The sequence below is a fragment of the Vanellus vanellus genome (genome assembly GCF_965231255.1).
Source record: "Vanellus vanellus genome assembly, chromosome: 6".
Lineage (NCBI taxonomy): Eukaryota > Metazoa > Chordata > Aves > Charadriiformes > Charadriidae > Vanellus > Vanellus vanellus.
Window position 1 is genome coordinate 38,610,165 of NC_138911.1, and position 144,179 is coordinate 38,754,343.

The 144,179-nt window shown below is 39.0% G+C and overlaps 4 protein-coding genes across 5 annotated transcripts in view; all 4 read left to right on the top strand.

Annotated features, from left to right (window-relative positions):
* Positions 1-1,653, top strand: part of ZNF770 (zinc finger protein 770) — an 8,762-nt gene extending 7,109 nt beyond the window's left edge. For both annotated transcript variants that reach the window (XM_082485304.1, XM_082485303.1), the window contains exon 2: positions 1-1,653. This exon is cut by the window's left edge and continues 2,351 nt beyond it. The gene's annotated coding sequence lies outside the window, so the exon portion shown is untranslated.
* Positions 1,654-14,545: 12,892 nt separating this feature from the next.
* Positions 14,546-73,651, top strand: AQR (aquarius intron-binding spliceosomal factor; the record flags this gene model as incomplete). Its single annotated transcript, XM_082485736.1, has 35 exons — positions 14,546-14,632; positions 15,513-15,569; positions 16,731-16,771; positions 17,772-17,807; positions 20,146-20,266; positions 21,568-21,708; positions 23,336-23,404; positions 23,893-23,993; positions 24,687-24,763; positions 25,947-26,011; positions 27,955-28,071; positions 29,019-29,132; positions 29,946-30,049; positions 30,912-31,014; positions 31,898-32,018; positions 35,029-35,170; positions 35,944-36,122; positions 37,991-38,158; positions 38,593-38,762; positions 43,914-44,155; positions 45,690-45,836; positions 47,419-47,488; positions 50,008-50,118; positions 53,213-53,322; positions 55,583-55,718; positions 57,227-57,436; positions 58,255-58,392; positions 59,295-59,366; positions 61,655-61,842; positions 63,513-63,684; positions 66,341-66,511; positions 67,229-67,314; positions 68,481-68,655; positions 69,778-69,891; positions 73,085-73,651. 35 exons carry the CDS (start codon positions 14,546-14,548, stop codon positions 73,328-73,330), a joined length of 4,401 nt encoding a protein of 1,466 aa, XP_082341862.1. The 3' UTR covers positions 73,331-73,651.
* A 30,474-nt stretch (positions 73,652-104,125) lies between these two features.
* On the top strand, positions 104,126-109,595 carry ACTC1 (actin alpha cardiac muscle 1). Its single transcript, XM_082484925.1, has 7 exons — positions 104,126-104,160; positions 104,843-104,991; positions 106,100-106,424; positions 107,088-107,249; positions 107,363-107,554; positions 108,720-108,901; positions 109,275-109,595. Exons 2-7 carry the CDS (start codon positions 104,863-104,865, stop codon positions 109,416-109,418), a joined length of 1,134 nt encoding a protein of 377 aa, XP_082341051.1. The 5' UTR covers positions 104,126-104,160; positions 104,843-104,862; the 3' UTR covers positions 109,419-109,595.
* Positions 109,596-129,447: 19,852 nt separating this feature from the next.
* On the top strand, positions 129,448-130,977 carry GJD2 (gap junction protein delta 2; the record flags this gene model as incomplete). The annotated part of the gene is made up of 2 exons (XM_082485209.1): positions 129,448-129,518; positions 130,134-130,977. 2 exons carry the CDS (start codon positions 129,448-129,450, stop codon positions 130,975-130,977), a joined length of 915 nt encoding a protein of 304 aa, XP_082341335.1.
* Positions 130,978-144,179: the final 13,202 nt, after the last annotated feature.

The window sequence follows — 144,179 nt, forward strand, 5'->3', positions numbered from 1 at the left end:
AAAATTATTAACAGGCTTATGCTAGACCGAACAATTAATTGAAGGGGATTATCTTTTTCTGTTACGGAGATGACCTGGTGAAGGGTTAATTTACTGTCTTCAGAACTGTCTACTTGATATAATTTGTGATGAATGTGAGATGTTTAAAACAAAAAACCATGCAACAAAAAAGCCACTTTGCATTTCTTTTCCTAACTTAATTTATAAATACACATTCTTACCATGTTAATAGTGTTGCAGCAATATGCAGTGCTCCTTGAATCGGATATTTTAAGTTACACCTTTTCCCATATAGTATTTTATGGCATTATGATAACCATCAAAAAAGTAAAGATAAAGAGGTAATTTTCAGATCACAGAAAAAACGGTCCTTTTACTTTCTTCTGGCTCTGTATATGTTGCAAACAAAGGACATTGCTGTATTTATTTCATACTTACAAAAAACCCCAACGGTTCTTTTTAGATAAAAGATGCAAAAAAGAAGAAAGTAGAAAAACAGGAAAAGTTCAGTGAGAAAAAATGTTGATGTGGCACCAGAGGACAGTTAATAGAAAAAAATCCCAAACCTGCTTTGTAATGTGCTTGGAGATCTATGGATGAGGAATTGGACGTTTTCCCTTTCTATGGCAAAATATAAATAGACAATGCTAAAATAGCAGGGTTTATAATCAATTAATCTATTTCACCACTTCATTATCTCCACTTCTTTGTATATCCCTTGCCTTTTCTAGCTTTTCTGGCCAATTCATATAATACTGAACTATTTTTTTGCAAGAAAAGAGGACCAGAAATTATCATTAATGTTACAGATGGACTTACTGTCTGTTCCAGTCTCCTTTCCTTCTCGCATACATATTGCACCAGTAAAAGAAATGTTCTGTAAGATGTGATAATAACTCAGATGAGCAGTTTTGTCGGGAAGTCATATTCTTGTTACATTAAATATAAGAGACAAAATGACTTTTCGCTCAAATTAAATAATTCTGATTTTGTATTAATAGAATCTGTAGTTATATTTTCTGGTAAGTAGAGAGCTTTGCCCATTGTGCCTGCGGGGCTGGCAAAAAGTATAAATGCAGTGGAGCTTTATTCATTATGAACAAGAATGAAGTTTGTTTCTTTTTCCTCTGAAAAAGCTACCTTTTAGGATATTTTTCTTTGTTATGCAACTTCTGAATAGTTGAAACCTGAAATTTTTAGTTCTATTTCTAAATTAACATATCTGTAAGATACAAGACATTCTTTTTGCTATTTAAATACATTTGTATTTATTTAAGTAATTTTTTTTATGTTTGTTTTTTTTTTTTTTTTTAATTTTTGAAGTGATTTACCTGGGTCTTGCTGTGGCATAAGCTTTGTAGTATTTGGGGTAAATGAAGTGAAGGGTGAAGGAAGTTTTTATTTTATTTTCATAAATATTATTCTTTCCCATTTTCAGAGAGAATAAAACCAGGAAAGATACTCAGAAAGAGTCTGTGGTTACTATGATTTTTGTATGACAGATAAATTCAGTACAGTAATAATGACTATAGTTATATTTTGAGATTTTTTTCTCCCTATGTGAATTGTTTCATATTGAAAGACAGAAATGTATGAAATGTATTGTAAAGCTCTTTTAAAATACTTGTAATAAACTATTTTATTTATATTGTACTTTTATTGTATACTTTATGTGCAAACCAGAGTTTCAAAACTACAAAGCATTTAGTACGCAGCAAAGTTTAAGACTACATATCAAAACAAGTAACTTTGCATGTCAGAACAATAGGTTTTGTTTCAGGTATTTTTGTTAAAGAAATAAAATAGAAATATGTTTAAAGAGAATAACGTCTTTCTTAAGGAGTTGCAGTCATTTTAAAAAATGCTATGTTTGAGAATAACGTTTAGAGAAAACTAAGCTTAGTATGTTTTGAAAATATCAATGTGAGTAACATGAGGAGAAGGTAATATAGAAAGCTACTTTTCAGGGATGAATAGACATATGTGGGAAGTGTTCCTGTCTGATTAATTTGGAAACTAATGTAATCTTTGGGCTCCATGGGATTTCAGAAGGGCAGTGAGGACTGCTTTGTTTATCTGGCTCTCTACCCCTTTATGAAAAGTCTTGTGTCAGTATCAATTCAAGATTTTAGGAGGATTATAGCATAAAGTAGCAAGAAAGGGATAAAGCAGTTTCTAAGAGTCAGGAGAAAAAAAAAACCTGAGGTTGAAATCCTGTTTCTTTTGAAGTTAGCAGTAAAATCATCCAAGTACCTTTGAGAATTTGAGCTAGAATGGTTTTCCCAGTGTTAACAATAACACTTTGTGTTGTTCATTAGTATGTTAGTCATTTTCCGTAACGCTTCAAGGCAAGTTCAAGCCATCAATCTTTGAAGTATCTTTGGTGGCAGTGACATTGCCTGTGGTTTTGTTAGAATGAGCTGGTGGCTAATAGTAACAATCTCATAGTACTGAAGTAGTGGATTTTTTTAAGACTATATACAGGACCAAAGCTTATTGTAAACAGGAAAACAGTGGGTCCTCCTGTGTTAATACTGATCTCCCCCCAGGAGAACTCCTCACACTTCACAGATGCAGCTTCAAGGTAGTTCTATGTGGAATAAAAGAAGGGTCAAGTATTTTAAAACTGCTTGTTTTAGAGGTAAAAGGGATTTTTTTTTTTTTTTAAAGACAAATAAAGTAGGTAATACTAAATTCCCTGGAACTGCAGTACTAACTGATCACGCTGTCCATTTTCTATCTAGGAAATGCAGCTGTGGATAACTTAAAATGTTTATGATTTTGGTTGATGTGCTATCCTAGCAATGTTTGCAGAAAGTCAAAACTTGCAATATATATATATATATATACATATTCCTATATATGTGTAGAGAAAAATTTGAAAAGGAAAAAAAGTCATCATAAACCACAGAAAAAACATTTCATCACTTTTATAGCTGCTTCTTACTGAGTCTTTGGTCTCTCACTTGTCTGTGATGTGCTCTGTTATACCTAGTGCCAGTAAGTTAGTGAGGCACATGGGAGACAGACACAAAAGAAATTTAATTGAAGTTAATGAGAGCTTAGGCTTCAAATTGAGATGGTGGGTCTAATGTTTAGTTTCCCTGGCTGCCTTCTAGTATAAATGTAAAACTCTGAAAGTCAGAATCTCGCAACAGTAGCTCACTCGAGTAACATGTAGATAAGTACAGCTGGATGACTCTTAAATCAATAAAGACTATGGATTCAGTCCTTCTAATGGCCCCTTGTAATAATGCTGAAAATGTCTAGATCTCCTAAATAACTAAAGGGGTCACGGTTCATATTACTAGCATGAGATTTTGTGGATTTTTTAAAGTGCAAGTTTTAACTTAATAGCCTAGTTTTATGGTCTGATGGCTATGGATGAGATGTGTCTGAGAGGCAGTTATCGTAAGGAAAATTGAAATTACAGAAGTGACTTTTCTATGCTCTCATATACCTTATTTTCCCCACATTGAGCAAATTAATTGTACTTCTTCACATAATGACTAGTTCTGTCAAGCAGCTTTTAAACAGCATCTTTTTTAGCATCTGTTAAAAAGGTGAATCTTCAAAGTCCATGCAAGTGAAGGAGAAATCAGCCTTATGCCAAGAAAATCACTCGCAAGTAGAATTGATCTTTTTCTTGTTCAGAAACTGCTGTTCTAACGTGAAAGCATCATTATGTCCGCCCTGAGTTGTCACAAGTCTTTGAATGCTGTTTCACTTGTGGACTCTGCCATTCCAGTTCCTGTCTGCTTCCAGGAAGTGCTCATGCGTGCCTCGATTCTGCTATACACCTGACATAGTTTGGATATGCGGCTGAAATTTTGCCTCTTCACTGGAATCCCTCCGGTGTCCCGGTGTTTGTTTGTCCCCGGTGTTTGCATGGATCTGTGAAACCCCGTATGTGACTTAGGGAGAGTCCCGGAGCTGGCTGTCGCGCATGTGCTGCCATGGCATGCAAAACGGCACCTGAGGACGTGAGTGCATGAGGATGTGAGAAGCTGACGGGCTGTATGATGTAGACTGTGGCCCATTATTCTCCACTGGAAGTGGTCCGGGTATGTGGGGTTACTAAGATCATGTGGGAGTGGTGGCTGTTCAGGTTCGCCGGTGGCTGCTTCACTGGAACGTGCCTTGGTGGCACAGCGAAGGGGAGGAATACAGAGAACTATGTGACCACTGTATATATAAAAAAGCGAAATTCTATTCCTAAGCTAAAGAAACCAACTACGCGTGCTGTCTCCTGTTTGTACTGCTAATGCCCTGAGCTCAATTTCTGTTGACATCCAGGAAAACATTTATCTTCCTGGTATGCAAATTTGCATTATTTTATTTGTGCAATTTTTATGAGAGTATAAATTTTAAGGCTTAGTATGTGTTTGCAAAGGTAGCTTGCTGAGCTACAGAAACTCGGGTATCCGATTTCCTCAGTTTCTATTTCATTTTGATTCTAAGGATCCTGAAAATACAGTTGAGCAGAGGGATTCATTCCCGTTAATGACAATGCAGTCCTACTAAACTGAGCAGAAATCTGCTAAGCCATCGAGAGACCTCAAGTGTCTCACTCAAATTTGAGGATAATTTTTAAGATCAAAACGTGATTTTTTTCATGACATTCAGAACAACCTTGGCAACCCCCTTTGCTGTACTGCACTTTATTTTGTATTTTATACTCTGGGTCTTAATAACAGCAGGTACTTGGGTAGTGGGAATAGCTTTGTAAGAATTACCTCAGGCACCCGATTGCGTGTCCGCTGCTAGTACAGTTAGCAGAGAAAAAATGCCCCTTTGCCAGTCACCTAAAATGATTCGTTGTGTTACATTTCAGTTTGTGTCACAGAAGGTTTTTTTTTTTTTTCAATAAAAGACATTACGAAAAGTTAATATATTCTCTTTTTTTAGCATTACAGCAGTGTGAATTTTGCTGTTTTCAGTAGGTATTGTGTTTTATTGCCATTTTCTCCTCTCTTAAAGTCCTGACATGCTAGTGGCAATGTCTACCAAAAGCCCAGAAGAGTCGGAGAAAGGCAACGACGAGAGCTTTAGGAGGCTCACCGAGGGGAGCAGCTCCAGCGCGGGTACGTGGGCGCTGGGAAGGCAATGGCGGCTGTAGGGCCGGCAAAGGGCGCTCCTTGGGGCTTCTCGGAGTTTCTGGAAGACGGGACGAAGGCCCGGCCTGGGCCGGCGCCGGCAGCGCGTGGGCGGGGCTGTGACGCGGTGGGGGCGGAGCCACACACGCACACCCCCGGCTGCACTTATAAACGAGCCGCGAAAGCGCTGCCCACTCCGGCAGCGACCGGCGGGTGTGCGTCAGGGGGTAGGGGTTACGCGGGAGCCCTCAGGGGAGCGCGCGGAGGCGGAGCGGGCGGGGGGCTGAGAGCGCCGCCGGCCCGACAGGTGAGAGCCATGGGCAGTAACTGGTCCCCGCTGTTTGCAGAGGCGAACCAGTAGTCACTGCCCTCCCGGAGGAGGGCCCGACCGTGGTTACCGCTCGGCCCAAAGCTGCTGCTGGAAGGCGTGTTGTGACCCCACCACAGCTCCCACACAAACCTGCGGCCGTGCGGGTCTCCGCAGGGAGCGCCTGAGCCCGTCCCTCGGACTGGAGGGCAGCAAAGGCAGCGCCGGTGTGCGCTGTGAGCGGGGGAATGGTCTGCTCAGCGTGGTGGCAGGACTGAAGGAGGAGGTGGAAAGGTTAAGGACTATCAGGGAGTGTGAGAGAGTGAGTGGTGGAGCCACAGCCTGAGGCCCGGGGAGCAGACTGAGGCTCCCCAAGTGGCAGAGGATTCTCTCCCCGCTTGCCATCAGGCAGAAGGGGGGGACCTACGAGATGAGGAGGAATGGCAACAGGTCCCTGCTCGGGGAGGTGGGTGAACCCCACCCCAGCCTCCCTCACCTTCCCAGTGGCCCTTACTCACCAGGTATGAGGCTCTGGAAGTTGAGGGGCAGGCGAATGAGGACACAGAGGAAGCCCCATGCATTAGGACTCCTACTGTTAAAAAGAAAAGGAGGGTAATTGTAGGTGATTCCCTTCTAAGGGGAATAGAGGGCCCCATATGCGGAACAGATCTGCCCCACAGGGAGGTCTGCTGCCTCCTTGGGGCCCGTGTCAGGGACATCACCAGGAAACTCCCTGGTCTGGTATGGTGCACTGATTATTACCTGCTACTGGTAATTGTGAGAAACGCGCTCACTGTATTGAATTTTAGTCTGGGGCAAATTCGGTGGAGCAAAGAATATTTATTGCAGCACTGGGAGTTACACAGTGTTTTTCTCCTCCTGTGTCTCTATTTTCCTTTACAAACGCTTGTTTTTATTTTGTATTCCTTATACTTATTCATGTTTCTTCTTGGAACATAATTTGCATAATCAATGAGTTTTCGGAACACAACCCACCCTCAATTACATAATCAATGAGTTCTTGGAATGCAACCCACCCCTGAGCACGCCCCCTCCCTTCTAGCAGTGCAGGCGTTATACTTCCTCAGGGGTCTTCCTGGTAGTCGTTGGAGGGAGGCTTGAAGTCTTTATCACCATGTCCTTCTTGTGGCTTCTTTACTCTCCTGTGGTTATCTTAGCTAACTACACCACCCTTTGTTCCGCAAGTTTCGGTAGTTCTAACTGTTGCTTTCGTCTGATATCTTATTTAACACTATCCCTTTTCCAAACACATAGCAAGCGCACACCCATCTTAGCTGAAGCCATAGCAAGCACACATCCATTTTAGCTGAAGCAAAATTTTTGCCAAATTAGTTATTACATTATGCAACTTGGAAGTGATGAGGTTGTGGACAGAAGCCTTAAGGCAATTAAAGAGGACTTCAGGGCACTGGGACGACTGATTGAAGGTTCTGGTGCACAGGTAGTTTTTTCCTCAATCCCTTCTGGGATAAGGAGAGAAAGGAACAGGAAGATAGAACTCATTAACATGTAGCTCAGAGGCTGGTGCCAGCGGTGGAGTTTTGGTTTTTTTGATCATGGGGATGTCTATACAGCACCAGGCCTGCTGGGGCAGTGAAGATGGAAGGGTTATTGATGGGTTAGAAACCATGGAAAATATGAAAGGCAGGTCCTGCTTGACTAACCTGATCTCCTTCTACAACATGGTCACCCACTTAGTAGATGAAGGAAGAGCTGTACATGTATATCTGGACTTCAGTAAAGCCTTTGACGCTGTTTCCCCCAGCATTCTCCTGGAGAAACTGGCTGCTTGTGACTTGGATGGGCATACACTTTGCTGGGTAAAAAACTGGCTGGAAGGCCGCCGGGCCCAGAGAGTGGTGGTGAACAGAGTTAATTCCAGTTAGTGGCTGGTCACAAGTGGTGTCTCCCAGTGCTTAGTACTGGGGCCAGTCCTGTTTAACATCTTTATCATTGATCTGGATGAGGGTATCGAGTGCACCCTCAGTAAGTTTGCAGATGACACCAAGCTGGGTGGAAGTGTTGATCTGCCTGAGGGGAGGGAGGCCATGCAGAGGGATTTAGACAGACTAGATTGATGGGCCAAGGCAAATTGTATGAGTTTCAATAAGGCCAAATACCAGGTCTTACACTTGGACACAACAATCCCTGCCAAAGCTACAGGCTTGGGGAGGAGTGGCTGGAAAGCTGCTCAGCAGAGAGGGACCTGGGGGTGTTGACTGATAGCTGGCTGAACATGAGCCAGCAGTGTGCCCAGGTGGCCAAGAAGGCCAACGTCATCCTGGCCTGTATCAGGAATAGTGTAGCCAGTAAGACCAGGGAGGTGATTTTACCCCTGTACTCAGCACTGGTGAGGCCACATCTTGAGTGCTGTGTTCAGTTTTGGGCCCGTCACCACAGGAAGGACATTGAGGTCCTGGAGCGTGTGCAAAGAAGGGCAGCGAAACTGGTGAGGGCTCTGGAGCATGTGTCTTATGAAGAGCAGCTGAGGGAACTGGGGTTGTTTAGCCTGGAGAAAAGGAGGCTCAGGGGAGACCTTATCGCTCTCTACAACTATCTGAAAGGAGGTTGCAGAGAGGTGGCAGTTGACCTGTTTTGTCAAGTAACAGGTGATAGAACAAGAGGAAATGGCTTCAAGTTGCGCCAAGGGAAGTTTAGATTAGGAAGAATTTAGATTAGGAAGAATTACTTTACTGAAAGGGTCATCAGGCATTGGAACGCATTACCCAGGGCAGTGGTGGAGTCCCCATCCCTGGAGGTATTTAAGGGTTGTGTAGATACAGTGCTCAGGGACATGATTTAGTGGTGGGCTTGTCAGTGTTAGGTTAATGATTGGACTAGCTGATCTTACAGGTCTTTTCCAATCTAGGAGATTCTGTGATTCTGTCACTGGAGCTAGCTCTCGGCATCTTAGAATTGTTCTCTCTTGATTGAGTTTTATGCTGCCTATTAGATATGCTTCAGTTTTGTCTGCAATCTGTATTTTTTTCTATATCGTGAGGAAGGATACGTGATTGAGAATCTACTTTTACAATGACCCTGCAAATAGACTCAACTTTCTATAACATTTCTGATGCAGAAAGGAAATTACTTGCCTTAGAATCTCATTTCAGTGACGAAGGCCTCATGTTCCTCCATCAAATGTTTATCTCACATTAATATTTTTGCCCCATAGAAATTTTATCATGAAGCAGCCTCTCACAGGATTTCTAGCAAATATTTCTAAAGCTTTACTGGCCATTGGTCTCTTATATTCACACCACTGTTCTGCTCCAGTTGGTAGGAATCTAGCTAAAAGTGTCCAAAGAGAATTAGCATAGCCTGAAGTCTGCTCTAACTTGAGCTGTTACCCAAATGTGAGCCCAGCAACAGAAAGCTAAGAATGACACAAACTCCCGTATTTCCCCACCTCCTTCACTAGAGGCACTGCTTGCTATTCTGGGACATAAAAGCAGCTGGGTTGCTGAATTAACCATATTTTTCTCTAGTCGTAAGCTCAGAATTTCCATTGAAGTTACTGTAAGTTTTGCACAAAAATCAAGGGCAGTACATTGGCCAGAACGTGTGCTAAATAAATATTTATACACAAATCAGAATGCTACTGACGGCTTCTTTACACTTTAAAATTCTAAATATTTTAAGAAGCATCTGTTACTAAACTGAGGCATCATTTTTGAAAGTACCCATATTTACTGAGTGGAAGTACACATATTTACTGAGTGAGTACCCATATTTAATGAGATGAGCACAGTGACAAACTCTTGGACTAGAAGAATGCACATAAATAAAATCATAAAAGCAATGTGATGTGATTTGATGAAAACTATATTAAACAGGCTGAACATTTAGTTTATGTGAATATTAACTGCTACAAAGAAAAAACTATAACCAAAGCAATAACCCCTATCATTGTGTTCTAGCTTTTTACATGTTGAAAGTTCCCTCTGATCTTTTCTGAGAAGCTTTTCCAAATTTTGTTTACCTGAAAGCAGGTTAAATCTGCATGTTTCTTCTATTGTTTGAACAGTTGAGAGACACAGGAGGTTTCTGGTCATCTTTTAATAATATAGATACTATTCCATTTCTGTGCTATTTGTACACCCCATCTCTTTCAAAAACTTACATCGTACAACTTTTCAAGTCATATTTGAAATATGACTTTTTGAAAAAGCTGCATATTCATCTGCACTTTCCTTCTTTGGTTAGAAGAAAAGCTGTACATGCACGTTTGTACATAAACATGACGACACTTGAAATTCTCATGTTTGGAGCTGTCTGTTTCAGAGCTTTTCAGAGAGATGCCTCTCAAAAAACCTTTTGTTTATGTGTAAAATTCATAAAGCTAGAGATGAAAGCTGATTTTAAAGAGATACGGTCTCCTAAGCTTTACAGCCTTGCTTCACAGAAAGCCTACCCAACGTATGGTTTCATGTCACCAGGTCTGGGATTCATCTGCCCTAAGTTAAAGTATCCAGTGTGCAGTTAGGTACTGCCCCATAGCTAAGCTTGTGCATTTAGCGTAACGCAATTATATTAGGCCAGATAACAAATTCCAGTACAGCAGTGAGATGTACCCCAGATATCTAGACCTCCATCCTGAGGAGCATAGTTCTATTAAAAATCACCTGGACCACCTTGATATTTTAAAGATGTACACAGGGAAAGCACAATTCAGCCATCTGCCTCTAGGACTTCTGTGTTTGACTTTCTGTGTACAGAATATTGCTGTCAGAACAATCAGCTTATTTTTGAAAAAAGTAATGTAGACTTCCCTTGGCTTCTGAGTTATGTACCACAAGGTCCAAGAAGTACTAAGGGTATTCAACATACATAGAAAAAGGGTAAAATCTACTGTTGTAAGTGGAAGTACAGCCACATTAAATGATTTTGGAAGGAAGAAGAGGCCCCTGCATCTCTATTAAGAAGTAATGCAGGCCAAAGACCACACCTTGATCACGCACTGGAGCTTTAGGCCTAGCTTGAAATTGTACTACTGGACCAGCAGGAGAACAATCCCTGGGTGGGAGGGCATGGAGCAGAAGGACAGTGCTGCCAGTGAGCTGCTTTTCTGTTTCTTCAGAGTGGCGTTAACATGCCCTTAGCTATGAGGGAACAGAGTCCCCACCCTGGCAAGAAACTTTCGGTATCTTCAGTTCCGTCTTATGTGAGGAGAACCTTCGCCACCTCTGCTCCCCTGGCACTCGGGAGTTTGGGCGATAGTAGAGTTGTGATAGCAGCTACCCCATTGTTCCAGATCAAAGAGCCAGGAGAAATTGCTGCTGGTCTGCTGCAGTGACCAGGCTGAGGTAGGTGGGGAATCATATTTGTCCCTAACAGTGCTTGCTTGGAGGAGAATGAGTCAGCTGACGCCTGCTCATAATTTTGAAGGAGCCTGATCACTAGAAGGGGTAAGGTAATGCCATTTTGCAACCTGAGCACAGTACTGGTATTTGTTACCTGCTTTTGAACAAAGCTTTCCCACCAGAGTTTACATAGGTGCAACATGGTATCCATACTGAGTCTGCATCTCTCTGTGCAGGGTTTATTTATGTTTAAGAAGCTGAAAGATAAAAGATTCAAAGGATAAATCTCTGTTTGTGTGAAGGAGAAACAGTAAAAAGTGAAACAACTTTTGTATTAGAAGTATGTAGCTGCTGAATCTAGTTTTGCTGGTCATGTCTCACTGAAGACCCTAAAACAATAACAAACCTTAAAATCAATTAATATTAGAAATCCTTAGAGATTAATTGTTTGAAGTTTTCATTGCTAGAAATTAATAATTTCTGTGATTCTGGAGAACCTAAAATAATCTAAAAGGTAGACAGGCCAGAACATAGAATCAACCCCTGCTAATATCACTAGGTATTTCCTGACCCACTGATACTGTGTTCTGGAGAGTATTATTGAGATAAAAGCAATGGCCAGCTTATTGATGATCTTGGCTTGTATCGTTTACAAAGAAGAGGAGAAAAGCATATTTTTCCTGGCTACAATAATATAGAAGGGCAAACATCCAAAATAAACCCAGCTAATTAAGCAAGAAAGCAGCATTGAATATAAATTGACCAGGACCGTATGCAGCCTAGAAATGAATAATTGTCTTGAAAACTGCATCTACTCAAATGTGTGACTTTTTAAATAATACATGTCTTCATGAATGAATTAACAGATTTTTGAAGAGAAAGAATATTTGATTTTCTTGACATGTTAAGTCAATGAGTAGAGAAAGATGGAGAACTTCACAGAAGGCTGTGGGGACAACAGGGTACGGGGTTTTATTTTTCCCCTGACTACAAAGCAGTTTGGGGTGGAAAGTGACAGACGTGCCTCCACTCTGGGGGAAGCTGAGTGTAGTGTTCAAGAGACCAGTCTTAACAGACAGTTGTGAGCTGGGGTGAGAGTCGCAGATGGGGACGCAGGTACAGCACTGCGTGTCATTATGCCTGGTCTCACCATGACTCCTCTTCAAAGGTTCAAGTCCTCTTGAGGCTTGAAAGCGATGTATTTTGCCAAAGCACTAATTTATACTTTTGCTATTCATTTGTAGCCCTACTGTCATAGCACTCTGTAACTAAAAAATAGCCCTTATAGAGAAATAGTTAATGCGTTATTTATAGGGAGGAGATCTTTATCATTTTATTTGACATCGCCGCTAAGGGATGTAATCATATTGGGTAACATTAGGCATCTAATATTAATGTCCGGTATCAGAAGCTCCTTCGGAAAAATGAGTCAGAGCACTTAAATTAGTTCTTATTTGCCCTCTAGAAGGACCTCTGTCACCACATTGACTGTAGGGAGGTTTAAAACAACTTCCTCACTGGGACACCCAAATGCCAAAAGTTAGGTAAACACGGGTTCCTCCTTGAGCTTTTATAGCTTTGATACCATATGGAAATTCGTGGGTTTTGACACATGCCTGATGATCTATCAAAAGCAGAATTCAGAAGGTTTAAGTTAGCCTTGCAAGGCTGCTCTAGAAAATTTACCAATCCAAAATCTATTTGCCTGCCTGCTTTTTGGCATGGTAAGAATTAAAAAAAAAATGTCACCTTGTAGGTAACACTTGAGCATGTGATTAGAAATCTTAGGTCATCAATTACTGTCACCTCTGATCCCAAGAAATCATTACAGCCTCTCCTAAGTGTCCCATTGTCCATCTTAAACACAAGTCAAGCTTTTGGCTCCCATCTGAAAGCTAATTTTAGAAGCTTTCCTATTTTCAGCCTATCTTTATAGGTAATGAACTTAGATTCTTTTGTCCTTTTTCATCACTGATTCTTAGCTTCAATAGTTCCTTCCCTTCCAGCCATTTATCCCTCTAGTCCACTTACGGACAGTGAAAGTACTCTTCTTTTTTTTTTTTTTTTGCCACCAAACTGACAAGCTGTTACAATTCAACTTGTTCTGATACACGCAAACATAAGCTATGCATGCTGAGGCAGTCAAATATAGAACAACCTAATTGTGGAAGGTAAGTTGGAGAGGATGCTGTAGGCAACATTATTAACTAAGGTGCAGTAACATGCTAATACAGCTCAGACAGCCAGCTCAGAGCTTAGGTAAATTTCACTTCTATTTTCCACGACTTTCCTTGGATGCAAGTGCTGGAAGTTGTTGCAAGTGATGGAGAAAGGGGAGACACCAAAAGGGGTAGTTTTGCATAGATTTAGATAAGCCTAAGTAAATCACAAAGCTGCAACCTCTAGGCTGATTAACTTATATTGAAGCATCTCAATACGGTGATTTTTATCACAATTTAAGTGTCAGACAGGGTACATTGGTTTCAGCGTATTTTAACTGCTTTACCAGGACACATTTGCATATTTTTCATCAAATACAGATCTCTCTGAAGGTTTCAATCATTAAGACAATGCTCAATCCTTGTTATTTACAGAATTTATTACTGGTACTTTTGTAACTTTGTGATTTTACTAGTTTTCATACAGAAAACTTAAATTTTCTTGATCGTTTAAAGCAAAGGCATGCAGTAGGCATATTTATTTGAATGCAGCCATTGTCTGATCCTATCCAAGGTACTGTCATTACTTTTTCCATTCCCATTGTACATTCTAATTCAACTTCAAAAAGAATATTTAGTTTAACCTCTGCTTGAAGAAATGAAATGGAGTTCACCTTGATATCAAAACAAAGGAGGTCATATTCAAACAGGCTTCAATGGCATCTGCCTGGAAGTTTAAAGTACTCAAGTGGCAGGTGCTGGATAATGAGCACAGAAACAAAGCGCCGCAGCTTCTCTGGGGAGTCTGTTAATTTCCTCCTTAATTAATCTGTTTACCAAATAGAATGAGTTAATTGCGAACCGTTCTAAAATCATTACCAAACCGCTGACTTCTGTGAGCGTGTAATTTTTCCCTGTTACCTTTGCCTCTCCTCTCCTCCACAGATTCCCCCGAATTATGGGGACGTGCATCGGGCAGAGCACGGAGCTACACTCCCATCTCGGTGGCCTTTGTTTGATGTTACCACAGGTGGGTCTTTCCCACGTTTAGATGGTCAGAAACCTTTGCTCGAAATGCTAAATAAATGATAAAACAGAAGGAGTCACCCTACGTGCAGAACATTTGAAGGGTGAGTGTAAAAGCAACCTGGTGCGTTAACTGACTCCCTCTTCTTTCACCGGCTTTCACAGGCTGCTGAACGCCTCGCTGAGGTGTGCCTCGCTGAGGTCTTCCTCGCCAAGGCCGGGCGCGCTGCCGGCGACGGCCGGGCCTAGCCGGCGGGCCGCTACCTGGGCCGGCCCAGGGACAGGCCTTGACAGCTACCGTCGGACCGCGGCCCCGGCAGCCCTCACCGCCCCGGGGAGGCGGGCAGGGAAAGGGAGCACCTCACCGCCCCGCGGCGGGGAAGGAAGCGGGGGAGCGAGCCAGCGCCGCCCCGCCGCTCTGCGCCCGCCGGCGGCAGGTGCAGAGGAGGCACAGCAGGCGGCGCACCTGCGGGCCGCGCCTCCCCCGCCGCCGCTCTAGCGCTCCTGGCCCCGGAAGTGTTCTCTTCTCCTCTGCTCCGCACCCGGAAGTTGCATCCGTTCGACCTCGGCTGCGGGCCCGGGCTGAGGGTGGCGGCGGCGGCGGTGTGCCCGGCAGCTCGGCCCGGCGTCGCTATGGCGTCGGCGTCCTCGTCCTCGGCCCCGCCGAAGAAGATCGTGGCGCCCACCGTATCGCAGATTAACGCGGAGTACGTGACTCAGGTAAGGCCGGCGGCGCAGCGGCCCGTGGGGGTATCCGGGCCGCCTCTCCGGCGGCCGGAGCCAGGCACTGGAAGGGCCGTTCCGGCAGCGGCGCCGCCTCGGTTTTATAATCTTTGTGGTCTATGGGTGTTAGGGAAAGGGTCCTGCTTTGTCGTGAGTGAAGAGAGATTTAACGTCAGGGTTACCTATGAAAAAGTATATGCCCACAACGTTTCCAGACTATAGGTATTTACAAGAGCAGCACTACAACATAAATCGGATTTGTTATAATATGTGAAAAGTTGCTGACAGTTTCTTGTAGCTGAACAATTTAAGTGGTTTTATACTAATGTTCATTTTTTTTGTGCTGGAAAGGCTGCTTTCCTGATTCTTCGACAGCATAAAGTTGGTTAGGAAGCTCTTGGCACAATAGCTCAGGAATTTTGGTGAAGTGATGGCTGCAGCCAATAGCCTTAAAATGTTAGGCCTCTATATGTAGCCTCTAGTCCTTTGTGAAATTCCTTAATGGGAGTGTAGTCATTTGTGGTCTGGGGTTTGCAGTCCTTGAAAGATCATGGTATATATTTGATGTAGAAGTAACTAGAAAATTAGGATAGAAGTAACTTTAAAAAAAAGTTTGTTATGTAGCAGTCAGTGCATCTGAAATATTTACAGAGTATCGCACCTCTGTTGGAGAAGGTTTAGATGTAAAACCTTAGATGGTTGAAAAGCATTGTTGTTAAAAAAATGTAATTTTGTTACCTGTATTTATTGTAAGCTGAAATTAAGCAAGATACTAATGAAATAATGTTTGGGGGTGGGATCCGTTATAGAGTTATTGTATCCCTAAATCTGAAACTGTATATATTTAACCTTTTTTTTTATTCACCCCCTCATACAGTTAGCAAATAAATACTGGGCTCCACATGTGAAGAAAAAATTGTCTTTTGATTCAAAGGTAAGTACTGGAATTGTGTTGGGCTGTAAAAGAATGAGGACCAACCCTTTTCTGATGTGCCAGCCTACGACGGTGCTTATTTTGTATGAGTACAGGAGACCGCTTGGAAGGTCTACAGTTGCTTAACACACTGTAATTATAAATTGTTTGTTATGTATTTGTAGTTATGAAGGTGTGGTATAGCAGTGCAGTTCTGTATGCTATTTGTTTAGTTTATTCTGGCCAATAACTTATGAGACTAAAAGATTTTTGAGCATCTCCTTTGAGGTTAAAAGATGTCTGAGGAAGGACTACTCGTAGAAATCATAGAAACATGAAATATGCAGATATTACTGAACTGTGTAATTCTTTCTAAAAGCTTCTGCAGACAGTTTTGAGGAGACAACTTTAGTCCTGTTCTGGTGGATATGTGCATTTTGAATGTTTAAAATTTGGCCTGATGTGTTTAGTTTTGTGTTAGTTTTCTGTAGTACGGGGTTCTTACACGTTAGGTTTCTTTCACTTGTGGGTATTTGGCCCAATCTCCCTTTCCAGCCTCGGTTTGCTCACTGTCTTTGTAGTATTTGTTATAGCATTTGTCTGTGATTGTTAGAACTAGGATGTAGGTAAGCAGCTGAATTGCATCTCTGTGTCATATGACGTCAAAGTGTGCCTATTGCAACAGATAGCACAGATACTTTCATTCCTGTTGGAAAGACTAGGTAAAAGTGTCTGGATTTGGTTAAGTGTCAGTTAAAAGAAACAGTGACAACAGATGACTGAGTTGATGCAGACTTGACTCTTGAAGACGGTTCTTTAAATTCAACAATAAACCGAAAATTAACAGTAAAAAGTGTCGCGTATCTGTTTGACTTTAATATAAAAATTTCAGTGCAATGTAGGTTATTCCTTCAGAATAATTTGAATGAAGGTCCTATCAGTTCTCTTATCATTGTGTGCTTTCCCCTAATTCGAGTCACTTTCTCTGTGAGAATGTATGTCTATGAAGCTTTTGGACTTCAGCCATCGAGAAATAATTGTTATTGACATTTTTGATCTAGTAGCAGTAAGCAGAGAGTAATTAATTCAGAGTAACTTTTGAGTGCATAAGATACCTTAAGGCATTTTTAATCACTTTATATAAAATTCTTAACCATTTTTTAAAAATATTCTTTCCTGTAGGTTATTGAAGATGTATATACAAAAGAAATTGTCAGGTCAAAGTAAGTACACGAGTCAGTTTCATTTACAGACAAGCGTTCCAACATTATCTGTATTGAAGTGGTTTCTGATGTTTCACAGAATATTTTAAAATGGATTAATGTGTTGAAAGTAGATCAAAATGACTTGAATGCATTTAAGTCATTTAATCGTTACAGTATTTCGAAGTCTGAATGTAACAAAAAGAAAGTTCACAAGCTCATAATCCTTATATGTGATGGTTGGACATAATATTGTTTGGTTCTTTGATCTGGTAGTCTGTTGTGTTTTATGTTGGTTTTGTTGTGATGGTTATAGAAAGCTGATCCCTTTGTCACCAAGGTATATAAAGAAAAAGAATCAAGAGTTTGCTGCCTCTAGCTTTTTGCTCTTTCCCTAATTATTGTTACCAGTTTTATAAAGGGCAAGTCTCATTTCAATGAATTGTAGTGTTAGATGGGGGAGACAAAGAATTCAAGATAAACTGCATTCTACAGCTGTGTGTACAGAAAAGAATTGCAACTGTAGCTGTCTGGAGCTTTTCAGGGGAAGTCTGAGCTCTGTAGATAAATCTATTTGATTCCTTTATGAACGTAGTCTAAGAATTGCCATACAGGATGAGAGCAAGCTTCCATTCCCAGTCACTAAGAGATACCATTATGAACTGATTAAATATATAGTTTTAGTTTTCCAGAAGACACTCTCAGCTTCTAGCAATTTATGTCTTCAAGGCTGTTGGAAGCAGCATCTTCATATTTAAAAGATCTAGATGGATTTTTTTAATGTGAATTTGATTGCTTAATGAACCTGCATGAACTCTAGCTTCCACAGTGTTACATCAGTTGCTTCTGCGTTCAAGTGGTTGCTCTTGCATGGAAGTGGGGAGACAGAAATAATTCCTAGATGTTTATATGGGTTTCATTAGATAACAAAATAAGAAAAAATATAGCCATTTTCTGCGCAGCTAAGATGTGTATGGGAGGCTTTTTTTGCTGTGTTAATTAATTACTTTTTCCTTTTTAGGTTTGCTATTAGAAAGATAATGCTTCTTGAATTCAGGTAAGCTAATTGGAATGAAATTTTACGTTATTTTTTCATAGGAATGTGTAAAGATGAGATGCTAAGTCAGTTTTGAAGGTAGTATACTCACTTGTTTGTACTTACTAAAGCCTTGGATTGTGTACCTATGAAGCTTAAGTGAGGAGAGCTTAATTTGAGGAGGAAATAATTTCATAAGCATAAGTAACATATCAGAGTGTCTTGTTTTATGATTCTGAATTTCTAGTGTAAGTGAAGCACCAAAGAAGACAGTGTGAATGAACTAGGTGAAAAACTTAGATCTGTAATTTGGAATGTGTCATTAAGCCTTAAATCAGAACTCAGTGAAGTCAGAGGAAGTTTTTGGATTAAATATCTTACTGCAAGGGTAAAAATGAATTGTGGTGCAGCAGCATCACTAACATTTTCTTCACTTGAAAGGAAGTGGAAATCTGTTTTGGAGACTCTTACAGCTACTTCAGACTTCCCTGGAAGAGCTGATAAAGCCTGTCTAAAATGATGTAAAATAAATATTTGCAGTATTTACATGTTTAGAAACACAGTATTTAGTGTTGTGTTTGCCTCTGTTTTTTTTCTCTCAAATCTTATGAGCAGAAAGACTGAGATGTTTTTTGGTTGAGATAGATTCTTTGTTTGAAAAGGCTGAAATATATAAGTAGTACCACCAACTAGGAAAGTAGGCCAAACTTCCCTCTGTTCCCTGCTTCTTTATTAGGAAAGGTGGAGGAGAGAATGTAAGCTACAGTTTGGGGTTTGACACTAACAAATAGCATGCTGGTAGCGTGGCTTCTGGAATTTGCATGCCAGCAGTACCATGGATTTAGAGCTTTTTAGCCCTTCTGTGAACATTCTTAATGTTACCAGTCTGTAGTGTAACTTTAGTACTTTCTGGTCTATAGCCCCATCTACTGCCATTTGTCCTGTAAGTAATTTTCTCTCTTTTTTTCCCCCACTCCCCCATTGGTCTGTCAAACTCTCCTGTTTTCTCACACATGAGATTTTCTTGTCCTTCGGTCTTGCTCGCGTACGTTTATCCTCACTTGGGGGCATAATAGTATTTTTACTAAAATATATTGAAGTTTATTGGAATTCTGGGGTGAAATGAAGTATGGAGTTTGGATTTGGGGGGGGGTTCCCCCTCCTATTGGCAGACCCAAGCTCTTGGGAAGCAGTATGTATTTCATCTTGTATATGCCTGTGAAGTTATCTCAGCTCCATCTGAAGCTACCCATTCTGGCTGAGCTCCCAGAAAGTGGAAATCACTGTCTGACCATTACCGAGCCTTTTGCTCCTGGTTACATACAAGTTCTCACTGCCTTTTTTCACCACCTTCTCTGGTACTTGTCTTGCCTGAAATTATTGAAGTAGCTTGCTTTAAGGCATCAGAAAAGTAAGCTGTGGAAAAAAGTAAATAGGTAAAACTGAGTTGGCTCATGAGGGGACAAATGAATGTTAGAACAGGCATTGAGAAGAAGGAATGGATGAGCAGCTTGTTTAGGAAGAAACAAGACTTTCTGCTTTCTGATGGCAGTTGTTAAAGTAGCACAAGGTGCTACTGTTGAATACAAGTGCACTGTTGAATATGATAGATTTAGGGATTGCCTCCTCAGCAGTAACTATCCTGCATAGCTTCAAGAGGAAGTTAAAGGAGGGAAACTGTTGCTTGTCCAAATAGCCTCTCATCTCTAAGATCTAATTTTAAGAGTTTCTTCTATGAGAAACATGCCATATTAATGAAGAAGAAATGCTCATTGCTCAGAAGCTGCTATTTTCTGGTGTCCAGTAATTTTTTTTTCACCTTCTTGAAAAGTCACTCCCCTGATGTTCAATGCTTTTATTTTAGTTGCACTGTCATGTAGTATTTTTATTGCCTTTATATGATTATAAGTTTAAAATCTCTCTAGATGATTCCTAGTTTTTTTACAAGAAAGGTTAATAATACAAATAGTGTTATACAGTAGTTGTCTTGTGTGTCTTACGTTAGGAAATGCTGCATATGACATTTTATAAAGTGAAGTTTTTCCCTTTTTTTTTTCTCTCCTTTTGGAAAATCAACTTGCATTCATGTTCAGACTTTGTATTGAGCTGTGGCTACTTGTTACATCTGAAAACCCTGTGGTCAATGTGTCTTCCTGATAAGAAACTCATCTGTCTCTTGTAGCAGTTACTGAGTCTAACAAGTTTTGCTGCAGTGATCTAGATGAGAGGTAACTTCAGGAACTATTCACAAACTATAAAGATGGCTTTAAGGAGAAGGAGGAAAAAAGCCCTGTGGATAACTGAGTGACAGATTATGTGGGTGGCAGCAACTAATGAAATACTCTTTGTCTCTTCACAGCCAGTACCTTGAAAATTACCTATGGATGAATTATTCTCCAGAGGTGTCCAGTAAGGCATATTTAATGTCAATCTGCTGTATGGTGAATGAGAAGTTCAGAGAGAATGTCCCTGCGTGGGAGGTAACCAATTTCAATTACAGCTAGAATTGTCTTTGATCCGCAAGTTGCAGCTTTTGAGGTGTGCTCACTTATACTGACAGAAGGTACCAAAGCTTGTAATGTTAAAAGTAAATGGTACCTCAGCTGGAATGTCTCATATAGTGTTTTAGAGTGTGTGTTCTTCTCGGAAAAAGCAATGGATGGATGAAAAATCACCCGATTCCTTTTGGAATTCCTTTGTTCTGCTCTGTGATGCCTTTACACAATCAGCACCATTTGCTTTTTTGGCACTTGACAAAAGTTGGTCATTGGCAGAGAAGTTCTTGCTCTGATATTGAAAGAAAAAAGGATTTTTATATCTGTTGATATAAGAAGGCACCACTGGAAGTCTAACATATTATCCAATAGTGTCTTGCTTAAAACTTGTGAATACAGTTTTGTCGCTTTCTTGCATGAAATTTTATTCTAACAATCTCTTACTCTGCTTCTCTGTGTACTGTTTTTTGTAGTAATAGTTTTAGAAATGATTCAGTGTTTCTACAAACAGTCCTGGTCTCACAGGCCGTTTCAACAACATAAGCTTAGTTAGAAATTCTATGCAATCATTATTTCAGAAGCACACTTACTCTGATAGTAGTGCCATTACTTCAGTGCTGGCAAAGCACAAAGGATTAATAACTTGCTCGTATGATGTCTGTGCCTTCTTTTGTTCTGGTGTACGTATTAGATGCAAAATAACAGGTACATGTTATTTTCCAGGCAGCTTAGTTAAATTTGTTATTTGGTACATGGCTGCCCTTGTAAAGAAACCATTTTATCTCCACATTTTTTTGGTTTATCTTTTTCTGGCTTAGATCGCTGAATGGATGTTTCACAACTGTAATTTGTCTCTGGTGGTTTTTGCCTGCTCACTTTTTGCAGATCACTAAATAGCTGCCATAATTTTAGGCAAAATCTACCGATTCTCTTCTAACCTGTGTCATTTTACAGCAATTCTGTGTGATCACCGGTTGAAGATGCCCACAACACAATTCACTCCACTTGTGCTTCTTGTTCAGTTTGTCTTGTACATCACCTGTGTTAGTCTACGCAAAAGGCAGTAGTCCCACTGAGACAGTTCCTACAGCGTGAGGATCCTTGGTCAGGAGGATATCATTATTCTGTTTTGTTTGTGCTGCCTGGTCAGAATACATGAAAAAGAGAAAAAAAAATCCTTTTATAGATTTAAATGGGTTTAAAGATCTTAATCTATGTTATGTGAATGAAGATTAAAATGATTTGTATCAACTCGACTCAAAATCAACCTCCTCTTCTATTCCTAGACATTCAAAAGAAAACCAGAACACTTTCCCTTCTTTTTCAAATGCATATTGGAAGCATCGCTGGTTGAAAATGACAGTGAATACTCTCTTCATGAACAGACAGTCTTGCTGCTTTTCCTTGATCACTGCTTCAATAGTTTGGTATGTTAAAAGTAACTGTAATCCTTCCAGTGTCTTTATGCTGTTCTGTGTTAATAGGAGTTTAGTTTGAGCAATTTCTTCTTACGAGACGGATGAAGCAAAATTCCCATTTAAGGAAGAAGGTGGTACCGGAGGGCTTTTACCCCTCTTTCTGACTCTTCCTTTTTTGTCTCTCATCAAGTTTGCTTTTTCTGTCACAAGGTCATAAAAGAGACTTGAAATTGGAGGATTGGCGCTTACTGCAATTTAAAAGCATATATTCAGACATATTTAAAATGGTGATTAAAAAAATGTATTTATATTTGAAAAGGTGCTTTACACTTAAAAGCAGATTACTTACTGCTGTACTCTTTTTAGTTTGGATGGGAAATTGCACAAAATTATTTCCATTAGCTATTGAGAAAGACTAATTTTTTCACTTCTGAAACCAGGTTTAGATAATATTTCTATCTGCGCTTGTCTTGAGTTAGTTTTAAGAAAACATTGGACCAAGTTGTGTTCTCAGTCTATAGTAAACACACAGTTATAGATCCTAATTAGCAGGCGTGGAGAATAATTTACAATTATCTGTTACATCAAACAGTACTCTTACCTCTTTTGCTACTGAGCTTTTTCTTTACTTATACACAGGATGTATCAATCAAAATCAGGATCCACACAAATAAAGAACAAAATTGTGTCTTGCAGACAAAACAATTGAAACGGAATATGATTTGATTTTTGGAGTTAGGAGTGATTATGGGAGCCAGTAATCATAGTGAACCTTATGTGTATAGCTTATTGAGGTGTAGTATTTTTCTGTAGTGGCTGTGGTACAATGGATCTTGGCTTTAAAGGAGGGTTTGGTAGTGTCTGTATGGGAATCCTGTTTGCAGGGCATATGTCTCATAACATGATATGGAAGCCAGTAAAAAAGTGCTTGGTAAAAGCGTACAGCTATTTGAAGCTGTACTTCTTTGTGAAATGCAGAACAGGATAGTCACAGTTGTGTTTTAAGTAAGGAGCACTGAAGTGCCAAGTTTCAGAATGCTCACAATAGAGCATTTGTCCATGAGACGTATTTAAGATATTAAGGGAAGTTTTTCAGTAGTTTAGGAAAGAAAGTAAACTTTGTGGATACAGATCACAGGCAGAGCTAGAGAGAAAACATTTGGAACAACAATTGAAGTTACATGAATTATAGATAAAATTAGTTATTTCAGATAATGGGACGAGTGTAGATGAAGTGGGAGAAACTTGATAAATGAAGGGCTTCGGGAGAGAAAGAACAGAGTAAAAACAAATAGGGAAAGGACAGTAAGACAATTCAGTTCAAGTACAAGAAATGTCTGAAGAAGAAACATCAGTTCTCACCAGCTTCTATGCTAAAAATACTTGGGAGGGGCCCCTGCTGAAGTCTTAAGAACTGACAGAATCCATGAAAAGAATCTAAAGTATGAAAGTCACCAACAGTTTTAAGTGTTACTGGGTAGAGCTATTGTGCAGTTTCCAGTTAGGAAATCGTGAAATCTAATATAACAACATACGTGTTTTTGTCAGATGGTAATGTACGTTGATGTATTTTGTAAGACAGGCACATCAGAAAACATAAGAATTCTAAAAAAATATTTCTGTAACTTTCTAACAGGAAGTGGATTTGATCAGAAGTCAGGTGCAGCAACTCATTTCCTTACCGATGTGGATGGCTCTACAACCTGTAAGCATAACCGTGTAAACTGGCAAACTAATCTTCTAGGCATTATGCAAGTCCTGTAAAGTGAATTCTTATGGAATACTGTTATGGAAGTCTAATATTTAAAGCTGCCTGCATTGCTATGGAATTATATTTTTGTGTGCTTGGTAAAATTCTCTTTATTGTAAGTTGGAAATTTTCATGTAATTGTAATTAATAATTATTTATTTTTTTCATAAAGCTAAGCTTTGTTGCTTATAGCTTATTCTAGCTATATTTGTAGACAAGGCTATGAGATCACAGTGACTGGGGAATGGAGCCATCTAGCCATGGCTAGATTCTCTAGTGGTATTGCATTGTTTTTTTACAGTGATTCTTATTGAGATTAGTCTGAGCAGATGTTTATTTGAGTTTGTTATATATTTTTTCTTTTTTTAATAAGAAGACTGGATTGTATTTTTATCCGTGAAAACAAGGATTCTTGGTGACTGAATAACATTTTAAAATTTCAGAAACGGCTGGAACAAGAGCTGAAAAAGACACCAAAACTAAGAAAATTCTGGAATCTAATTAAGAAAAATGATGAGAAAATGGATGAGGAGGCAAGAATGCGGTATGTTGCAGAAATTATTTTTTCTGTTAAATCTAAAGCCCTTAATGCATTCATTGTGTTTCAGTTAAAATAAATTGTTTCAATAAAAAAGTGTGTGTGTATGTGTGTGTTAAAAAAACTGTGAAGGTGGCAAATATGGATTAATCATATGTGGTCTCCTGGAAATTATTTTGTTTTCCAGTAGTCTTTATGCAAAATACCATTGTAGAACTCTAATATTTTGTTTGGTCGGTGAATTTGTGATACCCAATCTTAGAGCTAAAGGATGAAAGCCATAAGAGAATATTCATGTAGTTACTTGTATTTTTTCATGACCTTTAGCAAATGTTCAGCTCTAAAGCAAATAGCTTATGCAAGTATTTGAATAAATTTGTGTGTGTATCATGAAAGTTAAATGTTCCAATACTTTTGTGTTGCAATGTGGTAAGGTGTAGGTGGTGACATACTTCTCCTCTGACTCAGTCAAACCACGGGGTTGTTAATCAGTTCTGTGCCTAAAAACTTAGACTCTGCTAGTGTTTGCCTGAGTGCAGAGAGAAAAGTTACCATCTAAACAGTTTAGGTGTGTTTCAAAGTAACTTGCTACCATTATATAAATTTTAAAGCAGCTAACTTTGTATTAGTGAAAGATATGATATACTTCTAGTCTGCATTTAAGAAATATTAATGCTTTTGTCATATGCCTGATTTTAGAGCATACCAGGAGAGAAGATTTCTTTCACAGCTCATTCAGAAATTCATTTCTGTGCTAAAATCAATACCTGTCTCAGGTAACTGTGGTTCTTATGTTACTTTGTTATCTGGTAGTCTGTCTTAAATTTTTTTCTGTTGCTGAAGCAACTGCTCCTTAGGGATACCAACCTGAGGTTGGAGACCTTATCTGGACGGGGTTTTAGTGAAATCCATGCCTGTCTGCATGGATTTCATGTCAAAATTAGTATTCAAATCTGTGTATGCTTTAAAAATTAAATAGCAGAAAGCTACTTTAAACCTCTTCTTCTGCTCAGTATGGACTTAATTAAAAAAAAAATTTCTGGGTACTGATATTCATTGTTGTATGCTTACGGCCTTCGTACAGCAGTAAAGCGTTTCATACGTATTTAGATGCCTTGTTAAACAGGTGGTATAAATGCATATCATAAGGTTCTATTCTGTCAGTACTGTTGATTTACAGTAAGAACAAAAGCCTAAGTGAAGTGAAATTCTGTAAGATTTGACTGCTCTTGATTTATAAGTCATTGTGACAAGCAAAATTATATGGTTGCCTGATTTAGAAAGGAAAAGTGTTTGTGCAGGAAGGTGTTAGCCTTTTGACATAAAAAAGGCTTATTATGCTCTAAGTACAGCACAATTTGGGTGAAATCACTTCCAAGAGTTCTGCTTTTGCTCTTAAACTCTTAGCAAACTTCTTCATCTCTTAACGGAGCTGTAATGGGAAATTCTGTGTATTGTGGCTTCCTCAGAAAGAATACCTATTCCCTCTGTTTTCCCAGTTATGCAAGACCTGTTATAGGAAGATTTACATTAAGAGCTCTTTGGAGGCTTTAGAAAATAGATATTCATTAAAGCAGACTTAGCATTGTGTTTTGACATGATTCTAAAGGCTCCTTAAGTAGTCACCGTTGAGTACCTTTTGAATATTGTCAAGGCCTTTTGCACACACCTTGATTGCAGCTTTTAAATAGGTATTTTTGAGTACCTGGGGTTAAAAGTTCTTAAGAAGCTTAGTGGGCCGTTGGTATCTTGTGGAAGTATGTATTTTTGTATGTCACATTGGTTGTTTTTTTTTCAGAGTGGATAAAATGACTCCTGAAATTCTGGTTACGTTACTTTCTTATATCCAAAAAGCTAATACTGTTATATTAGTAGCATTTATTACGTTTTTAAAGGATAGGTCAAGTACAAATATATTGTGGTGTGAATCAATTGCAAAATTTTTTTTTTCCTATCTAGGTCCTATTTCTATGGACAAAGTTCATTATTGTGAAAGATTCATTGAACTCATGCTAGATCTTGAGGTAAGTTATTAAGTTGTTTCAAACTGTTTCCAGGTGTACTTTTCTAGGTTTTAAATGTGTAAAGTCATTATTACAGCCTTATTCCAATTAGCAGATGGTTATGTCACAGTTGTGCATACGGTCGCTTAACAGCGGTTTTCCATCTGTAAGTAGGAGGTTGTAGCAGTGCATGCACATTGGGAAGTGACTAGTAACGTTTATAAACCAGATGAACTGTTAGAGAAAGCTAGGATCCTAAATTGCTCAGTGAAGAAGATTTTGTTAATTGTAGTAGTGTTAATAATTCTGGCAATTGATGAGGGTTTAATCCGCTAGGAATAACCCAGATGTAGTCTACCCAGTGCACAATAGGTCACTTAAAGTATCTTTTGTGTTGTAGGGTATAATCCCAGAAAGCGTTGGTTGTTCTGAAATGCAAACTATTTCTATTTGACTAGAATTCGTTATGTAGAAGTAACAGTTCTGCTGATCTAGGTTTGTTACAAGATAATAGGAGGTCAGGCTGGTTTTGTGAAATTTTTCAGTAAGTACTGAGAAAGTGGGACAATTTTAAGATTCACAGTACCAGAATTAAAAATAAGACATTAATATGCAATTTCTCACATGAGTAGCAATTTACTTAAAATAGCTTCAGATTTAGAAGACTTTCTGAAATAAGACAGTGTTTCCTGAAACTGTAAGCATAGGGAATTTTAAAATGTCTTCATCTTGAACTCATATTGTCCTCTGCTAAATCACTTGAGTAGCCTGTGCTTGTAGTTGCAATAGAATGAATTCTTTAAATTAGATCTTGTTGTCTTATGATATAATGTACTCTCATAAGTGAAAATATATATTTGAAGTTAAACTTAAGTCTGGTTGTTAGCCAGAATACTTAGAGGCAGTACATTTAATGTTGGTTCTCGCTAGGTATTTCAGGAAGGTTAGAATTCAGGCAGTTTATGAAGCCGGTTTAAATGACTGGGTCAAGCAAATGAGAAATTAGCTATAAATCAAGCCTTTTTGCCTCAGTAGCATGTACTGTGTTAATGAGCTCTTTCTACCTATGTCGAGGTCTTTTTTAGAATATTTGTTTAATATTAAAGTATATAGACTGCCATCAAAATTTGGTGATTTGATAATTTAAAAAGAATGACTCCATCGAAAGTTCTTACGGTTTTCTGAGCTTTTGGGTTTTTTTTGTAATTATTGAGCAGGGCAATTAACATTTTCTACTACAGATTCTTTTATTTTCTTTGTCTTAGTACTAACCATCATGTTGGTGCTTTTTGGCTTTCTAAATTTATTCTGTAGATTCCATCGAGAACAACTCATTTTTCTCTTGAATTGTTGAGGTGTGCTACTGTATGCTGTTGAACAGTTACTACGTATAGCAGCTGTTTACATTGAGAAATCATCTGTTTTGTTTACAAAAAACTTTTATAGGGTTTTAATTAAGATTTGAAAAATTCTTAGATCTAATTTGAGTATCTTACAAAGAATAGAGAATACTATATTTAGAAGAGACAGTTTGCAGTCTTGAGAATGACAAGCTTAAAATTAATGAAATGAGTATAGAAAATGAGCATTTAAAACAATGTAACAGTACTTTTACATATCTTTTGTAGCACACAGTCATTATGTAGACACTTAGTATCAGAACAATTGCTTTATTTAATTTACATTTATTACTGGCAGGACGCAATCTCAGTAATGGCAGGCTTGTGCTGTGCTCTTAGTCCTATAAAAGGCTGTGTTTATAGCAGCCTACGTGCATAAAACCAGTGTCTTGGCATACATAAATGCTGCTTTAATATGAGAACCTCTGTTAGGGTATTAAATACACAAAAAACTGTTCAGCAATCTTATCTTGATATGCCTTCTTGAAATGGAAAATTATGAGAAACCAGGATTTCTTACAGTTTTAAGAACTGCTTGTACTAACATGAGGTTGTTTACTACAGGCTTTACTTCCCACACGGCGCTGGTTTAATACAGTGTTGGATGACTCCCATCTCGTTGTTCACTGTTACCTGTCCAGTCTTGCTAAAAGAGAGAGGGAGGGTCATCTCTTTTGCCAGGTGAGATACAAAGTTGGTGAAAATAACTTTTTCATTCTGATGCGGCTCTGAATACAGCTATTGTTTTCTTTTATATTTGTTTTTTAAGACTGGTTTTTCTGATGGATGCAAACTACATGTTTACTTAAATCCTTCAGACTGGTCCTTTCTTACCTGTACCTATGTGTGTGACTGCTCTTACATTTCTGGGTCTGTGTTTGAGCGGTTCTTAAAAGTACAACCTAGAAAACAGTGCAGCTTCTGGCATACTTTACCCCACATATTGTCAGCAGTGTGTTCTTCTGTGCTTTGTTTTGACTTCAGACTGTTGTACAGTGCAGCTGTTTTTTGCTACAGTCCTTCAGGTTACTCAGTCATGGACAGTATATTAGTTTTTATGGCAGGGTCTGAAGATCTCTCCCCTTTCCTGCATCTCAGCTGCTTTTCCTGCTGCTTGCTGTCCCCCATCTCTGGCATTTGTTCAGTTTCTCTGAGGGTTAGTATTGATGGAACACAAAGCCAGTAGCACATCTGAATAATTTTCTTCTTCCAAGTTAAATAATCTCATTGAGGGGTGGGCTGAATTCCAGAGCTGGCATCAGAGAGGGCAGGAGAGAGTAAGACCTCTCCCTTTTGGTAGGAGCAAGCCGTAAGTTGGGTTCAGTGTGTCAGTGAACCTCTGGCTGGGTCACTTTAGTGCAATTAGTTTCAGTTTCAAGTCCTTAGTAGGTGAAAGAAACTGCGTGGTTGTGGGCTGAGCTGTAATTTCTATGGATTGTAGATGAGATACCTAACAAAGTTATTTTGTGCATCAGCCAAGTATTAAATTTAGTCCATTTCTTCAAGAATTTTGAAGAGCTCTTGTTTGTGCATGGTGCCCAGATTTGTCCTCTTAAATTGTGTTTTTGTTTGTGGTGGTACGGTGTCTCTTATTGTTAATCCACTAATTTATATGGGTGATGTCTCAGCTTTTAGATATGCTTAAATTCTACACTGGCTTTGAAATCAACGATCAGACTGGAAATGCTTTGACAGAGAATGAGATGACAACAATTCACTATGACAGGATTACTTCTTTACAGGTAGGCAGATGGCAAAGTGCTTATGGGAGGGAAAGGATTTGGTTTTGGTTTAGTCTTATTTGCACCTGGAATAGGCATTAAATTATTTCCTAAAACTAACCCCTTATTTTTTCTGTTGAGTTACAGGAATAGTTTTAACTTGACTTTCTATGTTATACCAGAGACACTAATGCTGCAGTGTAATGTATGTGACTATGACTAAATAATATGCTGTAGCACACCTCCACCACTTTTGATTTGATATTGTTGAGATGAACTGCTCCCATTAAATCTATTCAGAAGGTAAAATTAAGTGCTGTAGGAACTTAACTCATGATTATGCAGTAGGTGGCACCGTTTCTTCAAGATCAGTGCACACGTATGGTAGCAATAGTGGTCCGTTGTACCTAAGAGACAATATAAAAATTCACTTTACTTGTAGTTATATAAAGATACTTAGCTTTTCAGATTTTTTCCCATCAGTTTTAACAAAAAAAATTATCAGGGAATCAGGTTTAAATTAAATATGTTCCTTGTTTTTCTTGGTTGTCTGCAAGGCTACGTGTCTGCGCCATTATGTTTTATTTTAATGACAGAACAAATGCTGATAGGAGGGTGTATAAAAAGATACTGTGTCAGAAGAGGAGTAGTAACAAACCGGTGGTGCTAACTAAGAAAAATGGAGATTTCACCTGGTTTTTATTTGTATACTGGTAGTGTCCACAGGGTGCTATGTGTTAGGAATCAGAGGAAACTATAGTAAATATTTAGATTGTTATTAAATTGTTTCATTAATATACTTACATTCAGTTTTTGGGCGTGGGTCTTTTGTAGAGAGCAGCATTTGCACATTTCCCGGAGTTATATGACTTTGCACTCTCAAATGTAGCTGCAGTAGATACTCGTGATTCACTGGTGAAGTTATTTGGACCCCTTAGGTAAGTTACCAAAATGAAATTTAACATGAAATTGAAATTCTTTGTTCTCAGTATGTCTTAATTTAACTGACTTCTAGCCATTTTTCTTTCTGACTTCTCATGTGACTTCTGAGGTCTTTCTGACTTGTCATGGTGCCTTTACATCTGCTGAAATAGGGAGAGTTTGCATCCACTAGTAGTGAAGTACTAGAATTCCAGTATAAGAAAAATACCTGTAGTTTCCTTTATTCTAATGAATGTGAAAAAGTACTAATTTTCAGGAAAATAGCTAGCTGTTATTTTTCTATTACTATTTTAGTAATATTACTGTTTACTATTTAGTAACATTACTATTTACTATTGCTATTTTACTATTTATTTTAATTGTAGCACTAATTAACTTAGAGTAGTCAAGCTCTAACTTTTTTACTTTAGCTTTTTTAATCTGTTCTGTAGAAAACCTACAACAGAAATCTTAAAAGTACACACTGTGTTAACTGTATTGTAAATGTTGTGGTTAAAAGGATAACAGTCTGTATTTTGACAAAAGCAATGTGCGCTCTGTTGTTTGGTTCTGGTTTCAGGTACATGTCTTGAAACAATAAATATTCACACCTTGCTGTGTTTGTTGTGGATAAGTAGTTCAGCTTACACCTGTGGCTGAGCACACTTCACGCACGGATGTGCTCTAGAGCACTTTGTAACAATTCCAAAAATAAATATTTTAAATATCTCAAACTTTACTTAAAATACTGATCTGTAATTGTTGGTGTCTGATGAAATTCATAGATGGAAATTTTTTCCAAAAGGAAAAAAAGTTACTGTAAGTGCTTTCTCTCATGTTTCGGTGTCAGTTTCACAAGTTTTTCCTTCTGCTGTGCAGCTCAAATGTTCTCCACCAGGTGGCATCATACCTCTGCCTGCTGCCGCCCCTTCCTGACGGGGAAGACTCGAGCTATGACAAGGAGTTTCTGCTGGAGTTGCTGGTAAAAACATAATTAATAGTGCTTGTATTTTTTCATTGCAAACTCAAGGTCTAGCTAAGTCTAGCAACTACACTGTAGGAAAGTAGCCATTGAGGACCCTTTGCTGAACCACCTGGGAACCACAGCAGCGTTATACCAGTAAACCATATATTAAGATGGGGTTTAAAACCACGTAAATTAAGTATTTGAAAATGTTTATTTATAAATGTAGTTTTCCTGAGAAACTAGTATGTGTTTAAAAACAAAAAATCCACTAAAGCAGACCTAGATATTCAGTACCTATTTGGTTCCTCAAGCCCATTTGAAGTACCATTTCATGTGCATAATGTGTTTTTTTGGATATTCAGTGTATAATAAAAAATTGTTCATGTAATTTCCTGAGGTTTAGATGCTAGTAATATGATACTCATGGATGCTGTGGAGAGATATTTGTTCAGGTGACATATTGTAATATTGAGTGGATTTTTTTTTTCTGTCAAAGAGGGAATTAAGACTAGCTGTTGCTTAATGAGAAGTGTTAGTTAGTTATTGACTGTATGTTCAATGGAAAGCAAAATAAATTTCACTTGAAGTTGATTCTTTGCTAAGCCTTGACAGAGTATTTTCAGTTCTGCCATGCCATTTTTGGTCTGCTGAGTAGCCAAATGATTGTTTGGCTCTAGTACTATGACCGATGGTTGGACTATGTGTTTGTTCGTCTTTTGATGTCACTCTGTGCATTTATGTATATTTAATTAAAAAAAACCACAAACCGCAAACTTACTAAAAGTGAGAAAATGACAAGTGACCAGCAGCAGTCTTATGGATTAATGTGCACATCTCAAAAAGTAGCTTTATTGTCTCTTTTTGACTTATGGAAGTTTAAAATGCATCCTTTCTTTAGGTTTCTCGTCATGAGCGACGAATATCTCAAATTCAGCAACTCAACCAGATGCCTCTTTATCCCACAGAGAAGATTATTTGGGATGAAAATATTGTGCCAACTGAATATTATTCTGGAGAAGGTATGATTAGTAGTTTAGTAAATGCTGAAAAAAAAAAAAAAAAAAAGCAGTTCTGATGTCTATGTTCATTCTGTCTTTGGAACTTACATATGCAGCACTTTTTCATATTCCAGCATCTTAGATTAAGGTCAGCTTTTTTTGAGTTATGAATCAGGAACTCTCAGATGAAATTGTCAGAAAATTCATAGAATCACAGAATCTCCTAGATTGGAAAAGACCTGTAAGATCATCTAGCCCAGTCATTATTAACCTAACACTGACAAGCCCACCACAAACACTAACTTGCTTCTAATCTGGGTAACAGATGTGCTATACCACCAGCTGTGGCACAAGTGGTTACTGTAAGATGAAACAGGTTGTAAACATGGAGCAGTAATCTTTTGTCTGTGCTTTTCTCTTCAGTATGTTCAAAAAAGCCTTTTTAAAATGAAAAAAAAAAAAGGTGATGGTGGGAGGAAATTAACACTAATTATCTTACTCGTATTTCAAGGTGGAAATGTACACATAGAGTGCATAGACTACTTTTCAGTGACTAAATTCAGAACCTAGCGTTCTTGCTCAATGTGCTCATGATCAAGGAAGCAAACTGCATGTATTGCAAACAACGAATTATGTAATTTTAAGCTTTGGAATATGCAGCATGTGCATTTTTCTTTAGCTACTTAAAAAAACCTTGTTTTAATGTGGATCATGAGAATTTACATTAGGGATGTGAAAATTTTAATTTGGAATATGGAAATTCCAAATAACAATATATATCTTCAAAGACTAGTATAAAGTATGTTTCTGGTTTCAGCTGTAAGTATTCTGTAGTTTTGATTCAGAGGTTCTTTGTGTAAGTACAATCCTTACGTTCAGCTGCTTAGCGTAAATTATTTTTGGGGGGATAAATTCTCTGTGAACAAGTATTAATGAGAAGAAAGAGTTTTTTTTGAAATTTGACCCCTTTAGGTGAGGCAGGGTTATAGGGATCAAAGGATCTTAGTCTAAACAAATACAAACACCATCTAGAAATCTGCCCAAGAAGAGATAAAGTTATTATGTTTAGTATGATGCAAGTAGTTAAAGACTGATTCGTATTCTTCTGAATAATAGGTGTCCTGATGGCGGATTATCCTAAAAAAAAAAAAAAACCAACCCAAAAAAACCCCCAAAAAACCCTCAAAACAAACAAACAAACAAACCCAAAAAACCAAACCAAACCAAAAAAAAAAAAAAAACACAAAAAAAAACCCAGACAAAAAAAAACTCAAAACAAACAAACAAAAACCCAAATCAGTGTGATTGCTCTAATTTCTAGGAAATTAATATATAAATAAAGATTTTTTTTTTTTATTATTTCAGTAAACAACACATAGGTTGCTTTTATGCTCTGGAATATATTTTAAATGCAAGTCAATGTAGCTTTACTGTCGTTCAGACTGTATTGGAAGGCTGACTTTGCAGTACTTAAACTTGTTCGTGTACTGTGTGTGTGTTTTGTGTTAGCCATATTTGCCAAATATGTTAATCACAACATATGTGTTATTGGGCCAAGGAAGGAGAAGTAGCAGCCCATCGCACCTGTTTCTGTGCTGTTTTGTGAATTTTTAATAATGCATTAAAGAAATTTTATTAATGTTGGAATGTGATTTTCTCAAGTAACAGTGGTTACTAGTGGAAACATTTCCTCCTGTGGTGAGCTCTTTTGCTGTTATTATCCATGTGTTGATAGCACTGTTGTGAAGCATTTCTGTTGCTGTCAGACTGCTACAAGTATTTTTCTATTTTGCTTGTCTTAGTTTCAGTTTGCACTTTCTCTTTTTGATCTCCATGTGCTCTCCAGCCCTGATTTCAAACAAGACAGTTTAGTTTTCATGGTCTTGGGGTTGGTTTTATTTTTTTTTTTGTGTTTTTAAAAGTAGCTAATTTTTTTGGCATAAAACTTAAAGTAATTTAGCCCAACAAAGATAGGCGTATTTTTTCTATTTTATTTTTAAAAATGAGGGAAGAAGAATATCTGTCTGATAAATACGTGCAGCCTTAAAGAGGTGTTGCTTCAGGCCCTGCCCTTTGTGCATATAACTAGCTTTACGGGACAAGGTTTGTTACTTGGTGTTGAGAAATGTGTTAAACTATTTCATCACCATGAGTCTTTCCAGAATAGAAATTACTGTGTTCTGTCGCCTTTCTTCATTACCATTGTGTCTCAATGCATGTGAAAGCCAATGTGTAGTGCAAATACCACTGAAAAGTTACAAGGGTAATATTGCAATTTAGAAAAGCCTGATGCTTTCACAGGGCTTAAGCATAGGTGTCGAACTGGAACATTAATCCAGTAATGTTAAATGAGTAATGTATAGGAATCTTTATTATGGAAAATTTGCATCGAAGACTACCCTAAAGCTGTGTAAGCTTTAGGACCTGTCTAGGAGTTTTAATACTCATTGTTTAGTTAGAGCTAATCTTCCTATGTTTTTCATTCTTGTTATAGATTTTTTTTTTTAATAATAGCAGAAACTTATGAGGAAAGTTGTGTATTAAAATTTGATTTCTTGGCTTAAAACTTTTTTCTACGGTAATGGTTTTCATGGCTTCTAATAAACATAAAGGATCGGAATTGGGGAATTGTTGGATAATGCATGGTTTTTATTGGTTAATGAGACTTTTTCATCATTAGTTAATGCTATCGTAATTGTTGAATTCCCAAAGTACTGTTACTTTGCCCTGCATTTGATTTTTATAAAATCAGTTTTGCTGTAGTCTGAATACAGGGGAGGATTCAGTCTTAAAATAGTTTGCTGTATTGGTGCCAGAAGGATGAAAGTTCCTTTTATTTTGTGCATGTTTGTTTATTTTAGTGGTGTATATTTATAAAAGGAGTAGTTCTTAGAATCTCCCAGGATAACAACTATGGCAGTTACAGAATAACATCTGTATGTATTTATGAATTTGTAGAACCAATGTATTAATTGATCATCTTTTTGTTTATCCATCAAATATCTCTTCCCTCCCACCCTTACCCCCTTAGGTTGTCTTGCACTTCCCAAATTGAATCTACAGTTTCTCACTCTTCATGACTACCTGCTGAGGAACTTCAATCTTTTCCGCTTAGAGTCTACCTACGAGATCAGACAGGACATCGAAGATAGTGTCAGTAGGATGAAACCATGGTAATATTTATTAACTGATACAAACCAGTCAGTTCAACTTCAGTTGTAATCAAAGTGCATTCAAGACTGAGTAACTGATACTGTGTATATAATAAATGCATACTAACAAATGTATTTTAAACGATTACATAGATATGTTTTATACTAACTTCTTCCATAAGGTGTTGCCATCCTGTGGGAGTATTTTGTAAGTGTGTGTTGATATATATCCCTATAGGTGTGTTAAGACAGTATGTTGGATGCTAACAACCAACCTTTGTTGTGTTAAGATGGATAATTTAGTTTTCTGAAAGTACTAAGCCTTGGCTGACATTACAAAATCTGGAAACTTTACCACCAACTCTTCTGGTTTATGAAAGGTGTTACTGAGTATTCTTGAATTTGCTATCTGCTACATTTTGATTCTCTGTAGATTTCAAGGGGTCATTTGGTGTGATATCACTTACATTTAGTAGTTGCTTCTTGTTGTCTTCCCTTTTTCTTCTTTCTTTGAGTTTCTGTCTTTTTTTTTAATAATGCCAGCGTAAGTTGCCTTTGTTTCTTGAAATATATGAAGTCCATTCATGTTACGTTTCAGTTCTAAAATGCAGGATTATGTAAATCTACTTCAGTATCATGTGAAATTAAGACTTCTACTTTTGTCTTAGAGCTGACTGTAAGGTAAATTGTTTCACAATTTAAAAAAATCAGATAATGTTATCAGATAATGACTAACAAAACTTGGTGTTTGGGGGTTTATTGTTAATTTGGGTTTTTTTTTTTTTTTTTTTTAGGTTATCGGAATATGGAGGTGTGGTCTTTGGTGGATGGGCTAGGATGGCACAACCCATTGTCTCTTTCACAGTGGTGGAGGTTGCAAAGCCCAATATTGGTGAAAACTGGCCCATGCGAGTACGAGCAGATGTTACAATTAATTTGAATGTCCGAGATAACATCAAAGATGAATGGGAAGGTACTTAATGTTCTTTGAGATAAGATGCTCAAAATAGGTGCTCATCAAAACACACTTTGATGTAATCTTATATGTAAGAAGGGTTTTTTTATCCAAGGTACAGATTTGCCAATCTTGATATGCTATTTAAAAGTCACTCAGATTCCAACTCTAAGAATTTTGTACTTTCCTAAAATGAAGATTGAAATTATTAAAGTATTTACATGTATATTGGGAACGGAATGTTTACAATTTCAGATTGATGTAATTCAGTTTGTAACTGTAAAATTCTGCCCTTTACAGGCATTGTGGAAAAGTAACATATAATTTTAAATTAATGTTTGCTAATAATGTCATATTGGAAAAGTAGTGGGGAATGTGATATCTGTCTCATACAGGTGGAGAGGACAGACTTTGATTTAATTAAAACCAGTGCATTTTACTAGTTTTCAGTGTATTTGAATATTATTAGGAAATGCTGACTGTACTAAATACTTATAAGTATCCACAGGCAACACTTCTTTTGCTTGGGGAATTGAACTTTAGTTGACCGTGTTGGCAAGTGCCATAGAAGCATGTACTTGAACTTGGATTATCAGTAAATGTCACTCCCTTCTCTTTTGTTAAAGAAACCTGTTAAATGTGCTGGAGCTGCATAGTGTGATTACAGGTCACGTAGCCCAAATGCTAAAGCTGGAGCCTGTGATAAATAAGCCGATACAAGTTTGGGAATGTAGATTTCTATCAAAGTAGAAAAACTGAGAGGATGGCAGCAGACTTCACTGCGCTGAAGGTAGCTATATAGTGGTGCACCTAGCTTTTTAAATACTAGGACAGCTGGTGTGATTTCGGATGCAGTGATGCTTTAACTTAATCAAAACTGAGGTGAAGAATTGATGAATCGTTGCCTGACTTAACAGGGTCTCGGTGAAACTACTTTGGGTTGGATAATAGCCAGTGAGTAATGAGAAATTATTTGTCTCGTGTGCAAAATACAGCATGTGTTTACTATAAATTTTGAAGGTGTCTTAGATCTGTGAGAATCTGTAGAAAAAAAACTGGAGGATAGGACTAGTGTTCAGGATTACATTAGTGCATTGGAGAAATTGCATTTTAAAAGTAGTGTGTAGTTCAACAGAGATGAATATTAAGATACTAAACTTAAGCAAGAAAAGTCACCGCACAAATGCATGTTGGGAGAGTAACTTGTTAGGCAGTAGCTCTGCAGAATGAAAAGAGTCTGAGGTCATCATTACTCAAAAGCAAATGTGACTCCACAACAATATGTTATTTCTGAGGGAAAAAGAAAAACATTCAACCAAGTTATATCGGGATTTATAAACTGGAATGTAGCGTGGAAAACAAGTAACTTGGTTAAGTGACCTCTTACTTTAGTTATCTATTTAATAGGGTAACTTTGCTTCGGATTTTGTTCCCAGTTCTAGACACTGCACTTAAATTGTTTAAAGAAAAATAATTGCAGGTTAGTCCAGAAGAAGGCAATGATAATAAGAGATTAATGGCACGCTGCTTTTGAGATAAGACTGAAAATATCTAGGTTGTGTAGCTTAAGTAAGATTATTGGGAGAAGAATAATCTTTATGTAAATAAGTTTTTAGTAATGAAACAAAGGAGTCAATTTCTCCTTTTTATATCTGATGTTCTAGCAGATCTTACTGTGCAGGAATAGTGGAAAAGATGACAATATCCTATGGTTCTGTATCCTGTAAGTTAAAGGTACATTTTGAAACAGAACACATTATTTTCTGTAAACAGGTGGGATTTTATTTAAAAGAAATTCTCATGTATTCTATTGTGTATATGTATTAAAGAATGGAAAAAGGAAATGGCATTCAATCAAATCACTGAATGTTCCTTTTTGGAATCAGGTCTGCGTAAACATGATGTCTGCTTTTTGATTACGGTACGTCCCACACAACCTTATGGCACCAAGTTTGACCGACGACGACCTTTTGTTGAGCAGACTGGTCTGGTGTATGTCAGAGGCTGTGAAATCCAGGGCATGTTGGATGAGAAAGGACGTGTTATTGAAGAAGGTATGGTATACTAAAAACTTGTTTGAAAGGTTTATTTTTTTTTTCCTTCTTTTTTTTTTTTTTGTTAACAACCTAATCATTGACTTGCTTCTCTTTTCAGCAACGCTCATTGAATTCATTACCTACTTGAAAAAAACAAATTCCATAAGCAGCCTGAGGAAGGTTAACTAGCTTCCTCTAGTAAAATCTGATATAATTAGATGAATTAAATAAATCCAGTACATTTTTGTTTTAGGAATAAAATAGCTTATATTCAAAAACTATTAGAAGTGGAATGAAAACATGAAATAAGAATGTTTGTAATACCATGCAGAAATTAGTTTCATCATATGAATTTGTCTAAATTTAATTTCAGGAGTGATTGTCACTTATCTGAATGATAATCTGCTGTAGCACTACTTCAAATTCTAATCTTACCATTTCATTATGGGCAGGACCTGAACCCAAACCAAGACTAAAAGGGGATTGCAGAACATACAGAGTATTTCTGGACCCAAACCAGTATCAACAAGACATGACCAATACAATCCAAAATGGAGCAGAAGATGTTTATGAGACATTTAATATAATAATGAGAAGAAAACCAAAAGAAAACAATTTCAAGGTAAGGTACTGCTCATTGACTCTTAGGATAAGAGTTTGTCTGAATATGCCAGCAATACTGAGACGTGTTCATTTTAGATGCGTGTAGTTAGGCTTTTTAGGTGGTGTTGGATTGCTGCAGGAAGTTAGAGCGTGTCACCTGGTGATAACTTCTCCCTGCAGCTAAGTGTTGAAGTAACTGAAAATGAGAACACTCCTACTTCACACAAGTATATAACATAATATAACATAACATTAGTTTATGATTTTAGTCTTTTAGCATGTAGTCTACAGATTAGTTGTATTTGGCCTTCAGGGTCAAGGGAGTATGGGGAATGTTTTTGTTACCTGAAGTAATAGTGGACTATAGGAAAAGGAGGAGTAACTAGTCAAAAGGTGAAAATCAGAGAAACTTGCTAGCTTTTGGGAGCATCACTGAATCAGTTTCTTATTGGGCTTTGGAGGGTGTCAGATGAGATTTTTAGCACTGGATATATTTGGCGGTCCTTATAGAGATTGTATGCTAACTGGAGCTTTGCCGACTGAATGGTGCTTCTTTTCCTGCCCTAACATTTTTCACACAGTTTCAGTACATTATTCTTTGGTGGCATTTTACTTCCTTGGGTATTCATTGACAAGAGAGCCTTCAAGGAATTTGGTCAAAGTTCGAAGTAAACCTGTTGCTAATGCATTATGATACTGTATATTGCCTGTAAGTAAGATTAAAATTACGCACACAACTTTAATTCAGTTTTGCATATAAATTCAGCAAATGTTGTTTTTCAGGAAGCTTATCGATAACTTAGTTTCTGTTAAAGCAAGAAGAGGAAAGTTTTCCAGCAAAGTTGAAATGATTATTTGAGTTTCCAGAATTGTGAATTGACATAAATTTAACTTTGACCAAGTGGTCTGTGTTGCCCATAGTAAACTGTTTTGATCAGGTGGCATAATTACAGAATCATAGGATCATTTAGGTTACAGGGCAACTCTGGAGATTACTAGTCTGAGCCCCCTGCTCAAGCAGGGTCACCTGCAGCAGGCTGTCCAGGACCAAGTCTAGTTTGGTTTTGAATATCTCCAAGAATTAAGAATCCAAAACTTCTCTGGGCAACCTCCTCTAGTGCTGAGTTGTCCTTGTGCAAAAAAAAAAAGTGTTTTCTTGTGTTCAGAAGGAATTTAATGTGTTTTAATTTGTGCCTGTTGTCTCCTGTCACTGGACACTACTGAGATGAGTCTGGCGCTCTCATCTTCATTTCCTCCTATTAGGTGTTTATTATATTGATACAATATTCCCTGGGCCGTCTCTTTTCCAGGCTGAACAGTCCCAGGCCTCTTGGCCTGTCCTCATGTGAAAGATGCTCCAGTCCATTAGTCATCTTTGTGGCCCTGCACTGGACTCACTCCAGTAACTCCATGTCTCTTTTTTTAACTGAGGATCCCAGAACTGAACACAGTGCTCTGGATTGAGGGATGGGATGCCATTCAGAGGGACCTGGAGAAGCTTGAGAAGTGGGCCCATGTGAACCTTGTGACGTTCAACAAGGCCAAGTGCAAGGTCCTGCATCTGGGTCAGGGCATCACCCTGTATCAATACAGGCTGGGGGATGAAGGGATTAGAGCAGCCCTGAGGAGAAGGAATTGGGAGTACTGGTGGATGAAAAGCTGGACATGAGCCTGCAATGTGTGCTCACAGCCCAGAAGGTCAACTGTATCCAGGGCTGCATCAAAAGAAGCACGGCCAACAGATTGAGGGAGGTGATTCTGCCCCTCTGCTCTGGTGAGACCTCACCTGGAGTACTGCATCCAGCTCTGTATCCCTCAGTACAGGAAAAACATGGACCTGTTGGATGAGTCCAGAGGAGGGTCACAAAAATGATCAGAGGGCTGGAACACCTCTCCTATGAGGACAGGCTGAGAGAGTTGGGGTTGTTCATCCTGGAGAGGAGAAGGCTCTGGGGAGACCTTATAGCGGCCTTTTGGTACTTAAAGGGGGCTTATAAGAAAGATGAGGGCAGACTTTTTAATAGGACCTCTAGCAGCAGGACAAGGGGTAATGGATTTCACCTAAAAAGGGTAGATTTAGGCTAGATATAAGGAAGACATTTTTTTTATGATGAGGGTGGTGAAACACTGGAACATGTTGCCCAGAGAGATGGTAGATTCTCCAGCCTTGGAAACTTTCAAGGTCAGGTTGGACGGGGCTCTGAGCAACGTGATGTAGTTGAAGGTGTCCCTTCTTACGGCAGAGAGGTTGGACTAGGTGACCTTTGAAGGTCCCTTCCAAACCATTCTATGATTCCATGATTCAGCCTCAACAGCGCTGATCAGAGAGGAAGGGCTACCTCCCTTGACCTGCTGGCAACTTCCTAACGCAGCAGAAGATACTGTTGGGTTTTTTTGCAGTGAGGGTGCATAATTTTGTATACCTGAAAATATTTCTTATATGCATGCTCAGTTTCTTTGCTGTTAGATCATTTAGATCTTTGAATCTTTAATGTTCCTTGAGTTTTTCATAATGAAAATGCAACATGAATGAAAAACTGGCTTTCTTTTGGTGGCTTAAAATCATGCATAATGGAAGTGATTTTATTTTTTAAAAGATTCTGCAGCAAGTTCCATGCAGATGGATAATGGGGGAGGCAGGAAGACTTTGACTTTTTCTTTTCTGTATCTGGAAAGATGCGTCTGGTGTGAAACAGTAGATTGCAGTCTACCTAGAGCATTCTGGTGCCATCCAGCTGTGGATTGGTATACTGGAATACTGGAAGTACTTCACAGAGAGTCTTTTATAACTTTACATTTAAAAAAAACCCCAAAAAACAAAACCCAAAACCAAACAGAACTGATTGTTAGTGTTGTGTGTCTGTGACAGGTTAATTTTACATTATAAGCACAGTGGTCTCTGCCAAAGCCTGTTCGTGTGCTGACACTACAGACATTTTTTTTTATTCGCCCATGTATGCACTTTTGTATAGTCAGAAGGAAAGTGCTGCAGTGAATACTTAAGTTCCCTCAGAATTGCTGTTAGATGTGAGTGTAGCTTTCAAATTTGTACTGATAGGTGCAGCTAATTTACAAGCAAATCCCAATGCAAACCATTCTATGCTGGTTTTTGCTTAAGTCCCATACATTCATTTGTCAAGAAAATCTAAGATATTTCCAGATTCATCACATCACTACCAGTTTGGGTGTAAGCATTCCACGTCATGTGCAAACCTTTCTAACTTCAGCTTGGTAAAAGAAAACAAGATATCACTGTGATTAGTGTTGATAGTGTATTGAACAGATAGAAGGCAGCTTGAAGTTTTAAGCTGAACTTGTAGGAGAAGACAAGAGAACACTTATGCAGTCTTAGTAAATTAAGCAGACGAGACAGCAGTGGAAGTGAAAATACAATGTGTTTGCTGGAGGTGACACCGCTATGTCACTACAACTGGTCAGCAGTGTTAGTTTTTACAAGAACTAATCTTACTTTTTTACTTGTATAGAAGTTACTTTTGAAAAGCTGAAGCCAAGTTTTTGTGATGTAAAACCAGCACATTAGCTGTTAGGGACATACTTCTTAAACTCTGAGAAATAGATCATCTAGATGTAGAAATACTACCTGAAGAAGCCACGGTTTCCAATTTGTGCTTTTCTTAGCACAAATATGTTATGCTATGCTTAATATACATTTAAGCCAGAAACACTTGTTTTATATTTGCAACAAAAATATAAACATTCTCAGTTAATATGGGACTTGTCCATCAGTATATCACACAAGCAGGAAAAGGGTGGAGAATCCTACCCTTTGGAGCTGGATATGTAAATTTAGGCTATCGGAATAGAATTCCACACTTTGCAACTGACTACTCTTTGCAAGGTCAGCATTTGGAAGGTCTGTATTATATCCTGGTGTGGCTGCTTGTGCACTATGTTTGCCAGCCATTTGTGTCCATGTTTCATGGCATGGTAAGTTGGAGGATCTGGAAATCAGTGCAGGTTTCATATCTTATGTTTCTTCTCCTTAAGAGCAGATGCATGATGTCCTAGTACTTTCAAGTAAGGTGGTTGTTGAAGACTTGCCTCTAAAGTAGCCTTTTAACAGGAAGGCTGAAGTTCAGCTGCCTCTTTCTTAGAATGCACACACTCTGCAAGTCCAGAGTCTGGAGTACGATGGGTCTGAAGTTTTCATGGGAGGGGGAAAGGAGAGAAAATTCTGACATAACCACAGATGAGTAGAGAAATTAATTTGTGGATGAAGAGCAAGCTTTTGGAGGGAAACTTTATCTGGCTGCAGGGATGAAATGTATAGGTTTGAAAGATAAACTTTAAGCTGCATGTTCTTGAATTTATCAATTTCTAGTAAGAACTGGATCTAGGTTTTTAGGGTGGCTGAGGTATTCATTTGCCATACAGTTGTGCATTACACTAAATATGATTTTTGTGCTGTTCAAAGTAAAGAGTAATTGTTTTAAAGTGCTCTATGTCTGTAGTCTTCAAAAAGCCTGACATAAGGCTTACTGTGTGCTGCTTCCAGAAATTGATAGCTCTATCAGTATCCACAAAAGTGAACTTTTTTAGAAGAATATGTATGTGGAAACATGTTGGGGACTCTGGAGTCATCAGTTGTCTTGTTGGATTAGTGAATTTAAAGGGGGAAGGAAAGGGTTGAGAAGCAAGGAAGGTGCACTCCCAAGATTATCCATAGAAACCCAGTGTCTGCCAGGACTGTAACCACACAGAAGTTTTAATGCATCTATGGTATAAACAGCATCACATTATGAAAGTCCTGGAGAAGAACCTCAAGCAGAAATATGTGTAGCTACTGACAGAATGTGAATTGTTTGCTCATTGTACAACCTGGATGATAAGCTGGGGCCATAGCAGACACTTTATTTTGAACTCTGCCTTTTTTTTCTCCTCTGAATATTCTGGAATGAAAAATTTACTGATGATTGTGGTCCTCTTTACTAGTGCTTTATTAACAGGATAGTTTACAAACTACATGGTTTGACACCGGTGTTTTGTTGAATATGTACGCTGTATATATATTGACTCAATCTAATGAAACACCTGTCAGGCTGTTATATGCTAGCATCTTAAAATAGACTTGTTTAGTCTTCACTATGTCACATTTTCTGCAAAAAGTCAATATTTCCAATTATATCTTTCCTATTTTTCTAATTTATAGGCTGTTCTGGAAACGATTAGGAATTTGATGAACACAGATTGTGTGGTTCCTGACTGGCTGCATGACATCATTCTCGGATATGGAGACCCAAGTAGTGCACACTATTCAAAAATGCCGAATCAGATTGCAACTCTGGATTTTAATGACACTTTCCTGTCCATTGATCACTTAAAAGCTAGCTTTCCTGGATACAATATTAAAGTGACTGTTGACAATCCAGTTCTGCAAATACCCCCCTTCAGGTGATCTCAAAATTTCAAGTACTCCTGGTCCGGTATTCTTGCTGAAGTGCCAACGTTGTCAGGTGGACTTGAGTTCAGTGGTTGAAGAGAGTTGCCCTTTCTTCAAAGAAAAGGTGTTAATATGTTAGTAGTAAGATTTAGATATCGCAGATATAACAAGAGTTAACCGTACTACAGTTTGGCTCAGGACCAGCTTCTGCTGTCTTCTATACAAAATTGCATCAGACCATCGCTTGTAGATCAGCCTATTGAATATATGGGAAAAGGAACAGTATGATATAGAATCAAGTCACGTAATCACTTTTGCATTTTGGTATCTAGCTTCCTCAAGTTCAGCCTAAAGATTTTTAATTACATAGTTTCCTTGCATGTTTTATTAAAGCAAGCTAAGAACAGCAATTTCAACACCAGTTAAAATTTGAGCTTTTGGAAACACCATTTACTCAAAGAATTAAGTCTGAAATCCCACAGTGCTTAGTTTATTTTAGAATGGTTTCTGAAATAGGATGCCTATCTTTGTGACCAAGTGAGACTTACATGGTTTGTTTCAGTGGTACTGTTGTCCAGTATTTTTATACTTGGCAGTTTTGTCCCTCCTGATGGACCTTTGGCAACTGAATTTCACAGTGCATAGTTTTGGAGAATAGTTTCTTTAGCTGGACTGAAGAAACTATATCTTTTTTTCCCTTTTAAGTTAGTGAGAATTGAAATGAGTTTCCTTTTGAAAGAACAGATTTGACTGGGGAAGAAAAAGATGGCTTTCCCCTCCACAGCAGTCAGCTCTTATCATGGCAGGGAGGTAATCTTCTATGCTATTTTTTAAACATTGCATGTAGACTATGTGTGGAGAAGGCACTAACACTGTATAAAGATAGAAAAATAGTCTGACGGTATCAAGACAAGATACCACGCACAATTTCCTTTGATGAACTAGTATTCATTTTCAGTTCATAGATTAAAATACAGATACTCCCCTTTATGAATAGCTATTGCTTTTCCTACTGCTGCATTTGTCCTGTAAAGAGACTAAAATGTTATCGCTCTTAAAGTTGTCTGCAGTGTTGTCTCAAGATAATTGGATAACCGTTGGAATTCCTTCACCGTGATTTGTTTCTGAATTAGAGTAGAGGAGCTTGCTAACATAGGATACAGAGGGCTATAAAATCAGGTTATTACTGCTGAACAGACTGTGCCGGTGGCTTTCTGTTATAACTTTACTGCTGTCCCTTCCACTTTCATTTATGAACTCTTTGCCTTCAGTGTTTTTCCAGCTGGCTCTCAGCACTGCTCCTGGCTTTTCAAGCTATGTGAAGAACTTTTTGTCAGATAGGGTCTCCTAAAATCAGCTTCAACAATTTATTTGTCATTCCTTTTCCTTATCCTCATTAATACTTTGTTGTCTGCAACTCTTCTTTCCCTATTATGTGAAAGTTTGTCTTAATGGTGACAAAAAAATCTTTCTGTATGAACTTCTAAGACAGTCAGGTGTCATAGTGAATGTGTTTGAAGTGTAGTCTTAAATTATGTATTACAGGATAACTTTCCCAATAAAGGGTGGTAAAGGAAAGAAAAGAAAAGAAGAGGATGGGAATGAAGAAAAAGCTGAAGAAGCTAAAACACTGATTGTAGAGCCTCATGTCATTCCAAACAGGGGACCATATCCATATAATCAACCAAAACGGTAATAAACAGATGAGAACTTATTTGCAAAGGGTAACACGTGCATAGCAGTTCATTTTCAGGAATACTTAAAAATAATTTTGTGGATTATAAATGAAATGTCATTTTGACTTCATTACTGAAAGAAGATTTGAATATGAGGGTTGTGATTAATAGAGCAGTGTCAAGTTGGAGGCCTGTAACCAGTGGTGTCCCCCAGGGGTCAATATTCGGTCCAATCTTGTTTGGTATATTTGTCAGTGACCTGGATGAGGGGACAGAGTGTATCCTCAGCAAGTTTGCTGATGATACCAAACTGGGAGGGGTGGCTGACACTCCAGAGAGCTGCGCTGCTGTCCAGCGTGACCTGGACAGGCTTGAGACCTGGGTAGAGAAGAACCTAATGAGGTTCAACAAGAGCAAGTGCAGGGTACTGCAGCAGGGGAGGAAGAATGCTAGGCACCAGTATAGGTTAGGAGTGGACCTGCTGGGAAGCAGTTCTGAGGAGAAGGCTCTAGGGGTCCTGGTAGATAGTAAATTATCCATGAGCCAGCAACGTGCCCTTGTCGCTACAAAAGCCAATGGAATCCTGGGCTGCATAGGGAAGAGTGTTTCCAGTAGGTCAAGGGAAGTCATTCTCCCCCTCTACTCTGCACTGGTGAGGCCACAACTGGAATACTGTGTTCAGTTTTGGGCTCCCCAGTTCAAGAGGGACAGGGAACTGCTGGAGTAAGTCCAGTGTAGGGCAACTAAGATGATTGAGGGACTGGAGCATCTCCCGTATGCGGAAAGGCTGAGAGAGCTGGGACTCTTCAGCCTGGAGAAGAGAAGGCTGAGGGGAGACCTTATTGCTTACAAGTATCTAAAGGGTGGGTTGAAGGAGGATGGAGCCAGACTCTTTTCAGTGGTTCCCAGTGACAGGATGAGGGGCAATGGGGACAAGTTGGAACATAGGAAGTTCTGTTCAAATACAAAGAAAAACTTTACGGTGAGGGTGACAGAGCACTGGCACAGGCTGCCCAGGGAGGTGGTGGAGTCCCCTTCTCTGGAGATTTTCAAGACCCGCCTGGATGCAGTCCTGAGTAACGTGCTCTAGGCAATCCTGCTTTAGCAGGGGAGTTGGACTAGATGATCTCTAGAGGTCCCTTCCAACTCTGAAAATTCTCTGATTCTGTGATTCCATGAGACTGTTTCGTTTTATATTTAAATCAAACTATTCTATTATCCCCTCTCTGTTAAAAATTTCCCTTGAAGAACAGTGAGAAGTACCGTCTTATAGTATTGTGTTAGGCTTCAAACGTTTGGAGAATCATACCTAAATAATTTTACAGCATTCTCAGCAAGTAATAACTAAAACAGTGAGTCTTTTAGGTGAGGGGATTTTGTTGTCACGTGGACAACATGATGTACTGTCTTGCAAGATTGTCCTGTCTATAAAGAAGATAGTTGTAAAGATAGTTTGATTGATATAAAAGTTTGCAAGCATGTAGTTCTGGAGAAACATGTAGCCAATTAATTTAAATCAAACTTGTTAAAACAATTGCTTTTATCAAAACTGTTGGCAAATTTTATCAATTCTTTGATCTTGTTTTGCTTTGTTACAGCAATACTATTCAATTTACCCATACGCAGATTGAAGCTATACGTGCAGGAATGCAGCCTGGGCTAACTATGGTAAGAATGTTTTTAAGGATTTTATACTCTCCTGGCTTTAGCCTTGCTGATGTCACTTCTATTAATAGTTTAAAAATACGAAAAATTAAGATACAAAGGTTCAACATCCTCCCAAATTCATGAAATCATATAGAAAGACATTTAATCTCTGTGTAACTGTTCTTGTGTTTCAGTGGCTGAAGAGTTTCGACAACAACTGAATTTACTTTTTCAGTGGTTGGATTCTAGTTTTAGACTGTTAAGCTTTTGTCATGTCTGTTATTTTTGGCTGTTTTAAATTACTTGCATCATTTTCAGTTTGATCTAACTCCATTAAAGGAAATGAAAGTCACTGAATTGTCTTCAGGGAGCTTTTTTCTTCTGTCTTGTGAAATGTAATGTGAAATGCTTTATAACCTGCTGACTTCCTAGAACTAAGAATTGACAAACCAAGCCAAAGCTGTAGATTTGTTAGAAAAAAAATTTTTGATCAGTGAATTTCTGCAAAGGTCTTTTGAGTTTTACCACTCTCAATTAGACTTTGACTACAAGTATGTGTCTCCTAATGAAGTACAGTCTATCCTGGTAGTGACTCGGTGGAATATTTGAATGACTTTTCTCTGATACTCTTAATTTCTTCTTGGTCTATATAGGCAATAATGCTAACTTTTACATTTTTGTATTGGTATTCATTAGTACCATATTCTTTCTCCTCCCTTTCCTCCTTATGTTTTACCACTCCCTATATACTCTGTAGCTAGCACGTAAGAGGTGCAAGGCAAAGGAAAAAATAGACTTCAGTGGAATTGTTTGCCTTTTGTCCCTGCCTGAATTAGTGTGCTGAAATTAGTTGTGTTGTAAACGTGTATCAAAGTTACCTGAGGTTTTGGCAGCGTTTTTGAAAATGATATGCAGAAATGATAAGCAGAACTTTTTGGTTGTTGGTAAAATATGAACTTTAAGATCTTTTTAGAAATTAAAGCTCTTTTTTTGAATGCTGTGAGAATGCTACAGTGATGGATGATTTAAATTTGGTTATTAAACAATGTTGGAAGGTTGTTTTTTTTTTAATTATTTGAACTGCTGTGTTTTACATAATTAGTGTCTTTGTCTAAGAATACCCACGCCAGTGTATAGGAGTATTGTTTTATATAATTAGTATTGTCAATAGGAAATTAAAATCTTTATTACCATTGTGTAGTACATAGTTAACACACAAAATACTAGAGAGGGGTCACTTAAGTCACCTGGGTTTTGTTTCTCTTTTTTTTTTTAAAATAGCATTGCATATTGTTTATCAGTATCATTTAATATTTGTTGAACTATTAATGGCTTTCAAATGCAAGCGTATAATGCCTTATAAACTGCCATCTACCTCAGTTTTGGAGGGCTTTTAAAGAAGAAAAGGAATTTCTTGTGCCTAGTACCCCATCAGCTTTCATAAATATTTGAGAAGTGTTATAGTTTGAACTTTACTACTAAACCTGCCTTTCTTGATTTTTGAGAGGTTAGAGAATGAGAGTCTGAGGTCAAAAGGGAAAAACAATGACAAAGTCAGCTTCTTGGTTTTGAGGATGCATTTCTGATTTTTTTTTTTTTTTTTTTTTTACTACATCACCCACTTTTTTGCAGGGAGAGGAGGCAGACTGAGAAAAGTTACGTAAAGAGGCATATGTTTTGTTTTCTGTCAGATATTTTAAAGAAGTACAATCCTACTGGCTTTTGAATCCAGTAATCAATGAGATTCTTTAAATAAAGCAAGCATGATTTCAGAGAAATTTGTAATTTCATGTGTAGATAAATATGAAACCTGCTATTCTGTCCTTCATAAGGCCGAACAAATTACTTCGAGATGCTTTATAATATTTGGATACTTTTAAAATCTCAGGTGTCAATTTTTGAATGTTTTTAGTGTAATTGAGCCTATAAAAATATTAACGGTCAGTATTACTTCTATATCATCAGTGGCAGACTTTTGAGTAAATAAAAAGAATGGACTCTGTGAACGGACTTTTTTTTTTTCCTGTTCTTTCTATCTGCCTCACCTTATTCTTTTTCAATTATGTGTTTTGGTGCTTTTTTCACCTTTTCCCCTAGTCTGTCCTGAGGCTGCTAAACAGCCTTTTTTCTCTGAGAAGGTCTGTTTTCATGGGCTGCGAAACAGAACAGTACCTCATATGATGGATTACCATATTCTTCTTAGGCAGAAATCTGCCTAACTAATCTGAATTAGTCTTGACTTTATTCTTGAAGTTCACAAAAGCCAGCCGGTAATTGCTGGATTACTGTATTCCTCTTAGGCAGGAATCTGCATTAGCATTGGGCTGTTTTTCATGGTATATATACATGTTCTTGAAGTTCACAGAAGCCAGCAAGCAACTGTACATGAAACAGGAGATTTTTTTTTTATTGTTAATGTGTGATGCCAGTGAGATTGTTCTTTTTTTTTCCCAACTGGCTATATTTCTGTATTGTGTAATATTCTGATAAATTGTGTGTTGATTTTTGTTTGGTTTTAATTTTTGTTTGTTTGTTTTTAGGTAGTGGGTCCACCTGGTACTGGAAAAACTGATGTAGCAGTCCAGATAATATCCAATCTTTATCATAATTTCCCAGAACAACGAACTCTTATAGTTACCCACTCTAATCAGGTAAAGTGTCAGTCATGTATGAGATTTTCCTGTAATTAAAATCAAGAAAACCAGCAGGTATTGAGATCAGTAGGTTTGGGATTGCAGTTGACTCTTAACAGTGAAAACTTGAGTTGGCTTGTATGCAGTTTTGCCAGTTTCATAATGTGAAATTAAATTTTGTAATTCTGAGCTATTTATCAGAAATTCTCAATACATTTAACTGGTTGGGGCTAGAAATTAGGAAGTATTTTTAAAAAGTGGTTGCACAGTTTTTACAGTTGCACATTCATTGCATGCCTGCCAGATTTTTGCTAACTACCCTTCTCAGACACTAGTTGCTCTGTGCTTCATGCTTCTAAGGGAAGGGATGAAAGATAGTAGGTATCATATCATAGAATCTTCATAGAATACCAGGTTGGAAGAATCTTCCGATCCAATCTTCCTTAGCAAAAGTACAGTCTAGACAAGATAGCCCAGCACCCTGTCCAGCCGAATCTTAAAAACGTCCAATGATGGGGAATCCACCATTTCTCATGGTGGATCCACCACTATGTTCTCATAGTGAAAAAAATTTCCTCTTGTGTCCAATTGGAATCTCCCCAGGGGTAACTTGTACCCATTACCCCTCATCTTTTCCATGTGACTCCATGTACAAAGGGAGTCTCCACCTTCTTTGTAGCCACCCTTTTAATACTGGAACGTTGGTGATGAGGTCTCCCCTAAGCCTTCTTTTCTCAAGGCTGAACAAACACAGTTCTCTCAGCCTTTCCTCATGTGGCAGGCTTCCCAGTCCTTTGATCATCTTGGTGGCCCTTCTCTGGACCCTTTCCAGCCTGTCCACATCTTTTTTGCATAGCGGGGACCAAAACTGAACACAGTATTGCAGGTGTGTCCTGACAAGCGCTGAGTAGAGTGGGATAATGATGATTTTATCTCTGCTGATGATGCCTGTGTTGATGCAACCCAGCATCCTTGTGTCTGCCACAGCAGCATGCTGTTCACTTATATAGAGGTTGCTGCCCACCAGGACCCCCAGGTCCCTTTCCACAGAGCTGCTCCCAGCCGGGTAGATCCCAGCCTGTGCTGCACTCCTGAGTTATGTTTTTCCAGGTGCAAGACCTTATGCTTGTCCCTGTTGAACTTCATAAGGTTCTTGTTAGCCCACTCTTCCAGCCTACCCCGGTCTTCCTGCAGGGTGGCTCTCCCTTCTGAAGTGTCCACTTCCCCACTCAGTTCAGTATCATCAGCACACTTCATCATCCAGATCACTTATGAAGACATTAAACAGTGTTGGGCTCAATTTCGATCCCTGAGGGACCCCACTTGTGACAGGTTGCCAGTTTGAAAAGGAACTATTTACCACCACCCTCTGCATGCAGCCTGTCAGCCAGTTCCCCACCCACCTCACAGACCGCTTGTCTAGACCGTAACGTTATCAGTTTCTCCAGGAGAAGACTGTGGGGAACTGTGTCGAAAGCCTTGGAGAAATCCAGGTAGACAATGGCCACAGCTCGCCCCACATCAACCAAGCAGGTTACTTTGTCATAGAAGGCAATCGGGTTTGTCAAGCACAGTTTGCCCGTGGTGAATACATGCTGGCTTTCCCAATCATGTGCTTCATTTGACTTGTGATAGCCCCCAGGGACATTTGTTCCATAACTTTCCCAGGAATTGAAGTAAGACTGATGGGCCTATAATTTCATGGATTCTCCTTTAAGGCCTTCTTGTAGATGAGGGTGCCATTAGCCGCCTTCCAGTCTTCTGGGATGTCCCTGATTTCTGTCTTCTCAAAGATTATGGAGAGCAGCCTCACAACGACTTCAGTCAGCTCTCTTAACACCTCGGGTGGATAGCATCAGGGCCAATCAATTTGTAGGGGTCAAAGCTCCTGTGATAGTTCACATACCAACAGTTTGCAACCAGTCATGACCTCTTTAGCTGAATGCTTGCCTCCCAGTCATAAGAGATGGAGCCTAGCTGCTGATTCTCTAGCATATATGAAATAAGAATAATAATGATAAACGTCTTAAAGATTCTTAGTCTAAATCTGCATCTGGTTTGGAACCAGGGTCATCTATTTCCTGGTCTCCCTAATTAGCCTATCCTATTTCAGTTATGAGCTATTTTAACTGAACATGCCACTTCGAAAACATTTAATCTTTTTCTATCAAAGCAAGATCAGGCACTTACACTGTTGTTAAAAGAATGGTGGCGTTTTGGTGAGGAGTTACAATCTGGAATAACACAGGCCAATCTACAATGGGTTGCGGGAGAGTAGCAGGTAGTGAAGTTGAGAGAAGGGGTTACGACCATGTCTGTTGGGAAGAAAAGGAAGGAAATTTGAGGCAGGTAGGAGACTCTTACCAGACAAGCCTAATATGAGAATGTGACCTTGAAATTGTACTTCAGGAAATAAACTGTATCTCAGCAGGGTTCATTTCTTATGCCTTGACAGTGTATTTTAACAAGCTTGCATGACTTCCAGCTGACTTGAAGTAAAAGTGAAGTTTGCTCATGTTTATTCTTAGTTTCGTAACTTGATGATCCGGCACTTACAAACTTACTCCTTTGAAATACAGTGAATTGGACAGCTGTGAGGCAATTGATGAGTTTAAGGCAGGAGACATAGCACACCTTGAAGATTAGTTCAGCAAAATTTATTTGTCTGTATGGAATACAGTCACAGCACCTGCAAGTCAGTACCAGATCGTGCTCTTCTAATGTACAGTAAAAGTTAAATGCTTTAAAGTCATCTAACAAAAGCAATGTTTGCAAAGTGTGCTTCTTGAGACAGTTTTATAAACTGATAGCTTTATCAACTAAATTAACTGGGTGATACAATCAAATTTTAAAATTATTTAAAAATTGTAAAATCAAATTTAAGTGTTGTATAAATTATGCAAACACAAGAGTTTTAGTAGGCTGATTTTCCTGTTGTCAAGATTTAGATTTAAAGCTCTAGTTTCAGTATTAACTTCATGTTTGCCTTGGCTTCCATTTATACCAAAATAAGCATAAATTCCTAGCTGGTTTACCAGCCATTCTTCAGTTTTCCCTTGCAAAAGCCTCTGAACTTCTAAAATCTAACTTTTCCCTTGTTCTTGTCCTTTAGGCCTTGAACCAACTGTTTGAAAAAATCATGGCTTTAGACATTGATGAGCGCCACCTCCTGCGTCTGGGTCATGGAGAAGAGGAATTGGAGACAGAGAAAGATTTCAGCAGGTGAGAAAGGAGATGCTAATGATGAACTTGCATGCATAATCATTCTAGCAAGATGTATGCGTTGGATCTATTCTACCTCCCTTGTAAATGAGCAAGGAGCTGTGCTTGACAAGTTTTACCCTTCTCCTATTATTGAATTGCAATAATGCAGAGTACGCTTGTTTTCAATACAGGGTTAAGGAATTTTGCTTCTTATTCAGTATAGAAAGTGTATTCTCTTGAGAATCCAAAGGCAGAATCAGGCAGTTGCTTGTTCACAAACTCAACTGCTTGAATAAATGTAGTTTATTATATTCTTGGCCTATATACATGTTATAGAATTGATCGATTTTGTGAGAGGAAGTTGAATAATACATGCAGGTTTTTACAGTTAGAAATTTTTTTTATGCAAATATATCACTTCTACTGGCATGGTGAATATTGCATTAATAAATCTAAACATGAAATCAGACTTTCTGCTTTTAATTCTTCAGAATATTGCCTAATGGCAAAGTTGCTTATTTCATTGGTAAATAACACATTTTGAAGAATACATACATTAGGAAAGCTATCAAGTCTGTATCAGTACAAAGACTTAAGAACCTGTTCCTGTAAATATTTGTATACGTTACCTATTAGACCAATTGCCCTCAGTAAGATTACACACATTCATAAATGTAAGTGTGTGTATAAGGGTTGTGCACTGGAAATAACTGCCCAGTACTGGATTATTAGAGCAATACTTTGACTTCAAAAGCTGTAGTAAAAATTATATATAGTCACTAGATGCTACCCACATATGCATAGTTGAATTTCATTTCGCAAAATAAATACCTTGTGATTCTTTTTTTTAAATTTGAATGCTTTGACATAGTCAAATTATTCCAGAAATTTGATACCTTCTAAGTTTGTGGTTTTTCTGTGTCAAGCTGCTTTAGAGGGAGGGCACAGTACTGCTTAAGGAATTTCTACTGCTTGGCAAAGCTTAGTATTCCTTTTCTGCTCCCTCTGCAGGCACAGGAAAGTGAGGCAGGGGGTATAAAAACATTAAGGTGGAGAGGAGCTGATTAAACTGGTACTGTCACTGAAACACAAAGGGAATCACAGCTAAAGAAAACTTTTGTAGCAATGAGCAAATACCTATAAGAGGGCATATGAATTGAATTGTGAGAAATAAGAGGACATTGGAAATGTGAGGGGAAAAAACCACAACTGGTTGCCGTCACTTTTAATTATAATGGATTAGTTTTGGAAGGAAGAAGAAAAAACTACTTAGTATTCCAAGGATCTTAACTGTCATAGTTCCTGAGGAATTTATTTTTTCCAGTTGTGAACAGTATCGTATTCAGTTGTGTCTTAGTAAATTCAAATCTCCAACTTTAACTACTCTCACCCTTCTAAATAGGACAATAGAATCCGTTGTGATTACCAAGGATTGTAGCAGGGTATTTTTTACTGTGCAGAAAGCATATTTTATGAATAGTGAGTTTAATAAGAACTTGAAATTTAGCCTTTATTCACATTTGAGTTTTTAACTACATTTAAAAGAGTGTCCTGTTCCTCTCACTTCTTTAATTCCATCCATTTATACTACTTTTTAATTTGTTTTCTTTTTTAGAAAATGTGATACATTGACTTTTGTTTTTCTTGTACTGCTTCTGGGGGGGAGGGAATGCATGGATTAAGGAAATTGATTTATAAAGGGAAAAATTGGGCTTGAATGGGGTAACAGGAGGAAGAATGAAAGGAGTAGGTTACCAACTAATCAGTCATAAAAATTATTGAACAGTCAGCTGTGAATACAGGACCTCCTATGTGTGGATGCAGACCTGTCTGTTATGGTGAGCTAAGCATTATTGCAAGACACTTTGTATATTTCCAAAGGAAGTCAGCTTTATCATACTGAAACTTCAGGTATAGATTCTATTTATGATGGTCCTTAGACTTGTATAACTTGTTTGTGTAACATGTAGTGTACTGTAGTTCCTAAACTGTACGTTGGAAGTAATGCTTTTCTGCTTTACAGGTACATTATGAGAATGTTTTGCTAACACGTATGAAGCTTTTATTGAAGTGATAGAATAAAAGGAACTTTTTCTACAGTAATAGCTCTTGCATGGCTTTGCAAATTAATAGGTCTCAACTGATAGAAATTCTGGGCATGTAGCTAATTGTTGGGGTGTTGGGTTTTTGTTGATCTCTTATTGTGACACTTAGATAAAACAGTTTTGAATTAAATAAATTTAAATACAAATTATGTTATATTTAATCCATTTTGTAGGTATGGAAGAGTTAATTATGTGCTGGCTCGAAGACTTGAACTTCTACGAGAAGTTGGGCGATTGCAAGAGAGTCTTGGAGTCCCAGGAGATGTTTCTTACACTTGTGAAACAGCTGGCCACTTTTTCTTATACCAAGTAAGGACTGAAATACTTCTACTGTATGACCTCAATATGTTATGAAACGCTTTGTAAAAATTGGAGTGAATTTTTCAGAATTGAGTCTAAAAAAAAAAGATAATGCATTTTCTTTGGTGGTTCAAAATACAATAACAGCTAAGGCTATAATTGCAACATTACTTACTTGTATTGCTATTAAGTCCTGCCTGATGACTCACCAGCTGAAAGGCTAGCATTGCTGCTCATCGTGACTGCTGGCAAATAGTCTAACCTGAAGTTTCTCCTTCAGATAGGAGAATCTGTGGTCGTACTTAGGATCAAATGCATACACTATATATGTTTTTACAGAAGTTACTCTGGGCTAGCTTCAGTGTGGGCCTAAACGTCAAAGGGTTATTAGGTGTTGGGTAGTACTTGGAGCACTGCTAGAGCTCATCTGGTTCAATTTCCTCCCAAAGAAATCCAATTTGGTCTTTAAACCAGTACTGTAAATGGAGATAGTAGAGATTTGCTGCTATATTGGGTTTATGTGGCAAGGTTTTGGTAGCAGGGGGCTGCAGGAGTGACCTCTGTGAGAAGAGGCCAGGGGCTGCCCGGTGCTGGACACAGCCAGCTCCAACGGACCCACTGCTGGCCAAAGCTGAGCCCATCAACAACACTGGTTGGTACATCTGTGAGAAAAGGCAGCAGCCGGGGGCGGAGAGGAGTGTGCGAAACAACCCCACACACCAGTGTCAGAAGGAAAAGGAGGGGCAGGGGGTGCTCCAGGCACCAGAGCAGAGATTCCCCCATAGCTCATGGAGAGAGGACCATGGTGAAGCAGGTTGTCCCCCTGCAGCCCATGGAGGACCATGTCAGAACAGATATCCACACTGCAGCCCATGGAGGACCCCATGCTAGAGTGGGTGGATAGGGCCTGAAGGAAGCTGCAGCCTGTGGAAAGCCCATGTTAGAGCAGGGGAGAGGTGGGAGGAGACAGGGGTGGCAGACATGCGGTGTTATGAACTTGAATGACAAGCACTTTTCCTACTGCATTGCTCAGGGTGGGGAGGAGATAGAAAAGTTGGGAATGAAGGAATGAAATTGAGCCTGGGAAGAAGGAGGGGGTGGAGAAGAAAGGTGTTTTTTGGTTTTGTCTTTGTTTCTCACCATTCTACTCTATTTTTAATCGTCAATAAATTAAATTAATTTTCCCCAAATCAAGTCTCTTTTCTCTGTGATGGTACTTGTTAAGTAATCCTCGTGTCTTTATCTCAGCCCATAATCTTTCCATCTTTTTTTCTTCCCCTGTCCCATTGAGGAGGGGGAGTCAGAGATGCTTGGTGGGGGTCTGGCAGCCAGCCAAGGTCAATCCACCACAGTGTAAAAAAATGTTGTCCTGATACAAGTTCAAATGCCAATTTAGACATACCTTGCTTTTGTGATTTTTTTTTTTTTTTTAATATACATATTATAAGTGCAAGACTATACCTTGCCAATTACTTTGATATAAAATGATGTCACTATGACACTTCTGTTTGCCGTAGGTAATGTCTCGTTGGGAGGAGTATATCAGCAAAGTGAAAGTTAAAGGTGGAAAATTGCCAGATGTTACGGATGTCTCCAGTTTCTTTCCTTTTCACCAGTATTTTGCAAATGCTCCTCAACCAATTTTCAAAGGCAGATCATATGAAGAAGATATGGAAATTGCTGAAGGGTGTTTTAGACACGTTAAGAAAATATTCACTCAGCTTGAGGTAAGACATGTAACTATTAAAGGTAAGTGGATCTGGCTAATCCTAAAAAAAAATCTTTACACAGTTCCAAAATTCTCCTTTGCCCCTCATCCTAAAAGGAGTGTATACCTCTAGACAGCTTCTGTAGCTTGCAAGGCATTCAGGTGAGAATTTCCAGTTTTAAGTAATGTAGGCATGTTTCACAGTGGGGACAAGGGTCTAACCTGTTTTATTTTGACCTTAGGAAGTAGCCATTCTGCGTGTTCCATTATCACTGATTAGGTTGCTAGGGTTGGTGTGCCTGTCACTGCTGCTCTGATCCTCACAGGGTCTTTGTATGTAGAGGCAGAGATAACCTAGAAGTTGCTTAAACAGATTATTTTCTTTTTTTCCCAGAATTGCTTGAGAGGCTTCTATAAGTTAGGGTAAATGTGATCTGTGTATGATTTGGTCATATTAACTGTATTGGTCTTTCTAATACTGAACTTGATGTGATGTTACTGTGCAGTAAAGTAGGAAAAAAGATGACGTAAAACAAAATTTTGGGGGATTCTGAGAGGGTTCCTCAGAATCAATTGAATAATTGTCTGCAAATTTATATATGCACACAGGTTGCAGAATTCTTGGATGTGTTTTTAAAAGATTGTTTTTTTGAAATATTGTTTCCAGGTTTAGCCTAAAAAAAATTATTCAGATGGGATTGTTAACAGTAGATACCTTTATAACTTTCTGGCCTAATTATATTAAGAAGGTGGCCAGACAGTTTGAGTGAATACATTTTATAAGCAATATTTTTTTTGTATTCTGACTTTTCAAGGTTTTCTTTTTTCCCCTTGTAGGAATTCAGAGCATTTGAACTTCTCCGCAGTGGCCTGGATAGGTCCAAATACCTCTTGGTGAAAGAAGCAAAAATCATTGCCATGACTTGTACTCATGCTGCTCTGAAGCGACATGACCTGGTTGAATTAGGTTTCAAGGTAATGTACTAATACTATTTTTACTAAACTAATTGTTTCTTGGTTTGGCCTTTTTTTTTTTTTTTCCACCCCTTGTATAAACCTTTTTATCTGTCCTAAATCGACAATTAAATTATTTTGAGATGCATTTTTTAAAGTATGTTTCAAATTGTAATTTTAGTGAAGAAAAATCTAACTTCTGTAAGTAGATGAGATTTCTTTTACGTTATTATATATACAAAAATGGTTAGTAGCGCATTTAAAAAAAAAAAAGTTAGTTTTGCCACAGATGATGATGAACAGCAGTGATAAAGTAATAAAATACTTTGAGTATTTGAGTAATAAAATAAAGGCAGAATTGGGCAAACCCCATGGACTTTAAAACTTTTCTTTTTCCTCAAATTATTAGTTTTTTAGATAAACAATTAAGATGCAATGCTGTTTTCACTCTGATAGGTATTTATATAGTACAGACTTTTATCTGACAAAAACAAAAAAAAAGCCCACCACCAATAATTCTTTCAGTATTATTTTTCTCCAGTAATGCACTGTATTGGATCACAAAAGCGTTCCTTTTCTGGTTCAGTGCAAAGATACCAAATTAGTTTTCTCCACTGCAAAAAACTTTTCTGTTGCAGATGGGTTATGGCATACGGGAAGCACATCATGCAATTCAGTCATGGGTTCTTTCTAGGTGTAAGCACTGATTGGTACAAATAGATCTGCCATTGATGTAGTTGAATTTCGCCCTCTGCCATGGATTTTTAGTAATACTGATATTTTGCTATAAGTAAAGTCCTGCAGTAGCTGTCCCACCCAACAAAAAACAAATGAGTAATTGATGCTTTCTTTTGGTAGGCTGAATAACAGTATTAATTTGTGTTACTTTGTTGATGGATATCTCTTTGCTTTTCCTTTCTCAGTATGACAACATCTTGATGGAAGAGTCTGCTCAGATTCTGGAGATAGAAACCTTTATACCTCTCCTGTTGCAGGTTAGAGCTGAATTATAAAACATATTACAAAAAATGATAAATGAAAGCCTGTGTACTGAGTGATACAAAATATTAAAAGGAAAATATCTTGTGCAGAAGGTAACCTATAACTGACACTTGCCATTTGAGTGGACAGTAAGAACTTTCACGTTGTTCTACATTAGTTGTTTATCCTATTTTTTTAATACTATGGAGTAAGGTTTTAGGAATATTAATGTAGTTCTTTAATGCTTTCTTGATGTGTTAAAGACAGCTCAGTTTTCATGATTCTGAGCAGGTAGGTCAACTAATTCACCCTCTAAACCCCAAATGCTGCCTGAACTCTGAACAGGAACACATATTTGTCCGTCTTGTCTGGGGTGTTTAGAGAGCAAACCACTGCTGGGTGAGGCTTCTCATAAATCATGAAACAGTGACAGTCAAGCTCTCTTTCACTTTTTGGTTCAGCAATTGTAATGATACAATGAAAGAGACTAGGTTCCTTTCTGTCCTGCAGGCTTAATGAATCCTCACAGTAGTCTCTAGAATAACATTCAATTTAGTTAAACCTGAAATACAAGATTTCTACTTGCGGCATAGTTAGATTCCCCTGACTGTCAGAAATGTATGGAGGCGTAAATTGTTGTTTAGGTGGCTTCTCCTGCAATTAGGTATTTAAAGCTCTGCGCATAAAGACACATGTAATACTTTCGGCTGTTGCTTTTGTGTTTTAGCAGTCTTGAATTTAATGCTACAATGCTGTACTGTAGTGCTGTGTAATGAATAAATCTTGTGTTGCTTTTACCATAGTTTTCATTGGTAATTAAATTATTGTATTTAGTGAAATAAGAATATGTACAGTGTTTTTCAAATGTTTGAATGAGCATTGAATAACCAGATGCATCAGACTGCTGAGGGGAAATAAGTGTATATGAGCAATGCAGAAGCAAAGAGTTTTCTGTAATTAAAGCAGACCTTTTCACCATAGACCCATATTCTGGGGGATATTCCATGGCCATTCTTACAAGAGCCATCCAGATGGTCCTTGCAAATTGAAGGGGTTTTTAACAAACCTAAAGAACTAGGCTTACAGAATAGTACTACTTGATTTCTTGCACTTGCAATTCAGAGTAAGAAATTTTTAGAAACAGAGTTCTTTGGAGAGCTCTTTGAAATTGAAATTGCCAATAAGAGCAGAATGATTATGAAGAATGCTGGGTTTTTTCCTTATCAGTAACCTTTTTGGAGGTTAAAAAAAATAAGAAAGAAAAGAAGTCTTCCATGCCATTGAAAATAATTTCCATCCTCTTACTTTCTTACTAAGGCATCTTATGGCTTGATGAGCTGGACAGTCCAGAGTTCAGTTTTCTTTCCTTGCTCTCTGATCAGAGATCTTCAGAGTTTTTCTGCTTCAATTGGCAAGAAAAGGAACTTCAGGCTCTTTCTTGAATAGTGCTCCTACAGGGAAAGGGAAATATCACAGGAGTGTGTAAGAAACGAGGGTCTGAATTGTGAAACTGCCAGGTGAAAATCTTCAGGATTCTAATTCCTGGATAACATTACCCACACATCTGTTCCTTTTTTGTCCCTATGTTACAACATTCCTTCATGACCTCTGTCAGTATGTAACGTAGGTACACAAAGGATGATAAGGAACTGGAAAGAGAGACATCAAACATACTGAAGAGCATTCAGTGCAAGAGCCAGGGTGAGGATTAATTAGAGGCACATCCCGGTCATGAAAGAGGCCATGTGGGAATTCCAGAGGTAAACAGGCGAAGCACGTGAACCACAGAGACAGTTGAAAAGCAGGCTCAGTTTGTGCCCCGGACATGTGAGCACTAAAATTATTTCACATGCTTCAGGCACTTCATATTCACTATCTCAGAATCCAAAACATAATGTTTAAAAGACTGTTCTAGGGTAACAGTACTGCATAGAAATCAGGTTTTTTACTACTGTAACTTCTATAATTGGTTCTTCCTTTTGTCCTCTGATAATATGTTACTTTGGGCCTTTAAAACAATGTAATATGATATTTATCCTGACGTTTCTCTACTGATTTTAATAAATAACCTTACCTATTGCTTTATAAGAAACAAGACTTTAAAATACTACTCCCTTTTTCTGGTAGTAGATTGGAAAGAAGCTAGTAGTTGTCTTTAAAAGGACTGCAGTTCAGTGTAGCTTAAGTACAAATATTAAAATTTAGGGCTAATCTAGGACAGCCAGTTTGACTGCTAATGTGTTGTAATTGAGTGCCTTGATTACATTGTAATAGTTATAATTGTGTAATTGTTTAATTCTAGAACCCCCAGGATGGCTTCAGTCGTTTGAAGCGATGGATTATGATTGGTGACCATCATCAGTTGCCACCAGTCATTAAGAACATGGCTTTTCAAAAATACTCCAACATGGAGCAGTCCCTTTTTACACGGTTTGTTCGTGTTGGAGTGCCAACTGTTGATTTGGATGCGCAAGGGAGAGCAAGAGCAAGGTGAGACAGAGAAAATGGCATGTCTAGCTTGTAAGAAACTACCAGGTTAAAAATTGGAAAAAGACGCCTAGTATTGGAAGCTTCTTTCCCATTGTTAGGACAGGAGTTTGCAAAACTGTAATTTAATTGTTTTGTTCTGTTTGGTTCAGCTTAGACTAGGAAGTCAGATTTTACTTTGCTGAAATGCAATCAGTTTTACTTTCTTTTTTTTTATATAGTAGTACTTTGCTGCTGTATAAGTACTTCAATGAAAATGCTATTTAAAATAGTCTTAAGTGTTTGGGGTTTTTACAGCGTAGACTTTTTTGCAGCAGCTTCCTTTTCTAAACTAATATATTTAATATATTCAAGGCCAAATAAAGATTTCTTTATTTGGCCTTGAAAATACTGTATATCTCTTACGGTCTGCAAAAGGATACTTTTCTTGTAGTATTTCAGCAGAGCTTCAGCTTTGATTGATTGGAGACAACCAGGCTGTCCATGCAAGAGTGTAATGCCTTTTTTTATATTAAGAGATACTGCTTCTCTGTAGTAAGAGAACTTTTCTTTTTATCCATGTATTTGTCATTTCATTGTGGTAATTTAGATGTCAGATTTATTTATTATGTAAAGTGCATGTTTGTGGTGTCATATTAACAACAAAAAATAAAACCAAAGAAGAGAAAATGACTCCATGTAAAATCTTGCTAGTTTAGTTTTAATTCCTAATCTTTTTAAGCATAAAGTCGAATGAACAATGTGAAGGAGAACAACAGGTGTTCTTTACGTAAGAAATGTTGGGGGTGGTAGAATATTATTTTCTAGTCATACACATAACAGTTACTTTCAGTATGACTTTAAAAATGCAAATTATATCTGAGTATGATGATAAATGAAGTTTATTTTTCTATCTACTGTTTTGCAACATCTCAGAGAACTTCAAGATAAGCAAGCAGAAGTAGTCCTTCATTTTGCAAGCAATTTCTTGATCAAGGATTTTTTCCATATCTTCCTACAATTTGTCTTTTCTGATAATACGTAGCTTCCCCATGAACTGTCTGCTACTTTATCTGGTTTGGATAGTATTGTGCATTTTTGACTGAGGCATTTTGGTTATATTACTGTCCATATAAATACCATATACGATTCAGAATTGTGTAGATTTTTTTTGCTTCTCTTCGTGTCTCATGTTAATACACGGCGATATGCAAAATAAGAAAATTAATTTCTTTTTGCAGTGAGAGGCGAAGAGTCTTTACGGCAGATAATGCAGAAAGTCCTTTTTCCTGTACTCCTTCCTTTTTGTAAAGAAGCATTAATATTCCTTAAGTTTTGTTCCCCATGAACATTCCTACTATATTTCTTTGCAAAATTTGTACCCTTCAGTGTAAAGCTGATCAAGTGTGACAAGCTTAAGGGTGAGTGTGTTGCATTGAGCTTTCTAAAGAGAAGTGAAATCTGAACTTTTCTGTGAGATAACCAAACAGAATCAAAACTTAAAAAATAATTGCTGGATAGCTTGTACAAGTATGTTCATTTATATATGTATGGGCAGTGTTTTTTTTTTTCACTGAAAACTACAGAAGCATTCATCTTCAAAGCGAGGGGTTGTGTTTATCTGAACTATTTTGAATGAGTTCAGGAACCCACTTTAACTATTTGGGCTTTTGTCTCTGTGTGTTTTTGGACAGTTTATGTAACCTCTACAACTGGCGTTACAAGAATCTGGGTAACCTGCCTCACGTGCAGCTTCTGCCAGAGTTCAGAACAGCCAATGCTGGGTTTTTGTATGACTTCCAGCTTATAAACGTAGAAGACTTCAATGGTGTGGGAGAATCTGAACCCAATCCTTATTTCTATCAGGTAAGAGAAATATTATGTGTATACTTTACTTAATCTGGATATAGCTTATTAAATCTGTAATGAAGACAGACTATCAAAATACAGTAAACTGATGTTTAATTCATGTTCTCAGATAATTGAGTCATGCGTATGCATGATTTTTTTCCTCCTTTTAATCAGTTTTGAATGTTGAAAATGATAATATATATGTTGTGCTTTTTGCTCAAAGTGAATTACTTTGCTTGATATCTATGCTTTCTCGATGTTACGAGAGGGGTGAGATTTCATGTGTAATTTATTGTGAAATGTTGTTTTAGCCTATGGCAAATTAAAGTCTTTTTTAATTCAGTTGTATTGCCATAGTAGTGAAATAAACAGTAGCATTTCCCCTGTACATGAGGGATCAAAGTTTGCTCTGTGGCACTTACTTGAGTTTGAAGAGTCACTGATTTGATTTGATCTGTATGTAAGAATGCTAAAAAGCCCATTCATAAACGAATGAAACAGTACTGCAAGAAATACACACATGAGGCAGAGAGACATTGAGGCTGAAGTAAATTGCCAAAAACTTGAACCTTGTAATTTCTTGACTAAATTTTCAGATGAAGCCAGCAACAACAGCCTCCATCTATTTCTCTTAAATATAGGAAAACCTTTTACGCTTGTAATGAGATGCTTCTATTTTCAGTCCTCTTATTTTTCTTGTTTTAAAAACAGTGATGAAAACAAACTCTGATTCCTAAATTACCATTTTGGATTTCAGCAAAGTTAGAGGCTGGAGCTGTGTGGAAGTTAATGAGTTTAATTCAAACATGGAATTACACCTTATATTTTGTTTAGTATTGTAGAAAGCAAAGAATATACTTTGAGATGACAATATTTGTGGTCATTTTTTCCCTGTGAAGATCATTGAGAGTTATGTTAATCTATTTTTTAAAAAATATGAAAGATATTCATAGATTATTCTTGGGTTCCTCTCACTTTTTTTTTTTTTTTTTTTTTACAAAGTAGTGTGCTGTTAGTGAACAAAGCAATGGTGAGTCATAATCCACTACATCTCATTTCTAGTTTGAGGACAGTGTTGTTTGGAGGGAAGAGTTTCTTATGATTTTGTTTTTTAAGCTGTAACACCGTACAAGTAGTGTTGTAGTTCAGTTGTCCTGTGGAACAACTGAAATTAGTGCCTTAAAAACGGGATTCTGATAACTTGAGAATCTGAGCATTGCTTTAGTCTGCTCCTGGGCTGAAGACGACTGAGAGCATTCACACAAGGATACAGAACACCTTTATCATTACAACAGTACTTTCGTGAACGAACTTTTATAACACATCCTACAGTAAATATTTTTCATGATCTTGAGGATGGAGAGAGATTAGCAGAGTATGCTGGTGGCATTGAGTGGTTTTTTGAGGTAACAAATTCCTGCCATGTATTATTTATTTCTTTGTGAATTTGGGCACTTCTTTCCAGACTTAAAGATGATTAAGATTTGTATGATATCTTTACACCAACAGGTGTTTGGTATGCAGAGCAACTGCATTTTCCAAGTAATGCAGAGCCACTTTAATAAGAAGAAATAAAGGAGGCTGGTGTGTCTAGCCTAGTCAAACATACACCCAGTGGGCGTAAGATTCCCAGTATAAATAGAGCAGAAATAAATGTCAGCAATTGAGCATAACTTTTTAGCCTGAAAGATAATTTTTGTTGATGGAAAAGGGATTTAAACAGGCTATGAATAACTTCACTTTGGAAATAGGACAAAACTTCCTACAGCCAGAAGAGTGATGCTTTGGGACAGACATTTATTAGGAGTAATGGCTCTGGAAATAAAGTTACAAAATAGGAAATAACAGCTGGTCATTTGAAATTGAATAGGTATGGCCTCAGTAGAAATAACAGGATTTGATAATCCAGATATCTCTCCTAATTAATAGTTGAAAGGAATTTAGTTATTCTAGTTCAACTAGTTGGAACTTTCAGCTTATTGGAGAGTGAGTCATTGCAACGTTTTTGCGTGCTTATTTGAAACCATGTTAAATTAGCACTAAGCATTTCTTAAATCCTTGTATTTAAATACAGGTATCTGTAGAATATCAGCTTGTAATACTTTCTAACAGAAAACAGTTCCAGTTTTACGTAACAGGTGGGTTTTTTTGGCATGTGACCTTTAAAGAAGAATAAATGAAATATTGTATTGATTGAGTCCTGTAATAATGCAGTTAAGGTCGCAGTTCCGTTTGGCAGACAGCTATAACTATATAAATGCATATGTACAGATGTGTAAATATTTAATAGCTCCTAAATATAATTTAATGGACTATTAAATATTTAAATTTTAATCTTGTATTGAAATAAAACTGGGAGCTTCTGAGTAGATACTGGAAAGTGTCAATCAATGACTAACAATAATACTGATGCAGAGATTTTCAGCAATTCTCTGAAGAGGAATCAGAATGAAATTAGTAAACCTCCTTGTGGTTCATTTTGTTCTTTCAAAAGGGCTTCTAAGTGACCAAAGAAGGAAGATCAGATCTATAGACATTCTCAGCACTGAGATTTTTGCCTAAATACACGATAATGTCACTGATGTTATTCTTTCCAACCTTACAAGTTGAGTAACCCCTTTTTTTTTTTTTTTTTTTTTTTTTTTCCCCTCTCTCCTCTTTTAAACTTAAGAATCTTGGTGAAGCGGAGTATGTTGTAGCACTCTTCATGTATATGTGCCTGCTTGGTTATCCTGCAGACAAGATAAGTATCCTGACAACATATAATGGACAGAAACACCTGATCCGTGATGTCATTAATCAGCGGTGTGGAAATAATCCACTGATTGGACGACCAAACAAGGTGACTTTGAAAATGTATCAGTCATTGGAGGGTTTCTGGTTGGTTTGTTTTTAAATTGTCATGTTATAGAACAGACTGATTGAATAGATTCACAGTATTCCCTGGTTAATGACACATTTATTACCCTGCATTCTGTGCAGTTTCATAGAGTAGTACCCTTGTTTCTGCCTGTTTGTAACTTGACATGTAAACTGAAGTCTGTGAAGTTGGGAAGGCTACAGACTACATGGGACAGAAAAACTCTTTTCTTTGTTTTTTTGTCCTCCAAAAAAACCAACCCCACCCAAAAAAACCACACCTTTAAGAAGATCCACCCAAAGTGGAAATTATTTGATAAAATGTATGATGACAAATATGATTAAACGAATAATAAAAGTCTGGTGCTAATTCTGCAGGTTAAAACTCTGCATTATAAAACTGATGGCTTTCTACAATCTTTTGTTATTAGCACCCCACTGTTAGCTGTCTGGATTGAATAAAAATGTAAAAGAAATCAGTATATAGTCAGACAAAAGCTCCTCCCAACATCTCCCTAAAAGAACACGCTGATGATTTTTGGTTAGAGGTCAACAAAAACAGAGTTAAAACATTCTCTTTCCTCTTCCCATTTATTTGAGTCTCAGTCCGAAGCTGATGTTAAAATTTTGGTGTCACATTTTAATTAAAATGACAAAGATTAACCTATGGAGGTTTTTTTCTTGGTTTTTGATCCTCTAGGTAACAACTGTCGACAGATTTCAAGGTCAACAAAATGATTATATTCTCCTTTCACTAGTGCGTACCAAAGCTGTAGGCCACCTTAGGTATGTAAGAAGATACTCTTGTCATTAAACTGCATGTTTTCTGTATCAGAAAGGTGTTTATAATAATTATACAGAAGTGTTTGATTATTGAGTATGTAGTAGAAATGAAGGTTGATGTTATGTATTGAATGAAGTTCAGGCATACTTCCTTTTGTAACTGTCTGGTACCCTCTTCACAAACACTTTATCCTTTAGTAATGACTCTTAGACTATAATTAGTTTATGTTACTGCAGAGAGGCTGAACTTGGTTTCACCCTAGTAGAACCCTATAGGAATGTAATGCTTGTTGAACAAACGCAGGCTTAAGTTTTGTCATAGATTCTTTCCTGTAAGTGAACTTTTTTATTTGTTTTGTATCAGAAGAGCTTGATCACTGCGTAAGTTGCATTATGCTGTGTAGTTTAAAATGTTTGCACTTTAGTTTTGGGGTGGAGTGGAGGAAAACTTGTCTATTCACCAGCAGTTAGATGAGTTATCAAACTCATGTTTGTTCATTCAGGAATACAGAAATGCTACTGTGAATTGTTTTCAATGTAAATCTTTGCCTCTAAAGTCTGGAAAAATAATAAAGGGTGAATTCTCATATTTTTGTCGGTACAGTGAACCCTCTTTTATATAATGATTCTAGGATTTGGTAGTTATTGAAACAGTATATGGGGAAAAATAACTAAAGGCAAAATAGTATTATAGAATCATAGAATGGTTCGGGTTGGAAGCGACCTTAAAGATCATCTAATTCCAGCCCCACTGCCATGCGCGGAGACACCTTCTGCTGGACCAGGTTGCTCAAAGCCCCATCCAGCCTGGCCTTGTGGATGCCCCATCACTGGAGGTGATCAGCTTCTCTGGGCAACCTGTTCCAGTGTCTCACCACCCAGACAGTAAAGAATTTCTTCCTAATATCTAATCTAAATCTACCATTTTTCAATTTGAAACCATTACCTCTCATCCTATCGCTACAGTCCCTGATAAAGTGTCCCTCCCCATCTTTCCTGTAGGCCCCCTTTAGGTATTAGAAGGCTGCTATAAGGTCTTCTGGAGTATTTAGCAGATGATTTTATATTTCCTTTAAGACTTCTGTGTACTTCCAGTTATTTTTATTGCAATTGTGTCATCAGTGAAAAGAACGTGATTGATTTGATTTGTTTTGTTTTGTTTTCTGAAGGGATGTCCGACGACTGGTTGTTGCCATGTCAAGAGCCAGGCTCGGGCTTTATATCTTTGCAAGGGTATCGCTGTTTCAGAACTGTTTTGAGCTAACTCCAGCTTTCAGCCAGCTCACAGCTCGACCACTTCACCTACATATCGTTCCCACAGAATGTTTTCCAACAGCAAGACAGGTAGGAACAGCTGCTCTGAATTTTGCTATCTGTAATGGGTGTGTGTATTTGCCCACTGTTTCCGGGTGGGTTATAAGAGGTGGGACCATTTTCTTTGCTGAACCAATGCCTTTTGGATAATTATGTCCCTAGAGTTAACTTTTATCATGATACACACTAGCAGTTTTTAATTGATTTTTCCACAAAACTTAGTTACCAGAGTAAGTCTGTTGTACATGCTTTTTCCTAAGTTCTGCCTGCGTAAGTGATTTCAATAATTTTCTTTGATAAATAGATAAGTTTTTAGTGTGATAAATATTTTTGGTCTCGTTATGAAACAAAATGTTATTTCTCAAAAAAAAAAAAAAGCCACACAAAGCTAATCGCTTCTTGTTAAAAGAGGTAAAATTACATATAACTGAGTAATTGAGGATAACTAATTAACATTTTTGGGTTTTATTAAGTTGGGTCCATAATCACAAAAGAATTTTGTTGCTGCTAGGTTCGTAAGTAATTTGTAGTACTGCACTAGGATCTCTAGGGAAATGTTTGCATTAAGCATCTAAGCACGGAACACACAGAATAGGATGCTAAATGAAAAAACAGAGGATCATATCTGATTTGCTTCCTGGAGCTTTGAGAAGGGGTGCCTGCATGGACTCAAAATTCAGTTACAGATCTTTCCCTGGTCTTAAGTCCTATTTGACAATTTTGGGAGGCAGCCCTTCAGTTTAAACTTTGAGGTCCATGGTGCAATAAAAAATGCAGTGTGTATGATCAGTGAATGTGGGCAAGAAAGAGCTAGACGGGGTGGACAAGTAAGCTAAGTCCTAATCTAATCCTACACTATTTGTGCCTTAAATATGTTAAATGGCTCAAATCCAAAATGTACTTTATGGAGTAAGCATTAGAACCCAGCCTGTCCTTTGGAAATTTATTCATTGTGCTGCAGTACCATGACTGATCTAGTTCCCCAAAGTGGAAGACCTGCACTTCCTATCCTTCCAAAGAATTTAGCTATTTTTCTTCTTTAAAAAGCATTATTTAATTTCTTGCATTTATGTTTTCTAATATGGTTAAATAACCTTTGAATAATGGTTGTTGTTTTGCTTGCTGAATTTCTACTTTTTTCCCCTTCCTTAGAATGGAGAAAGACCATCTCACCAAATACACATTATTAAGAACATGCCTCAAATGGCTAACTTTGTGTACAATATGTATATGCACATGATACAGAGCACACGCCACTATCAACAGGTAAGTACTTTCTAACTTTTAGAAAGTGTGCATTAAGATAAAATTGATTTTTAGTAAGTGACATGAGATACTTTTGAGGTTTGAGACTGTTCCTGTTAGATTTAAAATTCAAGAAGGTTTTATGACTGTGAGTGAGAATATTGAGGTCTTTAAAATCCTGCAGTAGCAAGTGCTGTATCTTTTAGTATCTTAAGCTGCAATTTAAGGCCCCAAAACCAGCAGTAATTGATGCAGAGTGCTAGACTTGGCTCTGTCTGGGCCCAGAAATTCCTCATTAGTACTAAAGAACTAGCTTGTCTGGTATTTACTTGAAGTAAACTTGTGTGTTGTGTTTCAGGTAAGTGCAGCTAGTGGTATTATAGCACCACTGCATGGTGCAGTGATGTTTTGTAATAGAGGTTTTTGTGAAAAGCCTGCAGTGGATAGAAAGACCAGATCATGTCTTGGAGCCATTTTAACCATGCTAGCTCACTGCATTATCCAGACCGGTTAGCAGCTCTAGTGTTTTTATTCTGGAGCAATTTTTTTCAGCACTAGTTCAGCACCAAGCAAAACAGCACAGGATTGGAAGCAGTTGTAGATGCTTTCTCACTTCTGTGTCTAATTTTGTCAGTGTTTAATCCCTGAAGCAGAACTTGTAACCTAACAGAAACACCTTGTCTTCTTCTGTATGTGAGCAGAGCTTTAAAGTAATTTAGATACTATACTGAGCAGAAAGCTGCCTGTACTCGGCATACTTGGATCTGTAGATACCTAGAAGTAGTTGACAGCAAACAGAAAGGGAGAGGTCTTAAATGCTACCCCTCAACTGCATCAGCTTTCACTTAATATCTGGGGTGTAACATGGTTGTATTACCTATAATTTATTCTTTCATGGTACTCTGAAGTTCCCTTGTTGGTTTTTACTCTTCTGAAGGATTTCCAAAAACGGAAAAAATTGATGTAAAAGGACACTACTCACTCAGTATTAGCTGGCTGGGAAGAGTGTGAGCGTGGCTCTGTGTCCTTGAACAGATTAGTGCAAGGTACTTGTCTGTGAGGTCTAGGTTCTGTTCTCTCATAAGGATGTTTCTCTATCCCCTCCTCTTCCTTCCTTCTTCCAGTGACTGTTTCATCTAATATGGAACAGAGTAATCAGTAGAGATCAGAACCCGAAATTCTCCTTTAACTGAATGTCAGACTTTCAGATAGAAAATTTCTTTTCCTCTGCAGTTCTTATCCAGTGAATCTTGGATTATTTTTTTTTTTTTTCTTCTGGGAGGCATAGCTTCAGCCAAATTTGAAGCGTTTTGCCTGTTCATGCCTTTTTCCAGGTGGACAGAATACTTTCTCACTATTTTGGGGATGTGCTCTAATTATCTATCTGTCTGCTGTAAAGAAAAGGGGATAGAGAAAGAGGAGTGGCACTGCTAAAATCTCCTCTTTTTGTAACTGTATTTTTTTAAAGTAGTGAAAGCTCACACTGTTTTGTTAAAAATCCAGTCCTATAAGCACATGACGAGACTTGATGTTGGAGTCAGTTTGTCTAATATAGTTGGAGATCTCTCAACCGTGCAGATTGTATGTGATGAGGACTCAGTGGACTGTGCAGTTGGTCACGTTCAGACGCAAATGAATAGCCCTGTCAAAACTGAGAAGTGTATACGTATCCTGAAAAGCAGATGGCAGCATCTAAATTTTACCAAAAGATGGGTTTGCTTGACACCTTAATCAAATATGGAACTGATTCTTCTGCTAATACCAGTTATTCTTTTTAGAATACTAATCTTATCCATTGCTAGCTAAAATTAGTTACAAAACTGCTGGTTTCCTACTGTGGCAATGAATCACATTCTCCTTGCAGGAGAAGCCAAAAAGTCAACTAAAAAAAAAAAAAAAGTAGGCATTAAATTTCTTTTACCCTTTTTAGTACAACATGATATTTTTCTTTTTCTTTTACACTAGTCTTAACAGTAGTAGTCAGAAAACACAGCATTCATCTAACTAAGTCACAGAAGAATTCCGAGTTTGTCTCATGCATCAAGAATATATTTTTGTAATTAAAGGATCTCTGGCTTTGGAATACACTTTTTCTGTGAACAGATGGATTATAGGTACCAGCATAACTTCAAAATTTATAAAAAATATGGTATCTTTGGTACCATATCTCTGGTAGTCATAATTGCATCAAAGATTTTTGCCTATGCTTGTCAAAAATTTGTAATATTAGTGTCATCTAACTGAAGATAAGACTTCACTGTAATTAAACACTTAATTTGTCATATGATGCCAAGTTGCCTTTAAGCAAAACAAAACCAAACAATCATCCATGGGAGGTTTATCTTGCTTTCATTTCATTAAAATGCTTCACAGTATTCCAAGGAAATATCTGTCATGTCATTAAATAATGTCAGGCTGCAAGAGATAAGAGTGTTTCTGTACAGCCTGGAGTTGTAAAGCATTCGTCCATACTCTTCAGCTCACTGTATTCGTGGTATTTTTTTTCCCCAAGTCTGTAATACGGCTACCATTGCTGCTTATAATGTTTTGCAGACTACTTTTTTTAGTTGTGAGCAAAACACTTGGAATATGCTAAATTACTTTTTCCAGAGGTAGTATGTGAAAAATATCTAAGCATTGCTTTAACTGCTACTGGAACTTGTGGTGTTTTACACTTATATGAGTTTCACCCACAGCTGTAAGTACAGATAATGTTCCCATAACATTTTATAAGCTGTTTCAAGGAGAAATTACCGGAGTGAGTTGTTAAAGACAGGCCTGTTAAAGACCTCAAAAAGCAAGCTAAGCATATCTAGGAGTTTGAAATGGTAACAGATGAGATTACGGTAGGAATGTGCTTGTTGCTCCAAGTAGGAATTTACCGTAGCCCTATTACTTGTCTGGCTGTTTGGGATAATGAAATGTGTTTGATACCCTTGAAGTGGAAGTACTGAGATTTTCACACCCTCTTTTCAGCCAAAAAATGTGTCTAATAAGACCATTGTGTGAGCCAAGATTATTCTTTGTTGTTGTTGTTGTTATGTAGGACTTAAGTGACAACAAATGGTTAGAACTGCTAAATTTTAACTCTTCATTGTTAACTTATCTAATGCAAATTGCTAAGTATAAGGTGAACAATTCAAGCTAAAATAGGAACAGAAGTCTAAATAGATTTGTTGTAAAAACTGAAAATTCTTTTTTTTTAATCATCTAGCGTTTACTGCCCCCACCTGCCATGACTGAAGAAACTGAAACTACTCAAACTCAAGAGACTGAAGTAGAAGGTGAAGTGCAAGGCATGCAGGAAGATGCAGAAGAAGAAAATAAGGTAGGGGAAGAAGTGATAAAGGAAGGAGAACTGAAAGTGGCCGAAGTGGATGAACATCGAACGATGCCAGAACACCCTGGAAGAGACAGTGATAGCGGAGACAGTGAACCTGAGAATGAGACTGAAAAGTGATCCACGTGATGTCCGCTACATGCTTGGGAAAACGGATGGGGGAAAAAAGCAGTTAAATAGAACTGCTATTTTTACATTGACTTTTCTAACTGGTTGCTTGTGTAATGTGACCCGTTTCGTATATTTTTCACTGAATACTTTGTGGACAAGCAGAATGTTTGGCAAACATTTTACTGAGTTCTTGTCAGTATGAGTAATGTAATTTGTTTAATGGCTTCAAATGATACACAATTTCCTTTTTATAAGTTGTTCAGTAAAGATGCTTTTTATACCAGTTATAAATATTTGACCTTTAATTCAGTCACTGAGTTACCCATTAAACTTCACTGAATAATTAGGTTCTATATTGGCCAGACACTCTTTATAGTTTCCTTAATATTTTGCAATGGAGAATTCCTTATGCAGAGCTGTGCTTGTATATGCTGAGATGGTATTTTAGGCATAGGCTCAGGTTCAGTGTGATATTTAATTGTATGTTTGAGAAATGTGAATTACCATGGGAGTTTGAAATGTTTAAAAGCTTTATTGAATTGGGACCTTAACAGGTTCTCAGAATTTCATAAGGCCCAGGTACTTGTAGCAATTTCTCATTGTTGACTTCTGCTGCAGTTTTTAAATGATCTATATTTACAGAAGGACTAAGGATGCAGCTTTTCAACAGCATTATTTTTTAAATTAGTGTTTTAAAGTAAATTTATTTTGCTTTAAAAGGACACAGTAATTGCCCAGGATAAAGCCACATGAGGAAAAAAATGAGGGTAGTTCCCTGAATACAGGATTTGCAAAACATACAATATTGATATTAATGACATAATGGTTGAGTGGGTTTTCTAGGGTAACTTCCAAGTGTACATCTTTCATAAAGTGATCAGAGAAAGGTTTTTCCCTGGTTCATTAAGAATACCAGCCAACTTGGCAAATTATTCAATGGTTCGATGAGACTTATGAATTTCCAAGTAGATTTTCAAACAAAGCAATAGCCATAGGAACACCTTTTGCTGCCGGCAAAGGGAAAATACTTGGTTTTCACATATCGCAGTTATGAAGCTGCCAGAAGGAATTCCTCACTAAATTGACTAGAATATAATTCAATTACAAACTTTTATTAATAGCACTAAGTTCTTTATTTTTCTTAATAAAGTAGGCCAAGCTCCATGAAACACATCTATTGCGTACTTGTGCGTGCATGCTGAGGTCTCATCTGCCTCTCCCCCTGAAATCATTCTCCCCCCATCAGTTAGAGGGGAGCTCGGGAGTAACAAATCCTAATGCTTGCTATTCGTACAAAGTTTTCGCTTGTGTTTTTCATTTGCTGAAGTTTTCTCAGACAAGAAAACAAATCATTTGAACACAATGTGTGTTCTTTCATTGCTTGTTTTGATTGGAAGGGAGTGTTACTGTTTACTACCAAATTATCTGCCTCGGGAGAACAAGTATTACAGTGTTGAACATCTGGGTGACGAGTTTCATGCAGTAGCATTCATGTGTTCATGCAGGGTCGAATAATACGGGGCCTTCAGGTCACAAGCCTATTTTCTATAAATATTTGAGCCTGACACTCATTTATTGTGCTTTAGTATTTCAGGAATTGGAAAAGGATGCTGGAGGGTTTTTTCTAAAAGGGATAATTTAACTGACAAGAGATCCTATCAATAATTAGGACAGAATGACTATTAGCAAGCACCCAAAGCGGAAAGGAGCTGCGAAGACCTTTTTGAGTAGTACAGTTTGCAATGAACTGTGACCACACCTGCCTGTGTCATGCTGGGTTCCGTCTGCAGGGCCCAGGTGTACATGGTCACTTCTGGCTCAGTCCTTGTAGAATGACAGCCAAGTATACAGAGTCGTCCCAGACTTCAGTGTTGCCATAAAATGGTAAGTGGAGTTGTAGTGAAGACTGTTTCTGGCTAAGGTGCAGGAAGAGGCACTTGAACTGCAAACAATTGCAAAAGCTTGAACAGCCTAAATATGCAGTTTTCTGAGGGACCGAGCACCACCTGTGAAAGGGATGAAGATTTTGTTGACTTGAGCTGAGCAAGTGGTTCGTTATCCTTGCTGCCATCTTCCATATGTTGAACTTCACTTTTTTCAGGGACGTAATAGCATTAGGGGAATGAATTTTCAAAAGTCTGGAAAAACGTCTTTTGCTTGTAGCAGTGGTTGGAGGAGTGGTTGGAGTTCTTGAGGCTTTAATTTGGATTTGGATTATGAGGTTAGGGATTTGGGGCTTTTTTTCCCCCCAAAGCTTTTCCGTTCTGTTTTTCATTTTTGGTAAAAGATGAACTTTGTCTTTTCCACCAAAATAGTTTTTATGTTCTATTTACATTTTCTTACAAGAAAAAGTAGGTGGGAGATGTGAAGCAGTCTAAAACTGTATTTTTGATCTATATGTTTTGTTTTCCAATGGCAATATTTACTTGGGATTTAGCATCACCAAAAGCCGTGTAATATAAAAAAAAAACAAAACCACTAAGGACTTTCTGAGTGAAACTAAAGAACTGTTAGCGGTTTTTCTTCATATTTATTTAGCCAATGCTTCCTTGAATTGCTTATTTTTCCTCTGTTACGCTGAGCCTAAAACAACTTAGGCACTACTTTCCAGATTTGTTTAGAGGCTAGTTTAGAAACAGCTCAGCTCTCATACGCTAATACTGTGCTGATACAAAAATGATACTGTAATTCAGTGTACTGTTTATTTCTGCAATAGCCAGAAAAACAAGGGCAAAGAGCATTTTACTTAAGGTTCTGTCATCTGTACATAGCTGAGATAGTACTATATAAATACAGTCCCCTTTCCATCTGTGACTCTGAAGTAATGCAGTAAGTGCAGGTTTGGGTGTGATCAAAGGAAATGCCTTAGTAACACTCAGAGCATGGCTGGCTTTTGCTTTATTCTGTATGGGGCTTTGAAACAGCTTGGCAATGTGGCCAAGACGGTGAATAAGTTAGTTCTAAAAAGTTCAGGACAAAGTTTGCCAAGGGGAAAATAAGAAACAAGCTGGACGTCTCGATAAGCAGTTTACGATAATGAGTATGTCCAAAAACTCCAAAAGATAAGGCCATTACTTTTTTCTAGCCTACCTTGCATTTGCTTTAATAGTGGATACCAAATACTGCTTGCTCTACGTGTTGGATAAGGTAATGAACTTCCTTCAAAAGGGAAGCAAACATCTGACCCCTTGGAATGGATCTCTGCAGTTTCCTGGGACATAAAAGGATGTGAATCCTGAAGAAAAGTATCTCATGACGAGCAGAAGTAAAGTTTTCCTGACAGAATGGCTCTGCTGACAGGACAAGAGTGACCAGCTTTATTCTCTGAAATCACAGAATTCTTTTAAAAAAGAAGACCTAGAGGCGATGTTGATCACACACTGGATAAACATGATGACATGCAATTCTATTGAAACCAGCATTAGGTAACACTTGAAGTCTTGTAGAGCAAGCAGACAAAAGTGAATGTCCTAGCCAACAAATGAATCACGACCCACAGCAGTCAGGAAGCTGTGAATGCCGTTAAGACATATGGCAGCGCACTTTCCTTTGCCAAACATGGTAATCCTCCCAGTAGAAACAATCAATAGAAAATGAATGTTTTCAGGGGAGTTTTGGAGACTGTTTTTATGGCCCTTAATGTTTCCTTTGCTATGTGGTTTCTCAAGCGTAGTTCTCTTAAAATTTGTTTTTTCAGAGGACTGGTTGCTTAGGTACCTGTCGAAAAAGCCCCAAAACTCTCATGTTTATCTACTATAGTACTGATAAACACATTTTGAAAGAATGCTGTTTCCACTGAAAATTGAAAAAGAACTTTCTTAAAAGATTTTCAGCTAAGCATCCTCTAAATCCATATATTTTTCTAAATTTTGGGAGGTTTCTGAAAAAGTACAGTACTCAAACTTCCAAAATAGAATTCCTCCTTAACAATACACACGTCTACAAAATCACTAGAATGAAGAGACGCAAGAAAAGATGGAGAAACAATACCTGCAATACTACTCCCTCTCAGTTTTTGAATAGTAATATTTCAGGAGATTAAATACTACTATTGCAACGAGAAAGTGATCCTTTCCCACTCCTATGGTAAGTAACAAGGACAGCTTATTTCTCTGGGCCTTGCTGTGGCAGGGCCTTAATCAGCTTAATCTAGCTCGTATCAGGGATAATGCAATATGTTGCTAATAAGAAAAATAGTTACATTTCATTTAGCTTTCATTGTGATTTTCACTCACCTTGAAAAATGAGCAAGGACAAGAATCTTTGAATTGAATAAAAGCATTAGTTAAGTGTAATGCAGAGAAGCCTGTTGGTGTGCTGTTCTATCTGGAAAACAAGATAAAAATAAAAGCTGAAGAAGAGTTATTTCAGCTACAGGTAAGAAATTTCCCAGAGTTCGGGCATTATCTCTCTGCTTGAGAAACACTGTCATAGCAAACCGAGTACGTTTTCTGTACCAGTATCTTTTAAGAAAATGTAGACCCAAGCACAAAGCTGAGCCAGCTGCTGTCAATTACATAGTTCATCTATAGATGTCAGTGGAAAAGCGTATACAACTACAGTGCGTGTTTGTCTAATGAAGCATTAGAATTCTATGATTCCAGAGAACAGCATAAAAAAATAAACTAGAGACCCAAATAAGGGTCAGGGATATATCAGTCCTGGCACCATTTGCAGGAGATAAAAAGAAGCCGCCCTTATTGCATTTATCAAGTGTGAATTCCTAAATTGCTGCAACCCAGCGTAAGAGAAGCCCTGCTACGCATCCAGAGACGCTTCAGCGTCCTGCTGTGCTAGCCTGACATCTCTTGTGTGTCAAGAGCACTTATTTTTAGATGGGACAGTCATTAGGGACATAACGTGTCTTAACTACTGTAAAGGAAGCAGTTCAGGGACAGCAGCAGTGGGTACGAAGAAGCTCAGTACAGAGGCACAAAGATTCCGTTTCTAACCTTAATCCACAGCAGAACAGACTTGCCCTATTTTTTTTTTTTCTATTATTTTTTTTTTTTTTAGAGCGATTTTTGGCAGCAGCGGTCGTGTCCTGTTGGGCAATGCCACACTTTCTGAAATGAGACATACCACATGTTTTGCATGCTGAGTCAGAGAGGGGAGAAAGCGCCATACCAATAATCCTCTTGCGCTGAGGACACACACAAGAGCGCTGAAACAAGGCTGACTGGGGAAAAAGAAAAGCCCAGTTGCGGAAGAGCCGTCTTGCTGTCTGTTACTGCCCACCTCTGGCAACATGAGCACAGTTAAATAACTAGTTGCTGCATTGCAGTGTATGTAAATACAACCTAAGCTGGAACAGAACTCATGTATATCCAAATATTGCCTCTGTAAGGCTCTAAATTAAAACCTAATAATGCCTACAGTTGAATATCCGTAACTTTTATTGGTATCGAACTGCTGTCCTTAGAGAAAAAGACGGGAGTTCGGTCAAGTGTCCTGTTCATTTTGTCTGTTGGAAATATTCTTCAAGAAACTTCAGGTCTGTCTTCCCTTACTTACACTTTGCACACTCTCTGTTGTGCCCAAGTTTCATCTGTTTGTGTCAGTTGTTCTTTATATACGCACACATATATATTTGTATGTGTGTATGGATGTATGACCTCTAGCTATAAATATTGCCTTGGTTTCACTTAAGTCTTTTTAAAACAAAATTTTTAAAGAGCTATTGAATAGATGATGGTTTTGCTTACCAGAAGGATACATTGAAAATTACTGAAACTAAAGTCTTTATTTGCAGCGTTGTGGTTTCATACAGACCCTAAAGCAGAATGTTGCGTACTCGTCTTAGAGAAAACATTGAGATCTGGACTGGCTTTTACTGATACCCAGCTGCGTATTGGTCTGCAGTTTTGCTTTTTTTTTCCTCATGTCTCTCACAGCGTAGTAGGGAAAATTCATGTGGAGTGAAAGGCCAGAACACGTGACATCCTTCTCAGTTCTGGACTTACAGCGTTTTATTTAAACTGTTATCAGAAATGCGATTTACATAAACCTTAAGTGGTAAGCTAGGGGGTTTCAGAACAGAAAACGTGTTAGGGCATTAGGAAACTTTTGTGGGGTGTTGCTTTAGGAAATAATGCAATTGTAGAGTTAGAGTTGATCATAAGTTTTCCAAAACAATACTTTTCCCAGAACTTGAGTTCAGCTAAATGTTGCGCTTCGTTTATTTTTAAATACAATGGCAAACACAAACTATTCAAGCACTTGGCTTTAGTAGTGCACTTTTCCCTTACGTGAATCATATATTATCAGAAAGTCAAGACAAGTGATAGAGAGTAAAAGGCAGTATTCCATATTCCAGAAAAACACGAAAATATTTCACAGTGTTTAAAAAATCTGATTTTTTTGGTCCAGTTAGCACTGAAAGGCAATTTTAAAATTTGAAATTTCACACAAAATGAAACTCTGACCATCTTTGATCAAATATGCTTGGATGTTGAACCCTTCCTGTGGTACCACCTGAGTTCCAGTTTTGAAAACTGACCAACCTAGGCGCAGAAGTGAATGAGTCACTATAATCCTCATGAAGTTCAAGCTATTAAAATGGTCCTCAAGGCCCTGCTCTCCCATCCCAGTAAAGGAGGTAGTAATACACGATTTCTTTCCTTATTCAGAGTGACCGTGTTTTCGGACACCTCCTGGTTTTACTCAGAGCTACGAAATGCTCCCGCGTAGCTCATGATTTTCACAGGCTCCGTTCTTTATCTCGTTTTACCTCTAATGCATGACGAACTAATCTTGCCCCTGCGTTCACAGATGCTTCAGCGATGGGGCGGTTGTCCTAGGTTGCTCCCTGCTCCTGCAGCGTTCCCCCGCTGGCGTTTGGTCAGCCTGAGCTGGGCGGTGAGACGAGGCGCTGGCGGGCAGCTGCTGCTCCTGGCTCATCCTCATCTCGGTGCTCAGTCCTACGCGCGGTACCCACCTGTGATTCTAAGCCGCAACAATTATCATTGTGAGTTGGAAAGAAAAACCGAAAAGAAAAACTTAGCAAATGCAGCGCGTTTAGTGTTTTAAGTTTTATTTGTTGAAACACAGTTGTCAGCGGAAGTGCGTAGCTCGCGTAGCGGGAAATTTATGTAGAGAAAGTTGATTCTTAAGAGAATGTCGTCCGTAATCACAAACGTGATATGCTTCATTGCGTCAGTATGAAACCTGATGTTTTACTTGATGTAAGGTAAGGCCTATTCTGTAAACTATTAGTTTAAACCAGGACTTAAAAGGTTTTAGATATTATTTCAGTATATGGAACATAAATGAATGTACACCCTATGCGCTCTCTCCCTATGGGAATATATGAAAGGCCTTTCCATTTAAGGAACATAATGCCCTTTTAGGAGGTGTTTTGGCACCTCATTTTTTCAACAAGGGTTTGTCCTGCAAATTTAAAGTTGTTCTATTTGGATTTATTTTATTATATTTAGAAATGATGCCTTACAATGTTCCAAGATGAATACAGTGGAATAAGGAGCCAATGTAAGTTCATGCTGATACTCCTGTGCCATGGAGGAGGAGGTGTGGAGAAGGCGATCCCTCTCCCGGGTTCCTGAATTCTGCCGGCAAAGAAGAGGAGAGAGAGCATGTTCCCCATAGGCTAGTGAGGGTTTGGGTCAAGAATTTTTATCTTGATCCTCCTAGACCTTCGCTAAATCTGCTAAGTTCACATACATACAAATATAAAGCTGTCCTGAAAACTATCCAAACTTCTGTGTAAGGGATTGACTGACTGTGAGCAACTGGAACCTGGAAGGGGACAGGTAGAAACTGGTGGGGGCATTAGATGAGAGGTGCAATAAGCATAATATGCAATACGCGTGTTACAAGGAGATGCCCAGTAATGAGTATCAGTAAGCTAAATACATACCTCAGTGTTTTAGCTTTAATTTATGAATCTACCAACAGTTCCATGTTCTTCTAGCAAGATCTTTTAAGTGAACTATAAATACAATTGCATAAACTAATAAAAAAATATATGCACTAGCAGGGAAAATGTTGTAGTGGCTTTAGATTAAAAAACTGAGATAGATGTGAAGCTGACTAAGCATTAGCTTGTTTTGTTTCTTTCCAAAGCCAAAATTCAGGAGAAACACATGTTTCTGTGTGTGTGTGTGCACGTAGTGGGTCTTACCTGAGTATGCAACTTTGCTAAAGTTCTTGCAGCACACTTTCCCCACACGCGTAATGGATCTTGGTCTTTTGTGTGGTGCCATTTAGACTAAAACTGTACCTCATTTCACTGAAATGCTCAACTTTTTGAAGAGAGAACCATCATGGTAAGTTTAGGGCACTGACTCGGACTGTATCCCCATGAGCAACTCCCACTCCTTCCCAGAATAACTGTTTTTTCTCTGTGGGGGTTCATGCCTTTGGGGAGAGAATTAAAACCTTCTAATAGAGCACATGGTAAAAAGACAAACTATTAACAAAGCCTACAAGAAAGCTGGAGAGGGACTTTTTACAAGGGCATGTAGTGATGAGAGGTAATGGCTTCAAACTGGAAGAGGGGAGATTTAGAATAGATATTAGGAAGAAATTTTCCACTCTGAGGGTGGTGAGGCACTGGAGCAGGTTGCCCAGAGAAGCTGTGGATGCCCCATCCCTGGAGGTGTTTAAGGCCAGGTTGGATGGGGCTTTGAGCAACCTGGTCTAGTGGGAGGTGTCCTTGCTCATGGCAGGGAGTTGGAACTCGGTGATCTTTAAGGTCCCTTCCAACCTGAACTATTCTATGATTCTGCAAAATATTTTCCCCAGGCTACCTTTGTCCTTTGAGAAGGTAGGGAACTGACTGGTATTCATGATGTTTCTCATGCCTGCAGAGAAAACCTCTGTTCCTCAAGTCAACCAGAAAAGACTAGGGAGAAATCTTTCTCTACCCTTCACCTTCTGACATGGGTTCACTGTCTCATTTTGCTGGTGACGGGACCTTTTTCCCCTGCTTGGTAACTGTGAGCTGGCTGAGTTTTGCCCCAGCTTTTTGCAATCTGGGTATGGTCACATTATGCACACAGTTGAGGGAAAAGCCATAAACCTTGCTTGCATTTTGGACTGGGTGTAGTATGCCTGCAAAGGATGTAATGTGAAAAAGAATGAAAGTGCTCATAAGCCAAAATTTGTATTTAGGTTAATCGGCCTAAATTGCCAAACTGCCAGTAACCTAATTTGCCACTGCCCGACTCCGAATTTAGGCCATGTACATCAAGATCTCTCACGAACAATACAACCCTTTGGGATTAGGCAGGAGCTATGTGCAGATTTTCAGGTTACGGTTTTAGATTTTGATGTTGACATGCTCTTGTAGTCACAAAAGTCCCGTCCCCCCGCCCCCCCCCCCCCCCCCCCCCCCCCGGTCTAGCTCTAGGCTGTATGGATGGATGTATTGGCTCCATCAATAGATGGAGAAAAAGCAGTGAGCCTTACAGCATCCTTTTCAAAATCAGCAGTCTTGGAGACAAGCAACAATTATTCATAACTATCTTCTTGCATAATTCTGCAAAAAGGCTTGAGCATATTCATAATGTTTTCATTAAATTTTGTGGACTACCAACATTTCAGATACCCTGCTAAAATCTGCTTGAAATAGGGAAGTGATTCAATAGAACAGCAAAAACTGTACTTTCTTGTCTTGTTCTAGCTTGAAGGCAAATTTAGGACATCTTGAATATATTGGCAACTGAGATGTTTGAAGACAGTTTTAATTGACTATTTAACTAGTTTGTTTATGAAAGGCAATCAGAAATTGTGCATTAATTTGCAATATTATTTCAGTGAGTACATGTTCCGAGTGAAAATTAGGCTGTTTGTTTTCTAATGGAAGAAAAAACCCCCAAACCATCTGCAACTGAATTTTAAGAGCCCGCACAGGAAAGACAAGACTGAAGACATAGCACCAGTGTTTTGCCATGTCCTGTGCAGTTTCTTTATTTGAATTCGTTCTTCTGCTTAAGTTGACTGGGTGTTTAAAATTTCAGCTGGCAAGCTGTCAGGCTTGCCAGCAGCATTATAACTGTGAATTTCATGACATCCATATACTTGTATTTTCAACCATAATATTTGTTTAGCAACTTCAGTGCTGAAAAAATTTAGGGAAAAAAATCCACCTCTTCATATACACTGTGGAAAAAAAGCGTTGCCATAATTCAGACATAATTTTGACGTACTCAGATCACCATGTATTTACCTTGACTGTAAGATGTTTTGTTAAACTAAATGCTCAAATCATTTTGTGGCTAAGACTTTCTTTGAGATATCTAGGTAACGAGAAAGTTACTTATATATCTTACAGCATTTCACTCTGATGTGATTTAATATAGCCTAAGTGGATTTTACCAGAATTTTCTGAAGCATAAACACAGTTGAATTATAAAAAGCTGCCTATACAACAGCATGTGTAAGCTATCTTTAAAAAATTATCAAACTTGGTAACAGAAATACACACTGAAAATTCCTTGGATGTTATAGAATGTTCTTGATAGTTAACAAAAAGATGGGAAAGACAAAATGAAGGCAATTGGAGGATTTGAGGAATATCTGAAGTGCTCGTGTAACTGATACAAACGTAAAATCCTTATGGGAAGGTTTCTGACACACATTTTCCTCCCTGTTTGGTTCTTTGCTCTTTCTATTGTACACCTGTTCCAAAATTGACTCTTTTATGCTGGCCGCAGTGGATTTTTCTGCAGGATTGCTGCAAAACTTTTTAGCCATCCTTATTTCTCTGTCCCTGTCATGGGAGGAGGTGGGAGACACGTTTTAAATACCTCTAGGATACGCCAGGTCTCTCCTCCAAAATTTTTCGCTAATCAGAACATGACATGCACGTGTATTAGTGTCTATCTTTAGTTTCCCTACCTCATGTTTTTTGTGGTTGAGATGAGAAGATACTTACTGTATCGACTAAAATGCAGCTGCCAAAACCACGGCTCAGGCTGGAAGCTGCATCTTCGGCTCTGTGGGGCAGATGATGCACCACGGCTTTAACAGGGCAGCCGGCAGTTCCCCTTGGGATGTGCAGTCCCTGGCTGAGGTTGGTGACTTGAACCCGCTTCTCTCCTTGCCCGGCAGCTCCAGGCAGCCCAGCCACCCTGTTGGGATTACACGAGCCAGCCCAAAGATGGTTTCTCCCAAGGCTGCAGGTTTCGGGGTGTGAATGTCAGCCAATGTCAGGCTTAGGGGTGCCTCAATTCCCGAGAGGCATTTGCTGTTGTGAGTGATCCCTCTGTTCCTTGCAGCCCACCCAAGACCCAAACCGCTTGCTGAGGCCGCGTCTGTCGCTGTGGGCATGTCCGTGTTTTGGTACAGTGCGGTTGGTCGTGTTCAGGTGACAGAAGAGGTGACAAAGGCTCTCGTCAAACAATCTATTCACCTTGCCCTCTGCTTGGTTGAATGCCCGGCAGAGAAAATCTGATCATTTAAAAAGCCATAGAGTTGTGCCATAAAAGTCAAGGCTGTTTTCCATATACTTTTCTGCTTTTACTGATAATTGAGCTGTGTACTTTTTCAGTATGATATCATAAAGCAGCATAAATACAGCTAATAAATCCACACAATCCTTTCATGTTCGTGTATTTTAAATAGTGTCTGAATTAAATAAACCTGTTTAATTCATTAATACTGTGCCACCCGCAGTGATCGCTCGTTAGGCTGAGTAATCGTGCACATACTAAATGGTTGGGTTTTAATTTTAAAAGAATTTCCTGAGCAGTTTGTACTTTTATCATGAAATCTCAATTAGGAATTCTTCAAAAGGAAACACTGAGAAACGTTCCAGTGTTTTAGGTACTAAGAGTTTGGTTTTTTTTCCTTTGTTTGATTTTTCTTCATTTATTTAGCTGCTGGACATCTCACATGACTAGCAGAAAATGCCAGGTTGTGTTTTGGATTGTGTAGTGTTTTCATACATATAAATATATCTGCAGTTTTCCAGAATGCTGAAAGAATGAACAAGGCAGAAATAAAATGCTCTGACAGCTCACAACACATCTCAGTCACTGGGGAGATAACTGTTAATAGTCTTGGTGGATAATAGGCTTGATGGATCTGTTAAATAAAGCTCATAGTCTCAAAGCTCAGCACAGGGAGTAGGTGATAATGAAAAGGACCAGCAGATATGTAAACTTCATTAACCTGGTACTAGTTGTGTGCAACCTGTTCCTTGTTAAGCCAGAGAATAAGCAACGGGAGGTGTCCTCCTTAGGTCACGCCAACTTGAGAAGTTCTGCAGCTTTATGGTCTAGCCAGAGCCTGCACCTCAGGATTTTCTTACTATGTCATATTCCAAACGTGTCATATTCCAAATGTATCATATTCCAAATATTGATTGTGTTCTTCATCTATAGCCATCTTTTCTCAAACGCTGAGGGAACATTGCAACTTATCTCCGTAGAGCTATGTTAAAAATTTGCATCCGAGTCATTCTTGTCTAGAAAACTACACATTAAAGCAAATCTGATATTTCCCTTTAGTCGTTAGGAAGTTTCCCAGGAGGCACGTGTGACTTGGTAGTTGTTGCATTAGACTTTTGTTGAATATAGGAAACAGATTTTTCTTGGCTGAAAATACCTCTCTAAAGGCTATATACACTTGCAGTCAAAGTTAACTCTTCTTTTTCATGTCACCGGGTTTCAGGTGGCAGACTGCAACTGCTTAGCGAGGGGGGTTATTTTGGCTCATTGTGCTGGTGTCTCTTGGCTGGCCCATCGGCGTAGCCTTGTGTGCCCTCTATGGATTCCTTTCTCCTCTCACTACTTTAATAGGACTAGATGAATTAAGCGAAGTGTTGCTTGAAGGGCGCGTGTTTGGGGAGGCAGCATGCTCAGAATGTGTGCAATGGCAAGCGCCTGTTTTAAGCAACGAAGAGAGCCCTGATTTGGACAAGCCTTCAACTGTATGCTGCTGGATTTCATAGTTTGCTCTGTTAATCTTAATTTTTCGCTTCTAATTTTTCTTAGCTTTTAACCGTGTACATTTCTCCTGAAGGTTTCTAAGAAACCTTAACAATCCATAGGTTTGTCTTCTAAAATATACAATAAAAGTTTTAGCTATTGTTTTGAAAGCGATACCATGTACTTGGAGAAGGTAGTTATGTATGCACCTCTCAGGATTTGAGCGCAGTGTCAAAATCTAATTAAACAGTTGAAAATACTGCCTAAGAGGTGGAATGCACCTACTGGGTCTGTTTCAGAACCTTGAAAAGAATGGGTACTGAACTGGAAATGTACTTTTGTCAATATTTTAATCCACAGGGTGCATTACTCAGTAACGAGAAAAGTTAAATTCTGGTCTAATATATTTACAGTGCGTATTTTTTCCTTTGCAGCAGAAGTTAGAAATCTTGTGCATTACCATCTGATTTTGTATTAATTTCTTGTGAAGAGCAGTTTTGCAATGGAACAACTTTGCTCATGTGGGTTCACTGCAATGATTTCAATTTTATTAAACCAATAAACCATTTCTGTAAACACCTTCATTGAAATGTCTCCTCCTTTGTCCTTTGTTTGACGTATTTTAGATTTTTATGATCCACTGAACACTAAGCATTGTCCAACCATTTAATTGTAATACTTCGGGTTTCTAAGAATTTTAGTAGGTCTCTAGAGAAAATATGTTTTGTCTTGCTTTTTAAGGCCTATGTTTGCTGATTCAGTCATCTCATAGTTTTATTATAGAGAGTAATGATATGAAAAACAAGATTGGTTTTCTAAGAGTTTCTTTTCTTGCTTTAAAAGACATTTCATAGCTTAAAGTGACCAGCTGACAGAGTGACAGTAACTACAATTTCCTGTTTATTTCTGGAAATGCTTTAGAAATTAGCAGGTTTAGAAGGCAGTTTAAAGAAATTTAATTAATTCAGAGGAAGGTATGATTAGATGAAACAGTGTTTCAATGCTGTGTCAGTCTACAAAGAAAAGAAAGAAGTTGCCCTCTGAAGATCAGAAAACCTTCAAAGAGGTCTATAGCGACTGTCTTGTAACTTCAGACTGATACGCAATGATATAAGTGAACTCCCTGAAGATGGAAAAGACTTACTTTCCATTGTTAATCATTTTCAGTTGTTTATCATTTCATCCAGTTTGTCACTGAAAGAATGTATTTTGGCTAAAAAAATAAAAGAACGTTTCTCCCAGTTCAGCTGTAAGAGACAAGAACAAACTTAACACAGTGGGATCAAATGCCCAACTGTTTTTGCATAGGACTGTCATTACTTCATGGAAGGGGTAAAGTAACATGACATGGTCTCTGTGATAGCTGGAGACTGGACTTGATACTTTACGAGGCCTCCTCTACCTTGCCAAAACTATAACCATTTCATCAGAAATTTTTCATGCAGAAAGTCTACATCAGGTTGGATATTTTGGAAAGTTTCACCCAAAATTACTGAGCCATTTTTGAAAGCAAAGCTGGGGAAAAATATGTATATATTATGTAAAAATAAAAAGTTACAGCCATTTTGTTGAGAGGGTCTAAATACCCCAGTATTGACACATTTGAATTTGACAGAGGGTGGATGACTTTTTTTGCTATTTGGGGGAAAATCTGCTAAAATTCAACTGCTTCATAAGCTTTTAGAAAAGCGATATGTGTTGAGCATCCGAAATCTCTGTAGAGTCTCTCTTCTCTGCCTACCTTCAGCTGTGCTCATCTGTTGCGCGAGGCTGGGCTACGCTCACACCATTCCTGTAGAGCAGGTGAGCATGCAATATTTGCCTGTTTATGCACAGGGAACTCGGTGATTTTCCTTGCAACTGTGGGCTGAGGTGAGGTCAGATATCAGAACTCAGAAGAAGGACATTTTTTCCCTTTGTTTGCAATAGTCTTCCCAACATGAATAAAGAAGGTTCTTGACTTGACTGAAGAAGGTAAAACTGAGTGAAACTGGAACTAGGAATGAAAATGTTTGGGTTGAGAGACGGGACAATTGGGGTTGGCCGCTATTTTCGGCAGTCATAGATTTCTGGAAGGGTATTGAAACTGGGAGACTAGAGAAGCCAGACAGGATGATGTTGAGGAGGTGGACTTGAATGTGAGTAGGTTCCAGGGGTGAAGAGACGGTGTTGGAAGAGTTAGAGGAAAGTAACACACCCAGGAATGATACTTATCTCCAACATGGTTGTAGAAGCCTGTTACTCCTGTGACAGTGATATCGGTGAAGACACCACCCTTACTGGGGAAAAAAAGTGGCATTATAATACCATATGATGTCACTTCGGAATTTCAACTTTCTTTTTTCAACCTGCCCCAAAACTTTTTGCAAAGGCAGCTCACCAAACTATCACGCTTGCAAAGTCAAGCACCCAAAGTCAGGAATGGTACTCTTACAGCTACTAATTAAATATAAATTTTGTGACTGCACGTATTTTCTTCAGCAGGGATCTTGGCATCATTCTGGGTATGGCAGGGATGTGCTCTGGGTGTGATGCTTAGGATTTTAATATCATCAAATCTATTCCAGATCTTCTTAAAGGTAGACATTAAGTTATCATCTTGTTTTTCAGGACCCTTGGCAGACTCTGTGGTAAAGAAGGGTACAGCGAAGTCCCTGAGGAAATCAGCTAGTCCAGCTTCTCTAGCCTACAGCTCAGACAACCAGCTCCAAGGCCAGTTTGCAGAATTTATATTCAACAGTTACCTGATAAAGTACTGAAAGGGAAGAGCAGGTACAGAAGCAGCCCCCAAATACCTCTGATTTCCTTTTTTGAGTAAGCACCTAATCATTAGGGTACAGCGAGAGATTCAGCCTTGTGCGTATCTAGACATAATTATTCTTGTAACAGCTCCTGCCTAGAACAGCCTGTAACTTGGTTCTGGGAGGTGGGAATGTGTATTTCTACCAGAGTAGGAAAACAAGGGGATTACATGTGCTGTTTACCTGTAAGCTACTGCAATTAAAAAGCCGTTGTAAAATAAAGTTGGCCATAACTGAAGTATTTTTTTTGTTAGAATAGGAAAGAGCTTGAGCCCTTGGAAGGTGTTTCCAGGATGCGAATCTAGATTGGTAAGGAAAAGCGTCTGAGCTTTGAGACGAATGAGGACCCTTGTCCTCACTTAGCCTCAACCATCAAGCGTCACCTTATGCTGAATTAGGTGATGATACATAGAAGAAGTTAAATATTTTAAAGGCTGAGATCAGAGCAACCACAATGCTGACTGAGGTGATTCACTGGGTTTTTTTGCTGATTCTGTTTTCTGAAACATTTAACTTCCCCTGTGTATTAACACTGAACTCCGGAGCTGTGAATTCTGCTAGGGCAGAGCAGACAGCTAAAACTTAGGCATTAAACATTCATGTAACATTCACGTTAATAGAAAAGGTGGAAATATGAGATTTAGATTGACTACAGTGTGTGTTCCGAATATGGAAAATGAGAGAAATAAATGCAGCCAAACTCAAACCATAAAATTAGTGTGTGGTTCATGTGATGGACTCCCTGTAGAGAGCCTTCAAAGTGCTGGAACAAAAGAATACTTTTGTTTTACTTATTCAGCACAAACAGAGTAACTTGGACATTTTGTCTTTTCTTCCTCTTTTGTAGCTTCACAATAATCAAACAGAATTGAAACAAACTTCTGAAAAATTAAATTTCTGTTGAAAGCTATTTTGGAAATACCTCTCTGTGGTAATTTTTTCTTCTGCCTAGAAATAAGCTTTCTGAAATAAATATTATGACTAGATTAGCTTCTCAAACATAAATGTTGCTGTGTGACTTCCAAAAGCATTTGTACCAGCTGGTAAAATGGAGCCTGAAATGTACAAACATTTTGAAATTACTGCTTAAGCCTAGCAGCTGTGTTCTGGGGGTACTGGAACACTAGTTGTTTTGCTCTTAATTTTGCTTCTATCACGTCTGGTTAGTACCACATAGGGCCTGTTGTGTGACGGTTGTGTCTGTGACACAGTCCCAGAAGGATTTGTGAGGGATACGCTAGGATTTAGAATCCTGAGTGATCCCTATAAGCATCTCTTTATGTTGCTTTTCCCTCCCCGTCTCTCTCAAATTAGAAATTAGTAGGTGATTGCTCAAGTACTTTTGGAGTGCAGTGAGTTTGTGAGTCCAGCAAGCCAGAGAGATGTGAATGTCTGCCAGAATAGCCTCCATTCTTCTCTCTTTTCTTTCAAGCCTAGTCTAATTGCCCATCTTGGTTCTCCTTACCTCTTTCCTCTGTTTTTCCCTATTTTGTTGCTTTTTATTTAATTAACCATAATTTGCATCATCTTATTTTTTCCTCTGAGATTTTTGATCTTTTTTTCAATTTACGATTTCATTGATTTTATTTTCCTTTGTTATGGTTTCTACCTTCCCCTTTATCTCCTTTATTCTGTTGAATTTCCTCTTATACTTATAAAGCTGCTTTTATGTCTCTCATAATTGTTGTAGAATTCCTTGTGCTGAGTACGTCTTAAGGGGCTGTTGTGTCTTGTGTTTGGATTTCACTCTGTTAAGCCTTATGTTATTAAGTTTAGTTGTTCAGCCACCCTTGATCAGATTTTGGGCTGCATCCTATTGTTTATTATTTCCTTGTGGGAATGGATCTTCAGCAGTAAGTGTCCTAGACTTCCGGTCTCCAAACTTTTTTGACTGAGGACCCCTATCAGTAAAAAACTTTTGAGAGTGAACCCTCAATATATCTATAAATCGTGTATGGGTACTACTGCACTAATACATTCTGTACGTTATAAAACATACACAAAACCAGAAATTAAAAATACAATGAGATAAAGATGAAATAAACACTATTTAAAAAATATTTTAAAATTGTATGAAATTATGGTACAAAAATAGTACTCCTGCACCCCAATGGATTGTCTTGCGCAACCCCTGGGGTCCATGCACCCACTTGGTAAACCGCTGTTCTAGATATTCTCCAAACAAGCACTGACACCCCCAAATGCACTTCTTCCAAAAAACACCTGAGCTCTACAAGTGCTCTTTGTTAGTTTGTTATTCCCGACAAAGGAAGCAGATGTCGTAACAGCTCCAGAATAGGTGGCATGGCACTAGTTAGTTGAAACAATAATTCCTCACATTCATCTTCCTCTTCTTCATTTTCTTACCTTTCTTGTGTATTTTTTGCCCACCCTTTTAAAGTAAACAATGAAATACTGTTACAAACCGGTCACCCTTTCACGCGAGGCAATATATCGTTCTGCTACTAGGTTAGAAAGAATTCCTGTTATATTCTAAACCGGTCCACGCTTCATCATTAATGGTGTAATAAAACTTCTTTGAACTGCTTTCTAACAGGACTCCTTACACAGTTCTGCGCTAGTATTAGAGACTATTTAGGTCTGCATTATTAGTGTGTAATTCTACAACGAGAAATTATCTCCCCTTGGTTATAGGAGGGCTTGATTCTGAATGATGCCAAGTACTTTAGGATGAATAGCACTGCTGCTCTTATCGCTTTACCAATTTTAGTCTGTCCTTTAATGATAGGAACAGAAAAAATAACTAGAACCTTCCACAATGAGCCCAGAGATCATTGCTAAGCAAGCTGTGTTCTTGTAATACTTTAAAATTTATTTTCTTTCATTTCCTGTAAGAGTAATGATGTATGACAACCAGATAAGAATTGATGGAGCCTGATGTATAAATATGCTGTATATGATCATTGAAATGAATATGCATTACAAATAAAAGACCATTCAAAGTCATGAATATTCAAAAGCAATAACCTCATGTTTAGCTTTGTTGAAATTTTACTTGCAGACATCTCTACCTAGCATTTACCTTTTGTACCATCCTTTTTCCTGACTCAAATTTCTATGGTACTATGTACAACCAGGATCTTTTCTTCTTTTAGTTTTCCTTTTAGAGTTCACCTATTCCGCATAACTTTTTCCCAGGTTAAGTAATTAATCTTCACATGGCGTTATATTTGTTGTTTTAGCAGCGGTGACATTTTGATATCCATCCGCATTTTCATTCCAGTTCCAAGTGCAGGACGCAAACCAAGAATTTATGTAAAGTTGTTCTGGTTTTCAACCCACTTGTACGTCTGTGCTCATTTGGATTCCAAGATTGTCTTCTTTCTTTTCATTTGAATATTTTCAGAGATATTTTTCCTAAAGGTAAGGCCTTCAGTATTTTGTTTTCTTGTTGTTAATAACTGAACTCAGAATCTCGCTGCTCTGTGGCTTCAGCTGCGTATAACTTTGCTGAAACCAGCAGAACTTCCTACGGCTTTCAAGCAGATCAGCCAGGAGAATCTTGCTGAGCAAAGCAATTTCTTCATCATGACGGCTATTTGATCTTGCTATAGTCATCTGTGAAATTGCATGCCCCAAAACACTAGGAAGAATGGGGTGATAAGTGGAAAATTTGAGGACTACTGATGCTTAAAACACTGGAGTGGTACTTCCAAGGTCATTTTTCTTTTTCAGAGTGATCAACAATTTCCTGTTTATCACTAAGTCAATTAGTCTGTACCTCATTGACTTATCTATAAAAAGCTCACAGGGATTTGGGGAGTTTAAAATTCACCAATAAATATGAAAAACTTAGTTATACCAAACTGGAAGGCCTGTGTTTAGAGCTAGAAATCTCCTGACTTTAGGATAGACGCAGATTGTTAGCTAGCACAAGACTGTAATTACAGTGCATATTCTAGCTTTTTCTCTTAGTGTCTCAAGTTTTAAAGGCTTACTTAGTTTATATGCTTCCAGGCCAACCGATCTAATTTTCAGAATATGCTTAGACATGATATTTTCAGCATTCATCTTATTATTTATTTAATCTTGAATTTATTTTATGCTTGTATAGAATTTCACCGGCTTCCTGGTGCTACGGAAATCAGTCAACAAAATGATATTTCAACCAATTTGGTATGAATAGCCCTGGGGAGATCACTGTCCAGTTCCTGCTGGGATTTGAACTCCTGCAGTTTCCTTTGAAGGTGACAACATAAGTGAACAGGTTTGTAGGGTACACAGTGATTTGGAATTAATGGCCAGAGTAAATTTGCTAGTTATATTTCTACCTAATAAATATTTCTTTATCCTTGAGTATTTAGGCTAACTATAAAGAGTTGTTATGTCCTCCTTAATTTGATAGAGAAGCAATATACATAGACATCTACTTCTGGGCTTACTCCAAAGCCTATATAGGCAATAAGAGTTTAAAAAAAAAAAAATAAAAAAAGAAGAAATATAGTATGAAAGCTCCTTAAGCTTTATTCTCAGGACCTTCTCTCAAACATATAATAATCTTTCTGAACTTCTGTAGTCAATTCACATTTTTCTTGCACTTGGATACATAGAACTCACTGAAATATTCTAGGTGCAACAGTTTAATTCTTACAACAGCCATTTAGATAATTTTCACTTGAGTTGTCATAGGGTCTTCAGGGGGAATCCCCTTGGCCAGCAATGATGGCAAAAAAAGGAACAGTGCGGATGAGTCTTACAGAAGATAAAGTATGTCTTTTCAGTTTCCAAAAGCTTTGGCACAATTTACATATCACAAGAGATTCTGTATTAAAGGCCTTTACCTTTAAAACGGTGTATATTTTTAAAGCACCATGGATTTTAATTGCTGCTTTCAAAAAATCCATGTAGAGTGCTAAATGTAAGGAAGGCTGAGGTGCTGCAGTGCCTAATTCTTAGCTGCCTGTCACTCAGAGAGGAATCTAGAGAATTGGCGTAGTTGCGTAGGTTCCACCTAAAATATGTGAGATGATGTAGGCACTAGAACATGCCAGGAAAAGCTGAAGTACTGGTAAGATATTCAGAGCTAATATATTGGAGGCACTAAATCCTGGGATGTAGCTGAAACACCCTTCCTTTCTGGAGTTAGTGTGCTTGAACTGGAGGAGCTAGCAGGTAGATGCCCTGTTCATTTGAGAGCCAGGACCTGAAATCCTTGTAGAAATTGTCAGCACCTTTTCTCCTGAGAATCTAAATAGGAGTTATTCTTTATTGTTTCTTTTGTTGGCTTCTTTTTTAAGTGCCACCTGGGCATGGAAAAAGAGATGGAGGTGGAGAGGAGGCTAGTCCTTCTCCCTTTTGTCACAGATTAGAGGTCAGAGTACTCTGATGGGATGTGAGATACAAATTCAACGCTCTCTTCAGTTCTTAGGTTAGCATCCTAAGCACCATAATGCCTTTGAAGTTCAACAGACACAATTCTACCTCATTCTGTTTCATGTGGGCCACTGGGTATGAAAAGGCAAAGGGAGAGAAAACAAGAGATGAAATGTGACTCTGCAATCTCTTACCTATACTTGGCTGAAGAAGTCCTGGGTATCCGCTTTCCTTTTTTTAACCCAATGTCTGTGTAAAGCCTCTGTGAATGGTAGCGAGCAGAGCAGAGGCAAGGAGTATATTGGCTGGAAAAGCTGAGCGGTGACATGGCTAGCAAGGAGCAACAACGAATGGGTGGTGCAGCCAGCAAGCTCAGTAGCAAAGCTTTTGGTGTGGTCTCTCAACATCAAATGGGGGACCCGATGGGGGAATAACACGGCAGGGCTGGGGTCCCTCCAGACAGGCCCCAGTCCCACAGTGCCTGAATGCGACAGGCTTGGAGATGGCAGCCAGGTCCGAGCAAGAGTCCAGACCATAAGGCAACATCATGGTGATGAGGCAGGTCTGAGGCTGAGTCAGGAAGTCAATCAACAGGACAAGGTTCAGATCCACTGGTGGCCAGCAGGTACAAGGCTGGGCTGAGACATGAGGGTTCAGATGGGGATCGGGAAGAGGGCTGCTAAGGGGAAACAGGCTCAGACAAAGCCCCAGGATGGCTGGGCAGGGCTGTGGGGATGGGCCACCCTCAGCCCGTGGGGAGCTGGAGACTGGCCTTGTTGCAGCATCGCTGGGGCAGGGGCTGATGGCCCTAGAGGTTTAACATGGGGTCCTGGGCCGTGGGCAGGGTGGGGGGAGTCCCATGGGGCTTACATGGGGTCCGGGGCTGTGGGCAGGGTGGGCGAAGCCCTGGGAGAGGCTGAGCAGGGACAGTCAGGGCTGGGGGTGCTCTCAGGGCCATGGCACATACAGTCTCTAAATGTCAAGTGGTTAAACAAAGTTAAATAAACATGCTTTTTTCTCTTTTACTCTGTCAGTCAGCCTGAATATAGTCTGAATTCTTAGAAACCTCGGTCCTCTCTATCTCTATTGGAGGATAGCATCAATGCCAGCCCACCTGTGTGCCCCTGTTCTCTGTAGAGCATGGCTGATTTGAAACTTGACAACCTCACTCTGCAAGTAACTTCTTTTTTACCGATTTTTTACTGAGTCCCTTGTCTTAGGGCCATTTTGTCTCATTTTGAAGGGCAGTATGCTATATTTGAATTTTTCTGCATGTCAAGATTTGTCAAATGTCTATGCAATACCTTGGTATATCCAAGACATTTTGCACTGGGAAACAATTGCTTATAAGTCATCCCTCCGAGGGCAACTACCACATGACCTGGTAGTTTTGATACTGTTTTGCAAAGTAGGAAAACATCTAGATTTTCTTTGTGGTGACTGCCCTTGGTTGTGTTTTGTGTATTATTTTAGAAGATATTTTATGAAAAAATAATTGCTTTATGAACCATCAAATTGACCTTTTTTTCCCCAAACATCTACTACGCTTAAGGCAACAGATTAAAACTGTATTCTCAGCAACATTTTCCCCAGTTGACTTAAATGATGAACTTTTGCCAGTGATATTTTACTGATGCCATCTGGTACTTCCTCTGATCTTGAATCACTGAGATTTTAGGTAGATTACCCGTTCGTTAAATATGCATTTAACCTTTCGATTTTAACCCTCTTTTTCAGAAGTTTTCAGAAGTGTTAAGTGAAGTCTGAAATGCAGTGATTATTTTTACAGAATATGTACACAAGAGACAGTATGAACTTCTTACTAAAGCCTTGGTAAATGCTTAGTCTTCTCTGAACCAGAGCTTTTTTACAAGAAAAAAGAGGTAGACCTTGATTTATTTTTTCTGTAGTTAGGACTTTGGATAAATAAGTGACAATAGGTACTGATAGAAAATATTCCCCACTGTCATTCCAGAATACCATTTAGAAAATTATTAATAGAAGTAATGCCTGTTTAGTCCCCTGATATTGTTTTCATTACGAAGCATTCTAGAATGGCTCAAAATCTGTTTTTGCTATTTTCATTTCACTTAAACTCCTTTTCTTCACTATGGTTGGGGTTTTTTTTGTTTGTTTGTTTGTTTGTTTTACCCTGTACGTACATGATAGGCGTAGCTTAGTAAACTGTCTCTAAGATCTGAAAAATGTGTCAGTACTGTTATCGTGTTACACAGGTATTTGATTGTTAAAATGAAAAATGTCAGTCTAGTATGGATTCTTTTGAATTGCACTGAACGTATCATGGGAATGCTGGATTGAAATGAATTGCAACATGATATGTAGTCAGAATATATCAACTTACACTTGTAGTATGTTTTTAAATTACATAAAATCTCTTTGTAAGGTAGCTTTGTGGCAGCTTCTGTAATCTTCTAGCTTATTGTTTAATTTTCAAAGCATTCTAATGGTCAGCAAGATTAGAGAGAAACCTTATTTTTATTATCAAAGTTTTAGCCTGGATTAGTAAACGGTTATGTTTTCCATCTTTTGAGAAAGGTGAGATAAAAATATTTTTCTACTGAATTTGGCTAAGAGGTAAAAATCTTGAAAATACTTGGAAACAAAATTTGGGAGGAAAAAATTGTTTCTGTCAATTAAAATATTTTGTTCATAATTCAGATAGTGTTTTTCTGCAAAACAAAACTGTGGGTTTGTGGATTTTTTTAATACTATAAGAAAAGGAAATGAGCTGACTTGCGAGCATTCTTTGAAAAATGGAGTACAAAACTTCTGGGGTAAAATGTATTTTGAAGAATCTGTGTTTCTTAGCAAGAGAAATAATCTGCCAGAAAGTTCCAAGCCAGTCTCAGCATCCTCCAGTTCTGCTCTTGAATTCACTTACTGCAATGTTTTCTGCATATATCATGGTCCAGCTACATCCTTTGTTAATAACTGAGATGTTTTTATCTAAATCATCTTACAGCTTTGCAAAATTGTAGGTTGGAATCATCACATTTTTATGAGACCCATCAAATCTTTGTATTCCTAATAGCACCAGTGGAATCCATCAGTCTTGTAAAATGATGTGTCTTGGGAAGGTTATATCTATTAATTGCGGCAAAGCAAACTGTTTCTGTGCACACCACAGATTTAGAGAGCCTTATGTACTCATATTTGAGAACAGTGATGTGCTTCTTATTCAACAGCTGGAATTGATCTTCAGAAGTAGGATTCAATTCTTACATAAACTTCTAATTTCCAGTGTGACTTCAGTCAAGTCGCATCATCCTGCTGAACCTTAGCTTCTCGTTTGTAAAGCAATACTTCCTTCTCTCCTTAGTCTGTACAGCTTAAGAAATGCAGGTCCTCCCGGTTTAACATGCAGTACAAGAGAATGCGTGTAGAGACGTTAACAGAAAAGTTGGCATTTGGTGGTTTCCTTTATTGAAAGTTAATTCCTCAGCTAGAACGCAATTAGAATAGACTGCTTCATTGTTGCTTTTCTTGTAATTATGAGACATTTGTCTCTGATTCTGAAAAACAAAAGGCAGCTGAGAAACAATCTGGAAACTCACACGGTGCTTTGCTGCAGCTGGTAGATTCAGGTTCCTTTTGTTTCAGATTATCGAACCTGACTCATTGCAACGGACCTCGAATCTGCTCATGCAGATTGGTGAGACCAAAGTAATGTGATGGGTTATAAATAAGACCAGCCTATGTGATATGCCAGTAAAGACAAGCTATACATATTAGATTTTATCTTCCTATAAATGTATGCTAGCTGGGGAAGAAAATGAGTATGTTTCTTGTTCTTCTGGAAAACTTTTCCTGGCAAATTGAATCCTCTTTTCTCTTATCTTCACAGAGTTGGTGTCTGCTCATTTTCCATATTGGTGGATGCACACAACAATCTATGCATACTGGAGAATATAGAGCTGCAGAACTTAAAGATATGTAGTGAGGAAGACAAAGGTGGAAAAGACAAGAGGAGGATAGTAGGAAAAGGTGAGGATAGTAGGAAAGTGATAAAAACATAAATAAAAGCAAGGGAACTCGATGAAGAGGGGGACATTAGAAGCAGTGAAGAAGGGAAAGGATAGAACATTAGAAACTGCCTTTGACGTGAATTCCCATAGGTGGTTGTGACTTAGAGACCTTGCAGAAGAACTTAAAGTAGAGATCTAAACCGAAAGGTTACAGCCGTGTGCTAGAAACACCACCGTTGGTAGTAGATTTGCATCTGCTCGTGGCACCGGTCTAGTAGCAGTTGTGATGCTAAATTTGAAAAGCAATACATAGGTAGGCTATGAAGTCCCGATCACTTTCTATAGAACATGACAGGTGCGGAATCTATAGCAAAGAAACAAGAGCACAGTGAGCCTGGAGGAGACTGAAGGTGGAGTGAGACATAAATTAAGGTGAGGAAGTGCCTTCGGCTACAAATTTCTGAGTCTATGTCTTGCTTTCTCTCTCGCTGTTCTTTACCATTTTTAAGTATGTAGGTATTAATCTACAAAATTTATATACTAATGAAACGTGTGCTAAGGTGCCATGTAATTTCATTACAGTTCCTGGGTGACCATTCTGCAAATCTGAGCTTTTTACAGTCACATATAAGAAGGAAATATAATTTAAATAAAAATAATCACCAATTTCATTTAACTGAGCAGAATCTAGCCTTAAGCATTGGTGGTTTTGGGAATTGTTCCTAAGATAAGATATTGCCAAACTGTCTTTGGTACATCTAGCAATTACCCATTGCCTTTGGAATTGTTGTGTATTGTTATGGTACGCACAGACAGAGACTCATCAAGTATGAAATGACGATCGTGTGATACTGAGCAAACACACAAAACTTTTTTTCATGTTCCACCTGTTCTGTTCTTTAGGTCAGATGTTTTTTCTAACTGGAAAAAAAAAACCAAAACAAAACAAACCAACAGCTGAAATCAGACTTAGAAATACAGTTAGAAATAGTGCCCATCAGCTTTCTAATGTAGGGCAGGTATCTCTCAGAGACACTGCTGGCAACCGAGATACATGCTGGCAACAGCTGAAGTGTTCAGGACATATTTCTGTCCTCTTGAACTACTCCGTGTCCCTCAGCGCCTAAGACAGCCTGAGGAGCCGAAATTGTAGCAGTTTCCCTGGGCTGCATTTTATTTCAGAGCAGCCTGCAGTCTTCACAGCATGAGATGCTGGAGTCCGACCCTGTCACGCCTGTCATGCTCTGGCTTGCGAGAGAAGCACAGCACTTCTGGAAGCGAGACGTTCCTCCTGTGCAGGCACAGCGCTTTTAGGATCTCCGGGCACTCTCTGATCCTTCTTTCCACTGTGAAGGGAGCATAATGGAAGCGAGAGTCCCGGCCTTTCTTTGTAAGTGACGTGTGGCAATCGATTCCTCAGAGTCAGTGACTCAGAAGCGCAAATCCCTTTCACTGGCACTCACCTCCCCTTACACCGCCCATGCCTAATTCTCTCCGCTTCATAAGAAGATGTTTTAGTTGCATCTCTAACTCCCAGTGCCCACCTCATTATGCTGTCATTTCAGAGCACACTTAAGATGTTTTAGGTTAATTATAGATGTGCAGCAGTACATGAGTGAGTGAGAGAAAGAGACGCAGAGATGATAACAGCCTGCAACTATGTGAAGGGTTTAAATGCGGAGAAGACATGGAATGTATTAGGTATGAAACATGGGCTATTATGAGGGTGAATGAGACATAAATAAGAAAGGGAAATACCCAATGAATTCTCTGAAGAAATTTGCCTGACAGTGTGATTACTAAATTGGGACACTCTCCTCTGGCGGAGCAAATGACGGATTTCTCACTTGGGAAGTTCAAAATCTGATTGCAAAAGTGTAATGGAGCTTTTCATAGGGAACAACTTCGGGTTGGTGGTGACCGAAGAGTTGTCTTTTCTGGCTTCTCTTTGTATGTCTGTATACACACAGAGACAGATTCACAGCTACACAGATGTAGATAACTACGTGTGATTCCATCGCGACAGTCATTCGTTCACGACAGTGATATTCATCATATATTTTATGTTTGTCATTCTCATCTCATCAGGTCTCCCGCCCATCAATAAGACTCTGCTGCGATGCTTCTTATATTTCTAAAGCGCATATAGCTGCAAACAGCTGTCATGGGACAAAAGAAAACCTGTCAGAGTGGCATTTGCTTCTTATTCTTGAAAAAGTAAAATTTCTTCCAAAGACGATGCTGGCCTGCGGCTTAAGAGAGGTAACACTTTGGCTCTATGCTAGGACAGATTTTAGATGTCATCATCCATTGGATTTAGAAATAGCAGATTTTGAGTGAGAAGTCATCTGCTGTAAAACCTGCTAGGTATAGAGTACGTGCAATGGCTTGGTGTATTATGAAAAGTTTATTGGTTTTACTGGAACATGTACAGATAACAAAAGAATAGTCTGAAAGACTGAAAAAAATGTACAGAGATCCTACACATTTTCAATTTCTGAATGCGGTGTTAACTACTGTAAATAATCTGTTTCATTCAAAAGGTGAATAGCAGTTGTGAGGACTTCTGGGCATCATAAGATCGCGGTGTGATTTTTTATTCACGTTTTTGTCACACAGAGGTAAGAACCCATGTTCTGATTTTGGCTGCAGTCACAACAGTGTCTTGTTGGTTGAATAACACACGCAGTTTTGCCTGTGTGCAGGTCTCATATACATATATATTATTTTGCTACCCCATTAGTATTGAGTACACATTGAGGCTTCGCGCTCCTCTGTGTTCAGGCTGTTTCAGGGTACAAGCAGATCATGTCAACTGCAGACCTGTCTGCTCTCCCAGTACCCCATAGTGCCAGTGCTTCCTTTGCCTCTGGGGTCACTCCTGATAGCTAAGTCATGAGAGACGTGCACAGCATGTGGGGACCCTGGTCAGTCAGACGCGAGAGTATTTTTCCTGTAGATGACATTGCATAACATACTTCAGTAGGGTTTTGCTTCTTTGTTTGCTCGTTTGGTTTATTTGAGGCTTATTGCAGAAAGCAGAATGGTTTTGGCCAAAGGAATAACTTTAACTGGGTATTTTTTGAGTGGCTGTGATGAAGCAGACGCGAATTTGGATTCAAGTACGTTGTGTGGTGCCCTTTTCATTTGACCTTGCAATATATGGGGAGAGAGGAGGGGAAATTGATGAGCTCTCAAGTGCATCAGGATCCTAGATGTGGGTCCTGCTGGATTATAAATTGAGGAAAGAGTAGAAAAAGCCAATATTCAGTTGTAAAGTAAAAAAGAAAATACAGGCTGTTTTGTGCAGATTTTGCAGCGAGAGTTGGCTCTGTCTCCGTTTCAGCTGAGTCTGCCTCTCTCCCCAGCAGAAGGGAATGCGGGATGTGACAGGGAGGGTCTGATTGGGGAGGAATTCAATGCAGCTATCAGCAGCGGGCTTCTATGTAAATACTGTAACACCTCTGAACCGAGGAACAGCTGAGATAACACTGTAAACTAATCTCTAGTGCCCGAGAAGCTGGCCAACCCCTCACATTATATGGTTTCTGTAGAAAAGATGTGCTAGGGAAAAAAAGAAGCAGATTTAAATTCTATATGGCAACTTACCATGGAGTAAAATATGCTGACTTTTTTAAATTGAAGGCAGCATATGGTAAAGTATTTTTTCTTTGAAATGCTACTCTGTGCCAGGGTGTATATGCTTATACATCCTTGCATACATATGAATTCTTATATAAATAGGCATTGCTATCCCCAAAATATATAACTCTCTGTTACTTGTGCCTAATTGATTTAGATAAATATATACTCACTTGGGGTCTTATCCCACCAGTATTGATTTTGGTTGATTTTTCATCAATAGCAGGAAAACTAAGAGCCAAGTTTTGTCCAGAGCGGGAGCACTGAAGCAATACTTCCCTGCTTTGACCTTTTGAGGTCACTGTATTTCACAGTCGTACACCTTCCTTTCTTTCGTAGCTAAGAAAAAAAAGTAATATATACACAGATACATACATATATAATATATATGTGCATATATATTTATATATACACATACATGAAATATACGTACACACACCTTTATACACAAATAGTGTCTCACCTGAAACAGTTTGTCTGTTCTCGAGGTTTTTAAAGAAAAGCAGGAGCTATCAATGGCCAACAAGTTTGTTGCTACGTCTGCTTCAGAGTCGTGCTCATAACTGGGCACAACCCCCAGATAAACTGGGGTTGGGGTGGAGCTAACCACCTCATTAATTGTGCTAGAAATGAGGAAACTGACTCCACTCTCTCCGATTTCAGAAGAAATTAAAGTCCAAGCGTCTCTGACGCCCCCTTTGGATCCAGTTTAGAAATGAGTAGTCGGCAGTTTCCATCCGATTCTCACACCCTTTGTCAGAGCCAACCCACAGTGCGAGGATAGCTCTTACACCAAAGCTCCCAAACTGCAGGTTGGGTTGCATTCACAAGCTCTTTCCTTCCACCTCATTTAAGATGCATATCACCATGTGATGTCTGTCAGCCCCTGTATGCCATCTAATAAACTGGAACTCTGTTTAAGCAGTTGACCCAGTTTGCTGAGCATTCCCCTCTTGACCTTTACATCCCACCCTTCTCTTGTGTCCCAAACCTCAATTCTTTTTTCCCCTGTGTTGACTTGCACAGGCAGACGTTGGGCAGTTTATCAGCTGAGCTCCCGAAGGACAGTGTACTCTGTGTTACGATGCAGTTCCTCTGGGACACACGTTGACAATCTCTGCCTTCACATACCAGGCCAAACCCACTCAAGGGATGCCTCTCCAGTCTTTCTATTTTTAACTAAAAAAAAAAAAAAAAATAATCCTGAAGATACACGGATTTTCTAGGTTCCATCGCTGGAACAAATTATCAATGTGGATGTTTCAACAACTGAGCAGGAAAACAACTGTCACATTACATTAATACCATAGCTGGTTTATGTCCAAGCTATTCCCATCTCTCATCCTCCGCCCTATGCATATCACTATGCGTTGCTGATCGGTGCGCATTAAAAGGGCAAAAATGGGGAGGTTAAGTATATGCAAATTAATGTAAACGAGCAGGTCCCATTTTGCGCTACAGATGTCAGCCAAAAGCAGAGCAAAGCCCGATTTTTGCTCCATGTGCTCATCAAAGTTTAAAAGAAATTGAGTGTGCGCTGCTCCGTCCTAAGGCAATACAGGCAGCAGATGCTGCCTCCATGCAGTAGAAGAGCCTCAGTTGTTGGCACCGAAGTAACCTCACGGGTCGTCGATTAAATTGGAGCTCGACTGGCTTTTTTGTTGTTGTTGTTGTTGTTGTTGTTGTTTTCAGTGCAAAAATGAAAAGCCGGGGTAGAAAACGCCCTCCGCCCCGCCCGAGCATCTCCAGCTTCAGCGTCCAGCGGGGCCGGCACCGGGCGGCTGTCCACACCCCGGGGGTGCCGTCGGCGGCCGGAGCCGAGCCCCCGGGAGGCGGCCCGGGAAGCCACCTTGCCACCCCGCAAGCCGACAGCCCTGGGCCCCCGAGGGGCTGCGCGGGGCTCCCTATTTGGCCATGCGGCGGGCCGGGGGCGCGCTGCCCCGCGCCTGCCATACATGGGCCGGGCGGCCGGGCGGCGGCGGGGCTGGCCGGGCTCCATTCATGGCTGCGCGGCCGCTCAATGGCGCGGAGCCGACCAAATAAGGAGAAGGTGGCTGGCCCCGGCCCGCGGCGGCCCCGGCCGGCGCTGCCCCTCGAGGGGGTATAAATTGGGGCGTCTCCGCCGAGCCGGCACCCAGGCTCTCCTCCGCAGACCCCCCCTCCCCGCCGCCGGTGCTGGTCTGGTGAGTTGCGTGGTGGCGCCCGCAGCCCCGGCTCGGGACGGGCAGGGAGGGACGGGATGGGATGGGACGGGACGGGATGGGATGGGACGGGACGGGATGGGATGGGACGGGACGGGACGGGACGGGATGGGATGGGATGCGATGGGACGGGATGGTACAGCCGCCGCTCTGCCTGCGCACCTCCCGGCTTGGCGTTATTCCCGCCGGGAACACCGCCCCCGTCCGCGGCTCCCCCCCCCCACCATCCCCCGCGCAGCGCCAGCCGCCCCGGCCCGACGGGGCGCGACGCCCCGCCGCTGGTGAATTGCCCTGCGGTAGGGCCGATGGCTCCGGTTTCAAACGCTTTCCCTCCCGTTTCAATCTGCGGCCTGAGGGTACGGCTAATGATGCCCTTAATGAGCGTCCTGCAAGCCGGGGCGCCTTTTGAAGCGCGGAGAAGAAAGCGGCCGACGGATCCTCTTTAAAGCCCTGCCCACGAGCGTGGCTGAGCCATCCAGCATCCTCCCGGGACGAGTCGAATTTCCCGCTCCCGCCGACAGCTGTCGGTGTGCCGCCGCCGCCCGTGCCCTCGGGGATGGCGGCGGGAGGGCGCCGAGGGGCCGCCCGGGGGGGCTCGGCGGGGACCGGCGGCAGCTCCGCGCTGTCCGCGGGGCTCTGGACGCGCCGCCGCGCTGTGTTTCAGGTCCGTGCCTCCCTCCGAAGATGTGTGACGACGAGGAGACCACCGCGCTGGTGTGCGACAACGGCTCGGGGCTGGTCAAGGCGGGCTTTGCCGGAGACGATGCCCCCAGGGCCGTTTTCCCGTCCATCGTCGGCCGCCCGAGGCACCAGGTAAATACGGGGAGCAGGACCGAGGCACGACCGAGCTTTCTCTCTCTCTCCAAAATGCGCCTCCGCTCACCCCTTCCCTCCTTAGTTCTTCTGTCCTGTCCCCAATACCCTGCCCTTCCCTCTGCTCCCTTCTTGTGGTGGTACAAGCCACACCTTCCCAGTTCCCTCCGGTGCTTCCTCAGCTCCCCGGTTTGACTGTCCCTTACCTCCTTTCTATCAGTCTCCCTTTCCCCCAGCTATTTCTAATTCACCAACTTTTGTCTTGACTCTTTCCCTGCTCTCTCCCTTAATGAGCCCAAACCCAGCTTCCTACCAAGCTGCTGCCCACTCCATCCCCCAGGCCAGACCTGCTGCTGATGCCAGTTCAAAGGCATCTCCATTGGCTGAATTTGCATGCATACAGTTTATTTAGGGCCCTTCCCACCCATCCTGTCCAATGGTTCACATATCAAACACCTTTCAATTTCCTCTACTTCTTTTGACTGTCTCTGATCTTACCTTTTTACCGCTCTCTAAGCCTCCTTTTCTCCGTTCCCATGTCATTCTCCTTCCCTTTTGTCAGTTAAATCAGCACACAGAAAAGACAGTACTTTTTCTCCTACAATTTCCTTAGTAAAAAGTTTGTAAGGCGTTTTTTTCTTAACTAAAACCTTTGCATTTTGTATATTTTTATTGTGAATACATTACTGATGAGGCTGCATAGCAATAGTCATTTTGGTAGTATCTTCCTTCACTAGAAGGCTTATTTCCCTCTGTATCTTCTTGTTTATAAACTCTGTTTGTATGTCTCTCTGTATCTTTTTCTGTTCATGATATTATGCAGTTTACTTTCAGTCAAACTTTTGGACCAGAAAGAAGTAATTGAAAATAAAAGGTATATTAAAAAAGGGGGGGGGGGGAATCTTTTCATCTGACTGAAAGAAAAAGGATTTTATGAGAAAACTTCAAGTTCTGTTGATTTAATATTTCAAGAATGCTAATTTCTTTTCCTAAACAACCTGTTAGTGGCATGACTGTTCTTGAAAATAGCATAGTTGTCTGTGATGTAATTGTTTGGGTTCTGTGATGTCTTCCTCAAATAATGCTTTTCTGTATTTTCTTCTCTTAGGGTGTTATGGTTGGTATGGGTCAAAAAGATTCCTATGTGGGTGATGAAGCTCAGAGCAAAAGAGGTATCCTTACTTTGAAATATCCCATTGAACATGGCATCATCACCAACTGGGATGATATGGAAAAGATCTGGCACCACACTTTCTACAACGAGCTCCGTGTGGCCCCTGAGGAACACCCTACCTTGCTCACGGAAGCCCCCTTGAACCCTAAAGCTAATCGTGAAAAGATGACCCAGATAATGTTTGAGACCTTCAATGTACCTGCTATGTATGTGGCAATCCAGGCTGTCCTGTCCCTGTACGCCTCTGGTCGTACAACAGGTAACGTGAAAAAAGAAACACTATTTATCAGGAATCATAGGAATCGGGAACCCTCCTTCCTTCTCACTCCAAATAGGAAAAAAAAAAAAACATAGCTCATTCAAATCTATAGAAAACTAAGTATTTTTTGTTTATAGCAATTGATGGTAACAGTGGCAGAAAAGCCAGTACAAAATAGTATGTGAAAAGAACCATGTGGACCAGTCTGCATTGCTTTCAGAGGGGCACTGTGGAACTGACTGTCCTGCCACTTGTCATGACACAAACGAGGAGATATTCCTGTGAAGATACTGCAGTTACACAAGTATTACAGCAGTTTGAGGGCTTAAACTGGGCCCAAAAGATGGCCATTATTGGATCAGGACAATCGCTATTACAAATATACTTATTGCTCAGTGTAGTAGCAGTGGAAGGCTGTTCGTCTGGATTAGCTTAAAATATGTACGGCACAACATCTTTTATAAGAGAGTTCACACGAAACAGGATCGTCCAGGGAAGCAGAGACGGAATGGGCAAGATCTTGATGGCTAAAATAGAATAATGCTACTTTGTACTACCTGAAAAATCCTATATTTTGTTGTGTTTGTTGCTGCTTACTGTGCCCAAGGGCTCCAAGCATTTGCTAGGTGATTCCAACCGTTCTCTCTGACATTTCTTTCTCAGGTATTGTTCTTGACTCTGGCGATGGCGTCACCCACAACGTACCTATTTATGAAGGTTATGCTTTGCCTCATGCTATCATGCGCCTGGATCTGGCTGGCAGGGATCTGACTGACTACCTCATGAAGATCCTCACGGAGCGCGGCTATTCCTTTGTGACAACAGGTCAGTCCTTCAGCTTTGCCCTCCTGTGAAAATCCTCGTGTCTCTCTTGGCCCACCTTCTTCCTCTAGTATTTTGCCTATCCAAACCTTGATTTGATTCCCCTATATCTGCAGCTGAACGTGAGATTGTTCGTGATATCAAAGAGAAATTGTGCTATGTTGCACTGGACTTTGAGAATGAAATGGCCACGGCTGCCTCTTCCTCCTCTCTGGAAAAGAGCTATGAACTGCCCGATGGTCAAGTGATCACCATCGGTAACGAACGTTTCCGCTGCCCTGAAACCTTATTCCAGCCATCCTTTATTGGTAAGTGTTCCCAGGAAATTCTCCTTTCAGTAGGAGGTATGAATGGAACAGAAGGTCTAGGTGTCCCACTCCCCTTCCTGCTTGTCTAAATTTGGCATGAAATGAAACAGAAATAATGAGTTAGATGATCTGATCCCTGTAAACTCTGCTTAATGTGAGCTCAGCTGGTAATTAGCTGAGATGTGGGGTCTTCTTGAAAGTTTTAGACCAGATTTTAGGGTCACTTTTTTTTATTTTGGTGATAAAATGTAGTTAGAATAACATCATGTCGTGACAGAAAAAATAACTTCCAGTGCCGTATTTGTAAAGCTTACACTTAAACCAGTACCTGGCTGCGTGAACTAAAGTGCCTGGGAGGGGAAAAAAATGGAATGAAGGTTTGTGTATATTTATATGCAACTGTAATTAAACATTGGCATGGTCGAGGCGGTGAGATTTGCTGTTTGTGAGTGCGGCTGATGGATATAGCAAATGCTTATACTCTCCTGAGCAGTAAGTGCAGTTGTTCATCAGCTGACATCTTACTGTGGATCTGGTGTCAGCCCTTTCAGGAAGCACCTGTCAAAATTAATAAATTGGAATGCAACCTACAAACACTTGCTTCTTGTTTCTTTTCGCTTACCACAAAGTGCTGATGTCTTGGTTCGTATCTTGGTTATGTCCTGCCTTGATGTTTATAAATGGTATAGACTATATTTGAGTAGGCTGAAAAAGAAATGAAGTCACTATTTTCTTCTTTAGTTCTACTTCAGCTGCTTTTGTTGTCTTTATTGCCGTCTTTTCTATATTCAACTAATGCTTTTTGTGAGACTTTGACATAACTTGATATTCATGTTTTCTATTCTGTATAACTTTCTCCCATTGCTATATACTAAATGAGTTTATCTCGTGTGTCCACCTCTTGTCTCACTGCATATTTTGAGTATCTTTCCTTTGCACATGCATTATGATTTGTATCCTTTTCAACAAATAATTTTTGTTTTCTTAGCTAGTTCTGTAACTCTTTTTTATACGTTTTTCTATAACATTTAATAATCAGTAAGTAATTTTACAATAAAAATATCATAACAGTTCATATCAATGATGAGGAGAAACGCCGAGAGTTCTCTTCACAAAGACCTCTTACATAATTTACTGATCTACTACTGTCTTCTTTCTTCTCAAGGTATGGAGTCTGCTGGTATTCACGAAACTACCTACAACAGTATTATGAAGTGTGATATTGATATTCGTAAGGACCTGTATGCTAACAATGTCCTCTCGGGTGGAACGACAATGTACCCTGGCATTGCTGATCGCATGCAGAAGGAAATCACTGCACTTGCTCCTAGCACTATGAAGATCAAGGTGAGGAATTTGACTCTGTACTATAAAATGTGGGTAAGGATGGGGAAAACGTCCACATCGTTAAACTGGGATATAGGAACAACTCAAAAGTGAGATCAACAGCTGATGGACAAGTGAGAAGAAAGTCCATTTAACCAGCATAATTGTATTGATTTGAAGCAAGTGTTAGAAAAGAGGAAAGTATGGTTAGAGATTTTCTTAGGGAATATTACATGTATTGAACCAGCTGCTGAAGATCATCAATACTGTGATTATAGAAAAGTTCTTCATTTACTTAAGGAAATATCTAGTGGTTTGTTACATTGGTGGTGTGTGCTGGTTGTTCAGAAATGTAACTGTTAAATGAGGACTCTGTTGCCTGTCTTTGTCCTAGATCATTGCCCCACCTGAGCGCAAGTACTCTGTCTGGATTGGTGGCTCCATTCTAGCATCTCTGTCCACCTTCCAGCAAATGTGGATCAGTAAACAGGAGTATGATGAAGCTGGTCCATCCATTGTCCACCGCAAGTGCTTCTAAGCACTTTTCCCTCAATTTACTTCCCACTCAGGATGACGACAATATGCTTCTTGGAGTCTTCTGGCAACCCTTCCTGAACTCTTCAGTCATTGTACAGTTTGTTTACACACCCGTGCAATTTATTTGTGCTTCTAATATTTATTGCTTTATAAATAAACAAGATCTGGGACTTGCAACCTACAAATGATTGTCTTTTTTATTATTATTATAAGTATTCTTTGGTTAAGAAAATGAGACTAAACACCCTGGCATTTGGAAACTCCCATCGAGCCTATCAATGCCTTCACTGCATGCATGTCCTTCTAATTGATGTAGGCATGTTAGGTCGTGGTTTTCTATTAGTAAGAATTTATACTTCATGGTTTTCTTTTTGAAACTTGAAACAAAAGCATCAGCAAATACCAAGGCTTACAAAGAAAGAGCCTTGAGGGTAGAGTCAATAAGTGGAACAAGTGGAAGGAAATGTCTCATAGTGACTCACTGGGTTTAGAAATGTTTCTTCTGTTGTGTTCATTATAACCCCAGTATTATTCAATATTAATTTATTGAAAGCCAAAGATTCTGTAAGAGTATTAATACATTTAGAATGTGGTTTATAACTAAATAGCTCAATCCTAAAGAGTCATACAATTGTTTTCTGTGGGCTATAAACATTTATGGCAAAATGTTAATTCAAACTGACAGTTTACTCATCTTCCCTCATCTCTTCAAAGCTGGAGATAAAGTGAAGCCTTTATTGTACTAATGCACAAGAATGAAACTTTTGCTGTATAAACATACCATTGTTCTAATCATGATTATTTTCACATCACCATTCATATCTCTTAGGCAATTTTTAATCCTTAATCTTTGCTATTCTTTGTTCCTATTTGACCTAGATACAACAATCAAAAATTGCATACTTTCCATCAGTTTTTGTGTTCCTCACCATGACTTTTTATAATTGTGGTCTTTGATTTTTTTTTTTTAAAAGTAATGTCTAAGAAGTGAAGTACAGAATTTTCTGGGAGATTTTCATTAAAATAATGAGACCAGTCAGTGTCAAAGTTTGAGCAATGTACAGACTGGAGTTTGCTAAACTTGATTTAGGAAATCAATTAAAGCATTTAGCAAGCTGTGCATGTAGTTAGTTAGGCATGTGCTCAGCTGAGAGCCACTACAGGTGTTTGAAATGATCAGATTTCATTCATGGTCATTTTACACTCAAATGCTGTTTTATTTATTTATTTATTTATTAAATATAATAATAATAGGCAGTTTACACAGTTGCAGGGAAACTTTTCTTGTTTCTCCTACCTCTTCTTTTCCGAAAAGGCATTAAAACTGGCCATTAGATATGATCTGCAGTTAAGCAGAACTGATCTTTCTTTATGAATATATGAAGATATATTTAGCATCTGTCTAGAATTTACTTATCATTTGAAGACATTTTACTGAGGTGTCATTGTAATTGCTTAGCATCAGCTTACAATTGAAATATTCAAATATTTCTGGATATTTTTGCTTTGGGGCAGAGAAGGTGGATAGAGTTGTGGGATATAAATAAAATTTAAACATAAACATGAAAATTTAAACCTTTTTTACAATTTAAACATAAATTTCAACATTTTAAACAAACATTAAAATGACATTTTAACAGAAATACAAAAATTTAAACATAAATATCAAATACTTATCCTCACACTGCATGCACTATAACTGAAATGCTGCTACAAATAGGCCTTTTCACAATACAACCCAAATTAATTAACTCATGAACCTGTTAAGGCAGAGTCAACAGCTTCCACTGTTCTCAAGAAGGTTTCCAGAGTAAGGAATCACTCTGAAGTTCACACCATGGAGAAATTTTGTATGATTTGAAAAGATGGTGACATTTCCAGGTTTCTGACCAACACAAATTTAATTATTCAAACTTAAAGAACAGTTACCAGTGAAGTTTGCATATTGTTCAGAACCATTGCACTTTTCTTGCTTGGTCTCGCTTGCTAATTTGAAAGATGCAGCTGGTCAGAAAGGTCATCTCAGGTATTAGTGTGAATTAATAGGGTGACGCTGGACATAAATTGCAACTAATTGGAGCTTAAAATGTTAAGCAAGTATGCAAAGGGCATGCTAAGTCAGCCCCAGTGGATTCCTGCCTGCCTGGCTCTGGAGCGGCAGGCATACCGCTGGCACCACCACATCCACGGCTGAGATCAAGAGTTCGTGTGGGCATGCAGAGGGAACTGAAGGAAGCCACTCATCCATCGCAGGGCATTCTTTCCACGGACATTTTTTGGGTTTGTAGTTCACAGTTTATGGAGATGGATACGGGCAGCAAGGATTGTGCAAAAGGCTGATATGCTTGAGGACATGTAGGATATGACTAAAAAGCAGCAGTGCCTCACCCTTACTGTTTTCTCACAGCGTTGTTTCCAAATGTATTCAGTTTTAATGCAGTAATCTCATATTTTGCCATGGTAAAATATGTATTCACACTACATGCAGTGAAAACTTTAATAATTCAACGGCACGGTAAGTTTTAATATATATATATAATTATTTCTGGAAGCAAAACTTGGGAAAAGTCTAGTTCTTTTAAATATGGATAATGCACCTTATCAATTTGATTGAGAGGAATTTGAGTGTTAAGTCACATAAGTTAGGATTCAAAATTCTAATAAGAGATGCCACTGCTTAAGTTTCCCTTCTGTTTACTTTTTACAGTAAGCCTTAGTAATGGTGATATACATTTTGTATGACAAACAAAGATGGGGAATTGAGTGGAGAGAAATTAAGTGGAGAGCACCTATATAATAACTGGTAAAATTATGGCAGACTTGCTTGAAAAAGGAAAATTAAAAACAAGGTCCACCCAAACCCAGCTGTGAACATCTATAGGGGTTCAACCTGTGATCTCCGTCTCTGAAACACCGCAGCTAATGAAGACATTGACATATATTTCGAGACTGAAGGACTGGAGCTCACCTTCATTGCTCTTGTTGAGATTGTCTCCGGATGGAAGAGGGAAACTTAATGTTTAGCCAAACTCATACATTCAACACACACATTTTGAAAAGCGGTGTGAGTACACGGCAAAACGTCTATCTGCCACACCAAAGTGTGTCCTGTTATTTGACTTTGCAGCTCCTTGTCGCTTAATATTAAAAACGGTGTGGGAGTTGTTCTGTGGAAGTCAGTCCGATGTGATTTTTAACCTAGGTAAATAGGCTTTATTCAGTAATAAGGGCTAAAAAGTGTTGAGGAAATACTAACATACATCAGTAAGAGCTGGGACAAAATGTTAAAGCGTCTTCTGGCAGCCGGAACGGCCTGGCCCGGCCCGGCCCGGTACTTCTGCTTGTGACTGGAAGGGTTTTGCCGCTGTTGTCTGACCCACAGATCTTACAGAAAACTTTGCTTATAGATCGAGGAGCACGTTGGCACTTAAGGATTATTGAGGGATAGGATTATTATGATCAGAGCAGAAAGCTTGTCACATCTCTATGAAGTATGCGCTAAGAATCTGAAAATCCTGTGATTCTGCTTAAAAAGATGGACTTTTTGACAGGAAATAAGGAGATGTTTCAGCAGTCGCTTTTTAGTGCTTCAAGGCTCTTTCAAAAAAATCGGTAGGACATTCGTTATAAATTTGATAGAGTTGTCTACTTTGCACTAATCTTCTCTAAAAAGGCTGTTTTAGCTAAAGACTTTTTAAAAGTTAGCCTGAGGCAAAGCACTAATATGAAAATTTTTAGCTTGAATAATTGAATTCTGTAGAGTGATAATTTTTTTTAATGTAGAATAAGAGGGTTTAATACTTAAAAACATTAGGTGACTCTAAATATATGTGACAGTCAGATTAATTTACCATAATAACACAACAATAGGAAAAAAAACTAGAGAAAACCCTCTTTGCTGCTGGTTGGATAAACTGAATACAAGTACCAGGCAGAGATTGTTGCTTTCTTCCAGTAACAGCTGAACCCAGTCCCACCCTGAAGCGTTCTGTGACAGAAACCTCTGTCATTATCAAGACACAAGAAAAGGGAAAAAAAAAATCATTTATAAAATTGAGTGATTAGTAAATCTCACTCGTTACACTCCAGAAAGAAGCAATCCAGGCAGTTAATGTACTGCCAATTACCTCTGCTTTTTCTCCTGAGGATGACTGATTGCTGAAACTTGCAAACTCAGCATATAGAAATGTTAATTATTGGAAAAGTTTTATTAAGCTGATATATAACTAAAGGATGGACTTAATTTGTGATTAAGCTCTCCTCTGTGAATAATGCTGGATGAATAGAGTTCAGCAGACATTAGCAAAAGTTAATGTACCTGGTGGCAATCTTACTTTTCATCATAAAGAAATAATTCACAAAATACAGTATAGCTGAGGTCTACCAAATATAGGGCAGCATGCTCTCTTAGAGGAGGTGAGTTGTATTTCAGAAACGTTTCTTAACCATTTTCTGTCAGGTGATATATGTACGTGCAGGGAGAAAAGTGGATGTGGAATAGCATAAAGCTTTATCGACATAGAGTTACGTAACACATAAATGATGTAGTAAGTCTGGGAAGGTACCCAATAAAATCCAGGTAGGGAGGCAGTAAGAAAGAGCTTAAAGTTTAGTTCTGAGTCCTTAAGCCCCTCAGGTTTAGATCACCAGAAAGGGTATTGTCAATGATAATGAGGACTGCACGAGCTTTCTCTCCAAAGGGTCCCAAACGCCTTCTGAGCTACATTGTGGCTTCTAGACATGGTTTTGCAAAAAGGCGCTGCTCAAAGGGAAATCGAGGAGCTCCTGGGTGTTAGGGAGGGACTTGCAACTCCAGCTTTTCTGGGCGGCATGGAAATAGGTGGCTGTAGCAGCACAGCAACTCCGGCCACGTATTCTTCCCTCTCCCCCAGCTCTCCTCAGATGGCCGTGTCTGCCTCAGCTGAGATGAGAAAGAAAGAAGGTGACAATTCTGGTCTGTCTCATTCTGGGGAGGAAGGGGTCAAGGAGGCACATATTGCTGGACAGGTCGGGGTGGGGAGATCTTCCACAGCATCCAGAAGCACAGAAATTTTACAGTAGCTGCTATCAAGGAAAAAAAGATAAGGTTAGGGAATTTAAGCCATATCCTCATGTTTATGTAATAGATGAGATTTGACACTGAATTTCACGCTAATTCTTCTTTATTTCCTATTTTGATTATATAAACTATTTTCAGGACACAGGCTTCTGTCTTCAAAAACTAAGCCTCTATTTTATTAAAAAAAAACCCTCAAACACAAATGGAATAAGAAACATTAATCTTAAGCAAGAAAATTGTCCGCCTTGGGTCTATGAATATGGGTTGGGAAAAATACAATCTACAGTTTAACTCTTACAAATGTTCAATGATTTCTTTGGTCTGTTTTTAAAAACTTACATGTATATTTACAGAAATGAATATATACTAGGTATTTAACGTATATTATGGCTTACTAAATGTCATAATCCATTACAAGACACTACAAAGTGTCCAGATATACTTTTAAATTGTAATGTATTGTATTGTAAAAACCAAAACCTTTAATATGTGACAAAACCTTTAATATGTGATGAACAAGTTTACAAACATGGTCTTAGGCCCTACTAATCTTACTGGTGTGGAAATAATTTTAGATTTATTTTTACTTGAATTGGAGCTGTTTCATGCAGCTCAGCTCTGTACGGCAACCAGACAAACCACAGTAATGCAGTAGCTTTTGATCTTTTGCCCATATATTTTGACAGCTAAATTGAATGGACTTTAAAAGAGACTTACATGGAATGGGTATCTTCGTTGTACATAGGAAAATGAGTGACTATGTTATTACTGGTGGTAGTCGCTCTTGCAGTTCTTTGGTTCTGGGTTCTCCAAAGTGTTTGCTACAATAATATATGCACACATAAACACACATAGATATCTTTATGTATATTTATAAATATCTATGTATATATACTTACATACATATATATATATTTGCACATATGCATGCATATATATGCATACAAATATTTTCCCTAAGTCTTCTCTTTAACTTTGAAATGTAATAGTGTTCCTGGTTTGGTAAGGCATTTTAGAGACCACATCTGTGTGACATAGCATATGCATATACCCTCTAGAAAGTAAGCAGAGTTGAAGTTGGAAGGACAAATATTTCATGTCAGAAACATCACAGAAATATTTGACTAAGACAAAACCTGGTTCCTAAGAGAATTTGATTCCTAGTTTTCTGCTCAAGACAAAACCTCAGAATTTTGGAATTTTGAGAAAAGATCGGAATTGAAGTGTTTTTAGTGATAATGTGAAATACTCTTTCCTTCTTACAACCTACAGTCAAAGTACCACAGAAGTACGTTCTTCAGACATAGCCTGAATACGTCACATACTGCTGAAAGGGTGAAAAAATGCACAAAGACATGTAGAGAACAAGTTTGCAATGTCTGGTGTCACATTCTGTATTTTAATGGCTGCAGCAATAGTTTTGTAGACTTCCTTTCTGATCAAACTTAATGTCGGCTCTTGTCATCAACCGGGTGAACAAATTTGTTTCTGCCCTTTCATTTCAACTGAGACTATGAATTCTGCCCGTTGTACTGGCACCTAACAGAAATAGGAAACTACCGTCTGGCCTTATTTTTGTAAATAAACAGCATATGAAATTATCGGGAATAGTACCCTGCAGGCTCTTCCTTTTGCCAAAAGACATACAAAGGGTTCCTTTGCTCATCCTGTCCATATATGTTAGACAAAGCAAATCATGAACAAATATATTGCCTTTTAAAATGCTAAAAAGGCTTTTTCTTTTGTAAGTAATAATACAGAGACGATGATTGTGCAATCTCCAAATAGGGTCGTGCGGTGACAGGGAGACAGTGGGTGCTATTAAAAGCTTGACATTTATCACTCACAGTGGTTAAATTTACCATGGTATTTGTGGCATTTGCCAATCTAAGTATAGAGAATGCCACAAATACCACAGAACAGATAAATACTGCTGTGCAAACCCCAGCACACTGCTGGTGGTGCTTTGCTAAACCTATAGCGCTCTAAGTTCTGGAAATGCATTGCAGGTGCTACTAGCTAGGATTTTCTCAGTGTGGAAAAGGGAAAAAGTTCGTTATGTTTTTCTTTTCCTTTATCTTGCCTATTTAGACCAAAGGGGGTTTTTGTATAGGAAATATTTCTGTGTAGCCTTTGTAGCCTCCAGAGCAATGGAGACCCTATCAGAGTTGGAGTGTCCTGAAGCTAATAAAAACCAGATCATGGCAAAATGTTCACACAGACAAAATGGAGTCTATCCAGTACACGAAGGTTAGGAAATGTTCCACTGGAAAATATGCCTCATGTCTTGTGACAAACAACCCACTGGGCAAGCCTAGTTGGAAAAAAATGGCTTTTCAAGCAGAAAGTTGTCCTCTAGGACATAATTTCAGAGCTCTGTATCTCTGTCTAAATCCTTAAGGACAGAATGCACATAATCAATGACATTTTATACTTACTCTAAGAAACGCAAAAAAAATCATCACCATTTTCTTTGCAATGACTGCAGAAAAGGCATTAAGGCAACAAAGTGCATATTGGAACTATTTTTTCTTCACCTAATAAAGCAACTTTAATGGTGGTAGAGGAGATAAAGTCTTTGCCGTTGTCTTACAGTCTTGGGTTTTTGGAGTCCAGGCACCCAAATCCCATTTGTACCTTGGAAAAATACTGTTTCTTGCCTTCTCCATGAATATGAAATGGACAGCTGCTCTCAAGTCTTACCTGTAGGTGTACTTCTGCCCCTGCTTGACTGGAGGAGGTGCTGTGGTGCTAAAGCACCAATTCTCTTAGGTATTAAGTTTGTAAAGGGTATTTTGCTACAGCTTAAGAAAGTGTAGCAAAAAGTTGAAAGAATGTGGCCATAGTTGTGGCCAAGTTCTTCATCTTTGGCAATAATGTTCACTTGACGTTCACTCGATCCCTTGATTCTACCCTTGTAGGGCAGACCTAAGCCAAGAGTTACATCATTTCCCCTCTATGGAGCTGTTGAAACTGGCTATTTGATTATCTTCTAAGTTTTTGAATGCATCTGGGTACAGCAGATGGCACTGAAGAGTATACAATGAAATTCCTGGGCTATTGACAAACCCTGTGTATTACAAGTCAGTCCTGATGTCAGTCCTTGACATGAACTCTCTACATTCATTTTGCACACGTTCTCCCCCAAATTCCCTGCTCTTTCCACAAACACAATTTGCCTGGTGAAAGCAATGTAGGGAAGTATGCTAGGGAAGGAGGGTACTGTATCCAACCTAATTCGTTTCTGTAATAATTTAAAATTTACCAAACTCATACGTATGTTGAGCTCTTTAAATGTCTCTTGACGAGTGGAATGTGTTTTGCTTCAATAAGTATTATTTTGGAAGATTAGAACTTCAGGTATAGCTTAAATGTAGAAGAGAAATGCTGTACTATATTCTTAGGTCCATAAAAAAAAATCATAATTAAGGGCCAAATTCTCAGCTTAGCTACACTGGAACACTGCTCTTGTTTTGAAGCCAATGATAGCAGTAGCACTGTCTAAAGTAGGTGAGGGTATGGCTGTTTTCCTGAACACTTCTTTTTTCCTTCCTGTGCTGTAAATGTCCAGTGCCTGCTTCTAATTAATCATTGACTGTAGTGGCTGAAAAGAGTCAAGTGGAGACACTCTTTGTCTTTGTGAAAGGGCACTTAGTGTGGCTTTTTTAAACCGTGTGTCTTGGGCTAGATTCTACTGCAACGTGCTGCAGGCGCTGGGAGTTAGCTTAAATGCTGATGCACGCGACTTTTGAATTATTATGCCCACCAAAATGCTGGAGGTTTTATGTGTTGAAAGCAGCTGTATACTTCTGAATGTGCTCTTTGACTTCTGAGAAGATGATTTTCAAAATCAAAATCAAACATCAGAAACGCTTTTGTGTTCTTTTAAGTGGGAATGCAATGCTACGCCGTCACAGAAGACCACTTAGACTTTGAGTGATGTACTACTTTAACTTTGCCTTTTCTATGTGTATTGTGATTTGGTTTTTCTATTTACACATTGATGTGATATTAAAAATAAAAATATTTTCAGAAGCTATGCATAGCCATTGTAGAAGGGGGCTTGATTTGTTCCAGAGCCAGCTGCTGTAGGTCATATCCTCTCTGCAAGACGATCGTCACTGCCCTGTATGCAAGTCTATTGGCACTTCCTAGTTCTGGAAAGATTGTTTTTCCCTGCTGCCAGAGAAAAAAAAACAACAATTAAATATCTTTTATTTAATTCTTTTTTTGATATCTTCATCTGATAGATTGATATATTTCTCCGACCAGCCCTCCCAGTGGAAAGAAAGGATAGGTCTTATTTATCCTGTCAAAAACAATGCCTTGCTTTACACTCCACCTTCTTTTTGCAAAGTCATCTTAAAAACTGAAGAAAACCCTGTTAGTGGGAAGGGCTAATCACAAAAGGAGAGGCCTTCTAAAAAGGGAAGCTGTGTCCCTGTTCTCTGCTTGAGGATGTTTCTGTCATCATGGCACAGGTAGGAGGCTTGCCACCCAATTTTGTTTGCTCGTTGGCCGCACTGCCTTTCGCAGTGAAACACACTGTGTTAAGTGTATGTTCCGCTCAACGGGAACTCTGCCCGCACAGCGCGTGTGACTCATCCACCTGTCTAGTTGGTGTTCTTTGGATTAATTGATCTATCTTTGAGCTCGTGCTTTCTCTCGTGCTTTGTTTGTCTTTGTGGCAGTCATATTTGGATTTCACACATTCGTTTTTGCCGTGCGTAGTGCCTTCAGGCCCAAGGAACAGTTTGCACTGACATTTCAGGTAACATGACACTGGACTTTGATAACTAGTTGGTGTAATTAAACTAAATATGCTTCACAAATATTTATTAAAGCCCTGTGGGGACTTGGCTGTTTTTTTTTTTTGTTTGTTTGTTTGTTTTGTTTTTTTTTTTCTCTCCCCCACAGCAATAGCTTTCCTTTAAGCGTTTTGTCTTTTTAATATTATTTCTGCCCCAAGGCAGATCCATCGCTCTGAGGAAATATATTAAATAATGAAATGTATCAAACAACACTAATGACACAAATCAGATCAATAATTTATCCATGTCTTTTTGACATGCTACTTATTGACACATTTTTTAAACAGGTCAAGTCCTTAAGTGCTTATCAGCAAATATTTGAAACCACTTGCCTGTTCTTTTGTCCACTGAGACTATAGGATAGACATATGGTGAAATCAAAGCTGGAAATCTACTGATTTCTGTTCCTCAACACCAGAAGAGGTCTGGTTTTGAGAAAACACCAGATAGCTGCATCTCAACATGAGGCCTTGAAACTCCTGCCTGAAAATGCTCTGTGTGTAATTTTCATCTATGTGAAAATCTTTATTAAATCTAAAGCTGAGGAGCTCTTGGCCTTCTGTTTTGTTGATTCACTGTAACCGCTCTTTTCTTTTTAGGTAGAGCGAAGCGTCTCGGATGAGACAAGTCCTCCATAGACTTGTTCTTCTTTCTTGTTCTTCCCACCAGAAAGTGTGTTTCATCATGGCTTTGTGCTGAAGAAGGAAAATGACAGTAAATCTGGACTGGGACAGGCAGACTTACTGTCCCGTGTCAGGAGGTATGAAATCCTTGTTGGTTTGAACACAGCCTGAGTGAGTCTGCCCTGAGGAATTTGTGTGCAAAACGGAGATATTCTGGAGAGGGTGACTGAAGAAAATAAAATTCTGTATTTCTTTTATTGCGTTCCCGGCAGGTGTAGACACATACAAATGTAAGAGATGCTTCAAAACCTGAAACAAACCAGAAAATGTAGATAAAACCCCATCTAGTATTTGCAATAAATCTTAGTAATTGGTACAAAATAATAGTTGATAAAAAAAGTACACACAAAATATTTACCCACTCTCATGTAAGTGTAAACAGGTGACGCTCTTCTCACTCTGTTGTAGCCTTTGAAGTTGAACTGATGGACATTTTAAATGGCAGATTCTGTGGTTTGGGGTCTGGTTCAGGTGTTCAGCCTGGCGAGAGGTGGGTAATGCAGCCTTTCCTTTTCCCTTTGATCCTGGGCTAGGCATTTTGCTGGGCAAGCGCTAATGGGAAAGGTGCCCAGGGATGACTCAAAGAGCTGCTTGGCGCTGTTGTTCGCGTGAACCAGCCTGCCCACACCAGGGCCCCGAGCATCCTGGGAATGCTGTAAAGATGTGGATAGGGTAAGGGAAGGTATGTCCTCCCACGCTGTTTCCCACTCAGTAGGACAGACACAGCTGCAGATTAAGGAAATCATGGAGCAAGGTACCAGGAAATTTATTTTCTTTTTTTTTTCTCTCTCTTTTTTTTTTTTTTTTTCATAAATCGTTGATAGTTTGGTTATGTTTCTCACAGGAAAACAATCCCCACTTTCTTACAGGAAAGTGTGAAAGAGGTTGCAAACAGCTGCAAAGCAGACTTTCTAAATCTAAAATGCAAAGTAAATATCTGGTTAAAATGAGGACAGATTTGCATAGGATGTGTGTAAATCAGTGCAGCCCTTGAGCAACTGTGACCTATGTGAGGAATTACGTGGGTTTCACTGTTATCTAGAAAAATAAACTGTAACTTCCAGTACCATAGCAACATTATGCATAATGATGATTTGTCTTTTTCTTAAAAGCACAGAAACAAACCAGGCACAACGATAGGTGTTCTATGATGTTTTAGGAATGATTGAATTTCTCTTTTTCTGTCACAAATTGAATTTATCTTTTTAGTGTCACAAATTCTTTCCTGCAGCATAGTCAAAAATACACTATCTGTAATAGATTCTGGAAAATATAGTTATGGATTGAATATTTCAGAACATGAAAATTTTTGCAAAATCTGCAGGTAACCACTTCAATTTTCTGTGGGATAAAAGAAATTGAGTACTATAATCATAACTTTATAAAACCCAGGGCTTTTGATTCACAGAAAATCTTGCTATACCAAATTTAATTTTGCTCCATTTTGGAACAGAAACATTATAAAAATTTAATTAAATTCTTATCGTGGAAAACTTTTTACTTAGAAAAGATTAACAAATGGTGTTCTGAAAACAAAGCATGCTCCACAGCACAGAGCAGATGCTATTTATTAATAACAGTTGTGGAACTCACAAAAATGCCAGTTTAAATCACCACCTGTGAAATTCCAGATGTGTATGATTGGGATGGGTCTGGAAAACTATTCTTGGTCTATGAATTGGTATTTTCCAGTGAAAATGTGTAGATATATAGACTGGACTTAAGTTTCTAGAGTAAAAAAAATGACACTCTTGAATGTTTATAAAACTTTAATTAATTCAAAGATAATTTTTTTTAATGTACCACAAACTCTACAAAATACATCAGATTCTTCTCTCAAACCCATTCTTGATCCACACATACTGATGTCACTGAAAAGACAACTCAATAGCTTTTACCTAGGGACTTACCTGAGATAAAGTCTAAAATCACTTTGAATTTAAATATATTCTTCTCACACAGGCCTTTTAAATCACCTCAATAATCTTATAGAATAGGATTCCTACAGAATAGGAGTTCCCACGGAATTGTCTATTAAATATTATTTCACGTTTCTTTTTGCAGTCTCTCATGCGAATAGGCACAAATTATAAAACACACGCATAAATACATATACATACATTTGCACACACACACACGTATGCCTGTGTACACATTTATACCTTACATATTTATAATGGATTTAATATCAAATAAATTTCACACATTTTTATTGTAGCTGTAGAATCTTTGAATGACAGAAGGATAACCCCCCCCCCTGCATTTCTTACTCAGCTCCCGCTTTTCACTCTTGCTCAGTGACATAGTTTACTTTCAAATCAACCATTTGACTGCCCTAGTTATTTCAAGGGATTGTTTCAGCCTGGCCTCTGAAAGGATGCTTTAATGTAATGTGAATTCCCTTCCGAGACTGGTGAGATGGGGAAGGAGAGGACGAGAGCGAGGGGCACCAGGAATACTGAAGACATATGGTGGTGTAACGATCAAAACAAAGGAAAGCAACTCTGCCGTAAATCACGTCACTGAGCCGACCGCAGCTGAGAGTATAAGGATTCAGCATTTGGATGAAGACAAATGTAGACAAGGCAAAGCAAAGCTGTAGGTCTGAAAACAAAAAAGCTTGATGTAGTGCATTCATACTGAAATACTGAAGCATGATTTCTCATAAATACACTTTTTTTTCTTTCTACGGAATACGAGAAGCATCAAAATGCTGCTTAGCGTTCCAATATAGAGGACTGTGTTCTTATTATTTTATCTTATTTTTTGCTGTTCTGGATATTCTGAAGCACTCCCCAACTTTCTCATAATTTGTGTTCTGCCATTAGAGATTTTAAAATGTTCTGGTGTAAACAAGATCTTAAGGGTTTTTAAATTCTGGCTCCACTAAAGTCAGTAGTACCACAAAAATTGATTACTGTGGGATGGAGATATTAAGGCATAAATTAAAAATAAATTTATTTTTAGGTTCTTTTTTTAATTTATAATTACAATTAAATTCACTTAAGTTTCTTCCTATTACAATTCATTACTCCTTTTTATTTGTAAAGAAAAAAGGAAAATAAGGTTTGCCAAACTGACTCTCGCCAATATCCTGTATTGGTTCTGGCACAGTGGCTGTATAATTGGCTGGTATTTTACCATAATGCACAAATCTGTTACACAGAGCTGCGTATCTTTGAAAGAATAGACTCTAGGAAAAAAAAAATAATCAATTTTTAATCAGTGAAAGATCATTTTCATTCACATATTGGATTTATTATTATGTTAGTATGTGTATATTTCTTTGCATCTTTGCAATGCGTACTAAATCTGATTATATGGAATCCTTTATATTCTTCTGTGTCCAAGGTATTTTTGAAAGGCTCTTTCTTTAGTGAGTATGAAACCTTAAAGTGGACTATAATGGGAATCCACATGAGCTTTGCTCACAAATTTATACTTAAGCCATTATGGTTCATGAAGCTGCATTAATGGATCCTGCAGCAGAATGTGAGTGCTCTTTTGAGGCTGGTGAAAGAAGAGAAAATCAGGAGACTGGCAGCAGATGATCTGGCTCCTGGAATATTTTACTTATTTAATACTTCTTTCTAGAGCCTGTCAATTCATAAGCATTTGATTCAATGAAGTTTTCCTTCTTCTAACTGCACCTGGAGTTTGCTTTCAGGAGTTTGCAAGAAGAGCAGACCCTGCTGCGTTGGGAGCTGTAGATATGCCAGAAGTATACGCAATTGTGATTCAGTATATACATCCAAACTATTTCGACAGAAATTGATTTGAGCTCTTAGTTTGTTCATGAGAGGGTCCTTGAGGACAGCTGGGAAGACCCCCGTGAAACTTGAGTGGTTTTGTCTGTCAAGGAATAAAATATTCTGTAACGAGAAAAGCATAATACTTAAAATTTGTTTTCTAGTTAAAGCAGTTACATTTAACTGTTTTAAATTCTCTTAGTTCAAAACATTGTGGAATATTTACTTAATACCTGCCTCCCTCATGAATATTTCTTATACTACCCTCCCTGGCAGCAATAGTTATAGAAATTCAGCATGACCTATGAGACCTCACTTCAAAAGCTTGTGAATATTCATAGATTTGTTCCTTCTTTACTGATAAAATTCATTGATTTTTTGCAAAACTTTCTGTTTATAACAATCTCCAGCGATAGATATGAATCCTGACACGTGATAGTCTTAATATGATCATTACAATAACTATTTTGTCTGTTTCGGCATTAGAGAAAGCCCTGAAATCTGTGCACTTGACACCTTGCTATTCTCAAGCGGGGAAGTGCGTAAATGCAGTCCGGGTTCCACCCTCACAACAAGGACCACGAGAGCTTGCCCTGCTATTGACAGTCCTGACACAAACACTGCTGACCAGATGTGAAGGGTGTGTGCTACCTGTTCCTCGGCAGCAAAATGACGGCGTTCTTGAAATGTTTCTTTCTCTCGTGAAGGGCTGGGGTCATTGGTACATCCAGATCTTGTACCTTTCGGGAAGTCTTTATTTTTCAAACTGTAGGCAAAGTGCGCTTTCTGTGGTGTGAAACACTAGACTTGTCTTCTGAAGGAATTTTATTTCAGAATAAAACAGAGAGAGGGATTTCTTATTAAGATGCACATGGTAACTGACTTCAGCTGGGATCGTACTCATGCAGGGGGGGGAAACATATGCACAAATGCTCATTTCAATGAGAGAGAAAGTGTGGGTGGAACCAGATGACCTAGATGATTTTATGAATAAAAGATATCATTTGATGCAATGATTTCATTAATACACCCATGGCACCAAATGAAAACAGAGCATAGCAGATGGCTATGAGAGGTGTTAAAAAGGCATTTTCAGTTTAGTAGCTAATGACTTAGATTTCATGGACTACACCAAATACTGTCAGAAAAGAAACACTCATCATGTCAGTCTTCCAAAGAAAGTTCTAATGCTTCATGAAAGTAATGATGAAAAATCTCTCTTTTGTGACACTAGCTAGAAAATGCAGTCGTAAAACAGATATGGGGCAACACAAAAAATTCTAAAAGAAACCCCCATTATTTTCTAAGTAATAGCTTACATTTTTCAATTAAAAGCTCTTTCTTTGCTTCCAGTTTGCTACAATTGGTGGAAACAGTGGTTTGTAATATAGTAATTAAATACAGTCATTTCCCATGCAGTTTTGGAATCTACATATGACATTTATTTATTTGTTGCAATTATGGATCCACTGCAAACAACTGCAAAAAAAGATCATCGAGGAAGGTCATTGGGATACTACTAAAAATATGTAGCTTTATTTTAAGATAAAGTCTTTGGAATAAATTTAGGCTAAATGTATAGCTTTAAAACGAGGTGGTACAAGGGGAAGACTTGTGTAAGGTCTGGGTTCTGTTTTTACATTCGTAAACCACAGCATAGAAAACAAGGAATTAGGGGAATACTGTTGTTTGGCACACTGTCCGACAGCAGGTATGGCGCTAGCCACGTGGTTTCTTCCTCCCGCCCCGGTCACGCCATCCACGGCCAAGCTGCTGGGGGTCTGACAGGACAGCCAAATGTGTCAGCTCTGCTCCCACTGTGGTCCACTCCATACTTGAGGAATGTGCAGCCTGTGAGATCTGGCTGCTCTCCGGGGCCTTGACAAAACCAGACGAGGGCAACAGGGCTGGATTTCTTAGAGAGAATCTGGCCTACAGCTTCTTAGAGGCAGATTAACCTCGGTTTGGCATCAAACTGAGGACACGTACAGTCTCATTCTTCAGACCTAATCCAAGATCGACTCAGCCTATATTAATTTATCATGAATTAATATCGCGGCACCTTTGAACACACGCAGACTCCAGAGTTTTCTTTTTGCAAAGCTCGTTTGAGCTCCTATTAGGTACAACAGAGTTTATACTGAATTTTGTCTCTAGAGCAATACTCATCCTCTTCAAATGCCAACCAAAACAAACAAAAATACACCCTCCCACCCAAAAGCCTATGTATGGAGTGGGAAGCTGATTTTGCTTCCTTTGTATGCAACTGACAAAAAATACTGAGCGGGACAGGCCTGGCCCTGCTGCAAACTGGTATTGCTGCTTCATTAGGAAATGGTTCTTTGTAAGCTGGGAGACACAAAGCTTTGATAATCCTGAATGCTGGTGACTGAAATGTAGGCGCGGTTTTCTAACGTAAATACCATACACTGTGCAATATACATCCACAGCATTCTTGGCAGCCTGCTGCTCTGCAAATCCTGGCTTTACCGTGGGCTGAAACATTCAGGGGAATGGTGTAAAACCTAAGATGAACTTTTAGAAGCTGAAAATCTTCTTATGTCTACAACTCTCTCTTACAATCATAGTCTGAGCAATTTATGATTTTGGCAAATTTGTCAGGTAAGTCCACAGGTTGCTGTTAAACATGTAATGGATAAAGGAAATGCAAATAATTACATTCTCCACACACCTTTTGTTGTTGCACTAAACACTCAGGGAACGTCATGTTGATTCTTATTACTTCTATTTTCACAATAAGGCAGGGCTCAAATTAAGGGCAGCAGTTCATAGTCCCAGAAATTGTACATGTAGGTCGGAGTTATATCAAACTCCTTTGAGTTTCCCAGCCACTTAAAACATATGTTAACATCATGAAAGAGGCTCTTACACTGAAATTACTTTTTTTCCCAAAGTCGCTAAGGTCTCAGTAAACTTTCTCAAATCTAAGGCCAAGTACCCTGCATGTGAATATGTTTTTTTTGGGGAGCACAGGAGGTTACTGTTAAAAAAGGAGAGGATAGATATTTTGGAATGAAATGTAAATCCTGTAAGGACACACCTGAAAGTATTTAACTTTAAACTATATTTAAATCAAAGCAAGTTCATAACAGTGCTTACACATTTGTAGCGTTTATTTATGATATTTCCTCTCCATGTCTCCACTGCTGGGCTGTCAATAGTAAGTAGAACTCATCACACACAGCAAATGCTGACTAACTGTTCTTTAATAGGCCAATGTTTAATATGATCAGAATTTAATTCCTTTTTTTTTTCCTGGTCCTAAAAGCTCAGATAAGTGGGTTTTCTATCCCAGTGCTACAGAACAGCTTTCCTTTGTAGAAATTGTTGTATTTGTCTATGAACCAAAATCTACTCTCCTCTCTTCAGTAATTTCAATCACAGGCTTTCCCTCTCTGTTTGGTTTGCTAAATAGGATTATCATCATTAGCTTCTTAGTGTATTCCCTGCCCTCTCTTCTTCTGCACATGCATTACTGCTTCCTTTACCACTTTGATTTCTCTCATTTTCAGATCCACCTCCAAACAGATACTTTGGGGTCCATATGAGACACTCAGTCATCAGGGTAGTTGGATAGATACTACAGTTCTCTTAAAAAAAAAAAAAAGAAACAACCTCTTAATTTTAGTTATGGCGTTGCTGCAGCAGCAAGTTTTAAAAACTACACGCAAAAAACAAACACAGGAATTCTCAAAACCAGCTTTCAAGAAGAAAGTAGTCAGATTTTAAGGAAAAACAGTGATTATTCAGTCTTCCCTGTAATTCCCAACAGTGTGGGAAGGCAACAATCCAGATTATTGAATGCTTCATCACAGACTCTTGATTGGGAGAGAAAGAAAATCTACCAGTTTCTGTGCAAACAGAGGTATTCACTGATCTTCTCTTATTTGGTGCTTTCCTAATTCATAGATTTGGGGGATCCAATCAAGCAACTGACCCAATATCATGTGAAACACAGACCATCTGCACACTCCAAATGAAAAGACAAGAAACCTTGGGGTGTCTAGAACTCACAGATGTCCTCTGCACAGATGAAACTTGCTCCCATCTATTCAGAAAATACGTAATATTGTTAATACAAGACAGAATTGGTTCATAAGAGAGCTGCAAATAAAACAAAGGACTACACTGTTTAGAATGGCCTGAGCAGTTTGGAGAAAAGACTGATTTTGCTGAGTTTGGCAGTAGGAGCATTATGATCAGATTGACTAGAATTTTTCTTGTGTTGCTTCCTAATGAGATTAGTTGAGCAAAAAGAACAGCAGGTATGAAGCTATACTAGATCTTTATGGAAATATACAGCATACATTTTACGCTTCTCCACCAGAAAAGAGTTGATTCCAATGGGTGTCAATGTTTTGTGTGGATTTGTTTGGTGGTGTCTCAGTCACAGCCTCTAAGGGTATCTGTAAAATAAAAAAAATATTTTAAGCACAATATAGTAGTCTATGGGAATAAAATATGTGGACTGTTATAATGCAGAGATTTATTTGATACTTTGTTCTTGTACTGTTTTGGGATGCTTTGTGTGAAGGTCTGCTGTTTTTCTTACCATAAATCCAATCTCAGTCTCAGAATTCTCTGAAATGGTTATATATACGTTTCATTTCTCCTTAGTGATTCTTATATCTGTAGGCAGGGGAGAATAAAGATGCACTTTTAAGTCTAGTATCTTCCAAGGGCAAGCCGTTCTGACAGGTAAGATTATTGCTGTATGACACCGCTGTTTCGTGAGCGGCAGAAAACACAGCCAAGCTCTGGGAGAGAGGCAAAGCCTCAGCAGCCCCCGGGAATGCCCCCCCCGGCAGCCAGGCGCTCCTGGCTGGAGGGGCCACCGTGTCACAGTCACGCCCTGCAGCAGCTTTTCGAACCAGCAGCCGAAGGGCAGCGCCCGTTCCCCGGCGGGAGCCGCTCTCCCGGGGCGGGCCGGTCCCGCCGGCGGAGCGCCGGGCTCCGTGCCGGCGGGCGGGGGACGGGGACGGGGCAGGTGGTGGGGGGGGGTGGCGGGTGTCAGCGGATTCCCGGCCGGGGTGCTCCGGCAAGGAGGCTCTCGGTTGCAGAACGAGCCCCGTGCCGGCTTGGGCAGCTCTTCCTCCGCCCTTCCTCCTCTTCCTCCTCCTCCTCCTCATTTTTTTTTTATTTCATTTATTTTATTGCATTTATTTATTTATATTCACCGGAATAATAAAAATGAGAAAATCCGAGGGCTGCTTTTGGCTGCTCTCCACCAACCTGTCAGTGACGCAAGCGGAGACTACTTAAAGGCAGATTAGAGGCAGCAAGACATTAAAAGCCAACCTTCCTCCCTCCGCGCCGCGCCAGCAGCCGAGCGGACCGGGCCGGTGGTGGCCACCGCGGGGCCCCGAGCCCAGCCCAGTCCAGCCCAGCTCAGCCCAGCCCAGCCCAGCACAGCCCAGCCCAGCACAGCCCAGCCCAGCACAGCACAGCACAGCCCAGCCCAGAACAGCCCAGCACAACCCGGGAGCCCTCGGCAGAGCTGCCGCCTCCAGCCGCCTTCCCGCCACCGGACTGCGGGCGGTAGCGAGAGGTTGCGCTTTTGTTTGTTTTTCCTCCCCCTGGAGAAAAAAAAAAAAAAAAAAGAAAAGAAGAAGAAAAAAGGGAGAGGGTGGGGGTGGGGAGGGGAAGGAAGGAAGAAGTGAAGAGATCCCCTCCGTTTGCCAAAGTCTTTGTCTCCGGATGACCAGCGATGGGGGAATGGACTATTCTAGAGAGGCTACTGGAAGCTGCCGTGCAGCAGCATTCTACTATGATAGGGAGGTAAGGGCTACTGGGGAGCTACGGGGGGCTACGGGGGATGGGGGGTGGGGGGGATCCCCTCCAGTCCGAGCGGGCCGGGCGGGTCGGGCGGCACACGCCGTGTCCCGACCGTGCGGGGCACCTTTCGCGCGGGGCTCTTGCGGTGTGTGCCTTGAGGGCGCGAGTGTGTGTGTGTGTGTGCGCGGCACAGGTCTCACCGAGGCGCGGGGACACGGCAAACGCCGCCGTCCTTGTCCCCGAGGAGCCACGGTGCAGCGGGGGGGGGGGCATCGGGGAGACCCCGCGCGGCAGCAACCCCGTGCTTTGGGGGGCCACCGCTTCTTGCCCAAAGGGAGGTCGGGGAGGGGCGGGGGATGGTGGTGGTGGGGGAAGCCTTGACCGAGATCTGTGACAACGGCGGGTTGTCGCGGCCGCACACGCGGGGCGCCGAGGCGGTGCGGCGCAGGCTGCGCTCCTCCTGCGCGGGTGCGGGGCGGGCGGCGGCGGCGGCGGCGGGAGCCGGGCTGGGGCGGCGGGGGCCCGGTCAGCACTGGAGCACTGGACAGCTCCCGGCCACGCGGCGGCGGCGGCGGCGGCGGCGGCGGCGGCGCGCACTGACGGGCTTCTCTGTTGCAGGATCCTGCTGACGGTGGTGGTCATCTTCAGGATACTCATCGTGGCCATTGTAGGGGAGACGGTGTACGATGACGAGCAAACCATGTTTGTCTGTAACACGCTGCAGCCAGGCTGCAACCAGGCTTGTTACGACCAGGCTTTCCCTATTTCTCACATAAGGTACTGGGTGTTCCAGATCATCATGGTGTGCACCCCCAGCCTTTGCTTCATAACGTACTCTGTTCACCAGTCTGCTAAGCAGAGGGAACGGAGGTACTCCACTGTCTTCCTCACCTTGGAGAGGGACCAGGATTCTATGAAGCGTGAGGACAGTAAGAAAATCAAGAACACGATTGTCAATGGGGTGCTGCAGAACACTGAGAACTCCACCAAAGAGGCAGAACCAGACTGCTTAGAAGTGAAGGAAATCCCCAACCCTGCTATCAGAACTACAAAGTCAAAGATGAGGAGGCAAGAAGGCATTTCTCGATTTTATATCATCCAAGTGGTCTTTCGAAATGCCCTAGAGATTGGATTCTTAGTGGGACAGTATTTTCTGTACGGATTCAATGTCCCTTCCATGTACGAATGTGACAGATACCCTTGCATTAAAGAAGTAGAGTGCTATGTCTCTAGACCCACTGAGAAGACTGTATTCTTGGTATTCATGTTTGCTGTCAGTGGGATTTGTGTGGTGCTCAATTTGGCAGAACTGAACCACTTGGGCTGGAGAAAGATCAAAATGGCAGTGAGAGGAGTACAGGCAAAAAGGAAATCCATATACGAAATCAGAAATAAGGACCTGCCAAGAATGAGCATGCCTAACTTTGGCAGGACTCAGTCAAGTGACTCAGCTTATGTGTGAGGCTGTGACAGAACTGAAACACTGTGCCAGGTGGAACAGACCCAGATACCATTAGAGAAAGGTACATTGCTTAGGCAAGCATTTTATCAAAACACCAAGAAAGCCATTAAGGTATTGGATCTGCACTTACTGAACTAGCTGCAAAATGCAGTGCTATGTAAAAGACTGAGAAACCAGCTATAAACCCACGCTTGATCTAGCCTTACAGCACAGCTACTATTATTCCTACTTTTCTTTCTAATGATTGGGTGTTATCTGTCGGTGGAGCGGCTTTTTGGTCGTCATTAGGATAAGTTTACAGTTTGGACCGTCTGGCTAATTAATTGTTGTAAATGTGTAGAATGTTCATATTAAAAATCTGCAAGGATACTCTATATGGGGTGGGATGGGGTGGGGGAAACTGTTGCAATGTGCAGATGTAAGCATGTTTTAAAAGGAGGGTAATTGCACTGTAAGGAACCTGACCACACACAGCTCAATCAGGATATCTACGTTCACCTATCTCACAGATGTCTTATATTATTTTGCTTGTCTAAATCACAGAGTTTATTCCTGGTGTGTATTACTAGCTATTTTCTATCATAGCCTGTGCATCAATTAGTTATGCTAAACAATAAATGCTGAATATAATTTTGCCATTTTTTTTTGTTTGCCTGTACACACACACACACACACACCAGAGACCTTAATCATCTTACATTAGTTGTGATCTGCAAAATATATCAGTACATTTCAGTTCATTCCCTAGTATGTGCATGAATAAGATGGAGTTGGTTCATGCCAGCCAAGTTATGTATTTACCTACAATCACCTATGATGATACACATACCAAAGGAACAGAGTTCATTGCTTTTAACTGTGAATATATCACCTTCTCTCTGCTCTTATTTACATAAGTGCCATACTTGAAACATCTAACTCTGTACGTAGTCAAAAGGTTGTCTTGGGATACCAGCTGGAATAAAGTGATTTTATACTCTCCTTTGTTTATTTTATGCCATTTGTTTAGTCATTGCAATGGTGTAAAAAGCAGCTAAAATCTCTATTGATAAATAAAGTACTTGCCTTTTTTTTTTTTTTTTGTAAGCCAGAAAGATTTGTTCTTCTTTATTATTGTATACAATTATAGAAATGTACAGGGTGAAAATAATTGACTTACAACAATTATTCTTCAGGGTTTAAAGTGTCTTGTTGATATTCCAAACTCTAAGTGACAAAACCTGGGAAATCAGGACTATTTGTTATGTCTGTTTTCCTCCTTAAGCAACCTTTCTCTGTCTTTAAAGCCTGATCCAAAGCCCACTGACACCAACAGCCTTCTTTCTGCTGACACTAAGGGCAACACAGTTGGCAGCCAAGGTCATTCTGCGAATAGCCAGAGTACATTTACCTATAAACGAAACAATTGCAGTTTTTCATCAGGGAATCCAAGTAGTAACCTCAGCTTTTCCGCCTTACAGCTTGCTCAAGAAATACACTGTTCGTGTCCCATCGACTTACGGGTAAGCCACTGGGGCAGGCAAAAATAAATCTCTGTGAACAGCAAATATTTTAATATAGGATACTAAGTTTTACTAAAGGACCTTTTTATTTTAATTCCCACTGAATTCAACAGAAAATATCCCACTGGCAACAGTAGGAGTTGGATCAGGACTAAAAAACCATACAAGTGCATTCCTAACTAAATAGCGTTTGCCCTTTAAAGAAAAGGACAAAATGGTGCTGGAAAATTTGGGGCTAATTTATAACATAAGAAGGAAACAGGGGCTCAGAGTCACAAATGGCCTTTTGATTGTATTTTATTTCAAGCCTGAAAATTGATTTTATTGTATTTTGGCTTGGAGATAATGCATATAAATCTTTTCCTCTTGGCTTACAGCAAATACCTTAACGTTTCATTCTTGTGGTTTGCCAGCATTGTCACTTAAAAATATGTCGATTAATTCTTAGATAGTGTATTCATTATCACTCATCTGTGGTCTTTTTTCCTTCCACTGTGAAACATAAAAACACTTTGAGATTTGTCATGTTTTTAAAGATTTTCAAAATATTTTTGCTTATGTGTAAAATGAACAGGTTCCCCAATTTGATTACAGATATCTATAAAGATGGATTTCTCAAATGATTCTTTGCGATATAAATGCACACTGATATTGCTAGTTGACTGCATGCTCACTGGAAAACTGCATGTTATTTTTAGAAGGACAACATGGCAGCTAAAATCTCCATCTGCAATATAACAAGCTTCTGAAGATTATTATCTGACACACAAATCCAAGTCTGATTTTCATTTTGCAGAGTCCTGGGATGGCTTTCAAAATCTCCTTTTGAGTAGATATTGAAGGGAAAAATGTTGTTTGACAGTCGTAAGCATTGTTTTAATGTTGAAGAAAAGGGAGCTTGTGTACAAAGGGCTTGATCCAGTGCCAATTAAAGTTGAAGGAAAAAAAGCCTCATACTGAATTCACTGGGCTTTGGTTCAGGTTCAGCATAATTTCCTGCTAGGCAGAAGCCCTAATGCAAGTTATTTCCAGTGGCTGCATAGCAGCGTTTAGTCCAACTCTAGTGAAGGTGCGTGTCTTGAAAGCTGTGAGGTTTTAATACCTTAAAATTCTGTAGGTAAGACCAAGAAAGGATCTGTTTATAATAGCCGGTGACATTGACTCAGTTCATTCGATTATTTTATGCAGTTGCACATTTTGTACTCCAGTAAGTCAGGATTCTTCGGAATTTTCCTAAGAGAAATATATAAGGAAAAGCAAATGTCAATTTATGCAACAGGATCAGTGATAAAGTAGACAAAACCTCACCTTTTGATCAACAGAAACGCCATCCTCCATATTTGCACTAAATAGAACATGGCTTGTCGTATTTCAGAAGAGAAATTAAATGGTGTCAAGAGATCAGTTGTTCTGCTCTTCCTTTTCTATTGTTATTTCCCGTTTCTTACCGACTACTTATTTGTCACGGACAAGAGAAATATTGCAAACACTTTTTTTTTGTCAATGTATCATGTGAGAGTCATATGATTAATGCTAATGGACTGTTTGCATGAAAGTTGACTATTCATTTACAGAATAAATGCTTTAAAATTGTCACAGCAATGGAAAAGCGTGTTAACTGAACAGAACTGAGTGAACATGAAGCTGAAGGGCACATTACTGGCCACTTAGGTCTTGCTACTGCCTCAGGGAAATTAATCAGTCTTGCCATTGACATCTATGGAAGAATCAGACATTAATTACGAAAATTGAGTTCATGTTTGTTCTATTCATTGTATACCCCACTTTGTACCTGTGGACAATATTGTATGTCATCGTATGTGCAAACACAAAAAATTATGTTCACTAAGCTCTTATGGAACACTGCTATGGATACACTATTGTTTTTAAAATTTTTAAATTTACATAAAATAATGACATTATTTCATTTTTACATAGGCTTGATCTTGGGCTTCTTGAACCTGCGTGAATTTCAAAAACTATTTACATAGGGGTTTTGAACCGTTTTACTAGTTGTGTATATAAGTTGCAATGAAATTCTATAAATTTTTTTTTTTAAATTAAGATTTTTTTTTAATGAAAACTAGCTACATTTTTACGTAGGGAAGGTGAATTGACTGTTCCCATAAATAGTTCATTTTTAGAGACCGTTGACTTTGAAGAAATATAAGAGTTTTCGTCTTTCTTAAGAAAAATCTGAAGAACAAACAGATCAGCTGAGATGAATGAATCACGGAAGTGGTGAGATTTATTTTAGTTTGTTTTACGCTGGAGAAGTCAGAAATGCTCAGAAACTCTAAAGCCAGCTCAGTGCTTGTCCTGTGTTATATCTGATAGGGTAGGACATAGCTGCTGCTATGTAGAACCATAGGAAAAGATGTACATGAAATGTTAAGTTTAAATGTGAAGGAGAATTCTTTTCATCCACATCTAAAAGGATACTTCTATTTTTTGTAGGGCAAGACCATGGTCCAGATGGACATTGTCCCTGCATCCTCCTGGCTTTACTTTGTTTGAATATAAATGTTTCGCCCTACTCCTTCAGTGAAACAGGTTAGAGGATTTTGTTTGGTGTACAAGTATAGAAATGGAAATTAAAAAATGGAGATGTATGCAAGAGAGAACAGGCATAGGTCTTCCTCATTCAGGGTCTGGTCTTGTCTTCATGAAATCAACGATGAGACTTTGTCTTCTGTGGGACCAAGTTGATTCCCAGCTGGGGGGAAACTCAACTCCATTATTTCACGAGATTTACAGGAGAGATTACACTATTTCTGTATTGCACACCCATCCCTGGTCATTTTGGGATACGTTTCTCAGAAATTTTATTTTATTGTAAGCTTTCAGAAAACATACTAGGTTACTCTCAGCTACGAACACCAGATTCTGAACCCCACTGCTATCTCAGTGAAACTCTGATAATAGGTCTGTGAAGAAAAATTACACTAGGAATTTCTTCATATTATGTCTATTAAAATGTAGTAAAGAAGTCAATCAGGAGTCAGCAGCTGTGAAATAAGTGCAGATACAGAGCATTCCATAGCACTGCATTAATAATAAACCCTACATATACATGCGTGTATGTATATATATATAGCTAAATAGATGCAAGATTTTGAAAAGAATTTTATCTAAATTATATTACTGTGTTACAGATTGAGTTTCAGAGATGGATAGAGAAGAAGTCACATATCCAAAGAGGCAGCGAAAAACTGTGTAAGTAATGCAGAGACATATATTGTTACAACTATGTGCAATGACCTGACTGGAAATTTAACATGCAAAAAAACCCAACAATCACCCTTCTCCTGTGAAATTCTGGGGCTATGGGCTATACTAATTGCTTTAGCAGGTTTAACTGAGCAGCTGTGTGTCTAAGTTATGGCTAAAAAGAGGTTTACCTTCATTGCATTAAAAACTATCAGCTTTTTCCTAGTAGTGACTGAAATACAGGATGAATCTGATCTCTAGCTTGTGGAAACCCACATATCCAGTGACTCTCTGATGTCCCCTCTATGTGAGAATCTCTCCTGTATTCAACAGAATGTGAAAGCAAGGTAATTTTCTACCTATCTACCTCTTTTTGTGTATGTGGTGTGGCTAGAAAGGAGAGAGAAAAGTTGCCAGTCCCTGGAGAATAATTAATACATCCTAAAGTGATTAAGCAATTCTGGACTTTTAGTTTCTTTCACTGAAAACAGCATTTGCTGCATATGATTTCTCTATAAATATACTTCATGGTAAGTAATTAAATTTAACTTTAGTTTTTGAAATATTTTATGATGGTTCTGATGCATTTGCGATCAACGTTTTAATATTTTTTCTACAGAAAGGTGAAAAGTTTGCTGGTTGAAATTCACTCAGTCACTACTTTTTAAAAAGCGTTATTAATAGTTAATCCTATATTTTAAATATGTTAGCAAAATCTTTTTTTGGAGGAGCGCTAAAATAAATAGTTATTTGCACTATTAAAACAGCATTGCCTCTGGAAGAGATGGTTTCCTTTTCAATGACAAGCTTTATTTGTCAGATCTGTAAGTCCTTTTTAAAAATTAACATTGAGCAGGGATTTTATAATGTATTAGAATTACAGGTTGTGAGGAGATAAGATTAAGGAAACAAAATTGGGAAAAAAAGTAATTATTTGTAGGTATTAAGGAAAAGCAGGTGGGCTATGGACTTTCCTCTACTTATGCACTTTAGGGATAAAAGCATGTTCAAAACACATTCATAACCAAATAAACAAGATTCCTTGCATTATCTCTTATGTAAGCAAAACAATTCTAGAAATTATTTACAAATATTTTTCAGCTTTTTCTTTGAAGAATCTACATGGTACGTTACACCATCCGAAGCCACCAAGAATAATAACGTACCTGTCAGTACCCTGAGCTTTAGTGAATTTAACATATCTGGAGGTTTTTTTTTTGAAATGCACCACTTTCTTCATCACTGGTCTGCAATGAAAATTTCATCAGAAAATTTGACCGTGAGAAAGCAGACAGCGCTTGACATGGGTATCTAGCAGACTTAGGTGGAGCGATCGGACTTAAAGCTTCACATTAAAGGGTGACTTGGGATAAACATGTGTTGTGAATGGAGTTATTGCATGGTCAGAAGAACTTAAAAATAAAGGGGCTTTCACATTTGCACCGCGTGTGATGTGCCAGAGAGACAGGTGTTTTGAAGAAAGACGATGTCTGTAGGAATTTCTTTCTCCTTTGACAAAAGAAAACAAAACCTGCTCTAGCAATGTCCTTTGTGTAAGAGTATGTATAATTCTATACACATACAGCTTCTCAGAGGCAAGAGTCCACATCTGACATTGTCAAATGCCCACAGGCAAGTGTATTTGAGCAATATTTAGTTTACATATGGAGAGAGATAATGCATTCAACACCTTACCACCATTTTCTCACATACAAGTGGGAATATAATTCGTAAGAGCAAGGAAATAATTTGTATCTGCTATATACTTGTACGAAATTCCCCAAAGTAAAACGTATCATATTTCTATCTCATGAAACCGTTGAGGTTTCTCTATTTATAAAAGGGGCGGCAACACATTTCTAAAAAAGATATAACATTTTCACATTAATTTCACCCCTTCTTTGGTTTTTAGTGCCTCCCCCCCCCCGGTATGAATTTTCTTTATGTAACCTTCAATTTAATATTCTGGTTATTATTTGGATTATCTCTCCAGAGATGTGCAATTTTTCTGTTTTTCCTTTTTAATTATCATAATTAACAGGGATTCTACACACATTTTGAGGTATTGTAATTCTTCAAGTGTGCCAGCAAATATATTCAGGGGTTTTTTTTGCTAAATTTGCATGAGACAGGCAGTTATGTATTATTGCAATTGTGGGCTTTGGTTAAAAAAAAGAAAAAAAAACACCACAAAACAAAACAGAAGGTTTTTATTTATCACTTTAATTATTACTCCATTTTAAGAAATTATGTCTCCTGCATTCATTCCTGTAATTTGTATGTAAGTGGAGACTTAAGATTTTCTCTGCCTTCAGCGGTGTGGTATGCATCTCAGATTTTAGCTTACTTGTAGACCAGTAAGACCACAGCATGCGAGCAACCAAGGGAATCACAGTGCCTAGTGGGACACATCAAAAAAAAGAAGTGAATTTTAGAGTGATGTTGATCTTATAACATACACTAATTGAAGTCGGTCTTTATGATTTAACCACACATAAATGAATAGATATCATCGCATATTACCTTCAGTCTTACTAAAAAAAAGTCAGTGTTAGTTACTACTGAGAGATTTTTTGCTTTAAAATCATTAATTTCTTGAACGGTTGTTTAGAAACCCCTTAACGAGATGCAAAGATTGGAGTGCAATTGTGAAATTGGCCCGTCTTCTTAAGTTACTGAAGCACAAATGATAAATACATCCCTGTTGATAAAAGACTGCTTTGCTTGTATGCACGTACCCTTCAGCTTTGCCCAGCTGGCAGTCAAGAGAGGAGGGGCTTTAATTGTCCTGTGTTTATTAAACTGCAGTAAAAGCACAGACAGATAAAATATTTCTTTGAATTTGGCAGCATGACTCCTATTAACATTAATGGAGGTTGTACAGTAGAATCTTAGTGTATTAAGTAGAAAACATTCATCCCTGCTGTTTGCTCAACAACTTGACCTTTCTACTGTAAATTAATACAGTATTTTGAATTCACTTTAAAATAATTAAGCTTTGAGGCCCTCCTGTACTCTTTCATGAAAACACGTACCAGGGAGAAGCAAGCTTGTCAGCATGAGCATATGGTTATCTAAATTTAGCCTATTTTATTGAAAAGGTGTCAAATTCGATACATTGAAACTGTCACACCATTGGCACAGCAGTTTACGCTTTGCAGTATTGCGGGGTTTACAGCCATACGCTGTGCCAAAGAGCTGTGCAGCACTGGATATTTGATTCCTCTCAGTACTGAAAAGCCCGTGAATTCCTTCCCCAGTCGTTTCAATGACCTTCTGCTTTGAATACAAGAGAAAAAAAAGGAATCATGCCAACAGCATGGTCAGGAGGTCTGGCTGTGCTAAGGGCCCTGACCGTGCTGTCTCCTTAGCGAATGTGTGAGCTTCCGAAACAAAAATATGAAAGTGGAACTACATTTAGACCATCAAACCTGGTCAAACAGGACTTTTTCCTCAGAAACTCCTTCTGCTACTCCACTGTAAGACTATGAATGATACTACAGGGTTGTGACAGCTACTGTAAGGCGGCGGGACTCCTGTGTGCAGATATTTAAATGTAATTAGCACCTAAGTGACCACTGGTCCAAGTGCCTGTTCTGAAGATGCTGTATGCTTCGCATACCTGGCAAAAAGAGCTAGCACATTTTTTAATTTTTTTTTTTTTTTTGGCCAGCATCACTCTTCATGCAACCGCCCACCACGAGGTAGATCTCTCATTCAAGCAATTGTGTTTTCTCAAAGTTTATCCTAGGACAGCGGATCGTATTCTCAGAAGAACTAAAAACACAAATCTGGCTCCTGTCTGTTCAGCAGCATAAGTAAAACCACAGGAGAGAGGGAGAACAGGAAGAGCTGGGGTTGCCAGTTTTCTGCTGCTGGGGAGAAGTGGGGAAGGAAAGCTGCCATGACTGCTTGTCCTTGCCTTCACCCTCGTGCTCACCTCTCAGAGGCGGCTGTCACCTCGCATGTACAGCCGTTCCCCGGACCCAGCAGCTGTGACGAGCTCTGTGGTTGTGCCTGTTGTTCTGTCCTGACTGCTGGTGCCTCTGTAGGGAGTGCAACGGACCCAACAACTGAAAGACCCCGGCAGTTAACAGTTCTTGCTTGTCCAGGCATGGCTACAGTGTTCTTCAGCAAGACATCGAGCATTTTTCTTGTGCAAGACAGCTGCCTGTAATGTCATAGGATGGTTTAGGTTGGAAGGGGGACCTTGAAGACCATCTAGTTCATGCCCGAGACAACTCTTGGTAATTGATGCAGCCGATCCATAGTGCGAAAAAAGGGTTTAATAAACATGAGAGTTATTTTATGAAATTAAGGCTGTAAGTTCTCAGTTGCTAAAAGATATACACAACAAAATTGCTTCCGTTGGATCATTCATCCAGAAATGCGGACTCATTACAGAATTAATGTCTATTTCAATTTGAATTCTACCTAAGAAAGTGTGAGGGTACTTCTGTCAAGGTCAATTAGAAATCCTTAGATTTAACTGAGAAAGAACATAACGTCACATGCAAATTAGAGTGAATAAAAAAAAGCAACATTTTCTAAAACGTTCCTTTTTATTTTAAAATAAAACACTGCCTACAAAAAGGGTCTTCCTTCTTTACTTTTGATGGGCATAATATGCAATTATGCTCCTGCTAATTTTTTTTTAATACTTTTTATAAAACCTTCCTCTGGCACTCAGCATACTCAGAGCTCCAGGACAGCTCAACACTGAAGATAAGCGTAGTTAAATATATGAATACTGTCAAGTAAAAAAAGATAAAGTTCAAAAAGTCTTCCAAAGAAGAAATATATAGTTGACTATAGTCTCTAGAAATACTCTGAATTGTTTTTTTTAGAACAGAATTAATCAAGAAAAGTTTTAAACAAGTGCCAGGAGAGACTAATGATGCTTTTTAAGAAGCGGGGGAGTGAGTTAGCACATTGACTAAAACTTGTTTAACACATTGTTAGGTGAATATGTATTTTGCTGGATCTGACAGCACTGGGAGAAGCGAGGCTGTTGCAGCTCCATGTCCAAACTGTAGCGAGACTGAGCACGTATTCCCAGTAGGCACATGCACACAGTACACACACATATGCATCACATACACACATGGCCACACAGAGCACTCATATGGACCTCATCCCACTCCCTTCTCTGGCTCTGCAGGATAGAGGTGCACTAGTGGAAATATATATATATACACACATGTACAACTTGGACCCCTCCAGCAGCCAAGCTTGGTCTGCCCAGCAGCTGCCATCACTTGGGCACACAAGCCCCTGAGGCTACAGCCCCACTCCAGTTGCTGGTGCAGAGCCCACACTCACACAGCTGGAGATGGGCCTTTTATGGGCTGATGGCTCCTGTGATAGGTGTGGCAGTAATTGGGCAGTGTATTATTTAGGTCCCCCACCTGCCATTGTCTCTCCGTCTTTTTTTGTGGGTGTGCAGAGGAGCTTTGACCATATAAAGTCTTTTATTAGATACAGATGTGACTTTTGGAAATCTCACTATTATTCTGTCAGAGCTTACAGCAGAAACACGCAACAGAAGAACTAAAATTTCTTCAGCTGTATTGGTGTGAGATCTTGCAACTTATTTCAAAGTGCTGAAGAAGGATTTTTAACTAATGGTAAGCCCTGTAAAGAAGCAGCTGAGCTGTGCAAATACAGATGTTTATTTTGCTTATTTTGCAAGGGTAGTTAATCACTTTTCACCATTTTTTTCCTCAAGTAAGTGAAAGTATTTCACAGTAACTTGAGTGAAAGTTGGCTTCGCAGTTGTTGAGGAATTTGGTCCTGACAAGTCTCCTGCAAAGAAGAGGAACTGAGAGCTGGGGCTGGTGACTTCTTAAACCACGTCAGCTGGTTCTTCTGCAATACCTGTCAGCACCCTTTTAGATCTGATTTAGTCAGCAAAGCAGCTTCTCTACTTCAACAGCATGTGCTAAATTGCTTTCCTGGATTGAGACATTAAGATCTATGGCCAAATCAACAGGAAGAATGCCATGGCTTCTGTAAAGGTAGGGGGATTTCTGAGCATTTAGGGTCATTTGCATCGAAAGTTTTTGTCTTTAAGATGAAAAAAAATTACCCTTTTATCTATAGTATACTTTCCATGACTTATTGGCAGCTGTGTTATTGATAGTACATAGTGGAAACCTAAAATCTGGAAAATTTTGTCCATCTCTGATTTACACCATCTTAAAAACTTGAAGGGATAGGTAGGTCTGTCTTGTTGCTTTTGTTCTGGTTTCATTCATTTTATTAATCTGGTTTCATTCATTTTATTAATCTGGTTTCATTCATTTTATTAATCTGGTTAGTTCAAATGATAGCCTGTATCTCAGCCCTTACTCTTGTAACTCAGTCCCTATTCTTCAGCTCGATGGCTGTTGACAGGCACAGAATAAAGTATTCCAGAGCATATAAAATGCCTTTCATAAATGTTCTGTTAGAATCCCAGCAATCGTCTACTTGAATAATTTTTCAGTGTTTCGTTACAGACGGCAGGTCTGAGTTTGCTGGGAAGCAGAGAGCAGCTCACTGCCTGCCCTCTTACAAAGACGGTGCACTAAGTGCAGCGTGTATGGAACTAACACGAGGACAAAAACACCCGAATGAAAAAGGATGTGCAGAAATGTTTGCGGTGTAGGTTGTCCATTGTGGTCTGGGCATCTTTGACCAGCGTACAGAGGGAATAACTCTGTGGAGATTTGTGGACTCACATTTTCACCATGTCAAGTGAGAACAGCATCTGCCACTGTTTCTACAACTAAGCAATGTCATAAAAATATAATTCAGAGTAAACTTATTCTATTGTACAATTTTTACAGCTTTAGGTCAATATGAACTGTATGACACTTCAAAATGAATATGACAGCTGTCTTTTTATATTTTGGTCACATTTTTGGTCAGCATGCTAGTTCCCCATTAAACTTGCATATGCATTAAAATGTTTCTGTATATTGTGAAGATCTGAGGCTGTATCGACTTTCTCTGTGTTTCCTTACAAAAGGAAACATTATGAAGGATCCTGTTCATTGCACAGACATCTTGGGCCTTCCCTTCCATGTGGACCATTCTTTGATAGCTGCTTAACCATGGGCTTATTTTGACTTCGCTTGGATGACTTTAAAAGCTAATGACGGAAACACCTGTTAAGAAAAGCGCGTGGCTCAGCCCCACGGCACAGCAGAACATCTTGTTATCATAGTGAGAGAAAATTCAGTCACCTTCATTTAAAGGTTATATTGTGCAACCACTTGTGTTGAATTTAGCACTTATATTTACAGTTACTCCGCTGACCTGACTGTACTCTGAGGAAAAGTATGCTTCTCTGTAAGCCATCTCCTCCTGCCCCTTGCTGTCACTTGCTCACTAGGAGGATTATTTCCACACTGGAGTTGCACACGTGTGCTGAGGCGCTGCTGCGGGCCTGGCCGTGGTGCCAGGGAACTCGCACTGTGCTGTTAGTGGCTGCTGAGTGCCGTCCTCCTGAGGCTCAGTGGCCTCGGTTTAGGCCAGCTTGGTTTCATTATACTCCGCTGTGGGCAATTTAGGGACTATATCTTCTGTAATCTGTGGGTTTTCCATGAACTTTTGGATTTTGGTGGAGCTGCACTGTCATAAAAAGGGAAATGGTGAAGCAGAGACCCCCCCCCCCCACCTTATTAAAAAACAGTGATAGACCAAGAGGTGTCAACTGAAGTTTCATCATGAAAAAGATATTGCATGTTCCATAACAATAAGCTGAGATATGGACGTTCCTTTATTGTAGCGACTTTTAGTTGCTTCCATAAGGTTTAGTCTCTTCATTTACTTTCTTGAATATGTGGGACTGTGGTTGCTTGGTTTTTAAATACGACTTTTTAAATGGACTATTGCTTGATAGCTTATTTACAAGTAGCATACTGTAGATAACAGATTGGGGAAAAAAAAGACAAAGGTAATTTACACAACACCAGTAAAATCATTGGCAGGGTCTAGAATAAAGCTTATAGGAAAATCCAAGGCCTAGTAAATAACTTAAAAGATTAGTATCTCACTCTATTATTCTGCCCTATGTGTTCTGTCTTAACAGTGGGTGAACCCTTCTTAATAATTAAGAAACTATGCAAGCATCTATTTGAATCTACTTGTTAGCTGATATAGCATATTGATCACATATCACATATTTAGTCACATAGATCTAGGTCATTAAGTAACTCAGCTTTGTCAGGTTCAATATTGTTCACCTTCGTAGCTCATACACGAGGTTCGCCACTAAAGCACATCACTACTAAATCGCATCGATGTAATTCAAAGTCGCCTCCGACCTGACATCCCTCTAACAAAACACAATGACCAAAATACTACTCGTGGTGTTTCTGAGCAGCCAAAAGCTGTTTGAAAGAGATTTTTAGCTAATTGGTGCAAAAGGTTCCCTAATGCTGTTTACCAAGTTAAACTCTTATATTAAAAACTGTTGCTCTGAATTAGTTTATTCAGGTTAAG

Coding starts and splice junctions, on each gene's coding strand:
- ACTC1 (XM_082484925.1), top strand. CDS start 104,863: ATGTGTGACGACGAGGAGACCACCGCGCTGGTGTGCGACAACGGCTCG. Junction 104,992..106,099: donor TCGGCCGCCCGAGGCACCAG/GTAAATACGGGG, acceptor TTCTTCTCTTAG/GGTGTTATGGTTGGTATGGG. Junction 107,250..107,362: donor CTATTCCTTTGTGACAACAG/GTCAGTCCTTCA, acceptor CTATATCTGCAG/CTGAACGTGAGATTGTTCGT.